The 144179-nt window shown below is 46.6% G+C and overlaps 3 protein-coding genes across 6 annotated transcripts; 2 read left to right on the top strand and 1 right to left on the bottom strand.

Moving 5' to 3' along the window:
- Positions 1-2280: 2280 nt before the first annotated feature.
- LOC141264755 (uncharacterized) lies at positions 2281-8630 on the top strand. Of its 2 annotated transcripts, none has more exons than XM_073677036.1 (3): positions 2281-2428; positions 6419-6482; positions 6626-8630. In XM_073677036.1, the coding sequence occupies exon 3, from the start codon at positions 6673-6675 to the stop codon at positions 7834-7836; it is 1164 nt and encodes a 387-aa protein (XP_073533137.1). In that variant the 5' UTR covers positions 2281-2428; positions 6419-6482; positions 6626-6672; the 3' UTR covers positions 7837-8630. The 2 variants fall into 2 exon arrangements, with proteins under 2 accessions (XP_073533137.1, XP_073533138.1); XM_073677037.1 differs by lacking the exon at positions 2281-2428 and adding an exon at positions 2548-2812.
- A 78629-nt stretch (positions 8631-87259) lies between these two features.
- LOC141264136 (uncharacterized) lies at positions 87260-112373 on the bottom strand. 2 transcript variants are annotated; one of them, XM_073676446.1, is made up of 7 exons: positions 112170-112373; positions 111778-111825; positions 109213-109333; positions 90810-90936; positions 90332-90448; positions 89700-89801; positions 87260-88755 (listed from the first exon to the last, which is right to left on the bottom strand). In XM_073676446.1, exons 4-7 carry the CDS (start codon positions 90934-90936, stop codon positions 87329-87331), a joined length of 1773 nt encoding a protein of 590 aa, XP_073532547.1. In that variant the 5' UTR covers positions 109213-109333; positions 111778-111825; positions 112170-112373; the 3' UTR covers positions 87260-87328. The 2 variants fall into 2 exon arrangements, with proteins under 2 accessions (XP_073532547.1, XP_073532546.1); XM_073676445.1 differs by lacking the exon at positions 109213-109333 and having other exon boundaries at positions 112170-112372.
- Positions 112374-112565: 192 nt separating this feature from the next.
- Positions 112566-127300, top strand: CDC25A (cell division cycle 25A). Of its 2 annotated transcripts, XM_073677035.1 has the most exons (18): positions 112566-112776; positions 112994-113186; positions 113922-114001; positions 114493-114544; positions 116838-116876; positions 117606-117642; positions 117890-117988; positions 118398-118517; positions 118866-119000; positions 119309-119380; positions 119458-119592; positions 119668-119763; positions 122077-122139; positions 122207-122305; positions 122613-122743; positions 123017-123128; positions 123516-123618; positions 127251-127300. In XM_073677035.1, exons 2-18 carry the CDS (start codon positions 113029-113031, stop codon positions 127283-127285), a joined length of 1566 nt encoding a protein of 521 aa, XP_073533136.1. In that variant the 5' UTR covers positions 112566-112776; positions 112994-113028; the 3' UTR covers positions 127286-127300. The 2 variants fall into 2 exon arrangements, with proteins under 2 accessions (XP_073533136.1, XP_073533135.1); XM_073677034.1 differs by lacking the exon at positions 127251-127300 and having other exon boundaries at positions 112567-112776; positions 123516-124453.
- The last annotated feature ends 16879 nt before the right edge of the window (positions 127301-144179 follow it).

Genomic DNA, 144179 nt, shown 5'->3' with positions numbered 1-144179 from the left:
ACCGGGTGACGTTGTATTATTATAACACTATTATGATATAACGGGTGACGCTGTACTATTGTAACACTTTTATGATATATCGGGTGACGCTGTATTATTATAACACTATTATGATATAACGGGTGACGCTGTATTATTATGACACTATTATGATGTATCGGGTGATGCTGTGTTATTATAACATTATTATGATATAACGGGTGACGCTGTATTATTATAACACTATTATGATATAACGGGTGACTCTGTACTATTATAACACTTTTATGATATATCGGGTGACGCTGTATTATTATAACACTATTATGATATATCGGGTGACGCTGTATTATTATAACACTATTATGATATATCGGGTGACGCTGTATTATTATAACACTATTATGATATAACGGGTGACGCTGTATTATTATAACACTATTATGATATATCGGGTGACGCTGTATTATTATCACACTATTATGATATATCGGGTGACGCTGTATTATTATAACACTATTATGATATAACGGGTGACGCTGTATTATTATAACACTATTATGATATATCGGGTGACGCTGTATTATTATAACACTATTATGATATAACGGGTGACGCTGTATTATTATAACACTATTATGATATATAGGGTGACCCTGTATTATTATAACACTATTATGATATAACGGGTGACGCTGTATTATTATAACACTATTATGATATATCGGATGACGCTGTATTATTATAACACTATTATGATATAACGGGTGACGCTGTATTATTATAACACTATTATGATATAACGGGTGACACTGTATTATTATAACACTATTATGATATAACGGGTGACGCTGTATTATTATAACACTATTATGATATAACGGGTGACGCTGTATTATTATAACACTATTATGATATATCGGATGACGCTGTATTATTATAACACTATTATGATATAACGGGTGACGCTGTATTATTATAACACTATTATGATATATCGGATGACGCTGTATTATTATAACACTATTATGATATAAAGGGTGACGCTGTATTATTATAACACTATTATGATATAACGGGTGACGCTGTATTATTATAACACTATTATGATATAACGGGTGACGCTGTATTATTATAACACTATTATGATATAACGGGTGACACTGTATTATTATAACACTATTATGATATATCGGGTGACGCTGTATTATTGTAACACTATTATGATATAACGGGTGACGCTGTATTATTATAACACTATTATGATATAACGGGTGACGCTGTATTATTATAACACTATTATGATATAACGGGTGACGCTGTATTATTATAACACTATTATGATATAACGGGTGATGCTGTATTATTATAACACTATTATGATATATCGGATGACGCTGTATTATTATAACACTATTATGATATAAAGGGTGACGCTGTATTATTATAACACTATTATGATATAACGGGTGACGCTGTATTATTATAACACTATTATGATATAACGGGTGACGCTGTATTATTATAACACTATTATGATATATCGGGTGACGCTGTATTATTATAACACTATTATGATATAACGGGTGACGCTGTATTATTATAACACTATTATGATATATAGGGTGACGCTGTATTATTATAACACTATTATGATATAACGGGTGACGCTGTATTATTATAACACTATTATGATATATCGGATGACGCTGTATTATTATAACACTATTATGATATAACGGGTGACGCTGTATTATTATAACACTATTATGATATATCGGGTGACGCTGTATTATTATAACACTATTATGATATAACGGGTGACGCTGTATTATTATAACACTATTATGATATATCGGATGACGCTGTATTATTATAACACTATTATGATATAACGGGTGACGCTGTATTATTATAACACTATTATGATATAACGGGTGACGCTGTATTATTATAACACTATTATGATATATAGGGTGACGCTGTATTATTGTAACACTATTATGATATAACGGGTGACACTGTATTATTATAACACTATTATGATATAACGGGTGACGCTGTATTATTATAACACTATTATGATATATAGGGTGACGCTGTATTATTGTAACACTATTATGATACATCAGGTGACTCTTTTATTATTATTATGTGGGTATATTGGGTGACTGCTGTGCTGCTGTCACACTTTGTGGCTGTGACATGTCGGCACTATCACGATTCACCCTCACGATCAGCGCCATCACGAGGTCTCGCTTCCTTCGTGTCAGTGCAGCCCGGGGCCGCCGCCTCAGTCTCCTCACACAGAGAGGCGGTGGGTGGGGCGTGGAGCGACGTCATGACGCAGAGCCGTGCAGTGTCGTCACGTCCGGTCTCTTTCTCTCCCCGCCGCTCTCTTTGGCGCTTCATCTTCATCGCTGCGCGGTCGGAGGACGTTGCTCTCCGGGTGGGTGAACAGGACGGATCGATTATCGCACACAAGTCGCTTTTCTTGGGCTCCATAGCTGCGGTGCCGGTATCGGGGCGGTATATCACCCTGTACAGGGCGCTCCGAGCTCGGGCACTGCGTCCGCCTACAGAAAGCGCGGCGGGGAAGGCCCAGGCTGGAGGCGGGGGAACGTGGTGAGGAGGCAGAGGGCCGGGGGCGGCAGAGGACCGAGAGCAGGGAGGGAAGAGAGGAAACAGGCTGCGGCTGGGGGACGGGAGGCGGGAACCGAGACCACCGCGCACACTGGAGCCGCACAATGAGGCTGCAGCGGCCGCACCACACAGCCGGCACCGATCACATCCGGGGCTCAGAGCCATGTACAGCGAGGCAGACAGCAGAATAGTGAGTGCAGCTCTGGAGTACAATACAGAATGTAACTCAGGATCAGTAATGTAATGTATGTACACAGTGACTGCACCAGCAGAATAGTGAGTGCAGCTCTGGAGTATAATACAGGATGTAACTCAGGATCAGTAATGTAATGTATGTACACAGTGACTGCACCAGCAGAATAGTGAGTGCAGCTCTGGAGTATAATACAGGATGTAACTCAGGATCAGTAATGTAATGTATGTACACAGTGACTGCACCAGCAGAATAGTGAGTGCAGCTCTGGAGTATAATACAGGATGTAACTCATAATCAGTAATGTATATACACAGTGACTGCACCAGCAGAATAGTGAGTGCAGCTCTGGAGTATAATACAGGATGTAACTCAGGATCAGTAATGTAATGTATGTACACAGTGACTGCACCAGCAGAATAGTGAGTGCAGCTCTGGAGTATAATACAGGATGTAACTCATAATCAGTAATGTATATACACAGTGACTGCACCAGCAGAATAGTGAGTGCAGCTCTGGAGTATAATACAGGATGTAACTCAGGATCAGTAATGTAATGTATGTACACAGTGACTGCACCAGCAGAATAGTGAGTGCTGCTCTGGAGTACAATACAGAATGTAACTCAGGATCAGTAATGTATGTACACAGTGACTGCACCAGCAGAATAGTGAGTGCAGCTCTGGAGTATAATACAGGATGTAACTCAGGATCAGTAATGTAATGTATGTACACAGTGACTGCATCTGCAGAATAGTGAGTGCAGCTCTGGAGTATAATACAGGAGGTAACTCAGGATCAGTAATGTAATGTATATACACAGTGACTGCACCAGCAGAATAGTGAGTGCAGCTCTGGGGTATAATACAGGATGTAACTCAGGATCAGTAATGTATGTACACAGTGACTGCACCAGCAGAATAGTGAGTGCAGCTCTGGAGTATAATACAGGAGGTAACTGAGGATCAGTAATGTAATGTATGTACACAGTGACTGCACCAGCAGAATAGTGAGTGCAGCTCTGGAGTATAATACAGGATGTAACTCAGGATCAGTAATGTAATGTCCGTACACTGTGACTGCACCAGCAGAATAGTGAGTGCAGCTCTAGAGTATAATACAGGATGTAACTCAGGATCAGTAATGTAATGTATGTACACAGTGACTGCACCAGCAGAATAGTGAGTGCAGCTCTGGAGGATAATACAGGATATAACTCAGGATCAGTAATGTAATGTATGTACACAGTGACTGCACCAGCAGAATAGTGAGTGCAGCTCTGGTGTATAATACAGGATGTAACTCAGGATCAGTAATGTATGTACACAGTGACTGCACCAGCAGAATAGTGAGTGCAGCTCTGGAGTATAATACATGAGGTAACTCAGGATCAGTAATGTAATGTATGTACACAGTGACTGCACCAGCAGAACAGTGAGTGCAGCTCTGGTGTATAATACAGGATGTAACTCGGGATCAGTAATGTAATGTCCGTACACAGTGACTGCACCAGCAGAATAGTGAGTGCAGCTCTGGTGTATAATACAGGATGTAACTCAGGATCAGTAATGTATGTACACAGTGACTGCACCAGCAGAATAGTGAGTGCAGCTCTGGAGTATAATACAGGATGTAACTCAGGATCAGTAATGTATGTACACAGTGACTGCTCCAGCAGAACAGTGAGTGCAGCTCTGGAGTATAATACAGGATGTAACTCAGGATCAGTAATGTAATGTATGTACACAGTGACTGCACCAGCAGAATAGTGAGTGCAGCTCTGGAGTATAATACAGGAGGTAACTCAGAATCTGTTATTCTCCAGAGCTGCACTCACTTTTCTGCTGGAGCAGTCACTGTGTACATACATTACTGATCCTGTAGTGCTCCTGAGTTACATCCTGTATTATACTCCAGAGCTGCACTCACTATTCTTCTGGTGCAGTCACTATGTATATAAATTACTTATGATGTAAATCAGTATCAATAATGTATGTACACAGTGACGCCTCCAGCAGAATAGTGAGTGCAGCTCTGGAGTATAATACAGGATCAGTACTGTATGTACACAGTGTTTCCACCAGCAGAATAGTGAGTGCAGCTCCAGGGAATAACTGATCCTGATTTACTTCATGTGTTATACTTCAGAGTTGCACTCACTATTCTGCTGGTGCAGTCACTGTGTACATACATTACATTACTGATCCTGAGTTACATCCTGTATTATACTCCAGAGCTGCACTCACTATTCTGCTGGTGTAGTCACTAAGTACATACATTACATTACTGATCCTGAGTTACATCCTATATTATACTCCAGAGCTGCACTCACTATTCTGCTGGTGTAGTCACTAAGTACATACATTGCTGATCCTGAGTTACATCCTGTATTATACTCTAGAGCTGCACTCACTATTCTGCTGGTGCATTCACTGTGTACATACATTACATTACTGATCCTGAGTTACATCCTTTATTATACTCCAGAGCTGCGCTCCCTATTCTGCTGGTGCAGTCACTGTGTACATATATTACTGATCCTGAGTTACATCCTGTATTATACTCCAGAGCTGCACTCACTGTATTTTCCAGTGTTAACAGCTAGGGAATGGCCCAGCCATGATATCTTCTGATTGAATCCATTTTTTTGTGATTTGGAGGTCACTTCTGGACTTTGTTGTGCTTAAAGGTGAAATTCATCTTCAGCTTTTTAGCAGAGGCCTGAAAGTATTGATTCAAAATTGACCGATATTATAAACTGCTCATAACGCCTTCCACCTTGACTAAGGCCCCAGTTCAAGCTGCTGTAAAACAGTCCCAAAACACCATGCTGGCTCCACCATGCATCACTGTGAGTATGGTGTACTTTTTGTGATGCACAGTGTTGTCCTTTTTGCACTCGGGCCAAAAAGTTCCACCTTCAGTTTCATCAGACATAACATGTTCCCCACATTCTTTTATCAGACTCTATACAGGTTTTTCTAAATCATAGCCAGATTTGGATGTTTTTCTTTGTAATAAAAGGCTGCTGCCCCCCCCCCACAAACACACACACACACACACACACCTCCTGACCTCACAGGTCAGACATATAAAGTAAACAGGAGACAGCTGTCACATGTAGGACAGCACCAGGACTGGGAAGAAGTGTCTGCAGCTCCTTTAATGTTGCTGTTTGCCTCTTGGCTTAGAACAACTTTCTTGTTTTTTTATCAGATTTTTAAGGGACGTGTAGTTCTAGGTAATGTCCCTGTTGTTCCAAATGTAAGTTCCTTTTCGACGACTTTTTCATTGTGTCCATGATAGATGGCTTTAAAAAAAAAGTTGTTGTACCTTCTGCTGACTGATAACATAACAAGAGCCTTTGCTGTGTTGTAAGCTGTTTATGGACCATGGATTTTACTGTAAAATTCAATGAAGAAAATGTCATGAAAATTCTTCAAGAACTGCAAAACTTTATATGGAGAGAAACCCTGTTAATCCGGGATTACCATATGCCTGATTATTGGAACTTTCAGACAATGAATTAATTGCTGTATTAATAGAAGTCTTCGTTTTATTTCTGTGGGCCATTGCTTAATGTCATCCTCTTTATTTCCGCAGGTTGCCTCCAGTTCGGAGCTGTGATCCCTGTTGATAATTACTGTTTTTTTCCCTACTTCACCCGGTGAGTTCCTTACTGTGTATTTCAGGTTATATGTGGAGTTGTATAATTGTCGTTTGTTATTTAGTGAAGCGGAGACAATCTGGTGGATCCTCAGAGCTGTCGCCAACTTTACCCGATTTATCATCTTCTTTTAATTTCAACAGACTTTATAGAAGCCGCCGCCTGGACGCAAGTCTGAAATCCCAGGAAAATGGACGACAGTCCCAATCATGTAGATACCATTGACGTCTACATAGAGCCTGACCCGGAAGAGGAGGAGGAGGAGAGAAGGCCGGTGAAGAGATCACGTAGGGACGAAGACTTTGTTCCTCTAGATGAGGAATTGGATGACGAGAACATTCACGATGACGACGAAGATAGCGACTACTCTCCCCCTACCCACGGGAGGAACCTGAGAAGACGTAGACAGTATTACTGCTCGGAGTGTGAGAAGTGCTTCAAGCACAGCGCCTCTCTGGAAGCTCACCGCAAGATTCACAAAGCCGAGAAGAACAACGCCTGCGATGTCTGCAACGCTCGATTCCTCTCCAAGTCTGACCTGATGGTTCATCGCCAGATCCACCAGCAGCCTATTATTACTCCCGTCAATTCCATCAATCCCATCAATTCCATCAATCCCATCAATACTATCAATCGTATTGACATTCCAGTGACCAATTCCATAATCATCCGAACCGTGACCGAAAACTGTAACTCAAGTGGCAGCAACAGCCCCCTCCTCCTGCTGCCGGATGACAAGCCCCATCAGTGCAACTACTGCGAGAAGAGGTTTCGAGACAAGTCTATTCTGGAAGCCCATCAAAGGATTCATACTGGAAAGCTGGCCTACCCATGTCCATTGTGCGATGAGAGCTTCTCCAAACCGGCTCTGCTGGCGGCTCATAGCAACATCCATCGCGAAGGAAAACCCTTCCATTGTGACCAGTGCGAAAAGAAGTTCAACGACCAGTCTCTTCTTGTCGCCCACAAGAGAACCCACACCGGGGAAAAGCCTCAGAAGTGCAACCATTGCAACAAATGGTTCCCGAACCGTAGCAGCCTGGAAGCTCATGGCGAGTGCCACCTGAAACCCAAACCCTACCAGTGCCGGCACTGCGAGAAGAGCTTCAACGACAAGTCCCTGCTCATCACCCACGAGGGAGTGCACACAGACACTAAGCCCTTCAAGTGCACTCAATGCAGCGAGAGCTTCTTCCTGAAAACCCAGCTGGTCGCCCACCAGGCCACTCACGCCCCAGATAAACCCTTCCCATGCAACCAATGCGAGAGGAGCTTCAACAAAGAGGAGACGTTGCAGGCGCACATCCGAGTGCACAACATGCAGAATGCTGAAAGGCCAAAACCCTTTAATTAATTGCTTTTACGCTCAAGTTTTTAAATTTTCAAGCCAGCCCCCATCATTCTTCCAGCGAGCCGTCCGATGCCTTGTTCATTGGCAATGTTATCTGCTTGTCCACCATGTAATCGATAAGCGGGAGGGCAAGGAACTTTCCTATAGTTAATCCATGTACTACACGCTCACTGGACCGGACGTCGTCGTTGGAACCTGTGGGACACTCCGGGGGATTTGGATGGAGAGAGTTGCATGCCGACCGGTCAAAATACTAGACTTCTCCAGTTGTAGATATAATAGTACTCAAAATATTTTTTTTTGTTGGATTGGGGGGAGGGGGGGGGGGTTAATTTTGGAACCAGTCACAATGCAAGGATATAAAATTTAGGGGGGACGGGAAAGAAAAACTGGACATTTCTGAAATGCTTCTGAGATGGAGACGCATGAGGTGAACGAGCAGCTTGATCGCTGGTTTTCTCATTTCTTAAAAGACTTTATTCTTCATCCATTTTTGCTCTGCGGCTTCATCGATCACTACGTTCCGCAGCGGAGCTCGTTGCCTTGGTTCTCCTTTACAGGAGCTTTATGCTAGTAGCAGTTAGTGAGGATCTATTCACATAGTAATTCGGGGGGCGGAAGAGCGAGGGAAAATAAGATTTAATTTCAGTCCCGTGCGGCACAACCAGAATTGTTTGTTCAGCTTGTTCTATAGTTTCCACTTGATCTGAATTCTGTGCATTTCCAGTGATCTGGAGCCAACGCTGGGTGTGTGTCATGGGCTCTTCAATAAAGTTGCTTTAGTTGTTGTTTTTCTACATCGTTTCTTGTCTTATTTTTTTTTGTATATACATGTACTCCGCACCACTTTTCTAATTTAGGGGATGGATGTAGAAATAAAATCAGACTAAAAGATGAGTAGAGACGAGCGAACCCGACCATGAAAGTGAAGTCATTCGTACCCCGCAGTGTCTGCTGCTAAACGCAGAACACTGACTTCTCACCGAAGTCCGGTGCAATCTTCCAGGGGAAGGAGCAATTCAGATTTTTCAGGTCAAAATGTCAGGTCTTCACTATTTTTAAAAGGATGAGTGAGAGTCCTGCTCACTTTAATAGCATGCTGGGGTTTGTAGTTCACTGCTGTAGCGCTATAGTACATGTGTGTACAGCTGACTTTACACTTCACATAGTTGCATGTTCTCTCGGACGCCGCGAACTCCACGCTTCATTGAGTTCAGAATAGGGAGAGTGGAGTTGTTCGTTCACAGAATGACTTTTCTCCTGGAAGAACTAAAGGATCAGTCATTAATGTTCTGCGGCCCCATGGTCTGACACCAAACCTAAGTCAGGACTTCCCTATACCCATTGGGTAAATACATGATTGCTGTGGGTTTGACCGATGGGAGCTGCACGGTTTTGAGCTGTAAAGAGAGCACCACTTTAAGGGAGGAGAGAGGCCCATATGTGAACCACCGCTCCATGCATTGTCTATTTATTATGATTTGCTTATGTGTTACTATACTGGTGTAGTACTGCTGGAAACCAGTGGCCAAAGGAGCACAAGCAGGAACAGCAAGTTCTTGGAGTTGGCAAAAGGAGTTGTAGGAAACAATCCATAACTAGGTAAGGATGTTCAGGAGCTGAAGACTGGAACTAGCCGAACAACGACACTCAATACTCAAGCAATGAGTAGGGGATCCATGCAGCTTTAAGTAGGCCCAAATAGGAAGTAAGATGGATCCCGCAGGTTCAGAATCTGCCATCTTGGTAAAGGGCAATTGCAGAACACAACAGCAGCCTCCAGTGGTAAGGAGTGGGATTGCAGCACAATTAAGGCGAACAATAGGACACACTAGTGGTCAAACTGTAGAAGGACAACAGGAATTCTGACAATATGTGCCATTAATTCCACAGCACTTTACATACATTATCTACACTGTCCCCATCGGGGCACTTGATCTGCATTCCCTATTAGTGTTTAGAAGGTGGGAGGAAACATGGGGAGAACATACAAACACCTTGCAGATTTTGTCTTTTGTGAAATTTGAACCCAAAGCTGCAATGCTAACCACTGAGCCACCGCGCTGCCCCTATTGTCTATCACTTGGTATCACCGGCTGCTCCACAAACAAATGTGCGAGTGCTGCCAACGCTTCATTCTAATAAGTTACATTAACGCTTCCAGCTCGGAATCATGGGGTCCTATCTGCAACATTTCCACATTTTATGAGTTGTCTGGGGTCTCTGCAATGGGCTTGGAGTAGTGATAATGTTTCCAAATATCTGCAGATTGTGTCTGCCGCTCACCAGCTATGTGAAAACTCAACGTCACCGGCACCATCTTAATGTGGTGGTGAGCTGCACTGGTCAGCTGATGTTAATTAATGTCCATGACCACCTGAACGGGAGTGTGTCAGCACCAAAAGACTGTTCAAACCAAGCACAGATTATCGGTGCGCACATGTCCGGCTGAGCAGCACATCTTCCACCCTGTTTCTTGTCAAACTATCTTCTCCTTCCTGACTTCTGTCTATCAAGTAGGTGGGAAAGTGCACTTACATGTTGGGCTGCGTCAATGGCGCACTGAGCAATTGTGCTTGGTTTGGACAGTTATTTTGGGCGGACATACTTGTTTAAAGCCTTCTTAATAATCACTTTCTCAGGTGTCTTCACAGTCAGAGGGATGGTGGTCATATATTTGTTGCCTGGGGCAGTCAATGGAGAGATTAGTCTTATGGTAGTAATCTGGGGGTGACGCGCTGCATTCAGCGGATGGTGCAGGACGATCGCTTATTTTTCACGTTGATGCTAGAATTGCAGTATAAGCTGCCAAGGTTTCTTTTTCTACACGGAAGCAATTCTCGTGCCCTGATCAACCATGTTGGTGAAGTCCCAGCGATCGAGACCTTTACTTATCTTCTACAGACTGAAACCTGATAAAAAAAATGTTCCTGTTGTTTTTTACAGCCCATATAAACTGGTGAGAAGGCCGTGTGCTTAATAAAAAAAAATAAAAATGGAATAAACATCTGCAAAACATTTAGTAACCAGCAGGTACAAGGAGCAAGACGTATATGGGATCAACGGAAGCAAAACCTGCTGGAATTACTGACTGAAAGCAGGAGACGGCCGGAAGGCAGAAAGTTAATTTCCTCCCGGTAGCCGGGCCGCCAGTGCTGCGGACGCAATGCTGTATAACGCCGTTAACCTGCAAAATTCACCCCATAGCTGCAATTTAATAGTTTTTTGACAGGTTCCCTTTAAGTGTCTTATTAAAAAACTTCAAAAGTTTTGAAAGTTGGAGGTTCGGGTGCCGAGACCCCCACCAAGCGATAAATTAAGAAGCAGACGTGATCCTCTCTGTTCCCAAGATCGGAGAAACTTTTCATGTTATCGTGAACATCTCGTTTCCTAGCCCCCTCTGCAGTCTTCTGAGTGGTGGCCGGTCTCCTAGTCAAGGAGCGCAGCTCTTACCAGTTCTTCAACACTTAGGAACGCCGCTGTGAAGCTGGAAATGGCCAGATTTAGTGTCCTCGCGCTTCTGTGATGACGCAGACAAATCTACCTCTGCTTGATGCGGATAAAGCAAAATATTCAGGCCAGTAGGCAGGCGGGGAGCCGAGAGGTATGGGATCGGTGTACTCCAAAAGACCGGAACAACCCTGTAAGTGGATATTTCCCCAAAATATCAAACTATTACTTATCCCCAGCAAACCCAAAATTAGGGCTCTGCAGTCCTGTCCTGAATGGAGCCACGGAGTTGTACATGCTCGGCCTTCACTTCATTCACTGTCTATAGGACGTCTGGAAGTAGTCGCGCATCCCATAGACAATTAATGAGGCGGAGGCCGAGCATTTGCAACTCAGCTCAGTTAGATTCTGTTACTCTTTGCAGCCTTCCGATCCTGATGCAACTCTCTGACTATACTATGTCCGCTCGCTCCTGTGCAAGTCCAGATCCCTGTACAAGGGGTATATGGTGATGGTCAGGGCAACCCATGGGATCTGATGGACTGGCTAACACTAAGTCTGTGCATGGAAGCCCTAATAAAAGCTGCCAGGCTACCATGAACCACCCCCCCCCCCCTTCATCTCCCGTAACCGGACCTGCTGGAGTGAGATGCACCAATCTCAGAGGCGTACACTTCTGCAACCGTTAAGAAAATTTCGATTTGATTATTCGTGCTCGATCATTCCCTCCCCCACTAATCACATACTTTTATAAAAGTTGGTAAAACTGGCATAAACTGTCCGAAAATTTTTTGACCATCTAAAGGTCGTGCAAAAATTTTGTGAGACTTTAAAAAGTTGTAAACTATTTGATGCCTTGATTCCTATGAGTCCATCTGCTGCTTTTATTATGAATGACAGTTATAATTAAAGTCTAATTAGAATAACATTTTGGGCTAATTTATTTGCTAAAATTTATTTATTAGTAAGGAAGCTCTTTTCTTTCAGATACAGAGCTACAAATTCCCTAAATAACCACAAAGTGACCTAGGACAATTCAGCCAAGCAGCAGTCACCACTAGGGGGAGCCCAGGAGCTTTCAGAATACTGAGCACCACTATAGGCAGAGCTCCCCCTAGTGGTGGCAGTGTTTTATTATGTAATGCTTTGCTGGGGACTTGCAGGTCTGTATCTGGCAGGGCGATTTCAAAACTTTCTTTAGAATATATTCTGCACATAATATTGGAGCCAATAATAGTATATACTGTAAATGGAAGAATTGATAATATTTGTTTAATTTTTGATTATTGCTCACAGTATTTTTTTCTGGTCTAGGCGCTTATAACAGCCACGCATTGCTACAATGCAGGGACTGTGGCATCTGTGTTACATCTACACCTCTCGTGGTTTTATGAAATATCTTTGGTACAAGCGCAGGACGTTACCGTCTTAAAGGAAACCTGTCAGCAGGGTTTTGCTAAGTAAACTACAGGCATTGTTAGGTTGGCGCTGTTACACTGATTAAAATACTATGCCTGCACTATTAATATTGTTGTCTTAAAAAAAATTTTTTGGGGCTCCAACAAAATGGCAGCGGCGCATGCGCAGTAGCATCTATCATTGTCTCCAAACTGCAAACACTGATTACACAAGAACCACAGGATGGATTTCTTCACCGCAGGTATCATTTTAATCAGGGCCGCAGCCCCAACATGAAACTGCATGTAGTTTACTAAGCAACATCCTGCTGACAGGTTCCCTTTAAGACAAATAATAAAAATGTAATTTTCTAATTTTGGCACATTTTGCTCATTAAATGTTTCCCATAATATGAATCAGTGGGGGGAACATTTGCATGTACAGCTCTTACCTTACCACTAAGCAGATGGAACAATCATCAGATTGAGGACAAATATTTACCATGTATGTGTCCTCGTTATAATGCTGTTTATATAAAACTGTCCCTTGTGTGAAAAGTTCATGTAGGACCACAAATTGCAATTTATTTCCATATTCTCTGCTGATCCAAAGATAATCCTGCAATATACTCCAGAGCTGCACTCACTGTTCTGCTGGTGGAGTCACTGTGTACATACATTACATTACTGATCCTGTACTGATCCTGAGTTACATCCTGTATTATACTCCAGAGCTGCAGTCACTATTCTGCTGGTGGAGTCACTGTGTATATACGTTACATTACTGATCCTGAGTTACATCCTGTATTATACTCCAGAGCTGCACTCACTATTCTGCTGGTGCGGTCACTGTGTACATACATTACATTACTGATCCTGAGTTACATCCTGTATTATACTCCAGAGCTGCACTCACTATTCTGCTGGTGGAGTCACTGTGTACATACATTACATTACTGATCTGGAGTTACATCCTCTATTATACTCCAGAGCTGCGCTCACTATTCTGCTGGTGCAGTCACTGTGTACATACATTACATTAGTGATCATGAGTTACATCCAGTATTATACTCCAGGGCTGCACTCAATATTCTGCTGGTGGAGTCACTGAGTACATACATTACATTACTGATCCTGAGTTACATCCTGTATTATACTCCAGAGCTGCACTCACTATTCTGCTGGTGCAGTCACTGTGTACATACATTACATTACTGATCCTGAGTTACATCCTGTATTATACTCCAGAGCTGCACTCACTATTCTGCTGGTTCAGTCACTGTGTACATACATTACTTTACTGATCCTGAGTTACATCCTGCATTATACTCCAGAGCTGCACTCACTATTCTGCTGGTGGAGTCACTGAGTATATACATTACATTACTGATCCTGATTTACATTCTGTATTATCCTCCAGAGCTGCACTCACTATTCTGCTGGTGCAGTCACTGTGCACATACATTACATTACTGATCCTGAGTTACATCCTGTATTATACTCCAGAGCTGCACTCACTATTCTGCTGGTGCAGTCACTGTGTACATACATTACATTACTGATCCTGAGTTACATCCTGTATTATACTCCAGAGCTGCACTCACTATTCTGCTGGTGCAGTCACTGTGTACATACATTACATTACTGATCTGGAGTTACATCCTCTATTATACTCCGGAGCTGCGCTCACTATTCTGCTGGTGCAGTCACTGTGTACATACATTACATTACTGATCCTGAGTTACATCCTGTATTATACTCCAGGGCTGCACTCACTATTCTGCTGGTGGAGTCACTGAGTACATACATTACATTACTGATACTGAGTTACATCCTGTATTATACTCCAGAGCTGCACTCACTATTTTGCTGGTGCAGTCACTGAGTACATACATTACATTACTGATCCAGAGTTACATCCTGTATTATACTCCAGAGCTGCACTCACTATTCTGCTGGTGCAGTCACTGTGTACATACATTACATTATTGATCCTGATTTACCTCCTGTATTATACTCTAGAGCTGCACTCACTATTCTGCTGGTGCAGTCACTGTGTACATACATTACATTACTGATCCTGAGTTACATCCTGTATTATACTCCAGAGCTGCACTCACTATTCTGCTGGTGTAGTCACTGTGTACATACATTGCATTACTCATCTGGAGTTACATCCAGTATTATACTCCAGAGCTTCACTCACTATTCTGCTGGTGCAGTCACTGTGTACATACATTACATTACTGATCCTGTGTTACTTCCTGTATTATACTCCAGAGCTGCACTCACTATTCTGCTGGTGGAGTCACTGTGTATATACATTACATTACTGATCCTGAGTTACATCCTGTATTATACTCCAGAGCTGCACTCACTAGTCTGCTGGTGCAGTCACTGTGTAAATACATTACATTACTGATCCTGTACTGATCCTGAGTTACATCCTGTATTATACTCCAGAGCTGCACTCACTATTCTGCTGGTGCAGTCACTGTGTAAATACATTACATTATTGATCCAGAGTTACATCCTGTGTTATACTCCAGAGCTGCACTCACTATTCTGCTGGTGCAGTCACTGTGTACATACATTACATTACTGATCCTGAGTTACATCCTGTATTATATTCCAGAGCTGCACTCACTATTCTGCTGGTGCAGTCACTGTGTACATACATTACATTACTGATCCTGTGTTACATCCTTTATTATACTCCAGAGCTGCACTCACTATTCTGCTGGTGCGGTCACTGTGTACATACATTACATTACTGATCCTGAGTTATATCCTGTATTATACTCCAGAGCTGCACTCACTATTCTGCTGGTGCAGTCACTGTGTACATACATTACATTACTGATCCTGAGTTGCATCCTGTATTATACTCCAGAGCTGCACTCACTAGTCTGCTGGTGCAGTCACTGTGTGCATATATTACATTACTGATCCTGTACTGATCCTGAGTTACATCCTGTATTATACTCCAGAGCTGCACTCACTATTCTGCTGGTGCAGTCACTGTGTAAATACATTACATTATTGATCCAGAGTTACATCCTGTATTATACTCCAGAGCTGCACTCACTATTCTGCTGGTGCAGTCACTGTGTAAATACATTACATTATTGATCCAGAGTTACATCCTGTATTATACTCCAGAGCTGCACTCACTATTCTGCTGGTGCAGTCACTGTGTACATACATTACATTACTGATCCTGAGTTACATCCTGTATTATACTCCAGAGCTGCACTCACTATTCTGCTGGTGCAGTCACTGTGTACATACATTACATTACTGATCCTGTACTGATCCTGAGTTACATCCTGTATTATACTCCAGAGCTGCACTCACTATTCTGCTGGTACAGTCACTATGTACATACATTACATTACTGATCCTGAGTTGCACCCTGTATTATACTCCAGAGCTGCACTCACTATTCTGCTGGTGCAGTCACTATGTACATACATTACATTACTGATCCTGAGTTACAACCTGTATTATACTCCAGAGCTGCACTCACTATTCTGCTGGTGCAGTCACTGTGTACATACATTACATTACTGATCCTGTACTGATCCTGAGTTACATCCTGTATTATACTCCAGAGCTGCACTCACTATTCTGCTGGTGCAGTCACTGTGTACATACATTACATTACTGATCCTGAGTTACATCCTGTATTATACTCCAGAGCTGCACTCACTATTCTGCTGATGCAGTCACTGTGTACATACATTACATTACTGATCCTGTACTGATCCTGAGTTACATCCTATATTAGACTCCAGATCTGCACTCACTATTCTGCTGGTCGAGTCACTGTGTACATACATTACATTATTGACCCTGAGTTACATCCTGTATTATACTCCAGAGCTGCACTCACTATTCTGCTGGTGCAGTCACTGTGTACATACATTACATTACTGATCCTGAGTTACATCCTGTATTATACTCCAGAGCTGCACTCACTATTCTGCTGGTGCAGTCACTGTGTACATACATTACATTACTGATCCTGAGTTACATCCTGTATTATACTCCAGATCTGCACTCACTATTCTGCTGGTGCAGTCACTGTGTACATACATTACATTACTGATCCTGAGTTACATCCTATATTATACTCCAGAGCTGCACTCACTATTCTGCTGGTGCAGTCACTGTGTAAATACATTACATTACTGATCCTGAGTTACATCCTGTATTATACTCCAGAGCTGCACTCACTATTCTGCTGGTGCAGTCACTGTGTACATACATTACATTACTGATCCTGTACTGATCCTGAGTTACATCCTGTATTATACTCCAGAGCTGCAATCACTATTCTGCTGGTGCAGACACTGTGTATATTATTGATCTGGAGTTACATCCTGTATTATACTCCAGAGCTGCACTCACTATTCTGCTGGTGCAGTCACTATGTACATACATTACATTACTGATCCTGAGTTACATTCTGTATTATACTCCAGAGCTGCACTCACTATTCTGCTGGTGCAGTCACTGTGTACATACATTACATTACTGATCCTGAGTTACATCCTGTATTATACTCCAGAGCTGCACTCACTATTCTGCTGGTGCAGTCACTGTGTACATACATTACATTACTGATCCTGAGTTACACCCTGTATTATACTCCAGAGCTGCACTCACTATTCTGCTGGTGCAGTCACTGTGTAAATACATTACATTACTGATCCTGAGTTACATCCTGTATTATACTCCAGAGCTGCACTCACTATTCTGCTGGTGCAGTCACTGTGTACATACATTACATTACTGATCCTGTACTGATCCTGAGTTACATCCTGTATTATACTCCAGAGCTGCACTCACTATTTTGCTGGTGCAGACACTGTGTACATTATTGATCTGGAGTTACATCCTGTATTATACTCCAGAGCTGCACTCACTATTCTACTGGTGCAGTCACTATGTACATACATTACATTACTGATCCTGAGTTACATTCTGTATTATACTCCAGAGCTGCACTCACTATTCTGCTGGTGCAGTCACTGTGTACATACATTACATTACTGATCCTGAGTTACATCCTGTATTATACTCCAGAGCTGCACTCACTATTCTGCTGGTGCAGTCACTGTGTACATACATTACATTACTGATCCTGAGTTACACCCTGTATTATACTCCAGAGCTGCACTCACTATTCTGCTGGTGCAGTCACTGTGTAAATACATTACATTACTGATCCTGAGTTACATCCTGTATTATACTCCAGAGCTGCACTCACTATTCTGCTGGTGCAGTCACTGTGTACATACATTACATTACTGATCCTGTACTGATCCTGAGTTACATCCTGTATTATACTCCAGAGCTGCACTCACTATTCTGCTGGTGCAGACACTGAGTACATTATTGATCTGGAGTTACATCCTGTATTATACTCCAGAGCTGCACTCACTATTCTGATGGTGGAGTCACGGAGTACATACATTACATTACTGATCCTGAGTTACATCCTGTATTATACTCCAGAGCTGCGCTCACTATTCTGCTGGTGCAGTCACTGTGTACATACATTACATTACTGATCCTGAGTTACATCCTGTATTATACTCCAGAGCTGCACTCACTATTCTGCTGGTGCAGTCACTGAGTACATACATTACATTACTGATCCTGAGTTACATCCTGTATTATACTCCAGAGCTGCACTCACTATTCTGCTGGTGCAGTCGCTGTGTACATACATTACATTACTGATCCTGTACTGATCCTGAGTTACATCCTGTATTATACTCCAGAGCTGCACTCACTATTCTGCTGGTGCAGACACTGTGTACATTATTGATCTGGAGTTACATCCTGTATTATACTCCAGAGCTGCACTCACTATTCTGCTGGTGGAGTCACGGAGTACATACATTACATTACTGATCCTGAGTTACATCCTGTATTATACTCCAGAGCTGCACTCACTATTCTGCTTGTGCAGTCACTGTGTACATACATTACATTACTGATCCTGAGTTACATCCTGTATTATACTCCAGAGCTGCACTCACTATTCTGCTGGTGAAGTCACTGAGTACATACGTTACATTACTGATCCTGAGTTACATCTGTGTTATACTCCAGAGCTGCACTCACTATTCTGCTGGTGCAGTCACTGTGTACATACATTACATTACTGATCCTGAGTTACCTCCTGTATTATACTCCAGAGCTGCACTCACTATTCTGCTAGTGTAGTCACTGAGTACATACATTACTGATCCTTTGTTACATCTGTATTATACTCCAGAGCTGCACTCACTATTCTGCTGGTGCAGTCACTGTGTACATACATTACATCACTGATCCTGAGCTACATCCTGTATTATACTCCAGAGCTGCACTCACTATTCTGCTTGTGTAGTCACTGTGTACATACATTACTGATCCTGAGTTACATCCTGTATTATACTCCAGAGCTGCACTCACTATTCTACTGGTGCAGTCACTGTGTACATACATTACATTACTGATCCTGAATTACATCCTGTATTATACTCCAGAGCTGCACTCACTATTCTGCTGGTGCAGTCACTGAGTACATACATTACATTACTGATCCTGAGTTACATCCTGTATTATACTCCAGAGCTGCACTCACTATTCTGCTGGTGCAGTCGCTGTGTACATACATTACATTACTGATCCTGTACTGATCCTGAGTTACATCCTGTATTATACTCCAGAGCTGCACTCACTATTCTGCTGGTGCAGACACTGTGTACATTATTGATCTGGAGTTACATCCTGTATTATACTCCAGAGCTGCACTCACTATTCTGCTGGTGGAGTCACAGAGTACATACATTACATTACTGATCCTGAGTTACATCCTGTATTATACTCCAGAGCTGCACTCACTATTCTGCTGGTGCAGTCACTGTGTACATACTTTACATTACTGATCCTGAGTTACATCCTGTATTATCCTCCAGAGCTGCACTCACTATTCTGCTGGTGCAGTCACGGAGTACATACATTACATTACTGATCCTGAGTTACATTCTGTATTATACTCCAGAGCTGCACTCACTATTCTGCTTGTGCAGTCACTGTGTACATACATTACATTACTGATCCTGAGTTACATCCTGTATTATACTCCAGAGCTGCACTCACTATTCTGCTGGTGCAGTCACTGAGTACATACATTACATTACTGATCCTGAGTTACATCCTGTATTATACTCCAGAGCTGCACTCACTATTCTGCTGGTGCAGTCGCTGTGTACATACATTACATTACTGATCCTGTACTGATCCTGAGTTACATCCTGTATTATACTCCAGAGCTGCACTCACTATTCTGCTGGTGCAGACACTGTGTACATTATTGATCTGGAGTTACATCCTGTATTATACTCCAGAGCTGCACTCACTATTCTGCTGGTGGAGTCACGGAGTACATACATTACATTACTGATCCTGAGTTACATCCTGTATTATACTCCAGAGCTGCACTCACTATTCTGCTTGTGCAGTCACTGTGTACATACATTACATTACTGATCCTGAGTTACATCCTGTATTATACTCCAGAGCTGCACTCACTATTCTGCTGGTGAAGTCACTGAGTACATACGTTACATTACTGATCCTGAGTTACATATGTGTTATACTCCAGAGCTGCACTCACTATTCTGCTGGTGCAGTCACTGTGTACATACATTACATTACTGATCCTGAGTTACCTCCTGTATTATACTCCAGAGCTGCACTCACTATTCTGCTAGTGTAGTCACTGAGTACATACATTACTGATCCTTTGTTACATCTGTATTATACTCCAGAGCTGCACTCACTATTCTGCTGGTGCAGTCACTGTGTACATACATTACATCACTGATCCTGAGCTACATCCTGTATTATACTCCAGAGCTGCACTCACTATTCTGGTTGTGTAGTCACTGTGTACATACATTACTGATCCTGAGTTACATCCTGTATTATACTCCAGAGCTGCACTCACTATTCTACTGGTGCAGTCACTGTGTACATACATTACATTACTGATCCTGAATTACATCCTGTATTATACTCCAGAGCTGCACTCACTATTCTGCTGGTGCAGTCACTGAGTACATACATTACATTACTGATCCTGAGTTACATCCTGTATTATACTCCAGAGCTGCACTCACTATTCTGCTGGTGCAGTCGCTGTGTACATACATTACATTACTGATCCTGTACTGATCCTGAGTTACATCCTGTATTATACTCCAGAGCTGCACTCACTATTCTGCTGGTGCAGACACTGTGTACATTATTGATCTGGAGTTACATCCTGTATTATACTCCAGAGCTGCACTCACTATTCTGCTGGTGGAGTCACAGAGTACATACATTACATTACTGATCCTGAGTTACATCCTGTATTATACTCCAGAGCTGCACTCACTATTCTGCTGGTGCAGTCACTGTGTACATACTTTACATTACTGATCCTGAGTTACATCCTGTATTATCCTCCAGAGCTGCACTCACTATTCTGCTGGTGCAGTCACTGAGTACATACATTACATTACTGATCCTGAGTTACATTCTGTATTATACTCCAGAGCTGCACTCACTATTCTGCTTGTGCAGTCACTGTGTACATACATTACATTACTGATCCTGAGTTACATCCTGTATTATACTCCAGAGCTGCACTCACTATTCTGCTGGTGAAGTCACTGAGTACATACGTTACATTACTGATCCTGAGTTACATCTGTATTATACTCCAGAGCTGCACTCACTATTCTGCTGGTGCAATCACTGTGTACATACATTACATTACTGATCCTGAGTTACCTCCTGTATTATACTCCAGAGCTGCACTCACTATTCTGCTGGTGTAGTCACTGAGTACATACATTACTGATCGTTTGTTACATCTGTATTATACTCCAGAGCTGCACTCACTATTCTGCTGGTGCAGTCACTGTGTACATACATTACATCACTGATCCTGAGTTACATCCTGTATTATACTCCAGAGCTGCACTCACTATTCTGCTTGTGTAGTCACTGTGTACATACATTACTGATCCTGAGTTACATCCTGTATTATACTCCAGAGCTGCACTCACTATTCTACTGGTGCAGTCACTGTGTACATACATTACATTACTGATCCTGAATTACACCCTATATTATACTCTAGAGCTGCACTCACTATTCTGCTGGTGCAGTCACTGTGTACATACATTACTGATCCTGTACTGATCCTGAGTTACCTCCTGTATTATCCTCCAGAGCTGCACTCACTATTCTGCTGGTGCAGTCACTGTGTACATACATTACATTACTGATCCTGAGTTACCTACTGTATTATACTCCAGAGCTGCACTCACTTTTCTGCTGGTGCAGTCACTTTGTACATACATTACATTACTGATCCTGAATTACACCCTGTATTATACTCCAGAGCTGCACTCACTATTCTGCTGGTGCAGTCACTGTGTACATACATTACTGATCCTGTACTGATCCTGAGTTACCTCCTGTATTTTCCTCCAGAGCTGCACTCACTATTCTGCTGGTGCAGTCACTGTGTACATACATTACATTACTGATCCTGAGTTACATCCTGTATTATACTCCAGAGCTGCAGTCACTTTTCTGCTGGTGCAGTCACTTTGTACATACATTACATTACTGATCCTGAGTTACATCCTGTATTATGCTCCAGAGCTGCACTCACTATTCTGCTCGTGCAGTCACTGTGTACATACATTACATTACTGATCCTGAGTTACATCCTGTATTATACTTCAGAGCTGCAGTCACTTTTCTGCTGGTGCAGTCACTTTCTACATACATTACATTACTGATCCTGAGTTACATTCTGTATTATACTCCAGAGCTGCACTCACTATTCTGCTGGTGCAGTCACTTTGTACATACATTACTGATCCTGAGTTATATACATAGTAGTTAGTTTTTTAAGGTTGAAGGAAGACTAAGTCCATCTAGTTCAACCCATAGCTTAACACAGGGCTGGCGAACCTATGGCACACGTGCCAGAGGGGGCACGCAGAGTCCTCCCGGTGGGCACGCGCGCCATCGCCGCAGCACTTGCACTACTGGATTGGGCCCGGCGGGTGAGAACTGTGAACCCGCCAAGTGCAGACGTCAGCACCGCTACTTCAGCTAGATGTGCGTTCTCGAACGCACATCTAGCTGAAGTGTATTACAGCGCATAAACTTGCCAGGCCTGTGCGCTGCAATACACACTGCTGGCCCGCTGATGTCAGCGTACAAGCGACCGGGCGCAAGGCAATGACGTCATGTGCCCCGTCGCTAGGACGCTGGAGTCAGCTGCTGGCTACAGGAGAGAACGCTGTGCGGGAGAGGAAGGAAGGTGGGTAGGAGTGTTTAATATGTTTTTGGTCTTTTTATTATGCAACGAACAGGGGCGCTAGCAGGCTGGGGGGAGCATATATGCATTGACTGGGGGGGAGCTTATATACATGGACTGTGGGGGCATATATGCATTGACTGGGGGGGAGCTTATATACATGGACTGGGGGAGGGAGCATATATGCATGGACTGGGGGGGGGCATATATGCATGGACTAAGGAGGGAGCATATATGCATGGACTAAGGGGGGAGCAGGAGGAGCATATATACATGGACTGGGGGGGAGCATATATGCATGGACTAAGGGGGGAGCATATATACATGGACTGGGGGGGAGCATATATACATGTACTGGGGGAGGGAGCATATATACAACCCGTGGCAAAAATTATGGAATCACCGGGCTTGGAGGATGTTCATTCAGTTGTTTAATGTTGAAAAACCAAAAACAAGTAAAATACCCAAATAACTGGAAGTAAATGGATAGATCGCACAGTGCAAACATAATATTAAATAATAAAGGGTATTTAGTTAACATAATTTTGATCAAAATAATGTAAAAGCTATCCCGCCACGTCAAGGCAACCCTTATGGGACAGTCCTAACCCTAATATTAAAAACCTTACCATTTGTCAAGTGACGTACATATGGATAAGGGCAGAGAGACTGAATCCCTAGTATAATCATAGACCTGAGGCAGAATGAACCTTTCAGCTCAGACAGAGGGCGGCCACACCATTTTATATGCACTGAAGCACACTGTACTACAAAGAAAAAACCTGGAAGTCTGAACTGAAATGTAAATTGATGTGTATGCAAAATGTAAATGCATGTTCACACAAGGCCACTAGACAGAGAAAAACCAAAAACAAGCAAAATACCCAAATAACTGGAAGTAAATGGATAGATCGCACAGTGCAAAAATAAGTGGCCTCGTGTGAACATGCATTTACATTTTGCATGCACATCAATTTACGTTTCAGTTCAGACTTCCAGGTTTTTTCTTTGTAGTTCAGTGTGCTTCAGTGCATATAAAAGAGTGTGGCCGCCCTCTGTCTGAGCTGAAAGGTTCATTCTGCCTCAGGTCTATGCTTATACTAGGGATTCAGTCTCTCTGCCCTTATCCATATGTACGTCACTTGACAAATGGTAAGGCTTTTAATATTAGAGTTAGGACTGTCCCATAAGGGTTGCCTTGACATGGCGGGATAGCTTTTACATTATTTTGATCAAAATTATGTTAACTAAATACCCTTTATTATTTATTATTATTTTTGCACTGTGCGATCTATCCATTTACTTCCAGATATTTGGGTATTTTCCTTGTTTTTGGTTTTTCTCTGTCTAGTGGCCTTGTGTGAACATGCATTTACATTTTGCATGCACATCAATTTACATTTCAGTTCAGACTTCCGGGTTTTTTCTTTTTAGTTGTTTAATGTTGTTGAAAAAAAGCAGATCACAGACATGTCACAAAACTAAAGTAATTTCAAATGGCAACTTTAGGGCTTTAAGAAACACTAAAAGAAATCAAGATTAAAAATGTGGCACTCAGTAAGGGTAATTTTTTTCAGACCAAGTAGAAGGAAAAAAAATATGGAATCACTCAATTCTGAGGAAAAAAATATGGAATCATGAAAAACAAACACAGAAAAGAACACTCCAATACATCACTAGTATTTTGTTGCACCACCTCTGGCTTTAATAACAGCTTACGGTGTCTGAGGCATGGACTTAATGAGTGACAAACAGTACTCTTCATCAAACTAGCTCCAACTTTCTCTGATTGCTGTTGCCAGATCAGCTTTGCAGGTTGGAGCCTTGTCATGGACCATTTTCTTCAACTTTCACCAAAGATTTTCAATTGGATTGAGATCCGGACTATTTGCAGGCCATGACATTGACCTTATGTGTCTTCTTTCAAGGAATGTTTTCACAGTTTTTGCTCTGTGGCAGGATGTATTATCATCTTGAAAAATGATGTCATCATCCCCAAACATCCTTTCAATTGATGGGATAAGAAAACTGTCCAAAATATCAATGTAAACTTGAGCATTTATTGAAGATGTAATGACAGCCATCTCCCCAGTGCCTTTACCTGACATGCAGCCCCATATCATCAATGACTGTGGGAATTTGCATGTTCTCTTCATGCCGTCATCTTTATAAATCTCATTGAAACGGCACCAAAAAAAAGTTCCAGCATCATCACCTTGCCCAATGCAGATTCGCGATTCATCACTGAATATGACTTTCATCCAGCCATCCACAGTCCATGATTGCTTTTCCTTAGTCCATTGTAACCTTGCTTTTTTCTGTTTAGGTGTTAATGATGGCTTATGTTTAGCTTTTCTGTATGTAAATCCCATTTCCTTTAGGCGGTTTCTTACAGTTCGGTCACACACATTGACTCCAGTTTCCTTGGTCTACCAGTATGTTTGCCTTTAACAACCTTCCCATGTTGTTTGTATTTGGTCCAGATTTTAGACACAGCTGACTATGAACAACCAACATCTTTTGCAACATTGCGTGATGATTTACCTTCTTTTAAGAGTTTGATAATCCTCTCCTTTGCTTAAATTGACATCTTTCGTGTTGGAGCCATGATTCATGTCAGTCCACTTGGTGCAACAGCTCTCCAAGGTGTGATCACTCCTTTTTAGATGCAGACTAACGAGCAGATCTAATTTGATGCAGGTGTTAGTTTTGGAAATGAAAATTTACAGGGTGATTCCATAATTTTTTCCTCAGAATTGAGTGATTCCATATTTTTTTCCCTCTGCTTGGTCTGAAAAAAATTACCCTTACTGAGTACCACATTTTTAATCTTGATTTCTTTTAGTGTTTCTTAAAGCCCTAAAGTTGCCATTTGAAATGACTTTAGTTTTGTGCCATGTCTGTGATTTGCTTTTTTTCAACAACATTAAACAACTGAATGAACATCCTCCGAGCCCGGTGATTCCATAATATTTGCCAGGGGTTGTACATGGACTGGGGAGGGGGGTTGCATATATGCATGGACTAAGGGGGAGCATATATACATGGACTGGGGAGGGAGCATATATGCATGGACTAAGGGGGGAGCATATATACATGGACTGGGGGGCATATGTACATGGACTGGAGGAGGGAGCATATATACATAGACTGGGGAAGGGAGCATATATACATGGACTGGGGGAGGGATTATATAGAAATGGACTGGGGAAGGGAGCATATATACATGGACTGGGGGAGGGATTATATAGAAATGGACTGGGGGAGGGAGAATATATACATGGACTGGGGGAGGGAGAATATGCAGTGCATTGTGAAAGTATTTGGCCCCCTTGAACTTTTCTACCTTTTGCCACATTTCTGGCTTCAAACATAAAGATATAAAATTCAAATTTTTGGGGGAAGAATCAACAACAAGTGGGACACAATCGTGAATTGGAATGAAATTTATTGGATATTTTAAACTTTTTTAACAAATTAAGAACTGAAAAGTGGGGCGTGCAATATTATTCGGCCCCCTTGAGTTAATACTTTGTAGCGCCACCTTTTGCTGAGATTACAGCTGCAAGTCGCTTGGGGTACGTCTCTATCAGTTTTGCACATCAAGAGGCTGAAATTCTTGCCCATTCTAACTTGCAAAACAGCTCGAGCTCATTGAGGTTGGATGGAGAGCGTTTGTGAACAGCAGTTTTCAGCTCTTTCCACAGATTCTCGATTGGATTCAGGTCTGGACTTTGACTTGACCATTCTAACACCTGGACACGTTAATTTTGAACCATTCCATTGTAGATTTTGCTTTATGTTTGGGATCATTGTCTTGTTGGAAGATAAATCTCCATCCCACTCTCAGGTCTTTTGCAGACTCCAACAGGTTTTCTTCCAGAATGGTCCTGTATTTGGCTCCGTCCATCTTCCCTGTTCCTGCTGAAGAAAAGCAGGCCCAAGCCATGATGCTGCCACCACCATGTTTGACAGTGGGGATGGTGTTTTGAGGGTGATGAGCTGTGTTGCTTTTACGCCAAACATATCGTTTTGCATTGTGGCCAAAAAGTTTGATTTTGGTTTCATCTGACCAGAGCACCTTATTCCACATGTCTGCTGTGTCTCCCAGGTGGCTTGTGGCAAACTTCAAACCAGACTTTTTATGGATATCTTTGAGAAATGGCTTTCTTCCTTCCACTCTTCCATAAAGGCTAGATTTGTGCAGTGTAGGACTGATTGTTGTCCTATGGACAGACTCTCAGCTGTAGATCTCTGCAGTTCATCCAGAGTGATCATGGGCCTTTCGGCTGCATCTCTGATCAGTCTTCTCCTTGTTCGAGATGAAAGTTTAGAGGGACGGCCGGGTCTTGGTAGATTTGCAGTGGTCTAATACTCCTTCCATTTCAATATGATCACTTGCACAGTGCTCCTTGAGATGTTTAAAACTTGGGAAATCTTTTTGTATCCAAATCCGGCTTTAAACTTCGCCACAACAGTATCTCGGAGCTGCCTGGTGTGTTCCTTGGTCTTCATGATGCTCTCTGCACTTGAAACAGAACCCTGAGACTATCACAGAGCAGAGACCCCCTGAGACTATCACAGAGCAGAGACCCCTGAGACTATCACAGAGCAGAGACCCCTGAGACTATCACAGAGCAGGTGCATTTATACGGAGACTTGATTACACACAGGTGGATCCTATGTATCATTACCAGTCATTGAGGAGAACATTGGATCCTTCAGAGATCCTCACTGAACTTCTGCACTGAAAGTAAAGGGGCCGAATAATATTGCACGCCCCACTTTTCAGTTTTTAATTTTAAAAAATGTAAAATATTCAATAAATTTCGTTCCAATTCACGATTGTGTCCCACTTGTTGATTCTTCCCCCAAAAATTAGAATTTTATATCTTTATGTTTGAAGCCAGAAATGTGGCAAAAGGTAGAAAAGTTCAAGGGGGCCAAATAGTTTCAATATGCACTGTATACATGGACTGGGGGAGGAAGAATATATAAATGGACTGGGGGAGGGAGAATATATACATGGACTGAGGGGCATATATACAAGGATGGGGGCAGCATATATACAAGGATGGGGGCAGCATATATAAAAGGATGAGGACAGGGCAGCATATATACATGGATGAGGGGAGGGCAGCGTATATACAAGGATGGGGGGAGGGCAGCATATATACAAGGATTGGGGGAGGGCAGCATATATACAAGGATGAGGGGAGGACAGCATATATACAAGGATGAGGGCAGGGCAGCATATATACAAGGATGAGGGGAGGACAGCATATATACAAGGATGAGGGCAGGGCAGCATATATACAAGGATGGGGGGAGGGCAGCATATATACAAGGATGAGGGGAGGGCAGCATATATACAAGGATTGGGGGAGGGCAGCATATATACAAGGATGAGGGGAGGACAGCATATATACAAGGATTGGGGGAAGGCAGCATATATACAAGGATGAGGGCAGGGCAGCATATATACAAGGATGGGGGGAGGGCAGCATATATACAAGGATGAGGGGAGGGCAGCATATATACAAGGATGAGGGGAGGGCAGCATATATACAAGGATGAGGGCAGGGCAGCATATATACAAGGATTGGGGGAGGGCAGCATATATACAAGGATGAGGGGAGGGCAGCATATATACAAGGATTGGGGGAAGGCAGCATATATACAAGGATGAGGGCAGGGCAGCATATATACAAGGATGGGGGGAGGGCAGCATATATACAAGGATGAGGGGAGGGCAGCATATATACAAGGATGAGGGGAGGGCAGCATATATACAAGGATGAGGGCAGGGCAGCATATATACAAGGATTGGGGGAGGGCAGCATATATACAAGGATGGGGGGAGGGCAGCATATATACAAGGATGAGAGGAGGGCAGCATATATACAAGGATGGGGGGAGGGCAGCATATATACAAGGATGAGGGGAGGGCAGCATATATACAAGGATTGGGGGAGGGCAGCATATATACAAGGATTGGGGGAGGGCAGCATATATACAAGGATTGGGGGAGGGCAGCATATATACAAGGATGGGGGGAGGGCAGCATATATACAAGGATTGGGGGAGGGCAGCATATATACAAGGATGAGGGGAGGGCAGCATATATACAAGGATGAGAGGAGGGCAGCATATATACAAGGATTGGGGGAGGGCAGCATATATACAAGGATGAGGGGAGGGCAGCATATATACAGGGATGAGAGGAGGGCAGCATATATACAATGATTGGGGGAGGGCAGCATATATACAAGGATTGGGGGAGGGCAGCATATATACAAGGATTGGGGGAGGGCAGCATATATACAAGGATGGGGGGAGGGCAGCATATATACAAGGATGAGAGGAGGGCAGCATATATACAAGGATGGGGGCAGCATATATACAAGGATGAGGACAGGGCAGCATATATACAAGGATGGGGGAGGGCAGCATATATACAAGGATGGAGGGAGGGCATCATATATACAAGGATGGGGGGGCAGCATATATACAAGGATGGGGGGAGGGCAGCATATATACAAGGATGAGGGCAGGGCAGCATATATACAAGGATGGGGGAGGGCAGCATATATACAAGGATGCAAGGAGGGCAGCATATATACAAGGATGGGGGGAAGGCAGCATATATACAAGGATGGGGGAGGGCAGCATATATACAAGGATGGGAGAGGGCAGCATATATACAAGGATGGGGGAGGGCAGCATATATACAAGGATGGGGGGGCAGCATATATACAAGGATGAGGGGAGGGCAGCATATATACAAGGATGGGGGGAGGGCAGCATATATACAGGGATGGGGGGAGGACAGCATATATACAAGGATGGGGGGAGGGCAGCATATATACAAGGATGGGGGGAGGCCAACATATATACAAGGATGAGGGCAGGGCAGCATATATACAAGGATGGGGGGAAGGCAGCATATATACAAGGATGGGGGTAGGACAGCATATATACAAGGATGGGGGAGGGCAGCATATATACAAGGATGAGGGGAGGGCATCATATATACAAGGATGGGGGGAGGGCATCATATATACAAGGATGAGGGGAGGGCATCATATATACAAGGATGAGGGGAGGGCAGCATATATACAAGGATGGGGGGGCAGCATATATACAAGGATGGGGGGAGGGCATCATATATACAAGGATGAGGGGAGGGCAGCATATATACAAGGATGAGGGGAGGGCAGCATATATACAAGGATTGGGGGAGGGCAGCATATATACAAGGATGAGGGCAGGGCAGCATATATACAAGGATGGGGAGGGCAGCATATATACAAGGATGCAAGGAGGGCAGCATATATACAAGGATGGGGGGAAGGCAGCATATATACAAGGATGGGGAGGGCAGCATATATACAAGGATGCAAGGAGGGCAGCATATATACAAGGATGGGGGGAAGGCAGCATATATACAAGGATGGGGGAGGGCAGCATATATACAAGGATGGGGGAGGGCAGCATATATACAAGGATGGGGGGGCAGCATATATGCAAGGATGAGGGGAGGGCAGCATATATACAAGGATGGGGGGAAGGCAGCATATATACAAGGATGGGGGGAAGGCAGCATATATACAAGGATGGGGGGAGGCCAGCATATATACAAGGATGAGGGGAGGGCAGCATATATACAAGGATGAGAGGAGGGCAGCATATATACAAGGATGGGGGGAGGGCAGCATATATACAAGGATGAGGACAGGGCAGCATATATACAAGGATGGGGGAGGGCAGCATATATACAAGGATGCAAGGAGGGCAGCATATATACAAGGATGGGGGGAAGGCAGCATATATACAAGGATGGGGGGAGGGCAGCATATATACAAGGATGAGGGGAGGGCAGCATATATACAAGGATGAGGGGAGGGCAGCATATATACAAGGATTGGGGGAGGGCAGCATATATACAAGGATGAGGGCAGGGCAGCATATATACAAGGATGGGGGAGGGCAGCATATATACAAGGATGCAAGGAGGGCAGCATATATACAAGGATGGGGGGAAGGCAGCATATATACAAGGATGGGGAGGGCAGCATATATACAAGGATGCAAGGAGGGCAGCATATATACAAGGATGGGGGGAAGGCAGCATATATACAAGGATGGGGGAGGGCAGCATATATACAAGGATGGGGGAGGGCAGCATATATACAAGGATGGGGGGGCAGCATATATGCAAGGATGAGGGGAGGGCAGCATATATACAAGGATGGGGGGAAGGCAGCATATATACAAGGATGGGGGGAAGGCAGCATATATACAAGGATGGGGGGAGGCCAGCATATATACAAGGATGAGGGGAGGGCAGCATATATACAAGGATGAGAGGAGGGCAGCATATATACAAGGATGGGGGGAGGGCAGAATATATACAAGGATGAGGGCAGGGCAGCATATATACAAGGATGGGGGAGGGCAGCATATATACAAGGATGCAAGGAGGGCAGCATATATACAAGGATGGGGGGAAGGCAGCATATATACAAGAATGGGGGAGGGCAGCATATATACAAGGATGGGGGAGGGCAGCATATATACAAGGATGGGGGGCAGCATATATACAAGGATGAGGGGAGGGCAGCATATATACAAGGATGGGGGGAAGGCAGCATATATACAAGGATGAGGGGAGGGCAGCATATATACAAGGATGGGGGGGTGCAGCATATATACAAGGATGAGGGGAGGGCAGCATATATACAAGGATGGGGGGAAGGCAGCATATATACAAGGATGGGGGAGGGCAGCATATATACAAGGATGAGAGGAGGGCAGCATATATACAATGATGGGGGGAGGGCAGCATATATACAAGGATGGGGGAGGGCAGCATATATACAAGGATGAGGGGAGGGCAGCATATATACAAGGATGAGGGGAGGGCAGCATATATACAAGGATGGGGGGAAGGCAGCATATATACAAGGATGAGGGGAGGGCAGCATATATGCAAGGATGGGGGGAGGGCAGCATATATACAAGGATGGGGGGAAGGCAGCATATAAACAAGGATAGGGGGAGGGCAGCATATATACAAGGATGGGGGAGGGCAGCATATATACAAGGATGAGGGGAGGGCAGCATATATACAAGGATGGGGGGAGGGCAGCATATATACAAGGATGGGGGGAGGGCAGCATATATACAAGGATGGGGGGAGGGCAGCATATATACAAGGATGGGGGGAGGGCAGCATATATACAAGGATGAGGGGAGGGCAGCATATATACAAGGATGGGAGGAAGGCAGCATATATACAAGGATGGGGGGAGGGCAGCATATATACAAGGATGGGGGGAAGGCAGCATATATACAAGGATGAGGGGAGGGCAGCATATATACAAGGATGAGGGGAGGGCAGCATATATACAAGGATGGGGGGAGGGCAGCATATATACAAGGATGAGGGGAGGGCAGCATATATACAAGGATGGGGGGAAGGCAGCATATATACAAGGATGGGGGGAGGGCAGCATATATACAAGGATGAGGGGAGGGCAGCATATATACAAGGATGGGGGGAAGGCAGCATATATACAAGGATGGGGGGAAGGCAGCATATATACAAGGATGAGGGGAGGGCAGCATATATACAAGGATGAGGGGAGGGCAGCATATATACAAGGATGAGAGGAGGGCAGCATATATACAAGGATGGGGGGAGGGCAGAATATATACAAGGATGAGGGCAGGGCAGCATATATACAAGGATGGGGGAGGGCAGCATATATACAAGGATGCAAGGAGGGCAGCATATATACAAGGATGGGGGGAAGGCAGCATATATACAAGGATGGGGGAGGGCAGCATATATACAAGGATGGGGGAGGGCAGCATATATACAAGGATGGGGGGCAGCATATATACAAGGATGAGGGGAGGGCAGCATATATACAAGGATGGGGGGAAGGCAGCATATATACAAGGATGAGGGGAGGGCAGCATATATACAAGGATGGGGGGGGTGCAGCATATATACAAGGATGAGGGGAGGGCAGCATATATACAAGGATGGGGGGAAGGCAGCATATATACAAGGATGGGGGAGGGCAGCATATATACAAGGATGAGAGGAGGGCAGCATATATACAATGATGGGGGGAGGGCAGCATATATACAAGGATGGGGGAGGGCAGCATATATACAAGGATGAGGGGAGGGCAGCATATATACAAGGATGAGGGGAGGGCAGCATATATACAAGGATGGGGGGAAGGCAGCATATATACAAGGATGAGGGGAGGGCAGCATATATGCAAGGATGGGGGGAGGGCAGCATATATACAAGGATGGGGGGAAGGCAGCATATAAACAAGGATAGGGGGAGGGCAGCATATATACAAGGATGGGGGAGGGCAGCATATATACAAGGATGAGGGGAGGGCAGCATATATACAAGGATGGGGGGAGGGCAGCATATATACAAGGATGGGGGGAGGGCAGCATATATACAAGGATGGGGGGAGGGCAGCATATATACAAGGATGGGGGGAGGGCAGCATATATACAAGGATGAGGGGAGGGCAGCATATATACAAGGATGGGAGGAAGGCAGCATATATACAAGGATGGGGGGAGGGCAGCATATATACAAGGATGGGGGGAAGGCAGCATATATACAAGGATGAGGGGAGGGCAGCATATATACAAGGATGAGGGGAGGGCAGCATATATACAAGGATGGGGGGAGGGCAGCATATATACAAGGATGAGGGGAGGGCAGCATATATACAAGGATGGGGGGAAGGCAGCATATATACAAGGATGGGGGGAGGGCAGCATATATACAAGGATGAGGGGAGGGCAGCATATATACAAGGATGGGGGGAAGGCAGCATATATACAAGGATTGGGGGAGGGCAGCATATATACAAGGATGGGGGGAAGGCAGCATATATACAAGGATGAGGGGAGGGCAGCATATATACAAGGATGAGGGGAGGGCAGCATATATACAAGGATGAGGGCAGGGCAGCATATATACAAGGATGATGGGAGGGTAGCATATATACAAGGATGAGGGCAGGGCAGCATATATACAAGGATGAGGGGAAGGCAGCATATATACAAGGATTGGGGGAGGGCAGCATATATACAAGGATGGGGGGAAGGCAGCATATATACAAGGATGAGGGGAGGGCAGCATATATACAAGGATGAGGGGAGGGCAGCATATATACAAGGATGAGGGGAGGGCAGCATATATACAAGGATGGGGGGAAGGCAGCATATATACAAGGATGAGGGGAGGGCAGCATATATACAAGGATGGGGGGAAGGCAGCATATATACAAGGATTGGGGGAGGGCAGCATATATACAAGGATGGGGGGAAGGCAGCATATATACAAGGATGAGGGGAGGGCAGCATATATACAAGGATGAGGGGAGGGCAGCATATATACAAGGATGAGGGGAGGGCAGCATATATACAAGGATGGGGGGAAGGCAGCATATATACAAGGATGAGGGGAGGGCAGCATATATACAAGGATGAGGGGAGGGCAGCATATATACAAGGATGAGGGCAGGGCAGCATATATACAAGGATGAGGGGAGGGCAGCATATATACAAGGATGAGGGGAGGGCAGCATATATACAAGGATGAGGGCAGGGCAGCATATATACAAGGATGAGGGCAGGGCAGCATATATACAAGGATGAGGGGAGGGCAGCATATATACAAGGATGGGGGGAGGGCAGCATATATACAAGGATGGGGGGGCAGCATATATACAAGGATGGGGGAGGGCAGCATATATACAAGGATGGGGGGAAGGCAGCATATATACAAGGATGAGGGGAGGGCAGCATATATACAAGGATGGGGGGCAGCATATATACAAGGATGGGGGAGGGCAGCATATATACAAGGATGAGGGGAGGGCAGCATATATACAAGGATGAGGGGAGGGCAGCATATATACAAGGATGGGGGGAGGGCAGCATATATACAAGGATGAGGGGAGGGCAGCATATATACAAGGATGAGGGGAGGGCAGCATATATACAAGGATGGGGGGAGGGCAGCATATATACAGGGATGGGGGGAGGACAGCATATATACAAGGATGGGGGGAGGGCAGCATATATACAAGGATGAGGGGAGGGCAGCATATATACAAGGATGAGGGGAGGGCAGCATACATACAAGGATGAGGGGAGGGCAGCATATATACAAGGATGAGGGGAGGGCAGCATATATACAAGGATGAGGGGAGGGCAGCATATATACAAGGATGAGGGGAGGGCAGCATATATACAAGGATGAGGGGAGGGCAGCATATATACAAGGATGGGGGAGGGCAGCATATATACAAGGATGGGGGAGGGCAGCATATATACAAGGATGAGGGGAGGGCAGCATATATACAAGGATGAGGGGAGGGCAGCATATATACAAGGATGAGGGGAGGGCAGCATATATACAAGGATGGGGGAGGGCAGCATATATACAAGGATGGGGGGAAGGCAGCATATATACAAGGATGAGGGGAGGGCAGCATATATACAAGGATGGGGGAGGGCAGCATATATACAAGGTTGGGGGGAGGGCAGCATATATACAAGGATGAGGGGAGGGCAGCATATATACAAGGATGAGGGGAGGGCAGCATATATACAAGGATGAGGGGAGGGCAGCATATATACAAGGATGGGGGAGGGCAGCATATATACAAGGATGGGGGGAAGGCAGCATATATACAAGGATGAGGGGAGGGCAGCATATATACAAGGATGAGGGGAGGGCAGCATATATACAAGGATGGGGGAGGGCAGCATATGTACAAGGATGGGAGGGCAGCATATATACAAGGATGGGGGGAGGGCAGCATATATACAAGGATGGGGGGAGGGCAGCATATATGCAAGGATGGGGGGAAGGCAGCATATATACAAGGATGGGGGGAAGGCGGCATATATACAAGGATGAGGGGAGGGCAGCATATATACAAGGATGGGGGAAGGGCAGCATATATACAAGGATGAGGGGAGGCAGCATATATACAAGGATGAAGGGAGGGCAGCATATATACAAGGATGAGGGCAGGGCAGCATATATACAAGGATGAGGGGAGGGTAGCATATATACAAGGATGAGGGCAGGGCAGCATATATACAAGGATGAGGGGAGGGCAGCATATATACAAGGATGGGGGGAAGGCAGCATATATACAAGGATGGGGGAGGGCAGCATATATACAAGGATGGGGGGGCAGCATATATACAAGGATGGGGGAGGGCAGCATATATACAAGGATGAGGGCAGGGCAGCATATATACAAGGATGAGGGCAGGGCAGCATATATACAAGGATGAGGGGAGGGCAGCATATATACAAGGATGGGGGGAAGGCAGCATATATACAAGGATGAGGTGAGGGCAGCATATATACAAGGATGAGGGGAAGGCAGCATATATACAAGGATTGGGGGAAGGCAGCATATATACAAGGATGGGGGGAGGGCAGCATATATACAAGGATGAGGGGAGGGCAGCATATATACAAGGATGAGGGCAGGGCAGCATATATACAAGGATGAGGGGAGGGCGGCATATATACAAGGATGAGGGCAGGGCAGCATATATACAAGGATGGGGGGAGGGCAGCATATATACAAGGATGAGGGGGAGGGCAGCATATATACAAGGATGAGGGCAGGGCAGCATATATACAAGGATGAGGGGAGGGCAGCATATATACAAGGATGGGGGGAAGGCAGCATATATACAAGGATGAGGGGAGGGCAGCATATATACAAGGATGTGGGGAGGGCAGCATATATACAAGGATGAGGGGAAGGCAGCATATATACAAGGATGGGGGGAAGGCAGCATATATACAAGGATGGGGGGAGGGCAGCATATATACAAGGATGAGGGGAGGGCAGCATATATACAAGGATGGGGGGAAGGCAGCATATATACAAGGATGGGGGGAGGGCAGCATATATACAAGGATGAGGGGAGGGCAGTATATATACAAGGATGGGGGGAAGGCAGCATATATACAAGGATGGGGGGAGGGCAGCATATATAGAAGGATGGGGGGAAGGCAGCATATATACAAGGATGAGGGGAGGGCAGCATATATACAAGGATGAGGGGAGGGCAGCATATATACAAGGATGAGGGCAGGGCAGCATATATACAAGGATGAGGGGAGGGTAGCATATATACAAGGATGAGGGCAGGGCAGCATATATACAAGGATGAGGGGAGGGCAGCATATATACAAGGATGAGGGGAGGGCAGCGTATATACAAGGATGGGGGGGCAGCATATATACAAGGATGGGGAGGGCAGCATATATACAAGGATGAGGGGAGGGCAGCATATATACATGGATGAGGGGAGGGCAGCGTATATACAAGGATGAGGGGAGGGCAGCATATATACAAGGATGGGGGGAGGGCAGCATATATACAAGGATGGGGGGAGGGCAGCATATATGCAAGGATGGGGGGAAGGCAGCATATATACAAGGATGGGGGGAAGGCGGCATATATACAAGGATGAGGGGAGGGCAGCATATATACAAGGATGGGGGGAGGGCAGCATATATACAAGGATGAGGGCAGGGCAGCATATATACAAGGATGAGGGGAGGGCAGCATATATACAAGGATGGGGGGAAGGCAGCATATATACAAGGATGAGGGGAGGGTAGCATATATACAAGGATGAGGGGAGGGCAGCATATATACAAGGATGGGGGAGGGCAGCATATATACAAGGATGGGGGGGCAGCATATATACAAGGATGGGGGAGGGCAGCATATATACAAGGATGAGGGGAGGGCAGCATATATACAAGGATGAGGGGAGGGCAGCATATATACAAGGATGAGGGGAGGGCAGCATATATGCAAGGATGGGGGGAAGGCAGCATATATACAAGGATGAGGGGAGGGCAGCATATATACAGGGATGGGGGGAGGGAAGCATATATACAAGGATGGGGGAGGGCAGCATATATACAAGGATGAGGGGAGGGCAGCATATATACAAGGATGGGGGGAAGGCAGCATATATACAATGATGGGGGGAGGGCAGCATATGTACAAGGATGGGGGAGGGCAGCATAGATACAAGGATGAGGGGAGGGCAGCATATATACAAGGATGGGGGGAGGGCAGCATATATACAAGGATGAGGGGAGGGCAGCATACATACAAGGATGGGGGAGGGCAGCATACATACAAGGATGAGGGCAGGGCAGCATATATACAAGGATGGGGGGAGGGCAGCATATATACAGGGATGGGGGGAGGACAGCATATATACAAGGATGGGGGGAGGGCAGCATATATACAAGGATGAGGGGAGGGCAGCATATATACAAGGATGGGGGTAGGGCAGCATATATACAAGGATGCGGGCAGGGCAGCATATATACAAGGATGGGGGGAGGACAGCATATATACAAGGATGGGGGGAGGACAGCATATATACAAGGATGGGGGGAGGGCAGCATATATTCAAGGATGAGGGCAGGGCAGCATATATACAAGGATGGGGGAGGGCAGCATATATACAAGGATGGGGGGAGGACAGCATATATACAAGGATGGGGGGAGGGCAGCATATATACAAGGATGAGGGGAGGGCAGCATATATACAAGGATTGGGGTAGGACAGCATATATACAAGGATGAGGGGAGGGCAGCATATATACAAGGATGAGGGGAGGGCAGCATATATACAAGGATGAGGGGAGGGCAGCATATATACAGTCATGGCCAAAAGTTTTGAGAATGACACCAAAATTATATTTTCCCATGATCTGCTGGCCTCTGGTTTTTATTAGTGTTTGTCTGATGTTTATATCACATACAGAAATATAATTGCAATCATATTATGAGGACCAATAGGTTATATTGACAGTTAGAATGAGTTAATGCAGCAAGTCAATATTTGCAGTGTTGCCCCTTCTTCTTCAAGACCTCTGTAATTCTCCCTGGCTGCTCTCAATCAACTTTTGGACCAAATCCTGACTGATAGCAGTCCATTCTTGCATAATCAATGCTTGCATTTTGCCAGAATTTGTTGGTTTTTGTTTGTCCACCCGTCTCTTGATGATTGACCACAAGTTCTCAATGGGATTAAGATCTGGGGAGTTTCCAGGCCATGGACCCAAAATCTCTATATTTTGTTCCATGAGCCATTTAGTTATCACCTTTGCTTTATGGCAAGGTGCTCCATCATGCTGGAAAAGGCATTGTTGGGCGCCAAACTGCTCTTGGACGGTTGGGAGAAGTTGCTCTTGGAGGACATTCTGGTACGATTCTTTATTCATGGCTGTGTTTTTAGGCAAGACTGTGAGTGAGCCGATTCCCTTGGCTGAGAAGCAACCCCACACATGAATGGTTTCAGGATGCTTTACAGTTGGCATGAGACAAGACTGGTGGTAGCGCTCACCTCTTCTTCTCCGAATAAGCTGTTTTCCAGATATCCCAAACAATCGAAAAGGGGATTCATCAGAGAAAATGACTTTGCCCAGTCCTCAGCAGTCCACTCCCTGTACCTTTTGCAGAATATCAGTCAGTCCCTGATGTTTTTTCTGGAGAGAAGTGGCTTCTTTGCTGCCCTCCTTGAAACCAGCCCTTGCTCAAAGAGTCTCCGCCTCACAGTGCGTGCAGAAGCACTCACACCAGCCTGCTGCCATTCCTGAGCAAGCTCGGCACTGCTGGTAGTTCCATCCCGCAGCTGAAACAGTTTTAAGATACGGTCCTGGCGCTTGCTGGTCTTTCTTGGGCGCCCTGGAGCCTTTTTGACAACAATGGAAGCTCTCTGCTTGAAGTTCTTGATGATGCGATAGATTGTTGACTGAGGTGCAATCTTTGTAGCTGCGATACTCTTCCCTGTTAGGCCATTTTTGTGCAGTGCAATGATGGCTGCACGTGTTTCTTTAGAGATAACCATGGTTAACTGAAGAGAAACTATGATACCAAGAACCAGCCTCCTTTTAAAGTGTCCAGTGATGTCATTCTTACTTAATCATGACTGATTGATCGCCAGCCCTGTCCTCATCAACACCCACACCTGTGTTAGGGTATGTGCACACGATGCAGAAATGCTCAGGATTTTTTCCTGAGCGTTTCTGCATCTCTCTGGCAAGAAAAAACGCATGCGGATTGTACATGCGGTTTCCTGCCAGGGACATGCGGAAATGAAGCGGTCTTCACTTTCATTTCCGCATGCGGGTTGACAAGCGCTTTCCAAACTATTTTAGCATCACTTGGAAAGTGCTTGTCAACTTTACACTATATAAATCCATGCAACCGGCATGGATTTATATAGTGTGTGAATGTCAAAAAATAAAAAATAAATATATACTTTACCCTCTGATGGCCCCCGGTGTCCTGCTTCGCTCGGTCCCGGCTGCCGGCAGTGAAGACTTTAGGACCTTCCGACGTCAGCGTCACGTGACCCGTCACATGACTCTGACGTCAGCGAAGGTCCTTTTTCATTCAACCCCGAAGTGCAGGGCAGCATATATACAAGGATGAGGGGAGGGCAGTGTGGCGCCCCTGAGGGTTCAGTCGCCACAGGGGTACTGCACCTCAGAATGAGGTGTGGTATCTCCTCTCTCAGGTAAGGATGGAGTACTACACTGGACCCCAACCACACACTCAACACTACACCACTCCAGTTCTGAAGGGGGCCTAAAGCACCATAGTGCTGCCCCGGGCCTGAATGGAGAAGTTGGGGGGAACCAAAGTTAGGGGGAACAACGTAGTGAGTGAGGGTGGAGGAAGCATTTACCTAGGCACTTTACTAGAATTCTATATAACTGGGAGCCATTTTAATAAAAAGGTCTTTGGTCGTGGGTCTTTGGGACGGCAAGTCGGCACAAGGCTGCAGCCGGCTGAGGGTTCACGGTCCCCTGTCTCAGGCCTCGAGACGGGGGGTCGGGGCAGAGTTATAACCGGCTCTGTCCCCGGTCAGGGTCCAAGCAAGAAGGCCCAAGGAGGGGAGCAGAGGAGATAGGCTCCACAGGCGAAAGGATCTCAGGGGGTGTGGACGGAGCGGAGTCGCCACCTGCATACCTTATTCTGGCCCAGCCAGAGAGACCATGCCGCAAGAGGGGGTACTGGTCCCCGATTATCTGACTTTGCACTTTACGTCTCTGTCGGAAAATTTCGGAGGATTATGTGGATCCCAGGGGGATACAAACGGAGCGGAGGCGCCACCTGTATGCCCTAATCTGAGTTTATCCAGAGGGACCCGGCCTTACGCCACGTTCTCACCACAAGTCACCAAAAAGGGCACCCAGTCGGTCCGGGAACTACACGTTACCCACAAGGGACATCGCAGTACCCGTACGGGACTCAGTGGGGGACACAAGGCGGGAGAAGTTGAACAAGAGAGGAACACACTAGAGCGGGGTCCTGATAAGTGCTCCTGAACTAGCTGGAGAGTGCTGAACCCCACCCTGGCGGCCGCAGCTCGCCGTGTGACAGCAGAGAGGAGCTCTGAGCTGACTAAACACCAAAGTGAGTAAAGGCTTGGATGACTTCAACTACCGCCTCTGTCTGTTCTTTTCTCCGCAGCTCTGCCCCCGCCAACTCTCTACTCTACACCCTCTCTACACTGCCCTGAGGCCCTGCTCCACCTGTGGGGAGTCGTACCAACTAAGCTGCCTAAAACACCGGCCTCAGAGGACTGTTGCAGTGCTGGTGATCCTCACCAGACACCACGGGTGGCGTCACGAACATTCCCCTATCCCATATAACTTCCCCCTTCTTTTAAGAGTGACCCAAGGGTACGGGCCCGGGAGCTGACCATCACGACATCCCCCAATATCAGGCAACCACAAGGCCTGGGCGCTGAGTCGTCCCCATTCCCTGGGCGTGTCATCTCTTCCTGGCGTCACGAACAGGATTCGAACCTGCGGCAACGGCAGACATCTATACCCATTGCCACTGGGTACTGTGTTCCTTTCCTAAAGACTGTATTTCCACATTCAATGTGGCGCCCGCCCAAGAAGAACGGGCGCCATTATGTGCAGGGAAAACAACAACAACTTAAGACCTCCCATCGTGGGCCAGGTTCTACAATGGCGCCAAAAGCACAGACCGCCCCTTGCAACAGAGACTGTCCGCATAGTTGTGCCCGTCAAGACGGATGGGACGTCCCAAGGAGTGACCGTCTACTAGCAGCCACTGAACAGCCCCAGAAAGAGGAGGAGAAAGAGAGGGAGACAAGGTGTGGTCTGGGCAAGTCTAGACAGACCACACCTGGCAGCCGCAATGGAAGGAGAACAGGATGTGCCCTCCGTCGCTAGCCCACCAGCAGCCACCTCCCTCACCCTGGAGGGATACAGCATCCATATAACAGTGGAGGAGACCGAGTTCCTCCGCAGCGAGATGCAGGACCTGACCCGCCGAGTTGAGGAGGCCCATCGGAAAGCGGTCGCGGAATGGAGAGAGGACCTGCTGGGGAAGCTTGCGGCCCGACGCCAAGATACGTTGCGCCCCACCAGTGATGACCCAGCCCAGGCGGAAAAGGAGAAAAACCAGGAGGCCGCATGCAGCCCAGGAGCGGATAAGAGATAAACCCCTGTCCCGGGAGCGGAGTGCACCGACCTGCTCCTGGACCTCCTACCGTCGCCTCCATCCCCGGGCGCCACCGTTTGGGAGCAGCTACTGGCCCCGGAACCTGAGGCCCAAGCCGCCGCAGCCTCCGGAGGCCTGCTACCCCTCTCACTCCCGGAACCGTCAGCACCTGCCCTCGCCTGGGTGTACATGCACCCGAACCCGGATTGGTCCGCGAAGGTGGAGGACCAACAGCGGCCACCGTTAACACCGTTGCCAGCACTCCCTGGTTGCCTGCCCAGGAGGGGAGGAATTTAGATTGGACAACCAGGGGGGGGGGGAAATCTAATGGGGTTTCCCTTGGAGACCCAAGCTGAAGCTCGACAGCGGGAGGAGTTTTGTAAACGTGAGCTCCTCCAGCTAGAGAGAGAATGATGTGCCCGGAGAGTCCACTGTGAGCAACTGGAGGTGCGGTCAAAAGCCGCCAAGGCCCAAGCCAGACAGGCGGAGGCCTCCCGTCCCAGCCCCCGGGAGGAAGGACTTATCGTTCGGTTTCACCAGGAAGCGGGATGGGGCTTCATCCGCAGCCCCCCAGTTCAATCGTGATGTTTTCATCAATCGGCGGGACGTTGAGCCCCAGTTGGAGCAAGGCCACCCCGACCGCAATCTTTACCCTGGAGACTTGGTCTCATACACCCGCCACCACGGAGTACGTGGGTGGTACGCCCTGGAGGTGCACCGGGTGTTTAAAGAAGATGCCCCCCTGCGCACTGCCACGGGTGACCAGTCTGGATCTGTGGGCAAACACAAGCGGTATCCCCGGTGGGGATCCCATCACTAGTGCGGCACCGGAGGCTGGACTTCCTTACCTCCCAGTTATTTGTATGTTTTACTAAGACATTGTTCCTGCGGACAGTGAGCAGCCAACAAGCTCAATTGTATATAGTTTGCACCTATTAAGGTGCCCCCTATTGGTTTTATATGCTCAACAGCAGACCTCAGAACAAAAACCTGTCTGGCGTGGCAGAATTTGGGGTCCAACTCTGGATCACCGTGCCCTGCAGCCACCCCAGGGCCTACGTTGAGGGTTTGCTTTGGACAGGTCCCTCATGCTGCTGAACTTGCACTTTTACAATATTTTCAACTGATTTCTATATATACAATGTTTTCTAATGTTTTTATATTTATCACGTATAACCTGCAACGTTTAAGAAAAGTGCCTCCCATAAAGGGAAGATTGTTATTGTTTAAAAAGCATTTAAATTTTTGAATGTCTGAAATATACCATGTCTTTGCTCTATTGCAGCCCGCATACGTCCTGTGTTTCACCAGGGGGGAATGTGGCGCCCCTGAGGGTTCAGTCGCCGCAGGGGTACTGCACCTCAGAATGAGGTGTGGTATCTCCTCTCCCAGGTAAGGATGGAGTACTACACTGGACCCCAACCACACACTCAACACTACACCACTCCAGTTCTGAAGGGGGCCTAAAGCACCATAGTGCTGCCCCGGGCCTGAATGGAGGAGTTGGGGGGAACCAAAATTAGGGGGAATCACGTAGTGAGTGAGGGTGGAGGAAGCATTTACCTAGGCACTTTACTAGAATTCTATATAACTGGGGCCATTTTAATAACAAGGTCTTTGTTCGTGGGTCTTTGGGACGTTAAGTCGGCACAAGGCTGCAGCCGGCTGAGGGTCCACGGTCCCCGGTCTCAGGCCTCGAGACGGGGGGTCGGGGCAGAGTTATAACCGGCTCTGTCCCTGGTCAGGGTCGAAGCAAGAAAGCCCAGGAGGGGAGCAGAGGAGATAGGCTCCACAGGCGAAAGGATCTCAGGGGGTGGGACGGAGCGGAGTCGCCACCTGCATACCTTATTCTGGCCCAGCCAGAGAGACCCTGCCGCAAGAGGGGGTACCGGTCCCCGATTATCTGACTTTGCACTTTACGTCTCTGTCGGAAAATTCCGGAGGCTTATGTGGATCCCAGGTGGATACGGACGGAGCGGAGGCGCCACCTGTATGCCCTAATCTGAGTTTATCCAGAGGGACCAGGCCTTACGCCACGTTCTCAGAAGTCACCAAAAAGGGCACCCAGTCGGTCCAGGAACTACACGTTACCCACAAGGGACATCGCAGTACCTGTACGGGACTCAGTGGGGGACACAAGGCGGGAGAAGTTGAACAAGAGAGGAACACACTAGAGCGGGGTCCTGATAAGTTCTCCTGAACTAGCTGGAGAGTGCTGAACCTCAACCTGGCGGCCGCAGCTCGCCGTGTGACAGCAGAGAGGAGCTCTGAGCTGACTAAACACCAAAGTGAGTAAAGACTTGGATGACTTTGTGGCGCCCTGCTGCACATTGGTGCCACAGATCCTAGAGGGGTGCATGGACGGATTCCTCCACAAGAGGCCCTCATAGCATACACACACCTCCACCTTCCACCTCAGACCAGCAGAGGGAGCCCGGATAGGGATATAAAAAGGGAAGGTGGAGCTAGGCAGTTCAGTCTAGTCTGGAGTCCACAGAGAGTGAAGTCTGTGAGGAAGTCAGTCCAGCTCAGACTCAGGGAGCTCAGGTTAGTGAGCCTAAGGCGTGCCGACGCCATAAGAGCGGTGAAGAGTAGCGAGGCCTACTGCCAGTATGAAGCCTAGTGAGGGCCCGAGCACGGCCAAAGGCAAGTGGAGTAAGCGAGCTACATAGGGGGCAGAGGAGCTTAACCAGCTCACCCCACAAGCATTTACCGGACACCGGGTCCGTGTCTGCAAGGATCTCTAGGACCAGTAGAAACAACCAGAACCCCTGGCGAACTACATGTCCCAGAAACACAAAAAACTGACTGATATACCAGGGTCAGGATTCACTGAGCCCCAAGAGACCAGGGAGTGTGAACTCCATCAGAAGGCCCTACCATCAGGTCAGCCGGTGCAAGACAGAGACTAAGCTAGGCTTAGCTCCAGGCAGGTCATAAACTTATCAGGAAAAGGCAAGAAACAGGAGGACCCACACCCGCTCACTGCGGAGAGTTCCGATATGCATCCTTCACCCTACAGTGCCCTGGATCGTGCCTGAAACACCACCAGTAAAGGTACTGAAGTGAACTGTTGTGAGTGTGCCTATTCTTCTTCTGACCCGGCTGGGTCCCCTCTGTCCTGCATCCCTTCTCCTACGCTGCCCTGAGGCCCCGCTCCACCTGTGGGGAGCCGCACCAACTAAGCTGCCTGACCACCGGCCTCAGAGGACTGCAGCAGCGCTGGTGATCCTCACCAGACACCACGGGTGGCGTCACGAACTTTCCCTTTCCCATACACCTTTTCCCCCCAATTCATTGCTTTTTAAGAGTGACCCCAGGGTACAGGCCCGGGAGCCGACCACCGCGGCATCCCCCAAAACCAAGCAGCAAGGCCCGGGCACCGAGTCCCCATCCCTTGGGCGCGTCATCTCTTCCTGGTGTCACGAACAGGATTCCGTGCCCGCTGCAACGACGGAGTGTTGTGCCCATTGCCACCGGGTACTGTGCGCCTTTAATCAAAAACTGTGTATTTAACTGTGGCGAAGATCGCCGCCATTGTTGTGCCGCCGAGCGGGAAGAAGGGCGTAACCGCGGGAAACTGAGAGGCATACCTGCTGAAGCGCGCAAAGCCCCGGACACGCCCCACGCCTCGACTTCAAACCAGGAAGCGCCAGGTCGTGGAAGGAGCGCCGGTAAACGCTCTGACGTAGGACGCAAGCGACGCAAGGTCTCGAAGAAGACCGTCACCTGCGGAGCTGCGGCCTACCGGAAGAAAAGGAGGTAGGCCACGGTTCGCTATGGGGGCGCCGGAATGTCCGAAGAACAGCACAACGCCGGAGTACCGGTTAACCGCTCTGATGATCAACCCGCGCTCGGCGCCGAGCAGGCCGGAGCAGCCGCTCCAGCAGCAGGGCTTGTAACCCCTATCATACCCATGGCCCTACCGTACATCCCTGGAGCGAAGTGGCTCCCCCAGTACAGCGGCAAACCAAATACCCTGTCTGGATTTAAAAGGAAAATATGCGGTATACTGGACATGTACTCTATGACAGGCAAGCAAAGAGCCGCTGTTGTATTGGGACAATTGACTGGTGCTGCGGAGCGAGAAGTAGAAACCTGGTCAGCCGCAGACCAGGAGTCAGTGTCCGCAATCTTTAAAAAGTTACAGACAGTCTTTGAGGATCGTACTGAGACAGACCTCCGGATGAGGTTCTACAACTGCTCTCAGCAACCGGAGGACAGTGTTCGGGACTATGTCTGGCATTTACAAGGGGCCCTGCGAGCTCTGAAACATGTTAGTCCAACCAGCATCGATAATGAAAATAAAATGTTGAAGGAACAGTTTATCCAGGGACTGAGGTCCCAAGAGGAGAGCAGGACTGTGCGTTGGTGGTTGCTGGATCATCCAGATGCCACCTTTCACACCCTTAAGGACATGGCTATAAAAGGACTGCAGCCCCTGGAAACAACTGCTATCCAATGTTAACAGGGTGGGGCCACCCCAGTGCCTGCAGCGTCCATCTTTTCCCTGGTGGCTGCTGAAGCCAGGGTTCCAGCAACGTCCTCTAGTGAGCTGGACAGCCTGCGCTCTGAAGTGCGTCAGTTGAGCAAAACCCTGACCACTGTACTGAGTGCCCTGCAGCTGCGGACGGAGTCCGAGGAGGAAGGAAGGATACTGCTAGCCGACTGCCCTGAGGATGTCCCCTGGATGAGAAGGAGGAAGAGGGCAACGCCACCCCCTGGGAGGACCAGCGACCAACGCCGCCCACCGAGGGACCCTCTCTGCCACCGCTGCCACAAGACAGGTCAAGCCATCCAGAACTGTCCTTTAAACAAGCAAACCCTGGGGCCAAGGGCCGACACCCAGGAGTAGACCCCTCAGGCCCATCAAACTGGTACCGCAGGTTCGTGGGATGAAGACCTTTCCTGTCCTTTGTGCTGGACGGCATCGCAACACCCGCTCTGCTGGCACAGGATCTCAGGTAACCATCATGCCTGATGTCCTCTACAAAAGGTTCTGGTCCATAGACGAACTTCACCCGCCAGATCCCAATCTTTCCGTGTATAACTCAAACGGCCTCCCCCTTAACCTAGTCGGGGTTAAGGATGTGGCAGTAAAGGTGGGAAGAGTGGAACTGAAGGACCAGGGACTAATATTGTCGTTAACTGGTAGAAGTGTTGTTCTTGCTCCAACAGATAGCTGACACTGCCAGACCAGGGCAGAGAAGGGCGCTGCAGAAAGAGATCCGAGCCCTTATGTACCAGCAACAGGTAAAGCTAACAGGCGGTGAAATTGGTAATGTACGGGTGACCGACCCGGTACCCATTGTGATTCCCCCGATGAGTGAAATGCTGATTTGGTGTAGAGCAGCAATAGGTCTCAAAGGACGAAGCTACCAGGCAGTAGTAGAGCCCCTTAGCTCGGAACATAGGCCTACACTCTTGACTGCTAGAGGGGTAGTGGATGTACGCAATGGGAGGGTGCCCGTACGCCTCCTAAACTATGGGGAGGACGAGGTTAGATTACCAAGCTACGCCACTGTTGCCAAACTGTACACAGTAAATAACAACTCCATACACACGGCGGAGTCCTTAACCTCACCAGACGAAGTGGAGGATAATGACCCGGCAACCCAGGTGGAGGATTGGTGTCAACAGCTCCATGTTGGGACAGACACCACTCCTGCCCATCAGAAGCAGGGTGTACACCGGGTGGTTCAGGAATACGTGCAGGTATTCAGTAAGCACCCACTTGACTTTGGGAGGATTAAGGGGGTTCAACACCATATCCCCACAGGTGACCATCCACCCATCAAAGTGACGCCCCCCTGGGCCGTGTGTGTGGGGGAATACCCGGAGCCGGGTCTCTGCGTAATGCTGGGGGTTGTAGTCTCCGTGGCAGCGACCCGGTCCCGTGGCTCAGGGTGGTCAAATCAGTGGCAGTCTATTTATGTTGTTTTTATGATTAAATGTCCGACTACGCCACCCGTGGATTGCGGTCACTGTTATGTTCTGCTACCAAAGCTAAGGAAAGAGAGGAGATCTGTCCCTACTATAAGACTCAGCTGAATCCCTACGATGTAACAGGGAACCTGATCCTGCGATCAGACCTGCTAAAGTCCTAATCTAGTCTGTACGGAGACCTATAGATTTGGGGAGGGAATCCCTACAAGTACTAAGGACTGGGAGGAATATGGGACACCTCCTAACAGAAATAGTAGCAGAAAGACGAACAAACAAAATAGATAGAACATAGAGGTCCGTAGACCAAGCAAACTAACAGAGTTAGATACAGAGCACAGGCTAGCTAGAAAGTAGATATACAATGAAGTCCAGCAAAGCCAGAAGGGCGGAGCAGGATTAAATAGGCCAACAAGGTCATGTGACCAGCAAAGGAAAAAAAACCTAACAGCAAGGTTCTAACAGTACCCCCCCTTCTAAGAGGATCCTCCGGATCCCCTAGGACCAGGCTTATCAGGAAATCTCCTGTGAAACGCTCTGATAAGTCTGGACGCGGAAACATCATCTGACCTCACCCAAGAGTTATCCTCGGGTCCGAAACCTTTCCAGGCCACAAGATACTGCAAACTACCTCTATACCGTCTAGAGTCAAGGATGCGAGAAATTTCATATTCCCCGTCCTCCACCACCGGAGGAACAGAGGCAGAGGCGTCACCATCCGACACAACAGCTTTTTTTAACAGGGAGACATGAAAGACCGGATTAATTCTCCAGGAGGTAGGAACCTCCAACCTAACAGCAGATTGGTTGACAACCTGAAGCACCTTAAAGGGCCCTACAAACTTGGGACCCAATTTCTTAGAAGGAATCCTCAACCGCAGATTCCTAGAGGACAACCAAACCATGTCACCAACAGCGAACAAAACCTCCTGTCGTTTCCTATCAAAGTAGTCTTTAGATTTTCTGTTGGCCTCCTGAAGATTACCACGCACATCCGTCCAAACTCTTTCCAAATCACCGGAAAAATTCTCCTCCTCAGGCACGGCAGATCCCAACTTGGAGAACGACCCAAACGACGGATGTCTCCCAGAACAACAAAAAAAAGGCGAACAACCAGCAGAAGAAGATGTATGATTGTTCAGAGCAAATTCGGCAAGTGGCAGAAACTCAGACCACCCCTCTTGATTGTCTGCCACAAAACAACGCAAGAACTGCTCAACATCCTGGTTTTTCCTTTCTGTCTGGCCATTAGATTCAGGATGATATCCGGACGAAAACGACAAATGAATTCCCAACCTGTCACAAAAGGCACGCCAAAAACGAGCCACGAACTGAGGACCCCTATCAGAAACAATGTCAGTAGGAACGCCATGAAGTCTGACAATTTCCTTGACAAAGGCCTTAGCGAGAGTTTTAGCGCAGGGCAGTTTGACGAAGGGAACCAAGTGACACATCTTGCTAAAACGGTCCACGACCACCCAGATGACAGTAAAACCCTCAGAGGGGGGAAGGTCAGTTATAAAGTCCATAGCCAAATGTGTCCAAGGAGCACTGGGAACCTCCAAAGGACAAAGCAACCCCGCAGCAGGAGTATGTGAGGACTTAGATCTAGCACATATAGTACATTGGCGCACCCACTTAATGACTTCCTTCTGCCATCCAGGCCACCAAAAACTGCGACCCACCAGTCTCTTGGTCTCAGAGATTCCGGGATGACCTGCCAACCGAGATTCGTGACACTCAACAAACAAATCTCTCCTAAAGGTCCCAGGCACAAACAACCTCCCATGAGGAGTGTTAGATGGGGCATTCTCCTGAGCTTTAAGAATCTCATCTTCCAAAACGGAGTCTAAAGCAGCTATCACAACACCTTCTTGTAAAATGTTTTCCTCTTTCTCAGCACCGACTATGGGAGAAAAACTGCGAGACAAGGCATCCGCCTTAAGATTCTTAGTACCAGGGATGTAAGTAACGGAGAAATTAAACCGCGAGAAAAACAGTGCCCACCTAGCCTGACGGGCATTCAGGCGCTTGGCAGCGTCAAGATATATCAGATTTTTATGATCCGTAAGAACCTGAACGGGAAATTCCGCACCTTCCAAGAAGTGGCGCCAGTGTTCAAATGCGAGTTTAATAGCCAATAATTCCCGATTACCAATATCGTAATTCAATTCAGTCTCCGAAAATTTTTTTGAAAAAAATGCACAGGGATGTAATCCATCCCCGTTATCCTGAGACAATACTGCGCCAACCCCCACAGAGGAAGCATCAACCTCAACCAAAAACGGCCTAGTAACATCAGGCTGCATAAGGATGGGAGCAGAGGTGAACCTCTCCTTGAGATACACAAAAGCTTCAATGGCCTCAGAAGACCACTGAACCGCATCAGCACCTTTCCTGGTGAGATCAGTCAGAGGTTTGACAATACTAGAAAAATTTTTTATGAATTTTCTATAGTAATTGGCGAAACCCAAAAACCTCTGTATCGATTTCAAACCAATAGGCCTAGGCCATTCCTGCACAGCCTGAACCTTAACCGGATCCATCTCAAAACCTTTGCTGGAGATAATGTAGCCCAAAAAACTAATTCTCTGTACAGCGAACTCACATTTCTCCAGCTTAGCAAAAAGCGAATTGTCCATTAATAACTGTAATACCTCACGCACGCTCCGCCAATGAGACTCCAGATCTGGCGAATAAATCAAAATGTCATCCAAATACACAACCACATTTTTACCGATCAAAGGTCTAAGGATGTCATTAATCAGATTCTGAAAAAATGCAGGAGCATTAGTAAGACCAAAAGGCATAACCAGATTCTCAAAATGACCCACAGGAGTGTTAAAAGCAGTCTTCCATTCATCACCCTCCTTCATGCGCAACAGATTGTATGCCCCCTTAAGGTCAATTTTAGAGAACCACTTGGCCCCCAATAACTGGTTAAACAGATCAGGAATCAATGGCAGTGGGTAAGGATTGCGTACCGTAATTTTGTTAATCTCACGAAAATCTAGACAAGGACGTAAACCGCCGTCCTTTTTTTTTACAAAAAAAAATCCAACCGCCACAGGAGACTTAGAGGGCCTAATGTGACCGGCGGCCAAACTTGTCTGTATGTATTCCTCCAAAGCCTTCCTCTCAGGAATAGTAAGGTTAAATAAACGACTTTTAGGAAGAGTCGCTCCAGGGACAAATTCAATAGAACAATCATAGTCTCTATGGGGAGGCAAAACCTGCGATTCTTTCTCAGAAAAAACTCTCCAAAAATCCTGAATAGGAGCAGGCAATTCTCCCCTATCCAAAGCTGCAATACGCCCGTTACAACACTTGTCATAACATTTATGGCTCCAGGATTTAATTTCACTGGTAGACCAATCCAGTACAGGATTGTGAAATTTTAACCAGGGCAATCCCAATATTACTGGAGAAGGCAAGTTATTCAACACTACCAAATCCAATTTCTCATGGTGAACACCATTAATAGTGAGAGGAAATTCACTGACCTTGAGAGTAATATTCTTCAAAGGGGAGCCATCCACAGAAACCACAGCAATGGGGGATGATAAAGGTTCAGGTTTTAAATTGAGTTTTTCCACGAATCCCCCATCAATAACATTCAGTGTAGACCCGCAATCAACAAACACCCGAAATTCCATTATTTTTTCCTGAGCAATCGTGGAAGCAGCTAAAAATATACCCTTGGAATTTAAACAGGCAATACGGGCGTGACTGACCATTTTTTTTTCTTTCTTCATACGAAGCTCACAGCCTTTAATCAAATGACCAGATTTTCCGCAGTAGAAACACAAGCCTTCTGAAAAACGACGGTGTTTTTCTTGAGAGCGAGGTGCCACCGATCCAATCTCCATCGGTTCACCACTGTTAGTACACACATTATCATAACCAGAAACTGACATAGCAGAGGATTTGCTCTCATTAACCCTAGCACGCAGTCTTCTATCCACCCGTATAGCTAATTGCATAGCCTGTTGCAAATCCTCAGGTGTAGGATAAGCAATTAGCAGGTCTTTAACCTTTTCACTGAGCCCAGCAAGAAATAGACTTTTCAGAGCAGAATCGTTCCACCCTGTTTGAGTGGACCAACGACGAAAATGTGTACAATATTTTTCCATATTACCTGATCCTTGTTTTAAACGTCTCAACTCAGTCTCAGCTGATGCCACACGGTCAGGATCATCATATAATAGTCCTAAAGCAGAAAAAAAACTATCCACTGATCTGAAGCATGCATCACTAGGTTGCAAAGAAAAGGCCCACTCCTGAGGCTCTTTGCGCAAAAGTGACATTATGAACCCTACGCGCTGGGATTCATCCCCAGAGGACTTGGGTCTCAAACGAAAATACAATAAGCAAGCATTTTTAAATGAAAAAAATTCTCGATGTTCACCAAAAAATAAATCCGGCAAACATACCTTAGGCTCCAAGAAATATGCTCCAGGACAGTTACTCACGTGCTGACGGAGCTCGGCCACTTCCAGAGAGAGTCCCTGCAGGTGTTTAGCCAAATCCTGAACCGACACCATGATGGAACAAAAAAAATCTTTCCTTAGAGAATTTACAGGCTGGACTTACTGTTATGTTCTGCTACCAAAGCTAAGGAAAGAGAGGAGATCTGTCCCTACTATAAGACTCAGCTGAATCCCTACGATGTAACAGGGAACCTGATCCTGCGATCAGACCTGCTAAAGTCCTAATCTAGTCTGTACGGAGACCTATAGATTTGGGGAGGGAATCCCTACAAGTACTAAGGACTGGGAGGAATATGGGACACCTCCTAACAGAAATAGTAGCAGAAAGACGAACAAACAAAATAGATAGAACATAGAGGTCCGTAGACCAAGCAAACTAACAGAGTTAGATACAGAGCACAGGCTAGCTAGAAAGTAGATATACAATGAAGTCCAGCAAAGCCAGAAGGGCGGAGCAGGATTAAATAGGCCAACAAGGTCATGTGACCAGCAAAGGAAAAAAAACCTAACAGCAAGGTTCTAACAGTCACTGAGAACCGCCGCTGCGGGGCAGACCGCTGAGACTGATGTTGTGTGCGCAGCAGAGGGTAGTATAACTCCCCACGGGAGGAGTATAGCCTCAGGGCAGCGTCTATAAATGGTGAGGGTTGTGGTGCGTAGGCGTAGCAGAAATGACTCAGAGTCCGTGCAGTGCAGTTCAGGGTCTTTACTGTTGGTAATGAAGAAGGCCCTGCCGGGAGTACTGGCTAACATTAGAGGCCTGGTCAGTCTATGAGCGAACAAGAGTTCCCCTGGCCAGGTGGAGATATAGGCATTCCCGTCTGACTGCACTCTTCCTGGCTACCCTGCTGTAGTCGTGTAGTAGCCCACGTCCCTGAGTGTACCGTGTGGTTCTCACCCGTATGGCTGGTGACTTGGGGCCTTTAGTTCCTTCCGCTCTTCGATGGCGGTGCTGGTCCCTTGCGTGTGACTGAGCCTCTGGGCTTTCTATGGCCAGAGGACCTGAAATCCCCTGCCAGGTGGTTTCTGCTGCTGGGCTTGAAGGGTCCCACAGCCTCGGACTCCAGTGTCCGGTTCTCTGCGTCTTTCTGCCAGGTCGAGCTCTGCTGCTCCAGCCCCTGGTCTTCAGCTCCTGCCTCCTACAGAGCTCCTTGCTGCTGCTCAGTCCCTTTCTCTGGAACTAGACTAGACTCTGACTAACTAACCCCGCCCCAGATCCAGTTTATAAAGGACAGGTTCCTCCCCTCCCTGGACTGGGGCAGGAGGTGTGGCATGCAATAATGCTCCTGACCAGGAAAATCCATGCTCGCTCTCAGACATGGTATTTCTACCACTGTGGCAACCAGACCCCTGGGGTGCCACAAAAGAATGTTACAGGCCTATACCACCAGCACACTACCAGAAGGCGAAGGAGATGTTGCACGACATGAAGAAGTCAGGGGTAGTAAGGGATAGTTGTAGTCCCTGGGCAGCTCCCCTAGTTCTAGTCACGTAAAAGGACGGAAGCATGAGAATGTGTGTAGATTACAGACAAGTAAATCGCATTACACATAAAGATGCATACCCTTTACCACGTATAGAGGAATCCCTGGCTACCTTAAAGTCTGCAAATTACTTCTCCACCCTTGACCTCACTAGTGGGTACTGACAAGTAGCTGTTGCTGAGGAGGATCGGGAGAAGACGGCCTTCACCACCCCGACGGGACTCTGCGAGTTCAATAGTATGCCGTTTGGACTCTGCAACGCCCCCGGAATGTTCCAGAGATTGATGGAGTGCTGCCTGGGACACCGCAACTTCGAGACTGTACTACTATACCTGGACGACGTGATAGTGTACTCCAAACCGTATGAGGACCACTTGAAGCACCTGGTGGAGATATTTGAGTCGCTGTTCCCGTATGAGAGGAAGCTGAAGCCCTCAAAGTGCCACCTGCTCAAGCGAAAGGTACAGTACCTGGGGCACATCGTTAGTCCAGAGGGAGTAGCACCAGACCCGGAGAAGATCACTGCCATCCAGAAATGGCCGTAGCCGAAGAGCCTCAAGGAGGTACGTCAGTTCCTGGGACTAGTCGGGTATTACCGGAGGTTTGTGAAGGACTATACCAAGAAAGCGGCGCCTCTACAAGACCTCCTGGTAGGACAGACCCCCAGAGGCAGAAATCCCCCGTTCCAGTGGGGTAAGGAGCAAGCTTTAAGGTGATGAAGGAGATCCTGACCGGCGAAGAGATCCTAGCGTACCCTGACTACAGCCAACCATTCCTGCTGTACACTGATGCCAGTGTGACACCCCAGGGGTCTGGTTGCCACAGTAATAGAGATATTATGTCTGAGAGCAAGTGGGAGGTTTCTCTGGTCAGGATCCCTAAACATGCAACACGGTCCGCCCAGACCTGGGAGGGGAGGAATCTGCCCTTTTAAACTGGGTCTGGGGCGGGATTAGTGAGTTCAGTTCCAGACACAGGGAAAGCAAGAACAGGAGCTCTGTAGGAGCAGTAGCAGAAGTCCAGGGGCTGGAGCTGAGCAGAGTTCGCCCTGGACGAAGATACTAAAGCCGGACACAGGAGTCCGAGGCTGTGGGGACTGATATACACCCAGCAGCAGAAACCAGCCGGCAGGGGATTCCAGGTCCTCTGGCCATAGAAGCCCGGAGGCTCAGTCACAGAGAAGGGACCAGCGCCGCCATCCAGGAGCGGAGGCTAACAGAAGGCCCCAAGTCACCAGCCATACGGGTGAGCACCACACGGTATACTCAGGGACGTGGGCTACTTGTAACCGCTGACAGCAAGGTAGCCAGGAAGAGTGCAGATAAACGGGGAGGCCTACCACTCCACCTGGCCAGGGGAACTCCTGCTTGCTCGCAGACTGACCAGGCCCCTTATACTAGCCAGTACTCCCAGGAGGGTCTGCCTTGTACCATCAGTAAAGACCCCGAACTCCACCTCACGTCTCTGTGATTCCTTGCCGCACCAGCACCATTAGCACTGGGACCCTCACACCATCACTCCCATCATCTCTCACATTAGCTGCCCTGAGGCAATACTTCTCCCGTGGGGAGTTATCCCATACTCGGCTGCGCAAACAACATCAGCCTCAGCGGTCGGCAGCGCAGCGGCGGTCCCCACTGACCACAATCCACGGGTGGCGTAGTCGGACACTTATTACAATACAAATAGACTGCCACTGGTTTGACCACCCTGGGCACGGACCGGGTCACCTCCACGGAGAACTACAACCCCCAGCGATCCGGCTCCGGGTATTCCCCCTGCACAGCAGCAGCAGCACAGGCCCAGGGGGCGCGTCACCAGCAACGAAGGATTAGGAGCTGTACTGAGTTAGAAGCAGAATGGCAAAGAGAAGGTGATCGCCTATGCAAGTGACGCACCCCCTGGGCCATGTTCAGGGGATACCCGGAGCCGGATCTGGATAGGGGTAGTAGTCCTTGTGGCGGTGACCCGGTCCGTGCCCAGGGTGTCAAACTAAGTGGCAGTCTATGGCAGTAGATGTTAACTTGGATGTCGACTACGCCACCCGTTGAGTACGGCTTTGCAGCCGCCGCTGCAGAACAGTCCGCTGAGGCCGGTGGTATGGGTGCAGCGATGATGGTATAACCCCCAACGGGAGGGGTATGGCCTCAGGGCAGCAGGTGAAGATGATGGGGGTTGTGACGGTCAGTAAGAAGAGTCAGAGTCAGGAGATGCAGTTTCAGGGGTTTTACTCACAAGTGTTCTCTCAGTCACTCTGGCCTTGAGTGACCACCCGAGCCGTGCTGCGTCCACCAGGTCCTGGACTCGGCTAACCCCCAGGCAGTTCTGGAGCGTGGTCCTGAGCTCCCTTCTCCCTCTCTGTCTCTGGCCATTCCCACCAGGGATCCACCTTTGGCCGGCTCCCTCGGGTCTCTTAGTGGTCAAACCTCCTCTGGGTTCCCTGACCCTATGCTTGGTGTGCCTTTCTGGTGGATTTGGTGAGGGTCGTGGCAAATCTTGACCACGACCTCCGGTTCCTGGCTGAGGATAAGTGGCCTCCACCAGTTCGGGTTCCGGTACCCGTGTCCGCCAACCCTTCACCCTTTTTGGTCTGATTCTGGGTTCTTAGGGTTCCCTCTGGTCTTCCACTCTGGGCCTTTCTTTCTCCTCTCTCCTCTGCAGGCTTGGCTCTGGAGCTGGGCCCAGCCGGAGCCACAGCTCCCTGTCAGCCCTCCTGGCTGAGCTCCTCTGCTAAAAAGACCCTGTCCTAAGATGGTGCCCACCATATATATTCCCTCTATGTGTGAGCCCAGGTGACTAGCACCCAATGAGCTCCTAGCTTTACCTAGACTACTCCCCCTATCTGCCCCTACACTACTGGGATGTTCCACCCCCCTCCCACTCCAGCCAGGGACAGACGCTGTCGTACCTGCACATATACTGGTGGGAGTACCGTAGTTCTGTCCCCCGGAAATGGGATGTATGTAGTGCATGCAGCCTACTGAGCTCAGTCCCACACTCCATCCTTACCCGGGAGTGGAATACCACACCTCTGGGTCGAGGTGCAATACCCCTGTAGCAGCCGAATCCTCAGGGTGCTACATTCCCCCCTGGTAAATCACAGCATGTCCTCTGGCTGTAAAAGAGCAAAAACATACAAGCTTTTTAAAGTGCACTACATATAAAATATATAAACAGTAACCTTCAATCATCCCTTTATGGGAGGTACTTCTTTTTTAAAATGTTACGGACACATCATAAAATAATATTAACTCTTTCATCATAATAAAACTTTTCATATAAAACATTTTTGACCTCTGGCCACTTGTGCAAATTGTGACCAGGTAAGTGCCACAGTCTCTGGTATAAAAAAAAACAGTTTCCTATAAAACCGGTAGGGGGCACTTTAGGAAGCGCAACTATATACAAGGGATATGGCCGCTCTCAGTCCTCGGCCAGTGGGGAAAAGGGATGGCTGCTCACAGTCCTCAGCCTGTGGGGAGATGGGACACACTGGAACAGTTCACTGGTCCCAACGGGGACTATAATGGTAACAGTTATTGTACCTTCACGGGTAACTATTTACAGTGCTCCTACTGTACATCAGTGGCGACGTCCTCCAGCTCCTTCCTCCGTGTACCCTTCAGACCCGTCCGGGTCCTCTTGCTCCTACTGACACCTCAGCTCTTTCTCTGTCAGTCGGTGTACATGAAGGGCATAGGGTCCTTTGGCACATTGGTGCCGGGTGAAGGTGACCTCATCACCCAGGTAAAGGTCACGACCTCTGTGTCCCTCCGGTAGGTGGGACTCGACATCTCTTCTGGCCACGAAGACGTCGCCGGGGGTGTGATGATCTCTGATGAAGCCCCAACCGTGCTGCAGTTGGAATTTGATTACAGTCCCGTGGCACGGGGACCGTGGGCTGCACGGGGGTTCCTTCGGGTCCGGCTCTTTTGTTCTGCACTCTTTACTTGCAGCCGCTCCTCGCAGACCCGTCTCTCTCTCCGTTCTCGCTCAAAGACTTCCAACTGCTGGCGGCAGCACTCCGCACGCTCAGTTGCGGCCGCCCGGGTCTCCTGAGTGAACCCGATGAGGTCTCCTCCTGCGGGGTCCCACTCAAACTGCGCCTCCTCTAACGAGAGCGGGGTCATCTTGACGGGCGCCGGAGCTGGGATTAGGGGCTCATCCAGGGGTCTTTCTTTCCGGAGTCGGGGATGGTGGTACTCCGGTGGCCACGCAAAGGGCTGCCCATCCGGGAAAGTGTGCTGGGCAAACAAGTCTTCACCCAGGTACGGCACTGTGGAGGTTGAGGGCGCGGTGGTGGCAGCGGCGCCCGGGATCACTAGGCCTTGCGACCAGGCTTGGGGTACCCTGAAGGTAAAGGGCACCGTGAAGACGGCGGCGCCCGGGGGTACTTGACTTTGCGACCAGGCCGGTGGCTTCTCCTGCTTGGCCGCGCTCAGGGTTGAGGCGCGTGACGTCACAGGGGGCGTGGTCGCGGCTCCTGCTTGGGGCCTAGTCTGGAGCGGTAGCGGTGCGGCAACGGGCACGATCAGTGGGACCTCGGGCTCTGCGACGGGGAGCGGGGGTAGGCTTACGGTGGCTGGGCTCGGGGTAGTAACGTCCCCTTTACTTGCCTCCGTCTCTTCAGCTCCCTCTGCGGCGTCGTCTCCGGCCTCCGTCCCTTCTGCATCCTCTTCAGGGGCAGGCGTGCTCCTCGTTGCGGGTGGTGTGCTTCGCTGGCGGGTTCCAGCCTGCTGGGCCATCTCCCTGCTCCACTCCATCAGCGTTTCTCGCTGCACTTGTGCCATCCTCCGTGCGAGGCCCTCCAGCGCGGTCTGTGCACGCTCCCGGTCTCGGGGAAGCTGTGCCAGGATCTCCACCAGGTCTTGTGGGGTGGTTGCTTGCATCAGGCTCCTGACCACAGGGTCGGTGCTGCCTGCCTCTCCCTCCATCTCCGGGTACGGCTCCTCCAGACTTCTCCAAGCTGCTCCCATCTTCTCTCTTTTGTTCTGTCTCCGCCCCCATTGAGGGCGGTCCTCGGGCAACTTGGTGATTGTCAGTTCCAGGGGCAGACCCCCCACGCTGATGGACATCTCAATCATTGCAGTCTCTGCTGGTGGGGGCGGTCTTCGTTTTTGGCGCCATTCTTGGTCCTGGCCCACGATGGGAGGTCGTCTCTTACCACCCTCTGGCACGCCCATAATGGCGTCCGCTCTGCCAGGGCGGGAAATCTTCTCAGATGGCGGGAATCGTCTCCCAGTGGCGGGAAACTCCGTGGATGGCGGGAAAAAGCTGCAGATGGCGGGCAACCGGCGGGAAACAACCCGTGATGGCGTCCGATGGCGGGGACCCTCCAGAATTGGCGGGAGACTTCTTTTTACGGTACAGATAAGCTTTTCTTCAGGCACGCAGTACCCGGTGGTTGCGGGCACGTTATCCTGCCGACTACGCCAAAGTTGACGCACCCCCTAGGCCATGTTCAGGGGATACCCGGAGCCGGATCTGGATAGGGGTAGTAGTCCTTGTGGCGGTGACCCGGTCCGTGCCCAGGGTGTCAAACTAAGTGGCAGTCTATGGCAGTAGATGTTAACTTGGATGTCGACTACGCCACCCGTTGAGTACGGCTTTGCAGCCGCCGCTGCAAACAGTCCGCTGAGGCCGGTGGTATGGGTGCAGCGATGATGGTATAACCCCCAACGGGAGGGGTATGGCCTCAGGGCAGCAGGTGAAGATGATGGGGGTTGTGACGGTCAGTAAGAAGAGTCAGAGTCAGGAGATGCAGTTTCAGGGGTTTTACTCACAAGTGTTCTCTCAGTCACTCTGGCCTTGAGTGACCACCCGAGCCGTGCTGCGTCCACCAGGTCCTGGACTCGGCTAACCCCCAGGCAGTTCTGGAGCGTGGTCCTGAGCTCCCTTCTCCCTCTCTGTCTCTGGCCATTCCCACCAGGGATCCACCTTTGGCCGGCTCCCTCGGGTCTCTTAGTGGTCAAACCTCCTCTGGTTTCCCTGACCCTATGCTTGGTGTGCCTTTCTGGTGGATTTGGTGAGGGTCGTGGCAAATCTTGACCACGACCTCCGGTTCCTGGCTGAGGATAAGTGGCCTCCACCAGTTCGGGTTCCGGTACCCGTGTCCGCCAACCCTTCATCCTTTTTGGTCTGATTCTGGGTTCTTAGGGTTCCCTCTGGTCTTCCACTCTGGGCCTTTCTTTCTCCTCTCTCCTCTGCAGGCTTGGCTCTGGAGCTGGGCCCAGCCGGAGCCACAGCTCCCTGTCAGCCCTCCTGGCTGAGCTCCTCTGCTAAAAAGACCCTGTCCTAAGATGGTGCCCACCATATATACTCCCTCTTTGTGTGAGCCCAGGTGACTAGCACCCAATGAGCTCCTAGCTTTACCCAGACTACTCCCCCTATCTGCCCCTACACTACTGGGATGTTCCACCCCCCTCCCACTCCAGCCAGGGACAGACGCTGTCGTACCTGCACATATACTGGTGGGAGTACCGTAGTTCTGTCCCCCGGAAATGGGATGTATGTAGTGCATGCAGCCTACTGAGCTCAGTCCCACACTCCATCCTTACCCGGGAGTGGAATACCACACCTCTGGGTCGAGGTGCAATACCCCTGTAGCAGCCGAATCCTCAGGGTGCTACACAAGCAGGAAGCTCCACCCGACCGAGAGGAACCCAGAGAACTATAGCAGCTTCAAGTTGGAGTTCCTGGCCCTGGTCTGGGCAATCACCGAGCGGTTCAAGCACTATCTAGACTCCAGTAAGTTCACTGCCTTCACTGATAACAACCCCTTGACTCATCTAGAAACAGCCAAGCTAGGAGCCATGGAGCAATGATGGATGGCTCGGCTGTCAAACTACCAATTCACTATTAAGTACCGGGCGGGCCGCAAGAACGCCAACGCCGATGCCCTGTCCAGGATGCCTCACCAGTCAGACCCTGAAGAAGAAGTGGATGACCTGGGGGAGATTGAACTACCTGCCTTTCATCGGAATGGGATGGTCCACGAGCAACGAGCCTCCAGGAGGCCTCGCGGTAAAACGTTAAACCCCCTGCCTCACCACAGCTGGAAGGAGACCCAGGACAGCGACCCGGTTGTCAGCTGTATCAAAGAGCTGATAACCCAGGAAGGTTCCTCCCTGGAGAAGGAAGCGTCTCTACAAGCCAAGCAGCTGTGGAATGAGAAGAGCCGGCTGTTCATCTATAGAGAGAAGCTGTGCCGGAGGTACGTCAACCCCAAAACCCATGAGATGGTATGGCAGATAGTGGTGCCCAAGACAGACATCCAGATGGTGTTGGAGGCCTACCACGATCAGGCGGGGCACTTTGCCTGGAAGAAGCTAGAAACCCTGCTGAAGTGTCAGTTTTACTGGGTAGGAATGCGCAGTTCCATTGAGAGGTGGTGCCGGAACTGTGGACCCTGTAGCCTCAGAAGAAAAGACTACAGCAGCCAGAAGGCACCCCTGCAACCCATCAAGACAACTCGACCTTTGGAGATCGTGGCCCTGGATCATGTCAAGCTGTCACCCAGCAGGTCAGGATATTCCTATGCCCTGACCATGGTGGATCACTACTCCTGGTTCCTGGTGGTCGCCCCCGTCAAGGACCTGAGGGCAGAAGCTGCGGCAAAGACGTTCCAGGCGTATTTCTGCAGGCCCCATGGATACCCGGAGCAGGTGCTGACGGATCAAGGCTCAGCCTTTGAAGCCGAATTGTTCAAGGAGTTCTGCCATTTGTACGGGTGTAAAATGATCAGGACTACACTGTACCACCCCCAAACCAACGGTCTCTGTGAAAAGATGAATAACATCGTCATCGACCTGCTGAAGACCTGAACACTAGAGGAGAGAAATCAGTGGCCAAACCTACTACCTCACCTGGTAGATCTGTACAACCACATACCTGTGAGTTCCACCAATTGTACTCCAGCATATCTCATGCGAGCAAGACCCGGGAAGTTGCCGATGGACCTGGAGCTTGGTGTAGTAGAACCAGAAGCAGATATGTCCACTGAGGACTGGGACACGACCAGAGAGGAGCAGTACAGAAGAGTACAGGCCTGTGTCGAAGACAGTCTCACTAGGGTGAGGGACAAGCAGGAAGCCCACTACAATAAAAGTGCGCCCGCAGAACCCTTCACACCAGGAGAAGTGGTGTTAAAAAGGAAAAGGAGAAACCACAAAGTTGATGACCAGTGGGAGAGAGAACCCTACACTGTGTTAAGATCAAGATTTGATAACAAGAAGACCTGTTTAATTAGCAAAGACGGAGGAATAACGACTGCAACGGTATCTAGAGACCATCTGAAGTTGTGTACAGACCTGCTAAAGCCCCAAGAAGAAGTGCCTCTCACCGTACTGGAGGAGCCTAAAGAAGCAGTACTCCATACTGACTTAGGAGATTTCCCGGCAGATTGGCCTCATTTAGGAGGAGCAGTAATAATCCCTGTGATCCACTTTGTTCAAGAGCCAGAAGACCCTCCACAGCAAGTAGAGCCTGTAAGTGCTTCAGAAGAGCCTGCTCACGAAGAATCCCCGGAAGAAGGACCCCCGGTTGGAGCAGAGCAAGAAGGCCCAGCCAATGGTACACTTGCCAGTCCCATAGAGCGGTTAAGGCAGTTTTACAATCTACCCACACGTAGAACTGACAGTAGCAGACGGTGCAGACACAGATACTATCCACACTCCCGTACTACGCAGATCGACAAGTAGCACACGAGGTCAGACCCCTGTCAGATACAGAGAGTAAAGAAGGAAACTTTTCAAATATGTATGTATTAACTTGTTTTTTTGCCTTATAATGGACAATCTAAGTGAAATGGACACTTAACATTGTATTTAGTTACCCGTAAGGGTACATAAAGGACTTTGTGGCTGAGGACTGTGTGCAGCCCAAAAACTGCTTCTTGTAAATAATTGCACTCCCTGGAGTGCCCCTTTAGGTGACCTCAGAAGAAAAACCTGTCTGGTGTGGCACTAACAGAGGTCCAACTCAGGATCGCCATGCCCTGCAGCCACCCCAGGGCCTACGTGGAGGGTTTGCTTTGGACAGGTCCCTCAAGCTACCAAGTACTCTACCCTGTGAGATGGAAATCCTGTCAGGGAACTTCACCGGAAGAGACTTGAATTCTGAGGTTGCTTATCGAATTGTACATATCTATTTATTATTTATAATGTTTCATATGTAACGTTCAAGCAAAGTGCCTCCCATAAAGGGAAGAGTTATTGTATTGTTGTTATAAAAAGTACTTCAGTCCGGGAGTACTGAGCTTTGCTAGGGGGGAATGTGGAGCCCTGCTGCGCATTGGTGCCACAGATCCTAGAGGGGTGCATGGATGGATTCCTCCACACAAGGCCCTCATAGCATTCACACACCTCCACCTTCCACCTCAGACCAGCAGAAGGAGCCCGGATAGGGATATAAAAAGGGAAGGTGGAGCTAGGCAGTTCAGTCTAGTCTGGAGTCCACAGAGAGTGAAGTCTGTGAGGAAGTCAGTCCAGCTCAGACTCAGGGAGCTCAGGTTAGTGAGCCTAAGGCGTGCCGACGCCATAAGAGCGGTGAAGAGTAGCGAGGCCTACTGCCAGTGTGAGGCCTAGTGAGGGCCCCGAGCGTGGCCGAAGGCAAGTGGTGTAAGCGAGCTACTGAAGTGAACTGTTGTGAGTGTGCCTATTCTTCTTCTGACCCGGCTGGGTCCCCTCTGTCCTGCATCCCTTCTCCTACGCTGCCCTGAGGCCCCGCTCCACCTGTGGGGAGCCGCACCAACTAAGCTGCCTGACCACCGGCCTCAGAGGACTGCAGCAGCGCTGGTGAACCTCACCAGACATCACGGGTGGCGTCACAAACTTTCCCAAACACCTTTTCCCCCCAATTCCTTGCTTTTTAAGAGTGACCCCAGGGTATGGGCCCGGGAGCCGACCACCGCGGCATCCCCCAAAACCAAACAGCAAGGCCCGGGCGCCGAGTCTCCATCCTTTAGGCTCGTCAACTTCAACTACCGCCTCTGTCTGTTCTTTCCTCCGCGGCTCTGCACCCGCCAACGCTCTACTCTACACCCTCTCTACACTGCCCTGAGGCCCCGCTCCACCTGTGGGGAGTCGTACCAACTAAGCTGCCTAAAACACCGGCCTCAGAGGACTGTTGCAGCACTGGTGATCCTCACCAGACACCACGGGTGGCGTCACGAACATTCCCCTATCCCATATAACTTCCCCCTTCTTTTAAGAGTGACCCCAGGGTACGGGCTCGGGAGCTGACCACCGCGACATCCCCCAAGATCAGGCAACCACAAGGCCCGGGCGCTGAGTCGTCCCCATTCCCTGGGCGCGTCAGCAGCATATATACAAGGATGGGGGGAGGGCAGCATATATACAAGGATGAGGGTAGGGCAGCATATATACAAGGATGGGGGGCAGCATATATACAAGGATGGGGGCAGCATATATACAAGGATGGGAGGGAGGGCAGCATATATACAAGGATGGGGGGAGACCAGCATATATACAAGGATGGGGGGAGGCCAGCATATATACAAGGATGGGGGGAGGCCAGCATATATACAAGGATGAGGGGAGGGCAGCATGTATACAAGGATGGGGGGAGGCCAGCATATATACAAGGATGAGGGTAGGGCAGCATATATACAAGGATGAGGGGAGGGCAGCATATATACAAGGATGAGGGGAGGGCAGCATATATACAAGGATGAGGGGAGGGCAGCATATATACAAGGATGAGGGGAGGGCAGCATATATACAAGGATGAGGGGAGGGCAGCATATATACAAGGATGGGGGAGGGCAGCATATATACAAGTGACGCACCCCCTGGGCCTGTGCTGCTTCTGCTGCGCAGGGGGATACCCGGAGTCGGATCTGCTGGGGATAGTAGTCCTCGTGGCGGTGACCCGGTCCGTGCCCAGGGTGTCAAACTAAGCGGTGGAGTTTAGTATAAGATGTTATAGTGTTCGACTACGCCACCCGTTGAATGCGGTTATGAAACCGCCGCTGCAGGGCAGACCGCTGAGGCCGGTGGTACGGTTGTGCAGCGTGGATAGTATAACCCCCAACGGGAGGGGTATGGCCTCAGGGCAGCGGACGTGGATGATGGGGATAGTGGAATTGCTCGCAGGCACCAGGAACCACTCAGAGACGGTGCGGTGTAGTTCAGGGTCTTTACTGGTGGCAAAGGTAGCCCTCCCGGGAGTACTGGCTAGCGATCGGGGCCTGGTCAGTCCGTGAGCAGATAGGATCTCCCCTGGCCAGGCGGAGTTGTAGGCCTCCCCACTAATTGTACTCTTCCTGGCTACCTTGCTAGAAGCGGGTAAAAGTAGCCCACGTCCCTGAGTGTACCGTGTGGTGCTCACCCGTATGGCCGGTGACTCGGGGCCTTCTGGTAGCCTCCGCTCCACGACAGCGGTGCTGGTCCCTTGCGTGTGACCGTGCCTTCGGGTTTCTTGGCCAGAGGACCTGAAATCCCCTGCCGGTCGGTTTCTGCTGCTGGGTATGGCTCAGTCCCCACAGCCTCGGACTCCGTGTCCGGTGACATCTCTTCAGTCAGGACGAGCTCTACAGCTTCCAGTCTCTGACCCCTTTTATCACTGCTCCCACAGAGCTCCTGATCTTGCTCTCCCTGTATCAGCTCCACTCCAGACCAGACTGTGTCTCTGTCTGGGACTCCTCTTCTTCTCCCTAACCCCGCCTCAGCCCCAGTTTATATAGGGGAAGTTCTTCCCCTCCCAGGACTGGGCAGGAGATGTTGCATGCTTAGGATTCCTGACCAGGAGACCTCCCACCTGCTCACAGACGTAATATTGCTATTACTGTGGTAACCAGACCCCTGGGGTTCCACATTCCCCCCTAGTAAAATTTAGTACTCCGGGACTAAACATATTTTTGAAAACATAACAGGGTATAAACAGGAGCAATACAATAAGGAAAAACACATTAGGGTGGTCACGGCGTGTCCGCAACCGGGTGCAATTTTTGAAGCAAAAAGGGTGTCCATTTCACCAAAGAACAGGGAGCCGTAACCAGGTAGGGATCTGTTCTGCCCCGAGTCTTTAACAGTCTTTAGTCCGTTCCTGGGTTACGCTCCAAACATATATACAACAGAGTTCCGGTTAATCCACAAAAGATACCTATAAAATAACTAGAAAAAAACATAATTATTTACAAGCAACAGTAAACAGGTAAATACCAATAAAACAGTCTGAACACTTTAGATCCTCCAACGTACGGGCAACTGGCCTCTAGTGGCCCTAGTAGACCTACGGAGCTTACTGACCGGTCCTGAGCTACAGGGTGTAGGAGCTGTCAAAGGTAAGCTGGGCAGCTGTCTACGGACTCTTTGGCTCACTAGGGGCACGGCAGGCTCACTATAAGCAGAGGGTCGATTCTCCTGGTCTGCTTGTGTGGGGTCTTCTGCCTCCTGGACCGGTTGCTCTTCCAGCTCTACCTGTTTTTCCGTAGGCACTTGGGATGCTGGCTGGAGGAAGGTGAGGACGGGTACCACAACAGCGCCATTTACTTGTGTCCAAGACCGAGGGAAGTCTCCGAGTACAGTAATGACCATCTCTTCCCTTTCCTCTGCGGGTCGAGGGTTTTCTTGATCTTCTTCAGGGTTTCGTAGTTGCTCGGGACACTTCTTCAGGTGATCTCGGGAGACAATGGCTGTGGTTTCTCCTCCATCCTTACTGATTGTGCAGAATTTTGGGTTTTCATGGCTTGATGGCAGTACGGTGTACGGGTCCTTCTCCCACTGGTCGTCCAACTTGTGGAGCCATCTTTTCCTCTTCAAGACCTGCTCTCCAGGTACCAGGGGAACAGCGGGAGCATGCTGGTTGTAAGTCTTCTCCTGTCTTTCTCTTGCTTGACAGAGACTTCGCTCAACGCTCTCCTGTACTTTCCGGTACTGCTGCTGCCTCTCTGTGTCCCAGTCTGCTTCTGGTGAAGTGTCCTCGGGTGTCAGGACTCCCATATCCAGATCAACAGGCAGCTTACCAGGTCTTGCTCTCATTAGGTAAGCCGGGGTACAGTTGGTAGAACCTACAGGGATGTGGTTGTATAGGTCCACCAGATCAGGCAGTTTCTCAGGCCACAGACTGCGTTCTTCCAGGGGCAATGTTTTCAGAAGGTCTATCACCACCTGGTTCATCTTCTCGCAGAGTCCATTGGTTTGCGGATGATAGGGTGTTGTTCTTATCTTCCGGCAGCCATACAGAGTGCAGAACTCCTGGAAGACTTCCGCTTCAAAGGCAGGTCCTTGGTCCGTCAGCACCTGCTCTGGGTATCCGTGTGGACGGCAGAAGTGCTGCTGGAAGGCTCTAGCTGCTGTTTGAGCCATTAAGTCCTTGACGGGGACTACAACCAAGAATTGGGAGTAGTGATCCACGATGGTTAACGCATAGACGTAGCCACTTCTGCTGGGGGTCAGTTTTACATGGTCCAAGGCTACCAGTTCCAACGGCTGCCTGGTGACGATGGACTGCAGGGGAGTCTTCTGGCTGGCACGGTCCTTTCTTCTTAGGTTGCATGGGCCACAGTCTCTGCACCACCTCTCGATGGTTCCTCTCATGCCTACCCAGTGGAACCGCCCGCGCAGCAGGAACTCCAGCTTCTTCCATCCGAAGTGCCCAGCTCCGTCGTGGTATGCCTCCAGTACCATTGCCGCGTCTCTTCTTGGCACCACTACTTGCCAGACCAGTTCATGCATCCGGGAGTTAACCATTCTGCGGCACAACTTCCCCTTGTAAAGGAACAGTCGACTCTTCTCAGCCCACAGTTGCTTGGTCTCCTCCGGAGCGTCTGGGTCAAGGCGGGCATCTGGCTGAGTCAGCATCTCCTTCACCAGTCGGACGGCGGGGTCACTGTCTTGCGTTTCTGCCCAGTTGTAATGAGGTAAGGGGTTGAACGTAGCGGATTGCTTACCCCTTACACGGTAGGAATACTGGGTAGTCCCATGACGGTGAAACGCGGGGAGTTCAACTTCTTCCAGTTCCCATGGATCTTCCCCTACGTCCGGTAGGTTTGGCATTCTGGACAAGGCATCCGCGTTGGTATTGGAGCGTCCTGCCCGGTATTTGATCGTGAACTCATAGTTGGACAGGCGGGCCATCCATCTCTGCTCCAGGGCACCGAGTCTTGCAGTGTCCAGGTGTGTCAACGGGTTGTTATCCGTGTACACGGTGAACCGGGAAGAGGCGAGGTAGTGCTTAAAGCGTTCGGTGACTGCCCACACCACTGCCAGGAACTCTAGCTTGAATGAGCTGTAATTCTCAGGGTTTCTTTCGGTGGGTCGCAGTTTTCGGCTGGCGTAAGCAATTACCCGTTCTCTCCCCTGCTGGATCTGGGACAGTACGGCTCCCAGCCCGATGTCACTTGCGTCGGTGTAGAGGATAAAGGGCTGGCTGTAATCAGGGTACGCCAGGATTTCATCCCCCGTGAGGGCCATCTTCAGCTGGCGGAAGGACTCTTCTTCCAGCTTCTCCCATCTGAAGGGCGGCTTCTGGTTCTTGGCCTTCCTGGACTGGCCTATCAGGAGGTCCTGCATAGGAGCTGCCTTTTTGGTGAAACCGGGAATGAATCTTCGGTAGTAGCCTACCAACCCGAGGAACTGCCGCACTTCCTTTACGCTGGAGGGTCTTGGCCATTCCTTAATCGCGGTGATCTTATCAGGGTCGGGGGCCACTCCGTCAGCACTCACCACGTGTCCCAGGTACTGCACTTTTGGTTTTAGCAGGTGACACTTCGACGGTTTCACCTTCAGACCGTAGTTTGCCAGGGCTTCAAACACCTCCGCCAGGTGTTTCAGGTGGTCCTCGTAGGTTTTGGAATAAACTATAACATCGTCCAGGTACAGCAGGACCATCTCAAAGTTCCGGTGTCCCAGACAGCATTCCATCAATCGTTGGAAGGTTCCTGGTGCGTTGCAGAGTCCGAACGGCATGCAGGTAAACTCGCTAAGTCCCATCGGGGTGGTGAATGCGGTCTTCTCCCGGTCCGCCTCTGCTACAGGAACCTGCCAGTACCCGCTAGTGAGATCCAAAGTGGAGAAGAAGTTAACAGATTTTAAAGCAGCCAAAGACTCCTCTATCCTTGGTAAGGGGTACGCATCTTTGTGTGTGATACGGTTGATTTTCCGGTAATCTACACACATTCTCATAGTGTTGTCTTTCTTTTTAACCAAGACTAGTGGAGCTGCCCAGGGGCTACAGCTATCCCTGATTACCCCAGCCTCCTTCATGTCTCTAAGCATCCCCTTGGCGTGTTGGTAGTGTGCAGGGGGTACGGGTCGGTATCTCTCCTTTATGGGAGGATGGTCTCCCGTGGGGATGTGGTGTTCTACCCCCTTTACTCGCCCGAAGTCTAGCGGGTGTTTACTAAACACTCTCTCGTACTCTCGAACCACCCGATAGACTCCCTGTTTCTGGTGTGAGGGAGTGGAGTCAGTACCCAAATGCAGTTGCTGACACCAGTCCTCCATTTGTTGCTTAGAGCCGTTACCTTCCTCTGGATGAGATGGAGGCAAGGGTTCCACGGACTGTACAGAATTTTGGTTGATGGTATACAATTTGGCTAGCGTAGCATACCGGGGCAGGTACACTTCCCTCTTCCCGATATTTATTATGCGAACGGGCACCCTCCCATGGCGTACATCAACCACCCCCGTGCTGTCAAAATGGTGGGCCTACTGTCTGAGTAGACGGGTTCTACCATTGCTTGGTAGTCTCTACCTCTGAGACCAATAGCTGCCCGGCACCAAATCATCATCTCACTTTTTGGGGGCATGGCAATAGGGAACGGGTCACACATTCTCACGCTACCTATCTCACCACCGGAGAGTTCCACTTGTTGCCGTCGCATCAGTGCCCGGATCTCTTTCTGGAGCACTCGCTGCTGGCCGGAGCTGGCGTTCTTGGCAACCTGCTGTAAAATGAGAATCACCTCTGCAAGACAATTTTCAATCACATTAGTTCCTAGAGTTATCTTTGGGTGACTCTCGCGCTTGTCAATGTCTACAATGATCAGTCCCTGTGCTGCCAGTTCGACTTTACCGATTTTAATGGTCATCTCTTTAAATCCGATCTGTGGCACGGGCTGACCATTGCTGGCGATGATACTCAAGTCGTCGTCTGGGTAACGGGTTATATCCGAGTCATTCCAGTACTGCTTGAAGAGCACGTACGGGATGGTGGTGACCTGTGACCCGGTGTCCAGTAGGGCACTCATAGGAATGCCATCCAGTACCACAGGCAAGACTGGACGTCCTCCCACGTATTTGTCACGCCAGTTCGATGGGCCTGGTGATCTTATTCCTGGGGTTTGGCCCTCTACCCCAGGTTGTGCCAGTTTAAAGGACAGTACCTTGCCATATGTCCGGGTTGATTGCAGCGGCGGCAGATGGGTTGTCCGTCCTCGTTGTATCGGTCGCTGGGTCTTCCTCTGGCCGGTCGGGTCCTCCTTGGTCGGCGCCACGGGATATCCTCCGGTCCGGATGCCAGCTGGTTCTTCCCTGGAGTAGAAACCTGTAAAGACTGCACAGTTCGGGTTAGCGCGGCAACGCTTTTAGTTAGCTCTTGGACCTGATGGTGCAGGTCTGTAGCCGGGTCACTGTTTAAAGCCTGCGCATCAGCTCCCACAGGCCCTGCCGACAAGGGCGCCGTCTCCTGGTGGTAAGTGGTAGCAGGGCGTTTGTGGGTCACAGCGCCACCTGGTGCCGGTTCTCGGAGCACCCGGATGGCTCTGTCCTTGAACTGTGCAAAGTCCAGATGAGGGTCCTGTAAGGCCATGGCCCGCAACTGGGTTCGGTGGGCATTACAATGTAGACCCTCTATAAATTGTTCAGTCAACAGTTTGTCTTCGTTTCCCACGCCGTCAGGGTCGGCCTGCTTAATGGCTCTCAGGGCCTCTTGTAGGTTTAGCGCATAGTCCCTTATATTCTCATGTGCTCGCTGCTTGCACCCGTAGAATCTAAGCTTGATCTCGGCTGAGGTGCGGGTATCAAAGGTGTCCTTCAGCCGGGCTAGTATCTCTGCGACAGTCCTCCTCCTCCCAAGTGGCCAGGACTTTACCTCCCTTTGGGCTGCCCCTGTTAATTGAGCCACCGGGATGCTCACTTTTTGCTCTTCTGTGAGGGGGTACACCTGGAAGAGGCTATCCAGCCTTTCTCTGAAGTCATTTAGGGTATGTGACTCCCCTGAGTACTGGGGTAGCCAGGCTGCCCCCGGGATGTAGGGCATGGTGAAAGGCATGACCGCGGCAGCGGTGGTGCTGGCGGTGACTGTGGCAGTGAAGCTCTCCTCCGTATCCGACATCCTCCTCCCCCCTAGTGGACCGTGGCCTACCTTGCGATGATCCTCTTCCGTAGGCCGCGGCTCCGCAGTGGATCGTCAGGGTTGAGGACCTTCCGTCGCGCTCCTGTGACGTCGGCGTCTGCTGGGTTCCTTCCAGGACCTTACGCAACGTCCGGACGTGAGGCGGGGCTTCAGTTCTCGTGCGCTTTCGGAGTCCACGCCCCTCTTCTTCCCGCGCGGCGTCCTCGAGATGGCGTCCAACGGCGGGAAAACTCCACGGATGGCGGGAAGAAGGCAAAAGATGGCGTCGGATGGCGGGAAAACTCCACGGATGGCGGGAAGAAGGCAAAAGATGGCGTCGGATGGCGGGAATCTTCACCACAGTTAAGTTTAACAGTCTTTTTCAGGCACGCAGTACCCGGTGGTTGCGGGCACGAAATCCTGCCGACTACGCCAAAGTTGACGCGCCCCCTGGGCCTGTGCTGCTTCTGCTGCGCAGGGGGATACCCGGAGCCGGATCTGCTGGGGATAGTAGTCCTCGTGGCGGTGACCCGGTCCGTGCCCAGGGTGTCAAACTAAGCGGCGGAGTTTAGTATAAGATGTTATAGTGTTCGACTACGCCACCAGTTGAATGCGGTTATGAAACCGCCACTGCAGGGCAGACCGCTGAGGCCGGGGGTACGGTTGTGCAGCGTGGATAGTATAACCCCCAACGGGAGGGGTATGGCCTCAGGGCAGCGGACGTGGATGATGGGGATAGTGGAATTGCTCGCAGGCACCAGGAACCACTCAGAGACGGTGCGGTGTAGTTCAGGGTCTTTACTGGTGGCAAAGGTAGACCCTCCCGGGAGTACTGGCTAGCGATCGGGGCCTGGTCAGTCCGTGAGCAGATAGGATCTCCCCTGGCCAGGCGGAGTTGTAGGCCTCCCCACTAATTGTACTCTTCCTGGCTACCTTGCTAGAAGCGGGTAAAAGTAGCCCACGTCCCTGAGTGTACCGTGTGGTGCTCACCCGTATGGCCGGTGACTCGGGGCCTTCTGGTAGCCTCCGCTCCACGACAGCGGTGCTGGTCCCTTGCGTGTGACCGTGCCTTCGGGTTTCTTGGCCAGAGGACCTGAAATCCCCTGCCGGTCGGTTTCTGCTGCTGGGTATGGCTCAGTCCCCACAGCCTCGGACTCCGTGTCCGGTGAGATCTCTTCAGTCAGGACGAGCTCTACAGCTTCCAGTCTCTGACCCCTTTTATCACTGCTCCCACAGAGCTCCTGATATTGCTCTCCCTGTATCAGCTCCACTCCAGACCAGACTGTGTCTCTGTCTGGGACTCCTCTTCTTCTCCCTAACCCCGCCTCAGCCCCAGTTTATATAGGGGAAGTTCTTCCCCTCCCAGGACTGGGCAGGAGATGTTGCATGCTTAGGATTCCTGACCAGGAGACCTCCCACCTGCTCACAGACGTAATATTGCTATTACTGTGGTAACCAGACCCCTGGGGTTCCACACAAGGATAAGGGGAGGGCAGCATATATACAAGGATGAGGGGAGGGCAGCATATATACAAGGATGGGGGAGGGCAGCATATATACAAGGATGGGGGGAGGCCAGCATATATACAAGGATGAGGGTAGGGCAGCATATATACAAGGATGAGGGTAGGGCAGCATATATACAAGGATGGGGGGGCAGCATATATACAAGGATGAGGGGAGGGCAGCATATATACAAGGATGGGGGGGCAGCATATATACAAGGATGAGGGGAGGGCAGCATATATACAAGGATGGGGGGGCAGCATATATACAAGGATGAGGGGAGGGCAGCATATATACAAGGATGAGGGGAGGGCAGCATATATACAAGGATGAGGGGAGGGCAGCATATATACAAGGATTGGGGGAGGGCAGCATATATACAAGGATGGGGGAAGGGCAGCATATATACAAGGATGGGGGGGCAGCATATATACAAGGATGGGGGAGGGCAGCATATATACAAGGATGAGGGTAAGGCAGCATATATACAAGGAAGGGGGAGGGCAGCATATATACAAGGATGGGGGGAGGCCAGCATATATACAAGGATGGGGGAGGGCAGCATATGTACAAGGATGGGGGGAGGGTAGCATATATAGAAGGATGGGGGGAGGGCAGCATATATACAAGGATGGGGGAGGGCAGCATATATACAAGGATGAGGGTAGGGCAGCATATATACAAGGATGAGGGGAGGGCAGCATATATACAAGGATGAGGGGAGGGCAGCATATATACAAGGATGGGAGAGGGCAGCATATATACAAGGATGGGGGGAGGCCAGCATATATACAAGGATGAGGGTAGGGCAGCATATATACAAGGATGAGGGTAGGGCAGCATATATACAAGGATGGGGGGGGCAGCATATATACAAGGATGGGGGGAGGGCAGCATATATACAAGGATGAGGGTAGGGCAGCATATATACAAGGATGGGGGGAGGACAGCATATATAAAAGGATGGGGGGAGGGCAGCATATATACAAGGATGGGGGGAGGGCAGCATATATACAAGGATGAGGGGAGGGTAGCATATATACAAGGATGGGGGGAGGGCAGCATATATACAAGGATGAGGGGAGGGCAGCATATATACAAGGATGAGGGGAGGGCAGCATATATACAAGGATGGGGGGGTGCAGCATATATACAAGGATGGGGGGGTGCAGCATATATACAAGGATGGGGGGGCAGCATATATACAAGGATGAGGGGAGGGCAGAATATATACAAGGATGAGGGGAGGGCAGCATATATACAAGGATGGGGGGAGGGCAGCATATATACAAGGATGGGGGGCAGCATATATACAAGGATGAGAGGAGGGCAGCATATATACAAGGATGGGGGAAGGGCAGCATATATACAAGGATGAGGGGAAGGCAGCATATATACAAGGATGGGGGGCGGGCAGCATATATACAAGGATGGGGGAGGCCAGCATATATACAAGGATGAGGGCAGGGCAGCATATATACAAGGATGGGGGGAGGGCAGCATGTATACAAGGATGGGGAGGGCAGCATATATACAAGGATGGGGGAGGGCAGCATATATACAAGGATGGGGGAGGGCAGCATATATAGAAGGATGGGGGGAGGGCAGCATATATAGAAGGATGGGGGGAGGGCAGCATATATACAAGGATGGGGGAGGGCAGCATATATACAAGGATGAGGGTAGGGCAGCATATATACAAGGATGAGAGGAGGGCAGCATATATACAAGGATGAGGGTAGGGCAGCATATATACAAGGATGGGGGGAAGGCAGCATATATACAAGGATGGGGGAGGGCAGCATATATACAAGGATGAGAGGAGGGCAGCATATATACAAGGATGGGGGGAAGGCAGCATATATACAAGGATGAGGGGAGGGCAGCATATATACAAGGATGAGAGGAGGGCAGCATATATACAAGGATGGGGGGAAGGCAGCATATATACAACGATGAGGGGAGGGCAGCATATATACAAGGATGGGGGAGGGCAGCATATATACAAGGATGGGGGCATATACCAAGATGGGGTGACATGGGCGTACCCAGGATCAAAACTGGGGGGGGGGGGCAAGCCATGGTCACAGATACCGAAGAGAAATATATATATAGTACAATGCAAAGATTTCACTTCTTACATTACATGACCGATATCTATTGTAAATTCCAGAATAGCTCAGAAACTGGCGAATCGCTCCACATAGTATACTGGCCCTCATAAAATGCCCCTTACAGGACACTGGTCCCCATATAACACTCCATATAGGATACTGGCCCCTATATAACGCTGCCTACAGAATACTGGCCCCCATATAAAGCTCCATGCAGGATACTGGCCCCCATATAACGCTCCATACAGAATACTGGCTCCCATATAACGCTCCATACAGGATACTGACCCCCATATAATGCTCCATACAGAATACTGGCCCCCATATAACGCTCCGTGCAAGCTGTTCCCCACACATAATGCCTCATGCAGGCTGTCCCCCCCCACATAATGCCCCACACAGGCTGTTCCCCCACATAATGCCCCATGCAGGCTGTCCCCCCCATATAATGCCCCATGCAGGCTGTTCCCCCCCATATAATGCCCCATGCAGGCTGTCCCCCCCCATATAATGCCCCATGCAGGATGATACACCCCCCCCTCCCTTATAATGCCCCATGCAGGATGTCACACACCCCCTCCCTTATAATGCCCCATGCAGGATGTCACCCCCCCTCCCTTATAATGCCCCATGCAGGATGTCACACCCCCCCTCCCTTATAATGCCCCATGCAGGATGTCAACCCCCCTTATAATGCCCCATGCAGGATGTCACCCCCCCCCTTATAATGCCCCATGCAGGATGTCACCCCCCCATAATGCCCCATGCAGGATGTCACCCCCCCTCCCTTATAGTGCCCCATGCAGGATGTCACACCCCCCCTCTCTTATAATGCCTCATGCAGGATGTCACACCCCCCCTCCCTTATAGTGCCCCATGCAGGATGTCACACCCCCCCTCTCTTATAATGTCCCATGCAGGATGTCACCCCCCTCCCTTATAATGCCCCATGCAGGATGTCACACCCCCCCTCTCTTATAATGCCCCATGCAGGATGTCACCCCCCCTCTCTTATAATGCCCGATGCAGGATGTCACACCCCCCCTCCCTAATAATGCCCCATGCAGGATGTCACCCCCCCTTATAATGCCCCATGCAGGATGTCACCCCCCCATATAATGCCCCATGCAGGATGTCACCCCCCCTCCCTTATAGTGCCCCATGCAGGATGTCACACCCCCCCTCTCTTATGTCCCATGCAGGATGTCACACCCCCCCTCCCTTATAGTGCCCCATGCAGGATGTCACACCCCCCCTCTCTTATGTCCCATGCAGGATGTCACCCCCCTCCCTTATAATGCCCCATGCAGGATGTCACACCCCCCCTCTCTTATAATGCCCCATGCAGGATGTCACACCCCCCCCTCTCTTATAATGCCCGATGCAGGATGTCACACCCCCCCTCCCTTATAATGCCCCATGCAGGATGTCACCCCCCCTTATAATGCCCCATGCAGGATGTCACCCCCCCATATAATGCCCCATGCAGGATGTCACCCCCCCTCCCTTATAATGCCCCATGCAGGATGTCACCCCCCCATATAATGCCCCATGCAGGATGTCACCCCCTCCCTTATAATGCCCCCTGCAGGATGTCACACCCCCCCTCCCTTATAATGCCCCCTGCTGGATGTCACCCCCCCTTATAATGCCCCATGCAGGATGTCACCCCCCCCTCCCTTATAATGCCCCCTGCTGGATGTCACCCTCCCTTATAATGCCCCATGCAGGATGTCACCCCCCCATATAATGCCCCATGCAGGATGTCACACCCCCCCTCCCTTATAATGCCCCCTGCTGGATGTCACCCCCCCTTATAATGCCCCATGCAGGATGTCACACCCACTCTCCTCCCACCATATAATGCCCCATGCCTCCATACAATAAAAAAAAAAATAAATCAAATACTCACCTCACTTCTCACCTGCTGCCGCTGCTCCGGACTCCTTAGCGTCGCCGGCGTCTTCCTGCTCTGCGCTGTGACAGCTTAGGAGAGAGCGCGGTGTAAAGACGTCACTGTGCTCTCTGACCTGAGACGTCACAGTGCAGCAGCCGCGGATGATGCAGGAGCTGCGGCGGAGGCACGGGGAGGGGTAAGTATTCTGCCGGGTGTCGGGGCCCTGAGCAAGCGGGGGGGAGCGGTCGCTGACGGTGCGCAGGGTGCCGACGCCGTACCTGGTGTGCGCCGTGCGTCCCTGCTTCTAGGGGGGGGGGGCAGCTGCCCCCCCGCCCCACGGTGGGTACGCCCATGTGGGGTGAGCACACTCTTTATTTCTGCAGTCTCAGACCACCCTCTTCCTGTGGCTGCTCTATACTGCGCTCGCCTGCTCTTTGTATCAGTTGTGTTTTCTAAACTAAAACCTCAATATTTAGGTTAAATTGCCGTGTTGGCACTTGGCGATAAATAAGTGGATTTTGGATTGCAGTTTGGGCGCTCGGTCTCTAAAAGGTTCCTCATCACTGGCGTAACATGTTGATCCAGAGGAAGGCAAAAAAAAACCATGTGGCAAACACTAAGCTCCACATTGGGGAAAAAAATTCCTTCCCGACTCCATACGACAATCAGACTAGTTCCCTGGATCAACGCCCTATCAAGGAATCTAGTATATATAACCTGTAATATTATACATCCAGGCCCTTCTTAAATGTTAGTAGTGAATCCCTCATTACAACATCATGCGGCAGAGCGCTCCATAGTCTCACTGCTCTTACAGTAAAGAATCCGCGTCTGTGATTATGATTAAACCTTCTTTCCTCCAGACGTAGAAGATGCCCCCTTGTCCCCGTCTCAGGCCTCAGAGTAAAAAGATCAGTAGAAAGGTCTCTGTACTGTCCCCTCATATACTTGTACATAGTAATGAAATCCCCCCTAAGCCTTCGTTTTTCCACAGTAAATAACCCCAAGTGTAATAATCTGTCTTGGTATTGCAGACCCCCCAGTCCTCTAATAACCTGTCTTGGTATTGCAGACCCCCCAGTCCTCTAATAATCTGTCTTGGTATTGCAGACCCCCCAGTCCTCTAATAACCTGTCTTGGTATTGCAGACCCCCCAGTCCTCTAATAACCTGTCTTGGTATTGCAGACCCCCCAGTCCTCTAATAACCTGTCTTGGTATTGCAGACCCCCCAGTCCTCTAATAACCTGTCTTGGTATTGCAGACCCCCCAGTCCTCTAATAACCTTGGTCGCTCTTCTCTGCACCCGCTCTAGTTCAGCTATGTCTTTCTTATACACCGGAGACCAGAACTGTACACAGTATTCTAAGTGTGGTCGCACTAGTGACTTGTATAGAGGTAAAATTATCTTCTCCTCATGAGCATCTATGCCTCTTTTAATGCATCCCATTATTTTATTTGCCTTTGCAGCAGCTGCCTGACACTGGCCACTAAACGTGAGCTTGTCGTCCACCAATACACCCAGGTCTTTTTCAGTGACAGATTTATCCAGTGTTTAACAATTAAGCATATAATTATACATTTTATTTCCTCTGCCCAAGTGCATTACCTTACATTTATCCCCATTAAAGCTCATTTGCCATTTATCAGCCCAAGCTTCTAGTTTACATAGATCCTCCTGTAATATAAAATTGTCCTCCTCTGTACTGATTACTCTGCAGAGTTTAGTGTCATCTGCAAATATTGAAATATTACTCTGTATGCCCCCTACAAGGTCATTAATAAATATGTTAAAAAGAAGGGGGCCCAATACTGACCCCTGTGGTACCCCACTGTTAACTGAGACCCAGTCTGAGTGTTTTCCATTAATAACCACCCTTTGTTTCCTATCACTGAGCCAATTCTTAACCCACATACATATATTTTCCCCTATCCCCATTGTTCTCATTTTATGCATCAACCTTTTGTGTGGAACCGTATCAAAAGCTTTTGAAAAGTCCATATACACAACATCCACTGCATTTCCTTGGTCCAGTCCAGAACTTGCCTCCTCATAAAAGCTGATCAGATGAGTCTGACAGGACCGGTCCCTCGTAAACCCATGTTGATATTGGGTCATGAGGTTATTCTTCTTCAGTTACTCTATTATAGCATCTCTTAGGAAACCCTCCAGGATTTTACCCACAGTAGAGGTTAAGCTTACTGGCCTATAGTTTCCAAGTTCAGTTTTGTCCCCTTTTTGAATATTGGCCCCACATTTGCTATACGCCAGTCCTGTGGTACAGACCCTGTTATTATGGAATCTTTAAAGATTAAAAATAATGGTCTATCTATGACGTTACTTAATTCCTGCAGTACTCGCGGGTGTATCCCATCCGGGCCCGGGGATTTGTCCACTTTAGTGATTTTTAGACGCCGCCGTACTTCCTGCTGGGTTAACCCCTTAATGACCCTGGGATATTCCGTTTTTGCGTTTTTTGCTCCCCTTGTTTCCAGAGCCATAGCGTTTTTATTTTTTGGTCAATATGGCCGTGTGAGGGATTATTTTTTGCGGGACGAGTTGTACCTTTGAACGATATCATTGGTTTTACCATATCGTGTACGGGAAAACGGGAAAAAAATTCCAAGTGCGGTGAAATTGCAAAAAAAAAGTGCAATACCACAGATGTTTTTTTTTTTCTTTCCACGTTCACTGGATGCTAAAACTGACCTGCCAGTATGATTCTCCAGGTCATTACGAGTTCGTAGACACCAAACATGTACAGGTTCTTTTTTAATTAATGAAAAAAAAATCCAAAATTTGCTACAAAAAAAAAAAAAAAAAATGACGCCATTTTCCGAGACAGATAGCGTCTCCCTTTTTCGGGATTTGGGGACTCACTTTTTGCGCGCCGAGCTGACTTTTTTATTGATACCATTTTGGGGTAGATCCGATGTTTTGATCGCACGTTATTGCATTTTATTGCAATGTTGCGGCGACCAAAAAACGTAATTCTGGCGTTTAGAATTTTTTTCTCGTTACGCCATTTGCCGATCGGATTAATTCTTTTTTTATATTGATAGATCGGGCGATTCTGAACGCGGCAAAACCAAATATGTGTATGTAAATTAACTGCCCAGTCATGGCTCTCGTCCAGCCATGTCTCAGATATCCCTACCATGTCATAATTATTTTCCAACAAAATTAATTCTAATTCCTCCATTTTGTTTGGGAGGTTTCTGGCATTAGTGTACATGCATTTTATGTATCTCTCTGTACCTCTATTCCTTCTTACTATATTGACTGTTCTAACCCCACCCCCAATTTCTTTATTTGTGCCCAGGTCACTATCTGCACTATCTTCCCCACCTATAAAATGAATACCCTCCCCCCCAATCCCTAGTTTAAACACTCCTCCAACCTTCTAGCCATTTTCTCCCCCAGCACAGCTGCACCCTCCCCATTGAGGTGCAGCCCATCCCTGGCGTAGAACCTGTAGCCAACTGAGAAGTCGGCCCAGTTCTCCAGGAACCCAAATCCCTCCTTCCTGCACCAATTCCTGAGCCACTTATTTATCTCCCTAATCTCCCGTTGCCTCTCTGGCGTGGCACGTGGTACAGGCAGCATTTCAGAGAATACCACCTTGGAGGTCCTTGCTTTAAGCTTGCAGCCTAATTCCCTGAAATCATCTTTAAGGACCTTTCACCTACCTCTAACTTTGTCATTTGTGCCAATGTGCACCATGACCGCTGGGTCCTCACCAGCCCCTCCCAGTAATGTCAACCCGATCAGCGATGTGCCGGACTCGAGCGCCAGGTAGGCAGCACACTGTTCGAAGATCCCTGTCTTTGTGACAAATTGCCCTATCTGTTCCCCTAATAATTGAGTTCCCCACTACCAGCACCTGCCTGGCCTGCCCTGCTCTCCTATTTCCCCCCTTACTGAAGCTGACACTCCTCCGGCTTTCAGGGGACATGCCTTGCTGCAGTGGTGCTACCCCAGTACCAACACCCCCTTCATCTGCCAACTTTGCAAACTTATTGGGGTGTGCCAGATCAGGACTAGCCTCCCTAGCACTCTTCCCCCACTTCTAATGTTCACCCAGCTAGCTGCCTCACTGTCCTGCAGCTCCCTACTGCCACCCTCCCCCACATCTACCCCAGTGAGCAGCTCCTCAGTGAGCAGCAGACTCCTTTTTCTATATTGTCAATGGATCTCAGTGTTGCCAGCTGCTCATTTAGATCCAGTACCTGGGCTTCCAAACGCACAACGTGCACACATCTCGCACAGCAGTATGCACCCATGACCGGCTGTTCAAGGATTGCATACATGTGACAAGATGTACACTGGATAGCATTGTCAATAATGGAGCTCATTTCCTAATGGGGATTGCACTACACAGAAATGTTAAGTAAAAAGAAATGTAAAGAATTAATAAAATACAGACAGCAATTCAGTCCAAATTCCTCCCTTCCAAACTCCCTGAATCCAAAGTCACTGAATCACAAGTCACACACTTCCGTTTGTACTTACGCTCTGGTTACACTCAGCTCGTTCACACTCGCTAAGGAAGAAGATTTAAAGAGGTTTTTTAATTCCTGCAGTACTCGCGGGTGTATCCCATCCGGGCCCGGGGATTTGTCCACTTTAGTGATTTTTAGACACCGCCGTACTTCCTGCTGGGTTAACCCCTTAATGACCCTGGGATATTCCGTTTTTGCGTTTTTTGCTCCCCTTGTTTCCAGAGCCATAGCGTTTTTATTTTTTGGTCAATATGGCCGTGTGAGGGATTATTTTTTGCGGGACGAGTTGTACCTTTGAACGATATCATTGATTTTACCATATCGTGTACGGCAAAACTGGAAAAAAATTCCAAGTGCAGTGAAATTGCAAAAAAAAGTGCAATACCACAGATGTTTTTTTTTTTCTTTCCACGTTCACTGGATGCTAAAACTGACCTGCCAGTATGATTCTCCAGGTCATTACGAGTTCGTAGACACCAAACATGTACAGGTTCTTTTTTAATTAATGAAAAAAAAATCCAAAATTTGCTAAAAAAAAAAAAAAAAAAAATGACGCCATTTTCCGAGACCCATAGCGTCTCCCTTTTTCGGGATCTGGGGACTCACTTTTTGCGCGCCGAGCTGACTTTTTTATTGATACCATTTTGGGGTAGATCCGATGTTTTGATCGCACGTTATTGCATTTTATTGCAATGTTGCGGCGACCAAAAAACGTAATTCTGGCGTTTAGAATTTTTTTCTCGTTACGCCATTTGCCGATCGGATTAATTCTTTTTTTATATTGATAGATCGGGCGATTCTGAACGCGGCAAAACCAAATATGTGTATGTGGGGTTTTTTGTTATTATTTTATTTTGAATGTGGCGAAAGGGGTGTGATTTAAACTTTTATATATTTTTAAAAACTTTTTTTTTTTTAACACTTTTTGCATGCCTCTATAGTCTCCATAGGAGACCAGAAGCAGCAACCGTCCGATCGCCTCTGCTACATAGAGGTGATGAGCAGATCACCTCTATGTAACAGAAATACTCCTGTGCTATGAGCGCCGACCACTAGGTGGCGCTCACAGCGATCAGTACATGACAACCACTGGGGTCTGCTACAGACCCAGGGTTGCCATGACCACCCATCAGTGACCTGCGATCACGTGACGGGGTCACTGATGGGCAGGGTAAGTGACACGCGGTGCTGTTAAATGCCGCTGTCAGATTGACAGCGGCATTTAACTGGTTAACAGCCGCGGGTGGATCGCGCTTCCACATGTGGCTGTTGTGGACACATTCCACCCACGGCTTAATAAATCAGCTGACATGTGCTCGGTTCAGTGTGGGCTCACCGCTGGAGACCTCACTGAACCGGGGCTGATGGCCTGGGGCGTACTAATGCGAGGCTTTAAAGGGGTTAAGCAAGTGACATTTAATGGAGAATTTTTGTTATCACTGATCATGTTTTCTGTCATGCGATTTTCTTGTGTAAATACTGTTGAAAAAAAATCATTTAGCATATTGGCTTTTTCCTCATCCTCATCCACCATTTCACCCAGACTATTTTTAAGGGGGCCAACACTATCATTTTTTAGTTTTTTACTAATTTATGTAGTTAAAGAATATTTTGGGATTTTTTTTTTTACTTTCTCTGGCAATGAGTCTCTCTGTCCCAATCTTTGCTGCCTTGAATTGGTTTTTACAGAATTTATGTAATTTTCTGTATTTATTTAATGCCTCATCACTACCTACTTGCTTTAGTTCTCTAAATGCTTTCTTTTTGTCACTTATTGCGCCCCTTACAGCTCTATTTAGCCATAGTGGTTTCCTCCTATTTCTAGCATGTTTATTCCCATAGGGTATATATTGTGCACAGGTCCTATTCAGGATGCTAATAAATGTCTCCCATTTGCTTTGTGTAGCTTTATGTCTCAGGATATCGTCCCAGTTTATTGCACTAAGATCATCTCTCAACCGCTGGAAATTTGCCTTCCTGAAGTTTAGTGTCCTTGTAACCCCTCTACTACACATCTTATTAAAGGATACATGAAAACTTATTATTTTGTGATCACTATTACCCAAGTGACCGCCAACTCGTATATTTGATTTGCGGTCTGGCCTATGGGTTAATATTAGGTCTAGTAGTGCTTCCATTCTTGTTGGGTCCTGAACCAGTTGTGAAAGGTAATTGTCTCTCATAGTTGTCAAAAACCTATTACCTTTGCTGGAACTACAGGTTTCTGATCCCCAATGTATTTCAGGGTAGTTGAAGTCCCCCATAATAATGACTTCTCCTTGAGTCGCTGCTTCATCTATTTGCTTTACGAGGATATCCTCCGCTACTTCCATTATTTTTGTTTTATAACAAACCCCTATCAGTAATTTATTATTTTTTCCCCCTCCCCTTATCTCCACCCACAGGGACTCTACATTTTCATTAGATTCACATATATTCTCACGCAAGATGGGTTTTAAGGATGATTTTACATATAAACACCCCCCCCCCTCGCTTGTTTGTACGGTCATTTCTGAACAGACTATAGCCCTGTAAATTAACTGCCCAGTCATGGCTCTCGTCCAGCCATGTCTCAGATATCCCTACCATGTCATAATTATTTTCCAACAAAATTAATTCTAATTCCTCCATTTTGTTTGGGAGGTTTCTGGCATTAGTGTACATGCATTTTATGTATCTCTCTGTACCTCTATTCCTTCTTACTTTATTGACTGTTCTAACCCCACCCCCAATTTCTTTATTTGTGCCCAGGTCACTATCTGCACTATCTTCCCCACCTATAAAATGAATACCCTCCCCCCCAATCCCTAGTTTAAACACTCCTCCAACCTTCTAGCCATTTTCTCCCCCAGCACAGCTGCACCCTCCCCATTGAGGTGCAGCCCATCCCTGGCGTAGAACCTGTAGCCAACTGAGAAGTCGGCCCAGTTCTCCAGGAACCCAAATCCCTCCTTCCTGCACCAATTCCTGAGCCACTTATTTATCTCCCTAATCTCCCGTTGCCTCTCTGGCGTGGCACGTGGTACAGGCAGCATTTCAGAGAATACCACCTTGGAGGTCCTTGCTTTAAGCTTGCAGCCTAATTCCCTGAAATCATCTTTAAGGACCTTTCACCTACCTCTAACTTTGTCATTTGTGCCAATGTGCACCATGACCGCTGGGTCCTCACCAGCCCCTCCCAGTAATGTCAACCCGATCAGCGATGTGCCGGACTCGAGCGCCAGGTAGGCAGCACACTGTTCGAAGATCCCTGTCTTTGTGACAAATTGCCCTATCTGTTCCCCTAATAATTGAGTTCCCTACTACCAGCACCTGCCTGGCCTGCCCTGCTCTCCTATTTCCCCCCTTACTGAAGCTGACACTCCTCCGGCTTTCAGGGGACATGCCTTGCTGCAGCGTTGCTACCCCAGTACCGACAACCCCTTCATCTGCCAACTTTGCAAACTTATTGGGGTGTGCCAGATCAGGACTAGCCTCCCTAGCACTCTTCCCCCGCTTCTAATGTTCACCCAGCTAGCTGCCTCACTGTCCTGCAGCTCCCTACTACCACCCTCCCCCACATCTACCCCAGTGAGCAGCTCCTCAGTGAGCAGCAGACTCCTTTTTCTATATTGTCAATGGATCTCAGTGTTGCCAGCTGCTCATTTAGATCCAGTACCTGGGCTTCCAAACGCACAACGTGCACACATCTCGCACAGCAGTATGCACCCATGACCGGCTGTTCAAGGATTGCATACATGTGACAAGATGTACACTGGATAGCATTGTCAATAATGGAGCTCATTTCCTAATGGGGATTGCACTACACAGAAATGTTAAGTAAAAAGAAATGTAAAGAATTAATAAAATACAGACAGCAATTCAGTCCAAATTCCTCCCTTCCAAACTCCCTGAATCCAAAGTCACTGAATCACAAGTCACACACTTCCGTTTGCACTTACGCTCTGGTTACACTCAGCTCGTTCACACTCGCTAAGGAAGAAGATTTAAAGAGGTTTTTTTTTCTCCCCTATAGGAGCAATTCAACCTACAGCTCAATGCACTTTCAAAGGACCCTGTATATCCTGTATTATACTCCAGAGTTGCACTCACTATTCTGCTGGTGCAGTCACTGTGTACATACATTACATTACATTACTGATCCTAAGTTACATCCTGTATTATACTCCAGAGCTACACTCACTATTCTGCTGGTGCAGTCACTGTGTACATACATTACATTACTGATCCTGAGTTACATCCTGCATTATACTCCAGAGCTGCACTCACTATTCTGCTGGTGGAGTCACTGTGTACATACATTACATTACTGATCCTGAGTTACCTCCTGTATTATACTCCAGAGCTGCACTCACTATTCTGCTGGTGCAGTCACTGTGTGCATACATTACATTACTGATCCTGAGTTACATCCTGTATTATACTCCAGAGCTGCACTCACTATTCTGCTGGTGCAGTCACTGTGTAAATACATTACTGATCCTGAGTTACATCCTGTATTATACTCCAGAGCGGCACTCACTATTCTGCTGGTGCAGTCACTGTGTACATACATTACATTACTGATCCTGAGTTACCTCCTGTATTATACTCCAGAGCTGCACTCACTATTCTGCTGGTGCAGTCACTGTGTACATACATTACTGATCCTGAGTTACCTCCTGTATTATACTCCAGAGCTGCACTCACTATTCTGCTGGTGCAGTCACTGTGTACATACATTACCGATCCTGAGTTACATCCTGTATTATACCCCAGAGCTGCACTCACTATTCTGCTGGTGCAGTCACTGTGTACATACATTACATTACTGATCCTGAGTTATATCCTGTATTATACTCGAGCTGCAGTCACTATTCTGCTGGTGCAGTCACTGTGTACATACATTACATTACTGATCCTGAGTTACCTCCTGTATTATACTCCAGAGCTGCACTCACTATTCTGCTGGTGCAGTCACTGTGTACATACATTACATTACTGATCCTGAGTTACATCCTGTGTTACACTCCAGAGCTGCACTCACTATTCTGCTGATGCAGTCACTTTGTACATACATTACATTACTGATCCTGAGTTACATCCTGTATTATACCCCAGAGCTGCACTCACTATTCTGCTGGTGCAGTCACTGTGTACATACATTACATTACTGATCCTGAGTTACCTCCTATGTTATACTCCAGAGCTGCACTCACTATTCTGCTGGTGTTCTCTCTGAGAACATTTGTCTATAAATCAATGACTGTACTGTGTAGTGAATGGACGGGGTTGTGGTTGAGGATGTTGCCGGTGTCTCCATAATACTTTTTGGACTTTAATGACAGACACGACACAGACACGATCTTGTGATGGACGGACATTGTGCTTTATGCATTTATTACATTTTCTCTTCTTTCAATAAATAGACTGGCTCAGACTTCACATGGGGGATCTGGACTCACAGGGCCGGTAACAGACGCGTTTCACATAGTCTTTGCAGGACACCATTTCCTGATGCGGTATCTTTTGTCCGATGTTACTCTGAGAAGCCGGAGATATGTTAATGTTACTGACATCCCGTGATCCCGCAGCAGATGGGCTCTTGGCTTCCTGGATCCAATGGGATTTCTGATTCAGAGGACAACCTGTTAGTGATGTAATCTGCCTCGCGTTTGGAGAGACCTTGGAAGGACCAGGTTTGGTAAAATTATGTGTGTGCTGATGCAGATGCAGCAGGGACTGGAAGCTGAAGGATCTCCTGCAGAACTTGCACTTGTACGGTCTCCTCTTCTCATGTTTACAACGGTGAAGGAAAACTTTTAGCAGTTTTCCAAACTTTTGCCCACAGTCATGACACACAAATTCCAGTCTGTGGGACAGGAGATGTCTCATTAACGTGCCCCGATGCCGGAAACATTTCTTGCAGGTCTTGCACTTGAGCCGCTCTACATGAAGACCATTAAGAAGTTCTTCCGAATAATTACCCTTCTTCTTCAACTTTTTGCCATGATCTTTTGCAGAGTCCACAGCCATGATGGGATCTGACGGAATGATGCAGGGGGGCGCTTCTTCAGTTGACCAACTGGTGATCTCATCATCTTGGGTAGGCAGTGGTGTTACATCATGGATGTAGGCTGGGGAACGGCTTTCATCTGCTTCTGGTTCCATTGGTGGACTCTTGGGTTGCAAGTCACAGTCACCACCTTGGTCTTGGAAATGAACCTTGGCATGCTTGAGAAGGTAAATCAGCCTGGTGTAGACCTTCTGGCACTTATGACACTTGTAGACCTCACTTCCAGTGTGCTCTCGTTGGTGGTTCACCAGTGCAGTCTTGAAACGGAAGCGCTGGTGACACAGGTGACAATCAAAAAGCGGCGAGTGGGCTTCCTTCATGTGTAGCTTCAGCTTCTGGAAACTCATGAAACTCTCGCCACACTTCTCACACGGCTTCAGTTCGCGGTGCGTCACCCTGTGCTCCCTCGCCCTATGCTCCTTCAGGTCACTGCCGTTCTGGAACTCTAGATGGCACTTGTGACACTTGTACTCGATGACTAGGTGGGTCCTCTTGTGCCTCTTGAGCTGGAAGGGCTTCTTGAAGCTCTTCTCACACAAGGAGCACTGATGCGGTTGCTTGTGGTAGTGGGTCTTCTGGTGGGCGAGGAGGAAACTCTCTTGGTTGTAACCTTTGCCGCAGTCGAGGCAGACGAACTGTTTATTGCCTTTGGCGGAGCTGCAGTAGCATCTGTAGACGCCTTTACACGTCAGACATTGCGGCTCCTGATCTTTTAATCTCATCTTCTGAGCTGGAAATTCACAGTCACCGACTGCTGCCTTCTGGGTCTGGATGTTATTGGTGGAGTCACTTTCTAAAAAGCAAATGTGGAGGACACCATTAAATCAGGATGCGATCGTCCCCATGAGATTCCGATAATTCGGCATATTAAGCTCCGATACATTACGAGTTCACCGACTAATGACATTGCCTATATGAAGGGAGCAGACAAAGGAGGTCCGTGTACACGGGGGGGATAATCGGAGAGCGAGCATTTATAAGACGGATCAATCCCGATCACCGGCCATGAAACATGGAGCCGATCAGCTGACGACCCGCAAAAAGGTTTTCCGTCAGCTGATGTGACCATCTTACATGGGTGGTATAATGCCGACAATATGTATTAAGTATGGGGACAAAATGGTCGTAATAACCCGTTCCCGAAGTGCGCAATTTTTATTATTGCACTGAAACACGAAACAAATTAAAATAGTGAAAAACATATACGGTATATAAAATTATATCACTGTTTTTTTAGAATGTTTAGTATGCGGTAGCAATGACCTAGTCATAAGATTCTCCAGGTCAGAAGAATTACAGCAATGTCAAACTTTATTTTAGTGGGGAAAAAAATTAGAACTTTGTAGAAAAAAAAACCCCGAAATTAAATAATTTTTTACCTTTTTTTTTATGGCAGTGAAGCACCAAAAAATGCAATTCTGGCGTTTTTATTCTTCTCTTTTACCGTATGGGTTATTTAGTTTTACATATTGATAGATCGGAGTTTTATGGAAGTGACAAAACTAAATTATTGGGTTTTTTTTTTAATTATTTCTTCATTATTTTTAAAAGGTGGAAGAAGGAGGCAGTTAAATTATTTATACATATTTTTAAAAAAATTTTTTGCCTTTATTTTTTTAGTCCCTTTAGGGAACTTGATCCTGCGATAGGTCGGCCGCCTGTACAATATTTCCTCCCATCGTCCCAATGATCCCAGACTATCAGATAACACCGATCCGCTGTTCATGGGTCACTTACGGATGAACCTGTAATCAGGGGCGGGCTGTATGACCCGGAAATCCATGGTACTCTGCTGTCGTATGAAAGTCTGTGATGATTTTGGCTTTGACTTCTTGATTTCTAAAAAATAAAAACAAATATGGATTCAATAAGATATAAATATAAAGTGTTGCAGTAAAAAGTAGAAACGATCAAATAATCACAGGATCACATCACAAAGGGGGGGCTGAAGAAATAAAGCGAAAAATAATTTAACAAAAAAGAAAAGTTTTTAAAGATATATAAATATAAAAAAAAACATAAAAGTATGAATCTTCCCGGATGACCCGGGAAAATAGCGTGACCATATTTTTACCGCATAATGATTGTGGTAAAATTAAAAACTACAACAAACCCCGAAAAAAAAATGAGCAACATACAGTTGTAAAAAGTTGTAGCTCTTAGAAGAAGGGGACGAAAAAAAGCTGCAGCGTCATTAAGGGGTTAACTAAGATGGTTGGCCGTTCAGGAGCCCAGGAAAGTAACAAAGGAGGATAATGCAGAAGGACTGGACGCCACTAGGGACGGTTCATGCGTGCGGTGTTCATCCTCTTTGGTCCTGATCATCGGCGCACCGTACGGCCACTTTCTGGGGCAGATCACGTCCGTACCTGCGTGTGACGAGGATCGGGATCCTTCATGTTTCTTGATGTCAGAGCCGCCCGTGTTCTCCCACTTCTCCCACATCTCAATCTGATAGAAGACGTCAGGGATGTCAATGTCAGCTCCTGAAATACATAGAAACAATGCAGATTCACATTCACCACGTAAAGGAGGTTCACGAAGTACCGCACTAGTGACGAGTGACCGATCCACAGATCCTGGTCCACGGGGACCCTGCGAGTCGCCTCCTACCTGCTGGCGGGTGCGTCCGATCCTCAGTGTCAGGTGCAGATCAGAAGAATGCAATAGTGCCCACAAGAGGAGGGCAGAGCTTACTGCGCCTGCTCCACCGTGGCGGATGACGACATCTGAAGATTCACCTTCACCTTTCAGGGGTGTACTTATATACAGAACCACTCATATCCTCTGTTCTGGTGATCGCCCTCCAATATACACAATCCTGACTTATGTTAGCGAAATCATTACCCAAAAGCAGCAGATTCGTGTAATTCTCCTTCATGACGTCTTTGTACAGCTCCCGTTGGCCTCGGCTCAGGTTCTTCCATTCCTCTTCTGAGAAATACACGGCCACGTCATCAAACGTCAGATGCATCTTCAGAGACAGAAGAGAAAGCGTGAGACAGAAAGCGACCGACGGCATCCAAATCATAAGTACAAGGAGGAGGCGAGAGCGCTGATAGTATATACATTAATAAGCTCATCGGTATGCACAAGAATATAACTACTATAATACCGCTCCTATGTACAAGAATATAACTACTATAATACTGCCCTCTATGTACAAGAATATAACTACTATAATACTGCCCCCTATGTACAAGAATATAACTACTATAATACTGCCCTCTATGTACAAGAATATAACTACTATAATACTGCCCCCTATGTACAAGAATATAACTACTATAATACTGCTCCTATGTACAAGAATATAACTACTATAATACTGCCCCCTATGTACAAGAATATAACTACTATAATACTGCCCCTGTGTATAAGAATATAACTACTATAATACTGCCCCCTATGTACAAGAATATAACTACTATAATACTGCCCCCTATGTACAAGAATATAACTACTATAATACTGCTCCTATGTACAAGAATATAACTACTATAATACTGCCCTCTATGTACAAGAATATAACTACTATAATACTGCTCCCTATGTACAAGAATATAACTACTATAATACTGCCCCTATGTACAAGAATATAACTACTATAATACTGCTTCTACGTACAAGAATATAACTACTATAATACTGCTCCCTATGTACAAGAATATAACTACTATAATACTGCCCCCTATGTACAAGAATATAACTACTATAATACTGCTTCTATGTACAAGAATATAACTACTATAATACTGCTTCTATGTACAAGAATATAACTACTATAATACTGCCCTTATGTACAAGAATATAACTACTATAATACTGCCCCTATGTACAAGAATATAACTACTATAATACTGCTTCTACGTACAAGAATATAACTACTATAATACTGCTCCCTATGTACAAGAATATAACTACTATAATACTGCCTCCTATGTACAAGAATATAACTACTATAATACTGCTGCTATGTACAAGAATAGAACTACTATAATACTGCCCTTATGTACAAGAATATAACTACTATAATACTGCCCCTATGTACAAGAATATAACTACTATAATACTGCCCTTATGTACAAGAATATAACTACTATAATACTGCTTCTACGTACAAGAATATAACTACTATAATACTGCTCCCTATGTACAAGAATATAACTACTATAATACTGCCTCCTATGTACAAGAATATAACTACTATAATACTGCTGCTATGTACAAGAATATAACTACTATAATACTGCCCCCCTATGTACAAGAATATAACTACTATAATACTGCCCCCTATGTACAAGAATATAACTACTATAATACTGCCCCTATGTACAAGAATATAACTACTATAATACTGCTCCTATATACAAGAATATAACTACTATAATACTGCCCCCCTATGTACAAGAATATAACTACTATAATACTGCCCCCTATGTACAAGAATATTACTACTATAATACTGCCCCCTATGTACAAGAATATAACTACTATAATACTGCCCCCTATGTACAAGAATATAACTACTATAATACTGCCACTATGTACAAGAATATAACTACTATAATACTACCCCTATGTACAACAATATAACTACTATAATACTGCTCCTATGTACAACAATATAACGACTATAATACTGCCCCCTATGTAGAAGAATATAACTACTATAATACTGCTACTATGTACAAGAATATAACTACTATAATACTGCTCCTTGATTGGCTCGCGGTCGGCCATCATGGTGTTACGTCGATCGTTGATGTAATTTCCGAGGGAGAGCATTCATTTGATTGGCCCGCGGTCTGCAGGCATCATGTTACCTAGACGATGGACGGTACTTCCGGGGGTGTGCACTGTGCTAATTTGCCCACGTTTTGCCACCGGGCTATTGGACATAGTTCTTTTAAATACACACATTTGACACTCACACATTGTCCCTTTACAAAGGCCCGCTCCGAAACGCGGGTCGGGGTTGAGCACAGGTTCTGGTCTCTCCTGGGATATTCTTTCTTAAAGGTAATAGGTTTGTACTTTATAAGCTATGGTCAGCCTACAGAGATTTATCTAGTGGACCAGTGGTTGAGATTCTTATACATATGCATACATGATAAGGAAATAGATACGGATACATTATATTGATATGGATATTATATGATAATCATATGCATGTCTCCATGTACTTACCTGTTAAGCTCTTTCTCATATGGCAATTGCTATTTGATGTTTTATTCCACATCAACCTGTCTATATTTTAATCAATAAAGTTTATTTAATTGCATATTTGAGACATTATGATCATCTTTCTGGCGACTTGTCGCCCCCTCTTCCAATACTGCTCCTATGTACAAGAATATAACTACTATAATACTGCTCCTATGTACAAGAATATAACTACTATAATACAGCCCCCTATGTACAAGAATATAACTACTATAATACAGCCCCCTATGTACAAGAATATAACTACTATAATACTGCTCCTATGTACAAGAATATAACTACTATAATACTGCCCCTATGTACAAGAATATAACTACTATACTACTGCCCTCTATGTACAAGAATATAACTACTATAATACTGCTCCTATATACAGGAATATATCTACTATAATACTGCCCCCTATGTACAAGAATATAACTACTATAATACTGCTCCTATGTACAAGAATATAACTACTATAATACTGCTCCTATGTACAAGAATATAACTACTATAATACTGCCCTCTATGTACAAGAATATAACTACTATAATACTGCTCCTACATACAAGAATATAACTACTATAATACTGCCCCTATGTACAAGAATATAACTACTATAATACTGCCCCCTATGTACAAGAATATAACTACTATAATACTGCACCCTATGTACAAGAATATAACTACTATAATACTGCTCCTATGTACAAGAATATAACTACTATAATACTGCCCCTATGTACAAGAATATAACTACTATAATACTGCTCCCTATAAACAAGAATATAACTACTATAATACTGCTCCTATGTACAAGAATATAACTACTATAATACTGCTCCTATATACAAGAATATAACTACTATAATACTGCCCCTATGTACAAGAATATAACTACTATAATACTGCCCCCTATGTACAAGAATATAACTACTATAATACTGCACCCTATGTACAAGAATATAACTACTATAATACTGCTCCTATGTACAAGAATATAACTACTATAATACTGCCCCTATGTACAAGAATATAACTACTATAATACTGCTCCCTATAAACAAGAATATAACTACTATAATACTGCTCCTATGTACAAGAATATAACTACTATAATACTGCTCCCTATGTACAAGAATATAACTCCTATAATACTGCTCCCTATGTACAAGAATATAACTCCTATAATACTGCCCCTATGTACAAGAATATAACTACTATAATACTGCTACTATGTACAAGAATATAACTACTATAATACTGCCCCCTATGTACAAGAATATAACTACTATAATACTGCTGCTATGTACAAAAATATAACTACTATAATACTGCTCCCTATAAACAAGAATATAACTACTATAATACTGCTCCTATGTACAAGAATATAACTACTATAATACTGCTCCCTAAGTACAAGAATATAACTCCTATAATACTGCTCCCTATGTACAAGAATATAACTCCTATAATACTGCTCCCTATGTACAAGAATATAACTACTATAATACTGCTCCTATGTACAAGAATATAACTACTATAATACTGCCCCTATGTACAAGAATATAACTACTATAATACTGCCCCTATGTACAAGAATATAACTACTATAATACTGCCCCTATGTACAAGAATATAACTACTATAATACTGCCCCCTATGTACAAGAATATAACTACTATAATACTGCTCCTATGTACAAGAATATAACTACTATAATACTGCTCCCTATAAACAAGAATATAACTACTATAATACTGCTCCTATGTACAAGAATATAACTACTAAATTATTGCTCCTATGTACAAGAATATAACTACTATAATACTGCCCCCTATGTACAAGAATATAACTACTATAATACTGCCCCCTATGTACAGGAATATAACTACTATAATACTGCCCCCTATGTACAAGAATATAACTACTATAATACTGCCCCCTATGTACAAGAATATAACTACTACAATACTACTCCTATGCAGGGGCGTACATAGGAATCATGGGGCCCCATAGCAGAGGTTCTAATTGGGCCCCCCCCCCAAAAAAAAAATGTAAATAATTGTCAGGGTCACAGAAGATCAGATCTCACAACTTTCCAGCCTTTACATAGTAATTTTCCTCCTGCTGAAGTCTTAGATTCCTTTTTCATTGCCCCATAAAGTGTGATGCCAACAAAAGTGTCCCCAAACACAGTATGATACCCCCATGGTGAATTCCCCCACATTCACAGTATAATGACCCTATTGTACCCCACCTCAACACTCAAGGCAAAGTATGGTGACCCCAACACAGTATGATCCCCCCAACTGTGACCCCCACACAGCCCTCCATGCAGTATAATGGGCCTACCTACAATATAATGGCCCCACACCTCTCCACACTCCACAGAGTATAATGAACTTGCCATGGTCCACCATACAGTATAAGGCACTCGCCATGGTCCTCCACACTGTATAATGCACTCGCCATGATCCTCCATACAGTATAATGTACTCGTCATGATCCTCCATACAGTATAATGCACTCGCCATGGTCCTCCACACAGTATAATGCACTCACCATGGTCCTCCACTCAGTATAATGCACTCACCATGGTCCTCCACTCAGTATAATGCACTCACCATGGTCCTCCACTCAGTATAATGCACTCACCATGGTCCTCCACTCAGTATAATGCACTCACCATGGTCCTCCACTCAGTATAATGCACTCACCATGGTCCTCCACTCAGTATAATGCACTCACCATGGTCCTCCACTCAGTATAATGCACTCGCCATGGTCCTCCACTCAGTATAATGCACTCGCCATGGTCCTCCACTCAGTATAATGCACTCGCCATGGTCCTCCACTCAGTATAATGCACTCGCCATGGTCCTCCACTCAGTATAATGCACTCGCCATGGTCCTCCACTCAGTATAATGCACTCGCCATGGTTCTCCACACAGTATAAGACACTCACCATGGTCCTCCATACAGTATACGGCATTCCCTATAGTCCTCCATTCCAGGGCTGTGGAGTTGGTAAGCCAAACCTCCGACTCCTCAATTTCCATGACTCTGACTCCAACTACGACTCCACGACTCCGACTCCCTCATACACGGCTCATGTTTAAGTGATAAATTTACTGCAGCACAGATTCATCTCAGCTAAAAGTTCAGACCCTGAGATCAGGAATAGGACAGACATTTATAGGACATTTCATAACTTTCCCAAATTCTTATGAAAATTTTTTCCCACAAACTGCATTGAACTACTGTACCAAATTTATTATATATTTTGGGAGTCTGAGTTGGTCCATTTTATACCGACTTTGACTCCACCAAAATGGGCTCCGAAGCCCTGCTCCATACACTATAATGCACTCCCCATAGTCCTCCATACAGTATACTGCACTCCCTATAGTCCTCCATATAGTATACTGCACTCCCCAGAGTCCTCCATACAGTATAATGCACTCCCCATAGTCCTCCATACAGTATAATGCACTCCCCATAGTCCTCCATACAGTATAATGCACTCCCCATAGTCCTCCATACAGTATAATGCACCCCCATGGTGCTCCATGCAGTATAATGCAGCCTCATGGTCCTCAATGTAGTATAATGCACTCCCCATAGTCCTCCATACAGTATAATGCACTCCCCAGAGTCCTCCATACAGTATAATGCACTCCCCATAGTCATCCATACAGTATAATGCACCCCCATGGTGCTCCATGCAGTATAATGCAGCCTCATGGTCCTCAATGTAGTATAATGCACCCCCCTGGTCCTCAATGCAGTATAATGCACCCCCCTGGTCCTCCATGCAGTATAATGCAGCCCTCATACTTTATTATGGCCATCGGTCAAATAAATACAATATTCACCTCTCCAGTCCCCTCAGCGTGCAGTGTGAAGTGCCGGACATCTCAGAGCAGTGAGCGCCCTTTAATGACATCATATGTCGAGTAAGAATGAGGGTAATGGAAACGTCTTCTGACGCTCCCTCCTCCATCATCATTGCTCTCACTAGGCCCCCTCCGGCTGTCAGCGCGAGCAATGATGATGGACGAGGGAGCATCAGAAGACGTTTCCATTACCATTATTCTATGCGGGAGAGCGGATGGGCAGTGCGGGTGCTGACAGGCGGAAGCAGGGCCCAGTGAGGTGCGGCTCACGGGTCCCATAGCAGTTGTGTGGCCTGCCGCCATTGGCGGTACACCACTACATATATGCACATACACACATATAAATATATTTATACACACATATGCACACACATATATGGACACATATATATATATTTATACACACATATATGGACACACACATATGCATACACATACACTGTGTGCAGAATTATTAGGCAAGTTGTATTTTAGAGGATTATTTTTATTATTGATCAACAACAATGTTCTCAATCAACCCAAAAGACTCATAAATATTCAAGCTTAATATTTTTGGAAGTTGGAGTGTTTTTTTTTTTTAGATTTGGCTATCTTAGGAGGATATCTGTTTGTGCAGGTAACTATTACTGTGCAGAATTATTAGGCAACTTAATAAAAACCAAATATAATCCCATCTCACTTGCTTATTTTCACCAGGTAAACCAATATCAGTGCACAATATTTAGAAATAAACATTTCTGACATGCAAAAACAAAAACCAAAAAAATTTGTGATGAATATAGCCACCTTTCTTTATGATGACACTCAGCAGCCTCCATCCATACATTCTGTCAGTTGCTTGATCTGTTTTCAACATTGCGTGCAGCAGCCACCACAGTCTCCCAGACACTGCTCCCAGAGGTGTACTGTTTTCCCTCCCTGTAGATTTCACATTTTATGATGGACCACAGGTTCTCTATGGGGCTCAGATCAGGTGAAGAAGGGGCCATGTCATTATTTTTTCTTCTTTTAGACCTTTACTGGCCAGCCACGCCGTGGAGTAGTTGGATGCATGTGATGGAGCATTGTCCTGCATGAAAATCATGTTTTTCTTGAACGATACCGACTTCTTCCTGTATCACTGCTTGAAGAAGTTGTCTTCCAGAAACTGGCAGTAGGTCTGGGAGTTGAGCTTCACTCCATCCTCAACCCGAAAAGGTCCCACAAGTTCATCTTTGATGATCCCAGCCCATACCAGTACCCCACCTCCACCTTGCTGGCGTCTGAGTCGGAGTGGAGCTCTCTGCCCTTTACTGATCCAGCCTCTGGCCCATCCATCTGGCCCATCAAGAGTCACTCTCATTTCATCAGTCCATAAAACCTTTGAAAAATCAGTCTTAAGATATTTCTTGTCCCATTCTTGACGTTTTATCTCATGTTTCTTGTTCACAGGTGGTGGTTTTTCAGCCTTCCTTACCTTGGCCATGTCCCTGAGTATCGCACACCTTGTGCTTTTTGATACTCCGGTAACGTTGCAGCTCTGAAATATGGCAAAACTGGTGGCGAATGGCATCTTGGCAGCTTCATGCTTGAATTTCCTCAATTCATGGGCAGTTATTTTGCGCCTTTTTTGGCCAACACGCTTCTTGCGACCCTGCTGGCCATTTGCCATGAAACACTTGATTGTTCGGTGATCACGCTTCAAAAGTTTGGAAATTTCAAGACTGCTGCCTCCCTCTGCAAGACATCTCACAATTTTGAACTTTTCAGAGCCCGTCAAATCTCTCTTCTGACCCATTTTGCCAAAGGAAAGGAAGTTGCCTAATAATTAAGCCCACCTTATATAGGGTGTTGATGTCATTAGTCAACACCCCTCCTCATTACAGAGATGCACATCACCAGATTTACTTCATTGGTAGTTGGCTCTCAAGCCTATGCAGCTTGGAGGAGGACAACATGTATAAAAAGTATCATGTGAGCAAAATACTCATTAGCCTAATAATTCTGCACACAGTGTATATGCGCACACACATATTAGACATGGACTTACCCTCTCTGCAGATGATTCCACATGATGCATTTCTCTGGTGCAGCCTCCCATCTCCCAGGTCCTGACAGCAGAGTGTTCTTGCAAATTGCAGGGCTGAAGTCAGGAGGGGGAGAGCGGAGCAGTAAGACACCTACAAAGCAGGGGAGACAGGGAGAGAAGGGGCCATGCTGGAGCAGCCCCCCTCTGCTGGAACTACAGGCCGGAGCTGGTGGGCGCAGCCTCATCTCCTGCACTTACAGAGACAATGAGGCATCGTCTGCGCGGCCGGACAGGGCACAGTGCAGCCAGGGGGGAAGAGGTGGGTCCTGATTCCGGCCCAGAGAACCTCTGGAGGTTCTGAACGAGCCTGTTTGTTTTCAACAGTCTCTGCATCCTTAGGATAGCATCCAACCTACCCGCAGACGGGTTAACAACCTGAAGCACTTTAAATGGACCCACAAACTTAGGACCCAGTTTTTTAGAGGGAATCCTCAACCGCAGGTTCTTCGAGGACAACCAAACCATGTCACCGACAGTAAACAAAACCTCTTTACGTTTCCTGTCAAAATACTTCTTGGACTTCTTGTTAGCCTCTTGCAGGTTGCAACGTACATTAGTCCAAACTCTCGCCAAATCACTGGAAAAATTCTCCTCCTCCGGCACCGCCGACCCCAATTTGGAGAACGAACCAAAAGACGAATGTCTCCCAGTACAACAAAAAAAGGAGAACACCCAGCAGAGGAGGATGTACGATTGTCAAGAGCAAATTCTGCGAGAAGCAGAAACTCCGACCACACCTCTTGATTGTCAGCCACAAAACAATGCAAAAACTGTTCAACATCCTGGTTCTTTCTTTCAGTCTGTCCATTAGACTCAGGATGATAACCAGACGAAAATGCCAAATGGACTCCCAACCTGTCACAAAAAGCACGCCAAAAGCGAGCCACAAACTGAGGTCCTCTATCAGAAACAATATCCGTGGGAACGCCATGGAGTTTGACAATCTCCTTAACAAATGCCTTAGCGAGAGTCTTGGCGCAGGGCAACTTAATGAATGGAACTAAATGACACATCTTACTAAAACGGTCCACGACCACCCAGATGACAGTAAAACCCTCGGATACAGGAAGATCAGTAATAAAATCCATTGTGAGATGCGTCCAAGGCGCACTAGGAACCTCCAGAGGGCAAAGCAACCTGCAGCAGGAGTATGTGAAGCCTTTGACCTAGCACACACAGTACACTGACACACCCACTTGATGACTTCCTTCTGCCAGCCAGGCCACCAAAAACTGCGACTGATCAGTCTCTTAGTCTCCGAAATTCCTGGATGACCTGCCAACCGAGACTCATGACACTCCACAAACAAATCTCTCCTAAAGGTCCTAGGCACAAACAACCTCCCATGGGGAGTGTTAGATGGAGCATCCTCTTGAGCTTTCAGAATTCCATTCTCCAAAAAGGAGTCCAATGCCGCCACCACAACTCCTTTCTGTAAAATGTTCTCCTCCTCCTCGGCACCGAAAGTAGGAGAGAAGCTGCGAGATAAAGCATCGGCTTTTACATTCTTAGCACCAGGGATATAGGTAACAGAATAATGAAACCGAGAAAAAAAAAGTGCCCACCTAGCTTGACGGGCATTCAAGCGCTTGGCAGCATCAAGATAGATCAGATTCTTATGATCTGTGAAAACCTGAATAGGAAATCTAGCGCCTTCCAAAAAATGACGCCAATGTTCAAACGCGAGTTTAATTGCCAGCAACTCCTGATGTCCAACATCATAATTCAGTTCAGTTTCAGAAAATTTTTTCGAAAAGAAGGCACAAGGATGTACTCCACCCTTGTTCTCCTGAGACAAAACTGCTCCGACCCCCACCGATGAAGCATTGACCTCGACCAAAAAAGGCTTAGTCTCATCAGGCTGCATAAGGATGGGGGCAGAACTGAACCTCTCCTTGAGATACTCAAACGCTTCAATGGCCTCAGTAGTCCACTGAACCGCATCAGCACCTTTCCTGGTGAGATCGGTTAGAGGTTTAACAATTACAGAAAAATTCTTAATGAATTTTCTGTAATAATTGGCAAAACCCAAAAACCTCTGTATAGATTTCAAACCAATAGGCCTAGGCCATTCCTGCACAGCCTGAACCTTCACCGGGTCCATCTCAAAGCCCTCGCTGGAGATAATGTAGCCCAAAAAACTAATTCTCTGCACAGTGAACTCACATTTCTCCAGCTTAGCAAAGAGTGAATTATCACTCAATAACTGTAATACCTCACGCACGCTCCGCCAATGAGACTCCAGATCCGGCGAATAAATCAAAATGTCATCCAAATACACAACCACATTCTTACCAATCAAAAGGTCTCAGGATGTCATTAATAAGGTTCTGAAAAAATGCAGGTGCACTGGTAAGACCAAAAGGCATCACCAGATTCTCAAAATGACCCACAGGAGTGTTAAAAGCAGTTTTCCATTCATCACCCTCCTTCACTCGTAACAAATTGTATGCCCCCCGGAGATCCATCTTAGAGAACCACTTGGCTCCCAATAACTAGTTAAACAATTCAGGAATTAACGGCAATGGGTAAGAATTGCGTATGGTAATCTTATTAATTTCACGAAAATCCAGACATGGACGTAAACCCCCGTCCTTTTTTTTAACAAAGAAGAATCCAACTGCCATAGGCGACTTAGAAGGTCTAATGTGACCAGCAGCCAGGCTAGCCTCTATGTACTCCTCCAAAGCCTTTCTTTCAGGGATAGTCAGATTAAATAACCGACTCTTGGGAAGAGTAGCACCCGGAACAAACTCAATGGCGCAATCATAACCCTATGAGGAGGTAAAACTTGTGACTCCTCCTCCGAAAAAAACCTCCAAAACTCTTGAACGGGTACAGGCAATTCCCCTTTTTCCACAGCCGCAATGCGACCATTACAACATTTATCATAGCACTTCAGACTCCAAGACTTAATCACATTAGTAGACCAGTCCAGTAAAGGATTGTGCAGTCTTAACCAAGGCAATCCTAGAACAACTGGAGAGGGCAAATTATCCAAAACAACCAAGTCCAAAATTTCTTGGTGAACTCCATTGACAGTGAAGGGAAATGCAGCAGTCTTGTGAGTAATACATTTCAAAGGAGTGTTATCAATCGCAATCACAGAAATAGGTGATGACAAAGGTTTGGATTTCAATTGAAGGTTTTCCAAAAACCCTTTATCAATCACATTAAGTGTTGAACCACAATCCACAAATACCTGAAATTCAATCAAATTTTCCAGCAAAGTAGTACTCCCAGAAAGAAATACTCCTGCAGAGCGTAAACAAGCTATACGGGCGTAACTGACCTTTTTTTTTTCTTTACTTAAACGACGCTCACAATACTTAATCAAATGGTCAGCTTTACCACAATAAAGACACAATCCCTCGGCGACCCTCCGGTCTCTTTCCTGAGAGCGGAGTGACATCGCCCCAACCTCCATCGGTTCTCCGCCGTCAGAGCAGATTTTCTGGGGACTAGGACCTGGCATTACTGGAGTCTTTACCTCATTCTGTCTAAATCTCAGTCTCCTATCCACACGAACAGCTAATTCCATGGCATCCTGCAGAGTCTCAGGTGCGGGGAATGCAATTAGCAAATCCTTAACCCTTTCACTCAGACCAGCAAAAAATAGACATTTCAGAGCTGGATCATTCCATTTAACTTCTGAGGCCCATCTCCTGAAGTGTGTGCAATAATTTTCAACATCACCTGACCCCTGATTCAAACACCTGAGTTCTGCCTCAGCAGATGAGATTCGATCAGGATCGTCATATAATAGCCCCATAGCAGAAAAAAATTATTCTACAGACCTTAAACATGGATCATTAGGTTGGAGAGAAAAGGCCCAACCCTGTGGTTCATTGCGCAAAAGTAACATAATAAAACCAATGCGCTGTGATTCATTCCCAGAGGACCTTGGCCTCAAATGAAAATATAACTAACAAGCATTTTTAAAAGTAAAAAAAATCTTGCAGTTTACCATAAAAACATCAGGCAGTCCTGCCTTGGGTTCATCAAAATGCGCTTCAGAACAGCTACTCACGTGTTGCTGTAGCTCGGCCACCTCCAGAGTCAACCCCTGCAAGCGTTGAGCCAAATCCTGGACGGAAACCATACTGATCCCCGAATTTCTTTCCTTTTAGCCTTTTAGTTTTTTTGGGCTGGACTTACTGTTATGATCTGCAACATGAACTAAGGAACGATAGGGGAAAGCTGTCCCTACAGTAAGACTAAGCTGAATCCCTACGATGTAGCGGGCTGCCCGTTCCTAGCGAACAGACCCGCCTTAGTCCTTGGCTAGTCTGAACGAAGACCTATAGCATAAGGGGAGGGGTCCCTAAAAGAACTAAGGACTGGGACAAAAATGGGACACCTCCTAAACAGAGATGGTTGTTGCAGAACACAAAAAGACAAACAGACAAAAAAGTACTAGAGGTCCCAGAAGGACCAAACCAACTGACAGAGAAAGGCACAGAAGCACCTGGCTAGAGAAACAGTCAAACACTGAAGTCCAGCACAGCCAAAGGGGCGGAGCTGGAATATAAAGGCAGATGGTCACGTGACCGCAATACACAAGATGGAAAAAACAAACAGGAGGGTTCTAACAATAATACTGCTCCTATGTACAAGAATATAACTACTATAATACTGCCCCTATGTACAAGAATATAACTACTATAATACTACTCCTATGTACAAGAATATAACTACTGTAATACTGCCCCCTATGTACAAGAATATAACTACTATAATACTGCCCCCTATGTACAAGAATATAACTACTATAATACTACCCCTATGTACAAGAATATAACTACTATAATACTGCTCCTATGTACAAGAATATAACTACTATAATACTGCCCCCTATGTACAAGAATATAACTACTATAATACTGCTCCTATGTACAAGAATATAACTACTATAATACTGCTCCTATGTACAAGAATATAACTACTATAATACTGCTCCCTATGTACAAGAATATAACTACTATAATACTGCCCCCTATGTACAAGAATATAACTACTATAATACTGCTCCTATATACAAGAATATAACTACTATAATACTGCTCCTATGTACAAGAATATAACTACTATAATACTGCTCCTATGTACAAGAATATAACTACTATAATACTGCTCCTATGTACAAGAATATAACTACTATAATACTGCTCCTATGTACAAGAATATAACTACTATAATACTGCTCCTATGTACAAGAATATAACTACTATAATACTGCTCCTATATACAAGAATATAACTACTATAATACTGCTCCTATGTACAAGAATATAACTACTATAATACTGCCCCCTATGTACAAGAATATAACTACTATAATACTGCCCCTATGTACAAGAATATAACTACTATAATACTGCTCCCTCTGTACAAGAATATAACTACTATAATACTGCTCCCTCTGTACAAGAATATAACTACTATAATACTGCTCCTATATACAAGAATATAACTACTATAATACTGCTCCTATGTATAAGAATATAACTACTATAATACTGCTCCTATGTACAAGAATATAACTACTATAATACTGCTCCTATGAACAAGAATATAACTACTATAATACTGCTCCTATATACAAGAATATAACTACTATAATACTGCTCCTATGTACAAGAATATAACTACTATAATACTGCCCCCTATGTACAAGAATATAACGACTATAATACTGCTCCTATGTACAAGAATATAACTACTATAATACTGCTCCTATGTACAAGAATATAACTACTATAATACTGCCCCTTATGTACAAGAATATAACTACTATAATACTGCCCCTATGTACAAGAATATAACTACTATAATACTGCTCCCTATGTACAAGAATATAACTACTATAATACTGCTCCTATATACAAGAATATAACTACTATAATATTGCTCCTATGTACAAGAATATAACTACTATAATACTACCCCTATGTACAAGAATATAACTACTATAATACTGCCCCTATGTACAAGAATATAACTACTATAATACTGCTCCCTATGTACAAGAATATAACTACTATAATACTGCCCCCTATGTACAAGAATATAACTACTATAATAATGCTCCTATGTACAAAAATATAACTACTATAATACTGCCCCCTATGTACAAGAATATAACTACTATAATACTGCCCCTATATACAAGAACTACTATAATACTGCTCCTATGTATTAATCCATCTTTTTTTGTATATTTCAGTTCAGTAAGCTTTACTCACATTTATCAAATAATTTAATATTTTTTTATATTAAATGTGCCACAAAAAAGGCTTTGTATTGGTTAATTCCACCATACACCTTGGAAGGCTTTTGGCCACACAAAGTTTTGGCTGGTAACTCTCTCTGATGTCTCTCCCATACACAGCGATGTTCCTTCGGCGGGGGGCTCCTGTGTCCTCTATGGGAAAGTCGTCACCAGACTTCTCTGGTTTATCTCCGGGAGTACAAAGCGGTCGCTGTCCGCTGCACCCGTTGATATTGGGGCCATTATAGTATGTGACCAGCTTGTCACCTTTATCGTCTTCAGGAGGAGCAGACTCAAGTTTATTAAGGTGAAAGTCTTGATGTGGAGGATATTTTGGCACGGCCCCCCCCCTGCCCATAGCGTGTGCTATTGGGAAATTTGCACTGGCGATAATTGGGGACGACTGCTCCTAGGTTTGTTTCCCGATTGCCGCTGCTCGGCGGTCTTGAATACGCACCATGGCGGAAGGACGAGATGGAAGCAGCTTAGGGGTAGAAACAACAACAAAGCGCCTGGATGTTCCCCTTCCACCGTGGGGGTGTTAACTGTGCACAGCTGGATTATTTCCTGCAGGGGGCGCCGATTGGACACCAGCGTGACATCATCCCCCCGTCTTCAATATCAGCAGCGCCAACATTTCGCCATTTTTCTGCAATATCCCATAGTTTTATATTTGCAGATTGCAGATTGCCGCTTCATTACCGAGTAAAGCTTTTATCCAGGAGACACGGAAAAGTAGCATTTCTCAGAAATATCCCAAAAATAAAGGAAAAAAAAAAAACGAGATGTGACAATAACATCTGAAAACAGAATAATAAGGCTCCGTACACATTCACTATAAACTGCAGCAAAAGAAGAAAGCGCTGCGGGCACCGATCAACTCCAGCAGGTGGCGATGAAGAGCGATGACGCAAGTGCAAACAGATGAGTCCTCCTGGCAAGAGCGGCGCCATGTGTCAGGCTGGCTGATATTAATGATACTTATCCACCCCAGTAAATAAGCAATAGCCCCTGGATACTTCAGATGAGACCCCCCCCCTTTTTTTTTTACCAATAATTAGTGGCGACGTAAGGACATGAGACGTTTCCGCGTTACCTGCAGGGGCAGCGTTCTCGCCATGGCGCACAGGATCCGCAGACTGCACCGGGTTACAGAGCGAGGAGAGGTCGTCTCCTATATAATCAGCCTCAACTACCGGCAGCTGCTCCAACTGCCACTGAGCGGGAGGGTGGCGCCCTCGTCAGTTACAGCAGCCGATGTGCGGGAGGATATATATATATACAGAGAGGAGCTCGGCCTGCAGCAGTGGGGCGTGAATACATAGCCTGTGGGTTAATATAAAGCAGCTCCATTTTTGCAGCAGGTGCAATTTTGTAGTTTTTACCGGAGGTGGACGAGTTTTGCTTGGATTTCCGTACAGTCATGGGTGTACCTGCCACCATGCGCAATGCATAGCCACTTTACCCAAGACCGACCCTACTCCTCTGACTTCCCCTCCTAGTGTCTCTTCGGGGGTCTTCCTCTCTTCTTTTATGATCTGTCGTGCTCAGTTGCGATGGTTCACCTCCGCTCCGTCGTCTGCACCTTGTACTCCATTCATTCATTCGTCTGTTATCAGGCTCATATACCACAAGCCTGGTGCATAGACCTGGAGACCATCAGCAAGTAGACTAGTTGCTGCAGAAAGATCATATTGAGCTTCTATTTCAGGGCGCAGTCAGAAATTGGACCGCAATGCATGCGATACCCACCGGCCACTCCGTGCATTGTGGTCCGATATCAGTTCGATTTATATGCCCGTCTGTCTGTTGATCATGAGCCTCTCATATTATCCACGACCCGTTCACACCAGGAGCCTCAGGTCCGTGGACAGCAGTCTGCTGATGGTTTTTTCTTCTGCTCCATGTCGGTCCAGGGGCAGCGCCTGCCGTCACTAGATGTCAGACACAGCCGTGTTCAGACGTGGAGACGCCGACAATCTGCTGAGTCCGGATCTGATTGTCTTAGTGTAAGGTCTCGTGCAGATGACGAAACATTAGGACCTATTTTCCTCCATCTTTGGTCGGTGACGACGTTCTAAATCCTCAGTGTGCTCTCATTTTATTGATTTCAATGGGAGAATGTGATTTGTGAATTAAATTAAAAAAAAAAAACACATCTCCATTTTTTCATCCTGCAAAAAAGCCTCCCAGACGTGAGCCGAGAGCTGAATAATGCAGAGTAGACGACCCCTTTATGAAACTGTTCTAGCTGATGATCGGCCCACTCACCTGTAATGGCACAGTACAGGCCCCTCACTCCAGGGGGTTATTCCCGTCCTATAAAGTGTTAGCGCCCAGCTCGGGAACTTTCTGCCGCCATATGGTGAGCAGCATCTTCTTATCTGTCACAGGTGAAGATGATGAGATGGGAGCACGTTCTTTATTTCTCGCATGTTTTGTATAGTGGAAAGCGGAGGTGCAGTATGGGCCCCAGTTGGGCACTGGACGCCGGCAGTACATACAGGTGACACCTCCACATCGGGGTAATGCACAGATCCCAGTCTTCAGATAACTACGTCTCTGGATGTAACGCCAAATGAATATTATAAGTAGGCAACAATATGCAAAAAGGAAAAGTGTCTTCTGCCGCTCCGGAGTTGTCCGACCTTCCAATGTGCGATCGATGGATGAAACACGGAAACAATGGAGTCACCGGCGTCGGGAGCGCAGCAGACGAGACGCTACAGTAACGCTCCTCCACCCTTCGCCCATTTTTTGTTTTTGCTTTATTTTTTTCCCCCTTTGTCTTCCAAGAGTCATACGGTTCTTATTCCTCCGTCTCGAGGTTTTTTTTTCTGCAGGACGAGTTGTAGTCCTGAACGTCACCATTCACTTTGCCGTATAATGTGCTGAGAAATGGGGAAAATACACAAATCTGCCCTTATATTTGGGTTTTGTTTAACGGAGTTCAATGTGCAGTAAAAATGGCCTGGTAATGGGAATCTCCAGGTCGGAGCAGTCAGACGGCCGTATAAGTCGCGCCGAGATCGGACCGCAATGCACGGACTGGCCGCAGCCATAGAAACATATGAAGCCGTCACGCTCGGGAGAGGCGCTAGCCGGTCCGTGCATTGCGGTGCGATTTATACGGCCGTCTGTCTGCGTCCTCGGTGCGAATGCGAAGATGTCGACCTTCGTACGTTTTTATATTATTATTTAATTGCTTAATAAAAAATCTGATTTTTTTTAAATAAAAAAATAAAGTAGTGTCGTCGTTTTCTGAGTCCAGTAACTGCTTTTTATGTTTCCATTGATGCAGCCGCCACCTGCCAAGTATGGAGCGGAGATCCTGGACCCGCGCCGCACACCCTGACCGGTGCCGCGAGATCCGTCATAGAGGGTTAAGGGGTTAAACAAATATGCACGTCAGGATGAGAGCAGAGATATGGACTAGGAAGCATTGTGCTGGTGAATGGGCCGAGGGAACACCCGATGTGCTGAGCTGGACGCAGATAATACAGCGGGATTGTAAAAAGCTAAAAAAGCCTAAGGTGGGGAGTAAAACCCCCGCGCTGCAGTATATAGTGTCGCCTGCACCGCCTGTTACACCATCATATATGATGTGTGTTCATCTGCATATTTGTATGGATTTAATAGGATTTCACCATTTCCCTGATTTCCTGACGATCCTCCCGTTTTTGTAGGTAACACACGGCAGCAGCCGGTCACTGTCACCGGAGCGGAGCGATGGGCCGAATCTTATTGCGCCTCATAAAGGAAAAGTTGGTAAACACCTACAGAAAGGAAAAGTGTCAGATCGTACCTGCTCACCAGCCGGATCCCTGCAGGATGCTGCACCGCTCCAGAGAGTTCTCAGGACCCCTGCGGAGGACACGGAGCGTTCTCAAGACCCCCGCGGAGGATACGGAGTTTTCTCAGGACCCCTGCGGAGGACACGGAGCGTTCTCAAGACCCCTGCGCAGGAATCGGAGTATTCTCAAGACCACCGCGGAGGACACGGAGCATTCTCAGGACCCCTGCGGAGCATTCTCAGGACCCCCGCGCAGGAAGCGGAGCGTTCTCAGGACCCCCACGCAGGAAGCGGAGCGTTCTCAGGACCCCCACACATTAAGTGGAGCGTTCTCAGGACCTCCACGGAGGACACGGGGCATTCTCAGGACCCCCGCGGAGGACACGGAGCGTTGTCAGGACCCCCGCGGAGGACACGGAGCGTTGTCAGGACCCCCGCGGAGGACACGGAGCGTTGTCAGGACCCCCGCGGAGGACACGGAGCGTTGTCAGGACCCCCGCGGAGGACACGGAGCGTTGTCAGGACCCCCGCGGAGGACACGGAGCGTTCTCAGGACCCCCGCGGAGGACACGGAGTGTTCTCAGGACCCCCACGGAGGACAAGGAGCGTTCTCTGGACCCCGCGAAGGACTCGGAGCACGCACAGAACTTTTAACTTTAATAAATCAGATTTTATTTGGATGCAGATTTATCCTGAAAACATTTATAGTTCACTGGCAGACGTTAGGGGGAACTGATCCGGCTTTTTGCACCATGTTGTCGAATAGAAGGGATGATAAATTCTTCCTATTTCCAAGACCTCTGCTTGCTGTCGGTGAATTAAAACATTCTTGTTTACACCCATAGGATGAATGAGCAAAAACCGCCCTGATCTTCCGTCCTGTTCGTTCGTACATGGTGGCCGGACCAGGGCAGTGCCAACTTCTGCGCTGGCAAATCTCTGCAGCTTATTGGCCCCTGCCATGTTTTGATGTCACGGAGGCCTAGTAAGAGGCAGAAATAAGTCCACACTGCGCCGGTCGATCCAGACGCTGGTCCAAGGTAGTTCAAAACATTTTTCCTCATCTTTGCTAAATACCCTGATGTCTCTCGCAGCTGAAGGTTTGCTACAGTTGCGTCCCCTAATCTAGAATTTTTTTTCATGGGTCATGTAGACTGATACACTGTAACAAACCCTCAGCGTGGGAGATATCTGTGCTACTGATGTATGTCTGGCCAGGATACAACTGTAACAAACCCTCAGCGCTCAGAAGTATCCGGTCCGTGTAGGTTTACAGCTCCTAGGTGGGATACCAGAATGCTCCTATTCACTGACAGCAAGCAGCGATACTGATCAAACTTCATAAAGCGAGAGCAAATATGGCTGATGTTACAGCTCCAAACACCCAGCTGTGATTAGACCCCACCATTAACCATGACAATAGAGGAAGAGGAGTTATGGCAGCCATGTTGGTTGTCAGTCAGTAAATAGTTAACAAGCCGACCCCGGGGGGGGGAATGTTTGTGTTTTTTAGTGCATTCCTGCATCTAATGGCCTCAGCACAACAGGGAGCGATTTAACATAATGGGATCTGCACATAAATCCTTGTCCTATTGCCAGTGGCAGCCCCCTCCCCGCCCAGGCCTTGTCCCCCCCAACCTACAACAGGCCCAGGTATTTCCACCTGAATGCCCGACGCCTCCTATGTAAAATAATCACATTCACATTGTGATCCGAGGACACAAAGAGAATTAAAAATAAATAAATGTTGCTAAACTGGATACTCTGGGGGCCCCAACACAAACCTGCACCAGGGCCCCCTCCACACGACTCGAAAAAGTCACCCCCGGCCTCATTTCCTGACGCCTTGGGGTCCTGAACGGCAAAAAATGACTCCCCAAAAGGTAGAAAATCAATATGGCCGCCATTGCGGCAGCTCCAGGGGCCCCTCTCTTCTCTTCTTTTTTTCGGTTATTGCGGGACGATCTGCAGTTCTTATTTTTACCATTTAGAGTCTGCAGGACTTTCTGATTTCTTTTTATTCCATTTTTATGTCGGTGTTTTTACTATTTCGATTTTTTTTTTTGCTTCCGCGAAGACCATAAGGGAATAATATTGTGATATATTATCACTTGGGTCAGTGACGCCGGCGGCGATGCCGAATACGTTCATTTTATGCTCCAAAAAAAGGAACGCTTGGATTAAAAAATAAATATATATTTTTTATATATTTTTTTCGAACCTGCGATCAGAAGTACAAAGCCCCGCCGTACTGTAATATCATAATGTATTGTAAAAACATGGCGGACAGCGTGGCTGCCATGAAAACGCCATCGGCACCCGCCATATGTTGTGGGGGGGGGTCATAAGGGACGAATTCACCCGCGTTTCTAACCTATTAAATGCCGCAGTCACGATTAACCACAGCATTTAAGGGGTTAAACTGCTGCGCCGGATGTCGCCTGTGCTGAGCGGCCCCCCGATGTCGTGGACTTGCCCATGTGGGCCCCGTGCCGCCTTTGGCCCTGATTACAGCCCCACAGGTGATGTTATTAAGCCTTCCTAGGGTCCTGGAGCGCCAATCGCACCATTACGTACCTCTACTCCTCCTGTCTCCGCCGCTGGAGCAGAATTTGTTGCGTTATTCTGCAAAACATGAAAAAAAAAAAAGACTCATTAGTAAAACTGTAAACAGAAGAGTGATAATTACATCCCGTCGTATCATCCGTATTTCTCCGCACAATTTACCGCTGCGTTTCGGCTCCGTTATTTTCAGCGCTATTTTCTATATGTTAAAACGTGGCACTAATCACTCAGACCACAAGAGGGCGGCGATGAGCAAGTGAGTGACCACTGGGACAAAGGAAAACAGTGTTCCTCTTCTTAACCAATCAGGTGGCAGCTTTCACCTTCATGTCAGAGCGGGAAAAATGAGAGCAGAAATCTGATTGGTTGGTCAGCTTCAGGCTTCATGGATTGACAATCATTACCTCGGGGCCGACAGCTGGTCAGCTCTGGCCTCCACTCGTCTTGCCTTTCCCTCCTCTCTGACTTCCCGCCTTCCTGTCAATCATCGCAACCCCTGCGACGTTATTGGCCCAGCGGCCATAGCGGACCGTCTGCATTCCCTACGAGTACGAGTTCAGTCAACAAGCGACGTGAGCGGTGATTGGACAGCGACGCTTTTAGTCTCTCGTTGTTACGATATTGACTATTGGATAAATGTTCTGTCACTCACAGATCACGTGATAGGCTATCGAAGATTTTATTGGCTACACTAACTGCTACTCAAGCGTTCTCTCCGTCATTGGCCAATCAATGGCTTCAATGAGTGGCGCCATCGATTAGACTGTGACTGTAGGAATGTCTTTTAATTCAGCATTTGATTGGCTGCAGGCTTTTGTCGTTCTGAGTTCTGATTGGTTAGGCGTTAATGGCGCCAAATCCAAGGCGGGCTGGGCGGTGGAAATGGTGGTCGGTGAGGGTTAAGAAGGGAGCTGCGGGCCGAGCCCGGTAGAGTCTTCGTACGTCCGGTTGTGAGGTTGTTCAGCTGAGTCCTGCGTACACCTGAGACCACGCAGGTTGCAGTGAGCGCTGGTAAGGTGTAAGATGTACTTGTGTCACGGGCGTCTCCGCGCTTTATTTATCTCTGTGACCGACCTCGTTATCAAATAAGCATATTTATAGTTGTGAAACAATTTATTTAATTGCCTTTTCTGACCGACCGCGTTTATGCGACACATAAGATTTATCGCTGTTCTGTGTTTATGGGCAGCCCGAGGAGTCTCTGATCTGTGGATACTTTGTTTTACAGTTATTGTGCCCGGCCGCAGAGCTTTCTGTGTAAGGATGGAGACGTACCGCTCGGCCCCAGCTCATGTCAGGGAAGGCAGCCGCCTATCAGGCCTGCCCGTGGTGAAGGCCCTGTTCTCCCGTGAGGCCGACACCGCCTCGTCTCCAGTCTCCAACTTGGCTCTCAACATGGACCGACTGGCAGGCCTCGGGAGGTAACGTGCAACACATGTTCTGCGCAGATGTCCCTGTATGGTGGGGGGGAGTGCAGACCCCGAGATACCCGCTGTGTATATACATTACTGATCCTGAGGTACATCCTGTATTATTCTCCAGAGCTGCACTCACTATTCTGCTGGTGCAGTCACTGTGTACATACATTACATTACTGATCCTGAGTTACATCCTGTATTATTCTCCAGAGCTGCACTCACTATTCTGCTGGTGCAGTCACTGTGTACATACATTACAGTACTGATCCTGAGTTACATCCTGTATTATCCTCCAGAGCTGCACTCACTATTCTGCTGGTGCAGTCACTGTGTACATACATTACATTACTGATCCTGAGTTATATCCTGTATTATACTCCAGAGCTGCACTCACTATTCTGCTGGTGCAGTCACTGTGTACATACATTACATTACTGATCCTGAGTTACATCCTGTATTATCCTCCAGAGCTGCACTCACTATTCTGCTGGTGCAGTCACTATGTACATACATTACATTACTGATCCTGAGTTACATCCTGTATTATACTCCAGAGCTGCACTCACTATTCTCCTGGTGCAGTCACTGTGTACATACATTACATTACTGATCCTGAGTTACCTCCTGTATTATACTCCAGAGCTGCACTTGCTATTCTGCTTTCTTGCTGAGGTTTGATGACTATAACCTGTTCATGTCTTTATCTCTAGTTACTGATACAATGTCTTTTTCTTGCAGTCAGTGTGAGACCCCTAAGAGGAAGCTTTCCGACCGCTTTTCTCTTCAGAGAACGGACTCCTCGGACTCTGTGGACGCCGGTGAGCATTAATGATCTTCTTACCTGGTCTCTTCTTTCTCCCCGGTGCTCGGTATAAACGCTGCAGACGTTTAGATGGACGGAGCTTGTAGAGCAGGATTTTATTCCCTATAATCGGTCACTTTTGTGTTTTCTGCCCCTGTGACCACAGCTGCTGCTTTCCTCCAGTTGTGGGATTCCTGGGTCTGTTATCTGCAGATCCTTGTGTTACTTGTCTCTTTACATCAGCGGCTGTGACCTTAAAGCTTTAGTGATGGGTCAGTGGCAATGCTGTAAAGTGGAGACTTATTTTGCAGCAATTCTTATCATAGCTGTATTCTATGTGAGTCATAAAAAATGTTGATCCCGGGCAATAAAAGTATTTTGCATCCTGAGGGGCGGTGTGATCTCATGGCCGCTTTCATGGGTCCTGTAAAGATCCCTGCGGAGCTGCCGTCACATGGACGGTCTGATTACCTGGCAGCCATGTCATCTGCTGTTTTTTCCTTTTAGGTCTTGGCCTCGAATCCCCCAGTGCAATGAACTTAAAGGACCTAGAAGAGACGTAAGTGCCGCAGCAGAGGGTTTGCTACTGTGCACCCCCCTACTGTCACATTCGCCTTACGCTTATTGCGGACCCCTCAAAATGAAGGACCCTATCATCTGATTCATGCCGTCCTGACCCCAGGCAGCATCCATCTGGGTCCGGCTGCATCATTGTAATTGTTTGTCTTTGGGAGGCTGCAGCTTTCAGGGAAGATAGACAGGGTGTTTTCGGATGAGCCGTCCAAGGTCCGTCCCCTGCAGCTTCTCACCGCCAGTTGCCCCTTGACTTGTAGGTCTCTCCCAGTGCTTGTACAGTCACATGTCAGTCACAAGGAGAGGGATGGAGTAGGACTAGTCTCCCAAAGCTGTCCCTGCAGCGTTTTAGTAAGATATATGGCACGGTCAGTGCCTGGTTCATGTTGCTCATGGTTTGGGCACATGAATCGCATTAAATGTTCGCTTTTACCCCCTCCACTACTTTTGCCTATGTATGCCAGAAGTCACGCCCCTGTGTTTGATACCGAGCCCGCATCTTTCCCAGCACAACTGTTGATTTAATCAGCCGTTACTTGCCTTAGCAGCCGCGTGTGCAGCAGCGCTCTGCCTGCGACTGTTAACGCGTTCAACACTCACCGATAGGGTGTAGTTACCATAATGTCATCATGGGGCGCCAATGGGTTGTTAGGACAGATGGGGGGGGGGGGGGGGGGGTCTGATGAAGACCCCTGTACCTGTCATCACAATCCTTCTGTGAAAGCCATCCCATGACCAGCGTTCATAGACCATTTTCTCTATACGCAGTAGTGCTGAAGCCCTGCTGTGTATAGCACAAATGATCGGATGATCTCAGCTGCTAGTCCCCTAAGAGGACTAGTAAATACAGTAACGAGACATTTTGAAAGTTATTAAAGCCACATTCAAATCACCCCCCCCCTTAAAAATAAAATACACCTTTTGGTATCGCAGCGTTTAGAAATGTCTGATCTATCAAAATATAAAATTAATATAATCTGTGAATGGCGTACGAAACAAAACTCAATGCCAGAGCCCCCCCCCCCCCCAAGATTGCAGTAAGAGGCGATCAAAACATTATATACCTCACAATGGTATCGGTAAAAAACCACCAGCTCGGGGTGCAATAAAGAAGCCCTCACCCAACCCCAGATCCCAAAAAATAACAATGCTACGGATCTTGAAAAATGGTGACTAAAATGTTTTTTTTCTTGCAAATTTCCAAACTTTTTTCACCACTTGTATAGTTTCACATATGTTTAGTATCTGCATATTCCAACTGACCTGCAGTTGTATTGCAAAGTCAGTTTTATCATAGTGAACATATAAATAATGATGATCGTAAGTGCTGGGTGGTTGGGTATGCAGAGCATCAGTGATACTCGGTGTGAACTCTAACGAGCTCTTGCGCTCATCACTACATAAAAACAAAATGTAGAACGCAAAAATCAATTGTAGAGTTGTTGTTTTTTTTTTTTTTTTTTTGCAATTTCAGCACACTTGGCGTCTTTTTTTTTTTCAGTTTACCAGTGCATCACATAACATGAATGGCTTCGTTCAAAAGTACAACTTGTCCTATAAAAAAAAAAACTTAAGTTATGGCTTTTTGGGGAGGGGGGTGATTTCCCAGAGCTGAAGGGGTTATAGGTTCTCCCTTTGTTTTGTTTTTTTTCTCTCCATGCCATTTAATTCTAAAGGGGCTTGTACTACATCATTCTTCAGGCGCGCGTCACTTCTCAGCTTCCAGGTAGTCCGTGGTGCTGCACCCCACTTTCAGTCAGTCGCACTTGTGTTCCTGTGCTCCTCTGACGCGGTACAACAACTGCTTGGCCCCGCTGCCTCCTCCTCAACCTTCAATGCAATTTATAAATCTGCAACTGCTTAGTTTTTCTTGCTTTTTATGTGCAGATTTCCCCTATAGATATGAGATGATCTGCAGATTCCAAAAAAAAAAACATTATCCGTTATGTTTTATCAAAGTTTAGTAATGGGAAGTTTCCAAAACACAGCTGAGTTGTGTAAAACACAAGCTACCAAAAGTTGATTAAATTCCAAAACTCCTCTTCGGTGAAACTATTAAAGTTGATTGAAAATCCTGGTTTTCGTTGTCCTGTGTGACCAGTATGAGCTCCATGATGGCCGGTGTGCTGAGCCATTTACTGGTCTTTCTGTGCCCTCAGTGCGGACGGCCTGTATAAATGATAGGTTTGCACGTCGCCGATCAGTGGTCATTTATCGATCGTGACGTGTAAACCAGATCTTCACCTCTCGTTACTAACGCTAGTTCTCTCTGGTTTCAGGTTTGAGAAGGCTCTGCTGGATTCTGGACGAGTTATAAAGTAGGTGACAACATTCTAACATTGTTTTAACATTGCTCATATGCAACAAACCTAAAGGACCAGTGTTTAATCTCATCTTATTCCTGCTTCTCCCCTGAGTATTGGGCTTTTTTTTTTTTTTTTCTCCACCATATGCTACTAGAGATGGATCCATCTCCTAATTTCTGTTCCTTACAAAGGGCAGTGGCTCACCAGATCCTCTGAGGTGTCCTTAGACTGCTCTACACATTATCCGGTCAGCGGTGTGCCCTCCTTGGTAAAGACCATGAAAATTAGCATAAGAAACAATCACTAGACTCTCGTACTGCTGTCAGGGTCGTCTTTAAAAACAAGTCTCTACTTAAATTCCCTTTTTCTGCTTCTCGTATGAGTCCTTTGTGCCTGCAAGGTAGCAAAGGAAGTCTACATAGCAGCTGTGCGTCTGATGGGGGTCATACTCCATGTCCACTGCTTGAAAACAAAGATGTCAAAGGGATGAAAGCAAAGAGCAAACTCTGTGTAACACTGAAGCGCCCCTAGCTATACCCCAGTCCTCCCCGGGTCTATGCACAAGGGGTCTTGGCCGCCCACATAGGTTTTATGATCTGAAGACAGCCAGGGAAATGCTGGATGTCTTACTCAGAACAGCGAAACGCGGGTGTATCCGGCCTGAGACGTCTCCTCTCACTCTGAAGATGTTGTGCTGTTACATATATGGATTATACATTTTTTATTTTTTCCTCTTTCTAGTGCAAAATTGCCTCTGGGAAGGAGACGGTCCCTGCCGGTAAGTAACTGGCTTTTCATCCCTGTTAATCTTTCCACCGCTCTGCAGAAAGTCTCACGTCTTTTATTTGTATAATCAAACGTTGGAATTAATGAAGCCGATATCTCCTCCACTACAATAAATTATTCATGAGTTATTTTGAATATCTTGACTGTCAAGATCGGTGTCTTAAAGACTCCACGTTCCTGATGTAAATCATTGCTGAATTTCTGATTGTGATTTTTGTTCCTTTTTTTTTCTCCTGCAGCAAAAGTTCCTTGGTTCCAGCCCGGCCTTCAAGAGAAATCTGTCTGACTCGCTGGATTGTGAAGTATTTCACTTTGGTGATGACGAGAACAAAGAAAATGTGAGTAAAGTGCTTCAACTTTTTCCCATTGGCAGGATCTCTGCTTGTGGTTGGTGAATGTCCTCGTTCCTGGTCACATTCAGACTCCGGTGTCATCCTGTTATATAACTGATCTTGTTCCAATGCAATGAGTTTATCCTGAGCTCCAGGCTTTGTTTCTTACTAATGTTGTGGCTCAAACCTTCAACTTTTGTGGTCAGAATGACTGACTGCTCATTCACTGACGGCAAGGATAAATACTGATAAAATATATTTATATTTCTCTATCTGATCTGCTACTTGCACAGAATCCATTTATTCATCTATGGTTCTGCAGGTTGTAAAAGATGACCTGACGTTACTGGTTCACACTGTGCACCTTGTCTTCTGCAGTTTATTTTATCTTCTATTTTATTTATCTCATTTGTAGGAACCCTTTCAATTCAAAATCCCAGCCAGACCAAATTTCCAAAGCTTCTCACGACCACGGTGCCAGGTAGAGGGCAAGGAAGTGCTCGTGCAAAGGCAGAAATCGGCTCCAGGATGTATGGTATGCTGCCGGCAATATGATTGACCCGCTGGTAGTGGGACGAAGTTAATAAGAGCATATTTACACCTTGTGCTTGTTCATAGATGGCGTAGACTCATTGTTGGCCTACTTCTTTCCTCACAGACCTTGGGTCCATGTGGAAAAAAAATTGCTGCATGCAATAGTCAGTCTGGTACGACTTACAGGCCACAATGGTGCATGTAAAGGGCAGGCAGCTCCTGCACTTATCCGCCATGCAGATAAAGGCATTCCTGCACATGACAGTCAGATCTGCAATCTGTGGATGTGCCATAATTTAATGCACACCTCAATGTTTCCTAAATCTCACAACATTGATTTTATCTGCAGTTTTCTTCTCCTGGGAAGGACTCTACATCCAAACGGCACGATCTGTCCTTCGGAAGAAAGTCTTCTTGCACGTCTACCACAACTGAGAGCAGTGATGATGGCTTCCTGGACATGTTGGATGGAGATGATCAGGAGGTAAGGTCCTGAGAGGAGCTTCATGTAGCACAAGACTCTCCAGAAATGACTTGTGCATGGGGTGTTATTTGTTGTATCTGTAAATGAACTCCTGTTCATCCATAGAGAAGCCTGGCTGCTGCAAATCAAAAGTTTTGCAATGGCTTTCTTAAAAAAAAAAAAAAAAAAAAAGCCCCATACCTTCATTGAAGCAAACAGCATCTTTTTGGGAGGATGGGGGTGACTTTAAGAAAACTATTCAGGAATGATATGAATTGAGATTAAGACTGGATTTGCAGCTGGTTTCTTACGGAGTTGTCTTCTCCTAGAATGATGCGGAGATCCCTTGCGGTGTTGCCAGTCTTTGGACCGCTCCCCTGGTTCTGAGTCGCCCCAAGCTGGTAAGATCTTGCTCCCTTTCTTATTATATAAAGCTGATATTGAGCAGTCCTAAGCCATGCGCTCTCGCCTCCTCCAGTGTTACGAGGTTGGAGCCTGTCCGTCTGGTAGACTTGCTGCAAAGAGGCCAGAGATTGCTCTCGGAGATATGCCGGAGAAAATCAAGAGGCGCCGCAGCATGTTCGAGGTGACAGAAGACAATGAGCTTGAGAAGGTGAGGGTCTGAGATGTCAGTACATGGGCTGCTGTCTGCTGGTAAACATGGTGACCGGCCTCCTCTGTCTTGCAGGGTTCGTGTCTGATGCGGTCCAAATCCTTCTCTAAAGAAACCATTGAAAGTATATTAGACGGTGACCAGAGAGATCTTATTGGAGACTTCTCAAAGGTAAAAGCGCCCGATGTTTAGTCTTTTTAGTATTGTCCACAGCTTTAATGCAAGTCTGGCCCCACAGTAACAAACCCAGAGTATTCTGCTCCTATGGGCATTTCTCCTTTCTAGAAGACTTCATAGTTTGTTTGTAGCATTGGAGCAGTCGTTGCATCACAAAGGCATAAAATCAAAAATATAAAAATAAGTTACCATCAGCTTCTGCACTGGATCCTGCATTAATGCTGTCATTAGCCCCAAGTACAGACTTGCAGCTGTCTGGATAGACACGGGGTCTGCAGTTTTGTTAATTGTGGGGTCAGATCCTGTTAAGTTTTAACCCCTTTACAGCCTGTGACGTATTAGTACGCATAGGCTGTAATCCCCCGGTTCAGTGAGGGCTCCGGCGCTGAGCCTACACTGAACTGGGCACATGTCAGCTGATTATTACGCGATCCACCCACGGCTGTTAACATGTTAAATGCTGCTGTCAATCTCTGACAGCGGCATTTAACAGCGCCGCGCCGGAAGCGCGTCACTTTGCCCCGCCCATCGGCGAGCCCCGTCGCGTGATCGTGGGTCACCGATGGGTGTTCATGACAACCCAGGGTCTGCAGCAGACACCTGTGGTTGTCATGAGCTGGTCGCTATGAGCGCCACCTAGTGGGCGGCACTCATAGCACAGGACCATTTCTGCTACATACAGGTGATCTGCTAATCTGTATGTAGTAGAGGCGATCAGACAAGTGCTGCTTCTAGTCTCCTGTGGAGACTATAGAAGCAAGCAAAAAGTGAAAAAAATATGGTTTAAAAATTAAATATAAGTTTAAATCACCCCCCCTTTTGCCCCATATAAAATAATAAAAAAAAAAACTACATACACATTTGGTATCGACGCATTCAGAATCGCCCGATCTACCTATAAAAAAAAAAAATTAATCCGATCGGTAAACGGCGTAATGAGAAAATTCTAAACGCCAGAATTACTTTTTTTGGTTGCCTCAACATTGCAATAAAATGCAATAACGGGCGATCAAAACATCGGATCTACCCCAAAATGGAATCAATAAAAACTTCATCTCGGTGCACAAAAAATAAGCCCTCATCCAGCCCCAGATCCCAAAAAATGGAGACGCTACAGGTCTTAAATGTTGTGGGGTTTTTTTTTTTTTTTTTTTTTTTTTTTACCAAACTTGAATTTTTTTTTCACCACTTAAATAAAGAACCTATACATGTTTGGTGTCTACGAACTCGTAATGACCTGGAGAATAAGAATGGCCGGTCAGTTTTAGCATTTTGTGAACGTGGTAAAAACCTGCATCTGTGGTATTGCAATTTTTTTGTAATTTCACCGCACTTGGAATTTTTTTCCCTGTACACGATATGGTGAAACTAGTAATGGCCTTGAAAAGTACAACTCGTCCCGCAAAAAACAAGCCCTCACCCGGCCATATTTACCAAAAAAATAAAAAAACGCTATGGGCTCGGGGAATGAGGGGAGCAAAAAACAAAAATGCAAAAAAACTGAAAATCCCAGGGTTGTGAAAGGGTTAAAGATCAACTATTAACATGTTATTGTAAATACCTGGCAAACACCTTTTATATGGTCACCGCATAGTAAGTTGCTTGAATAATAAAAGCCTCAGTGTCGGCAGTTTTCCGAAAATAACCCACATAAACCCAATAATCCTTATGTTCGTGCACTGAGCCGCACCATCCAGTTCTGTGATATCAGGCATTTCATTATAACATTACATTGTTATCCTTAAATTATCACTTATAGCTGGACCCACCATTCACAATAGGTGATGTCACCGCTCTCCTCCTGTACAATGACGGATAACGCAGGATCCACCATTCACAATAAGTAATGTCACAGCTCACCTCCTCCCCTCCTGTACAATGACCAATAACACCACTATATACAGTAGATAACACAGGATCCACCATTCACAATAGGTGGTGTTACAGCTCACCACCTTCCTTTCCATTGCACACGCTCATTAGATGCTTCAGTACTACAGATGGCCTCAATCTGTTCATTGCTGCTAATGTACATCTGAATCTGATTAAATAGCAATTGTGTGAAAATTGCAAAACTTTAATAAAAAATTAAGATTGTGATATGCGTGAAATGACAACTTTTTTTTACTATATGTAATGTAACACACCTGATTTATACTGCTGCCACGTTCCCTGTAATCCTTGTTTTATCAGTATTGGTGGTGAAACAGCCACGAGCCATTGATCCCCCGACAGTGACTCTTATCAGAATTTGTGCTGTTTATATCCTCTCTTGCTTTTTTTTTCACTGTTTTCTCCACTTTTTAGGCCTTTTTATTCCCGACTGTGAGCGGCCGACATCAGGAGCTGAAGTACATCACTCCGGAGATGGTGAGTGCGGCGGCGCGTGCCTGTGAGTCGGGTTGTCGCTCCTGTACTAACCTCTCCTCTCCTGCAGATGGCGCTGATCCTGAGCGGGCGGTACGATTCTCTTATCGATCGCTGTGTGATCATCGACTGCAGATACCCGTACGAGTACGATGGGGGACACATAAGGGTGAGTCTCGTCTATTCTTTTGCTGTGGGTCATTAACCCCCTTTATGATCAGACCCCTTCCTCACCCATTGCTGCGTTGACTAACTGCAGTGCTGAGCTGGTCGTCTTCTCCAGTCACCTTGGTAAACGCTTATTGCTAAGATGTCAGTTTGCTTTTCTCTATTTTTGGCTGCCAGGTGTCCGTGAACTCCTGTGATGTTGGTACATGGAGACCTTGCTTTGGCCACAAAGTTATTAAGAAGTAGACTGTTCGGTCATCCCTGGGCCAATTTGGGAATAAAAAAAACCCCATAATTTTCTTTTACAGGGAGCCATCAATCTGTATATGGAGCAAGAGGTAGAAGATCTTCTCCTGAAGACTCCCATCCTGCCGCAGGGATCTAAGCGAGTGATTATAATCTTCCACTGCGAGTTCTCCTCCGAGCGAGGACCCAGAATGTGAGTTGTGACATTAAGAAGCTGTAGCTTTTATATTTCAACTCCTTGGCATTTTCAGGATCTGTTTGCTGTCAGTGAATGAACACAATAACTTGTACTCGGAGGCCACCAGCAGATCTGGTCCTGTATCTGGAGCATCATGTAGGCTGCATGCATCAGCGCTTGCTGCACAAGTCTGGTTGTTGGTTGCAATGGATGTCATCTCTGCCGTTCTTTCCCCCGGCACGAGAAATAAGGATTTTAATTTAATGTGAATATTCCATCTCTTCACAGGTGCAAGTTTGTGCGTGAGAAGGATCGAGACCTGAACGAGTACCCCCACCTGCACTACCCTGAGCTGTACATCCTGCTAGGAGGCTACAAGGATTTCTTCCAGAAGTGCAGGGTAACTTTAACTTTCAGTATTTTTTTTTTTTGATTATTACAGAGCTAGTGAACTTTATCATAAATATTCAGAATATTTTAAAATTGCAGTTTCCGATTGTTGGCAGATGGTAAGCTTGGTCTACAGGCACATCTCTAAAATCTTCAGATTGCCTTTAAATGCAAGTTGTGAGCAGATTGTGCCCAGAGGGGATGGTCTGCTCTGGAGCTTGCAGAATGTAGATGTGCAGTCTTATACCTCTCCCCCCATCAGTACTTTGCAGCTGCGGTCATCCACATTACCATCCCCCCCCCCCCCCCCATGATCAGGGTGCATCATGTCATCCCCCTCCTGGACTCTTTACTTGGCTGTGCGCTGTCCTAACACTGCCATTTCTTTTTTTTTCAGTCTTTTTGTGATCCAGATAATTACCGTCCCATGCACCACGAAGACTTTAAAGAAGATCTGCGGAAGTTTCGCATGAAGAGCCGGACATGGGCCGGAGAAAAGAGTAAGCGGGAGCTGTACAGCCGTCTGAAGAAGCTCTGAACGCCCTGTATGTACTCTGTCCACACGCCGGGATCCTCCACAAATGTTTCAGACTCGAACGGACCCCGGAGGTGAAGCAGATGGTGTTCCTGCGATGCACTGAGCTGGGAATGTGGGTTTACTTGGGACTGCCTGGTGCAGCCACATGTAAATCCTTTAACTCTGGGCTGTTCTGCCTGCACCTTGCACTCATGAGCCCACCGTCAACTCCATGTCTTGGTGACGTTTGGTCCCTTGAATCCTGCCAATCACACGGCGCACAGCAGGATCCCTGGGGATCCACCCTGTTTTTATCCAGCAGTGATTGGTGCTGAGACCCCCAAGGGAGCACATGTGAAGGTCTTGCTAGTCTCATCCTGTACACAATTTTATATATAATTTTTTTTTTTTTTTTACCCTTTCTCAGTTTGGGAGTTTTTATTGAATCAAGGATTCGTGTTTATAGGCAAGTTTTAACCTAAGCCCCTTTTATATTAGGGTGGGGGGGATAAAGCTGAAGTCCTGCTTATGTAGCATTGACATGTTCAATCAGTGTGTGACCCAGGACCAGAGACAATAGTCTCCAAATCCTGTGATTATGGGGTTTTTTTAATTGGCAGAATTGCTTTTTTACTTTTGTGCACTTAAATTCTCGGGTCTCGTCCACTTTAACGATATATAATCTACATTAAACCGAACTGCTGTGCTTTAGTATTCATCCTGTATTATACCCCCAGAGCTGCACTCGCTAATCTGCTGGTGCAGTCATTGTCTAATCCAATTCACTCATCCTGATTTTTTTTTTTTTTTTTTTTTTTTTGTCTGACTGATCCAAAAAGCGTAACCTAGTACCAAAAAAGCTTCACCTTTTTTGATTTATCTTACTTGTGAATAGAGATATATCTATATCGCAGAATGGTGAGTGCAGCTCTGGAGTATAATACAGGAGGTAACACAGGATCAGTACATGATACAAGTAGTGATCATTCATGTAGACTCATTCAACTATCAAGCTGTTAAATGAGGTTTACCTATATTGGGTTTTTTTTTATTTTTTTTGACTAGTTACAGAAACTGCTGCATTCTCCATTAAGCATCCAGGAAACAATACATGGCTGTTCTCATCCTGTCACTTTGCAGTATTGCATCTTAGGACTGTCTGTACAGAACGACTGTTCACACCAGATGCAGGCGCTCGGTGCCTGTTCCCACTTTCTTGGTTTTTCCTCTCGATCACTGCCCTATTCCTCCCCTTCTTTGACTTGAAACAAACTAAGATGGATGGACGACAAGCAGGTGGAAGGTGCACACATGTTTGGCCATCAAGGGTGCCCCGAGCGCCTGTGCTTGGTCTGACCAGTCATTCTGTGCTGACTCTTGCTGTAACCACGATCACTTTAGGTAGTGCCCAGTGCACAGGCGTACCTTACTTATAGTTTTTGGAATAGGCGTCGTGTTTTAACTGTGCCTGCAGCATCAGAGCCGCGGTTATCCATCGTTACTTGCACTTGTCCGACACAAGGACAGGTAATCACCATTAAATGGGTGTCAGCAGCGATATTACTGCCCCTTTATACCCAATCAAGTGACTTTTTGGATGTTTAATGCAAAAAAATATATAATTTTTTTTTTTTTTAACCAGGAATATATCTGGGTTTTGCTATTCTGCGTATGTCTGCTCTGTATGTGACGTGACGGAGATCATGTCTGTGCGGTGACTGGTCAAGGTCTGCAGTCTCCTGTAGGGAATATGCAATCGTGTATCTCTGCATATTTTTTTTTTTTTCTTACAGGAAAATAAATGACATAAACCCTCCTCCATGTGTCTGTCTCTGTAACTGGGGATGGTATAACCTTGGCCGCCCATGGACTGTCCTCTCTTGGCTACTAGGACCCTACATATTACACAGTATATTCCAGGAATCAAGAGGACTAAATAGGGGGAGGAGGGGGATGCAGCTGCTGCACATGGGACGGGACATGGGATCACCCCAGATACTGTCTCTCTAAATTTCACATGGATTAAAGTCTATGGAGGATTGTATTCTTGTGCCCCTGGGGACACGGGAGTGGGTATAGAGGTGGACATTATGGCAAAAGGGAACACCTGGAGACCACCTTCTACACCCCAGTTACATTTGTGATGTTACTTTAATCCCCCCACCTCTGGATTGGGCTAAGAATGATCCTGTCATTGGTGGCCGTGCGTTCTGGACTGTTTAGCTCAGCGTTTCCCAATCTCCAGTCCTCATGGACCCCCCAACAGATCATGTTCTTAGGATTTCCATAGTATTGCACAGGTGATGGAAGTATTATCAAAGTATCAGAAATGACTCCTGGCTCTCACAGCTGCAAAACTGAGGAGATCCTGAAAACATCTGTTGGGCCCCTGAGGACTGGAGTTTGGGGGAAACCACTGGTCTAGCTGAACAAACTCCAGTCCTCAGGGACCCAACAGATGTTTTCAGGATCTCCTCAGTTTTGCAGCTGTGAGAGCCAGGAGTCATTTCTGATACTTTGATAATACTTCCATCACCTGTGCAATACTATGGAAATCCTAAGAACATGATCTGTTGGGGTCCATGAGGACTGGAGATTGTGCAACTAGACCAGTGGTTTCCCCGATCTGGAGATTTCAATATTGAACACTCCTTACTACCTTTCCTCTACTACTTTCTACACTTGCAAGAAGTCTTATAAAGGAGATCTCTGATCTTAAGACTTGGAGGCTGACAAAAACCTTTACATTGCCTCCATGGTGGACAGGGTTATTGCTGCTTCCTTGGATGATCCAGGTTGAGACCCTTTTTTTTTTTTTTTTTAACCTTCACAGCTGGAGTTGAAGTTCTTGTCTCTCAGAAGATGTTCTCAAACTACTCCAATCCTACAGATTTTTGTCACTCGGTCCTGCTGTCGACTCCGCCTCCATCCGTCCTGCTGTCGACTCCGCCTCCATCCGTCCTGCTGTCGACTCCGCCTCCATCCGTCCTGCTGTCGACTCCGCCTCCATCCGTCCTGCTGTCGACTCCGCCTCCATCCGTCCTGCTGTCGACTCCGCCTCCATCCGTCCTGCTGTCGACTCCGCCTCCATCCGTCCTGCTGTCGACTCCGCCTCCATCCTTTGTCCTGTCCAGGTTGTCTAAGCCCATTCTACACCTGGACAACCTCCTGGAGAAGGACCTTATCTCTGAAACACATGGCAACTTTTTTTTTTTTTTTTTTTTGCTCCCCTAATCAACAAAAGAACTGATATGGTGGTAATAATGGAAACTACCTTTTATAACTGTGACAAGTATTTTATTTCTTTAAATTAAAGACCGGAGTTATTTTTCTTATTGTCTTGCAGATCTGGTTTTTTCTTTTTACCCAAAAAGCATGTAGATATGGGGCGATCGGTCCTTTTGTTTTTGGCTACATGATCGGTTTGCGGGACAAACGCCCTGTGCATCTTCTCCGTAGATCTGTCGATGTGGCCTTTCCATACCTCTTGGGTACTTAAGTTCTGGCTTGTGGAAAGATCCACAAACTTTCAGCTTTTGTTAATTTTAAAACTAGGCAGAAAAATGTTTGGAAGGAGACTGTTCAGACTAAAGTCTGACACTTTTTTTTTTGCAGATAGTAACTTGTGCCTCAAGTTGGTGGAAGATTGAGCAGATTCTTTTTATTTTCCCACACTTGGTCTGGTCCCGACACCACCCACCGCATCCTCCTTCATTTTGACAAAATGAGTTATCTCCGAATCCTTCAGCGAGCTCATGCTGACTGAGACTTTTATTTGCCTCCTGAGCTGATCTATGCCCACAACAAAGTTCAGCTCAACTTTCATATGGTCATAAATTACGATCTGCCAGCCTTCAACTGAAATGGCGGGTTCTAAGCCTTGTTTGCAGAGCGGACACGCCATTCGACAGGGCGACAAAGCAATCACTGCAACTAGGACACTGACCTTTAGTTGGGCGGAAAGTTAAACTCATCAGCTGTATAGTGAGGCCAGAACCAGAGTGATTGGGGGGGTGTATCTCTACTTACAGTCTCCCTGTCTCTCCTGGTTAGCTAAGACAACATTCACTTGTTCAAACAATTAAAGAAACTGTTATGTCCGGATTTGAGCTTGGTCTTGTCAGTTTCAGCGAACTAGATTCGGACATGACGGCGAACTGTCTCTATCCCTGCACGGAGACAGAAGAGGGTGCAAGGCAAGATAAACAGTCTCTCCCTCGTGTGTGTGTGTGTGGTCCTTCCTGGGAGTAGAGCTTCTGGCGCAGCTGTAGTCGTCTGGACGTCTCGTCTTAGTCCCACGTTGGGCGCCAAAATATTTTAGGGGCACAATCTAAGGGTATGCAATCCTCTTAATTGTCTGCTGCCGAATCTGATATCGAATAAAGATGCACGCACTGAGTATAACCATGCTTGACGCTCAGGGCGTCAAAAGCAGAACTCTCTTTATTAAGGAAGTAACACATGATTGGTTATACAATCTCTTGGGAGTTCCCAAGGGTGCATGTCTTTTATTCAATAGGTTCAAGCTGCAGTTATTGCCTTTTATGATTGTTATCCGTAGCTGCACAATAACCTTTTATCAGAGAAAGTCCATAAAAGTCTTATGATCTCTAAATATAACATAGGTGCAATTCCAGGATGCTCAGACCATTTTTGGATATCTCCATTGATTACTGATATCCTTAATAAGAGGCGCTCAGGAAAAAAAATGAGTTAGAAACCCATCAGAATACGCTCACTGATGGAGTCTCAAATCATTCTCCAGTATGCATGGAAGCAAAGAGCTTTTTAATAGATAAACGATAGAAAAATTCAATGAAACCCAATCCAAAAAAACAACATTTAGCACAAAATACAGGCAGTGAAATATTTTAAAAATGTCATTAATAGTAAAAAATACTGGAACTGCTTTAACAGTCATTTCTCCTAAGCTGGTCCCTCGACAAACCGTACTGCAAGCACTTGGTCTCCGACCTTTAGGCTTATGCAGATGAGGTGAATTTTCAATCTGGACTTTAAAAAAGAAAATTTATAAAATATATATATATATATATATATATATATATATATATATATACATACATACATATATACAGCAGAATAGACAACATTAGAAGGCAGGAAAACTGTGACACCCATCAGCCGCATGGACGATTGAGAGTGATCATCTGCTGACCTTGTCTCTGCAAATTATCAGCGTGTGATCAGTCGATTCTTGATGTTTGTTTTATTGGAAGCAGGACATATGAGCATGCGTAAGGATCTGCATACGGATGACTAGACGACTGGGTCTGAGCATACGTCTCCAGAAGAGCAGGTGTTGTGGGGGGTCCTGGTATATTGTGGGGTAGGGGGGGGTGTAGTCTTAAGTCAATATGCAGTGGTTAGTATCTACCATGGAAGGAAAAAGTGAAGCGGGGACAGTGTTATGGGTGCCCCCGGGGATCACTGATTTGTGTCTATAGTGAAGTAGTCTGGTCCAATTGTACAGAAGATCAGATCAGAGCGCCCATGTTGACCGGGCTCAGGACCTAGATCCGCCAGCTGTTCTGATTTCTGCAGTTTAACCCTTTAGATGCTGCAATCTTCACAGCGGCATTTAAGGTGGAAAATCGGGGGGGAGGTGTCCCTCGTAATGCCACCCCCCCACTATATGATTCTGGGGTGCTGACGGCAGCAATGGATCTTTAATTTTTGCTCCCCTATTCCTGTGGCTGAATATCATAGGAATTTTACAGTTTTTTGAAAAATGTTAAAAAAAAAAAATTAATTATGATAGTAAGTTCATATAACTCCTCTTTTCCCAAATTTTAAATAACTTTTTTTTTTTTTTTTAATTAACATATTTTAATGCCGCCTGCGTGACTGTAAAAACTAATAATATCTATCCCATACGGTGAACGCCTGAATCAATATCACTGTTGTTTTTTCTTTTGGGTTACTTCAGCCTTCAAAAAAAAAAAAAAAAAAAAAAAAAAATGGACTAAAAAGAGATTAGACAGTAATGATATAAACTGCAGTTTGTGATGCAAAAAGTCATCTTACAACTGTATTACCTGAAAAATAAGACAGTCGTAGCCCTTTGGGATGCAAGGTGGAAAAATTGAAAGTGAAGAGGGGCCATAGGGACGTTGTCGCCAATGGACCCTCATCAACCTGCAGCCGGCCCTGATATTTGCTAAGGACAGGTCAATATCACAGGTATGGAAAATACTTTTTGCTTTGTAGTTCTGTACACTGACCCTTCCACTAGATGGCGCTGCTGCCTCTATAATCACAATCTGACATGAAGACAAGTGGCCACTTCTCAGTTGTCAGCAGCCACTTGTGGTTAGAGGATTGTCAGCAGCGAGGTCACACATGATCGAAAGTCAGTGCAGACTGCGTATGAGCCCACCGGCGGAGATATATACCATGCAATATAATATAAATAATCATATAGCCTATGGTATGCTTTTTTCTTTGGGCAACTGTATAGAAAAGTGCAGTCTACACGGTCCGGGGGTCATTTCATGGTTATTACATCTATCACAGATATAGTTCCTGTAATCAAGAATGGAAATGTTGGAGAACACAGAAAAAAAGAAGCGTGCAGCAGCAGCTTTTATTGCAGGTTTGGGTGATGTATCAGGTGGAGTGTTACTCAGTGCTGCAGAGCTTCTGGTAGTTCATAGAGAGTTCAGGTCACTCGATCGATAGACCCTGATGGGCAGCAGTAGGGGCGCAGGAGCCAGACGATAAATCAATAACCCATTATATGTCTTCTGGAGTGTGATACACTATAACGAGCTCGTTGTCATACACAGTAGGATGATTGCAGCCACTAAGGCTGAGATCACATAGACTTGGGTACAGCAACCCCCTCAAATCAAGGATCCCGACCTTGCTCCTTCTGGCCGTCCTGGACCCTTAGTAGATCCCAGTGCACACACAGCATTTTGTCCCTGTCTCTGGGCCTTGCAGAGCGTGCACAGACTGGCTGGGCTCTGACACACATTAGCGCCTGCAGACAGACGCTGGATCGTATGGGTCGTGATTCACCAGACACACTTCTGGAGGGAGGATCTATCTGCATAGTCATTGCCTGATGAAGTCTGAGGCCCAAAATACAATCTGACAGCAGCACCGTGTGAACGAGGAATGTGCTGCTACAACGTGAGAGGCAGGAAGGTGCGGAGGGTGGAGGACCGGTGCTTAGAGGAAAGCCAACAGCTACCACATGGTCTTATCATAGCCCAAATAACACAAGCATGTGGCACTATAACACTGTCCGAATAACAGCGCAACATGGTCCTCCAATAATACAGCCCAAATAATACTACCACATGGTCCTCCAATAATGCTGCCCTACACGGCCCAAATAATACTACCACATGGTCCTCCAATAATAATGCCCTACACGGCCCAAATAATACTACCACATGGTCCTCCAATGATACTGCCCTACATGGCCAAAATAATACTACCACATGGTCCTCCAATAATACTGCCCTACACGTCCCAAATAATACTACCACATGGTCCTCCAATAATACTGCCCTACACGTCCCAAATAATACTACCACATGGTCCTCCAATAATACTGCCCTACACAGGCAAAATAATACTACCACATGGTCCTCAAATTATACTGTCCTATACAGACGAAATAATACCACTGCATTGTCCTCCAATAATTCTGCCCTACACAGCCCAAATAATACTACCACATGGTCTTCCAATAATACAGCCCAAATACCACCACCACATGATCCTCAAATAATACTGCCCTTCATAATCCAAATAATACTACCACATAGTCATCTAATAATACTGGCCTATATAGTACTAATAATACTACCACATGGTCTTTAATAATAGTGCCCTACATAGTCCAAATAACACCACCACAAGCATGGTCCTCCAATAATACTACCCTACACAGCCCAAATAATACTACCACATAGTCCTCCAATAATACAGCCCTACACAGCCCAAATAATACTACAACATTGTCCTCCAATGATACTACCGTACACAGACCAAATAATACTACTATATGGTTCTCCAATAATACTGCCCTACACAGACCAAATAATACCACCACATGGTAATTCTAATAATACTGCCCTACATAGTCCAAGTAATACCACCACATGGTAATTCTAATAATACTGCTCTACATAGTCCAAGTAATGCCACCACATGGTCCTCCAATAATACTGCCCTACATTGCTCAAATATTACAACATTTTCCTCCAATAATACTGCCCTACACAGACCAATTAACACTATACTGTGGTTCTTTAATAACACTCTCCTATACTGCCTAAGTAACAGTGAAAATAGTTTCTCAATACTACTGCCATACACAGCCCAAATACTACTAACATATTCTCATCGTACTGTCTTATGCTGCATGATTAATACTACCATGTGGTCCTTGAACAACACTGTCCAAATAACAGTGCCACATGGTTTCTGAATAATACTGTCCTACATAATCCAAATACTATGACCACACATAACCCGAATAAAACTACCAAATTGTCTATTAATAATACTGCCATATACAGTCCAAATAGCACTGCCATATGGTCATCGTCCTTACAATGTCTGAATACCACTACCACAAAGTCTTGACATAAAACTGCCCTACACAGCCCGAATACCATTACTAGGTGGTCTTACAATAATACTGCCCAACAGCAATGCCACATGGTATTTCATTAACCCTGCCTTATACAGCTGAACTAGCAGTACCACATGTTCTTCTAATGACCCATCCACATGACCAGCCTACAATATCTCTGTACACTCATTGTGCCGCACGGTCTTAGAGTAACACTGACCTAGCTTAATTAGAAGCCTAAAACTGTCCCACATCATCAGTACCCATATAAGGTGTACATACACATTAGACTAATCTAGGCTCAACCCACCAACCCACCAATATCGACGGGTTCGGCTAACGATCTAATGTGCATGGGGGCGCCGGTCGACTGATCATCGGGAGAGATGTTGATTGGGCATGTCCGATTTTGGACTTCCTATAGCATTGTTATTATCCTTTCATATCTATCATGGTGGGTAATTACCCAACGATGGTCACCCAGCTGTGATCACACGTCTTCAGATTCTGGGAATCGATGAACAGGTAACTTTTATTGATGCGATCACTCATGATTGAAAAGATGGCACTTAGTTATGTTTAGTGTACGGCAAGAGGCATTTAATTCAGTGAACTTTGGGTACATAACTTCTGACAAGTCCACACAAACAAGCAAGAGACTATATCCCAAAGAAGGTAAGCTTTAGCTACACAGTGCTTTGGGATTCAGTAAAAATAATTTCTATGGAACCTCTATGGACTTTTCAGCAATCCAAAAGAAGGGAAGCTTTAGCTGCATAGTGCATTGGGATGCAGCGAATAGCATTTGTAGAGAATGGCAACAAACTCTGCAGAAGTCCAGAGCAAGGAAGATGCATATTGCATTGGGGTTGCTGCAGAGTCCATAACGGTTCCCTAGGAATGCTATTCACTGAATCCTATTGCACAGTGCAGCTAAAGCTTTCCTGCTCTGGAGTACCTACCATGCTCATAAGAGTCCATAGAACCCCTCCAGTGCATCTTAATGCACTACACAGCTAAAGATTTCCTGCTCTGGGGTTAATGTAGAGTTCAAGGGGATTTGGTAGAAATGCTATTCCCTTCATAATCAAGTCACTAAGTAGTCCATAGCAGTTTCCTATAAATGCTATTTACTGCATCCTAATGCACTATGCAGCTGATGCTTTCCTGCTCTGGAGTCACAGTAATGTTCATAAGGTTTCCTAGGAACCTTATGAACTATATCTTAATGCACTATGCAGTTGAAGCTTTCCTGTTCTGGGGGCTACGTCAAAGCCATGATGGTTTCGTTAGAATACTATTCATTGTATACCAATACGCTATGCAGCGGAAGATTTACTGCCCTGGTAGTTGCTGCCATGAAACACAATCCATATACACTCTACAGCTGAGGCTTTCCTGCTCTGGGGTTCCTGCCATGTCCATGGCGGTCCCCTAAAAAGTAATGCTATCCTTTGCAGCACGATTCACTCTACAGCTGAAGCATTCCTGTTCTTGGGTTGCTGCCATGTTCACGTTAGTTCCCTATTAACATTTCACATCTTGTAATTATTATTTGACCAAAGATGAAGTACAAATTGATAACCAGACTCATCTGAAGTAGACCATTCCAGAAGTTGATGCTAGTGAAGTGATGTCCTAGCCGATATCTGGCTGTGGAAATTCCCCTGCAGCATCATGGCAGAAGCCGGGTCCTGGGATGGATTATGTGGTGGAATCCCGGATATGTCTCATACCCTGTGCTACATTCCTGCTTATAAGTGACCTTTGGGGACAGTGATATTTGGAGACAGCTGCTCCGTTCTCACACTAATGTCTCAGTCTAGCCTCAGTATTGTACCCACACGTGATTGCTAGCGAGTAATGCTGTGATCAATACTGTTCTGTTTCCTGGGTCCTGATAACCTCCATAAAAAAAAGACATTTTGCAAAATAAGTTTCCACCATGACATCCCAAAATTCAGGACATTGAGTCGGCTTTTTGAACAGCTGTTAAGTTCTTTTTAGCTGTTCCTTACTTATATCTACTTCTGGGAACGCTGAGTCACACTCAATATTTCTACAGTTATAGCCCTTACAAAGGTCGTCACCCAACTTTCCTAGACTCCAAATATAACTAGTTATTACAGTTGGTGCAAATGGAGTTGGCCACATCAGAAATCTGTGGCTTCTGGACGCGAGCCCTGAGAACTGTCTCTGAAGTGAAGGCATCCACAAGTTTTCTTTTGATTAGCCAACCAGACACAATGTCACATGTGCGTCCTCCCTCAACAATGACGTTGCGCCAGGCTGAATTATCAAAAGGAAAGTCATAAATGCCGTTACGGAAGAGGTGGTTCTCATGGCTCCTGTCCCATTAGCCACAAATTGCTGAAGTAGCCAATGGAATGAGTACTGTAAAGTGATTTGCACCTACTATACTAGATATATAGTGATACTTGCATGCTCTTGTAATAATATAGTTTCCCTCATTAAAGCCCAATCGAAACGCGCGTCAGGAGCGGCGGTGTGTGCTTGTGGGGTCATTACATTCTGATCAGTTATCAAATCTCCTCTATGCAACTTGCACTTTATCATTTATTTAGAGTTTTTTTGTTTTGCTACCTTGCAATAACTTACGGTACTTATTTTTTTGTGCAAAATCCTTGTACAGTATATGCATTTAATCACACAGTATATGTAGTTTTATGCACTGTCACTTTACTAGCTACATTATTTATAATAATATTTAATACCTTATGTGTATGCATTATAACTTAACTACTATGCACAAATGATTCTATTTAATAGCATTCAGGGAACAACATTAATTAACTGACCACATTTATTTATGGTGTATCTATAACTATTCCATCATTTTTCTATGTATACATAGATTGTAATGTATTATGTCACAGTTTGTATTTTTACCCATAAATTGGTGTAATATATCTAAACATTAGTCTCATGTTATTATAGTCATAGATTTATTACCACCCACACCCTCCGCATTTTTATTCCACTTTTGGAGTTTCTCTTTTAATGTTTTGTATTGGTTTAAATAAAATCTTCATTGTTTTAGTACATCTCTGTATTGTATTTATAGGTTTATAAATTCTAGTGGATACACAACACATATAAAGTTTGAATATGTATTAATTATGATCTGTACAATCTACACACGTGGTCAAAATTGTTGGTACCCCTCGTTTAATGAAAGAAAAACCCACAATGGTCACAGAAATAACTTGAATCTGACAAAAGTAATAATAAATTAAAAATCTATGAAAATGAACAAATGAAGGTCAGACATTGCTTTTCTGCTTCCACAGAATTTTTTAATAAAATTAACCTCATGAAATCGGCCTGGACAGAAATGATGGTTCTCCTTAACTTAATATTTTGCTGAACAACCTTTGGAGGCAATCACTGCAATCAAACGATTCCTGTAACTGTCAATGAGACTTCTGCGCCTCTCCACAGGTATTTTGGCCGCTCCTCATGAGTAAACTGCTCCAGTTGTCTCGTGTTTGCAGGTTGCCTTTTCCAGACGGCATGTTTCAGCTCTTTCCAAAGATGCTCAATAGGATTTAGGTCAGGGCTCATAGAAGCCACTTCAGAATAGTCTAATGTTTTCCTCTTAGCCATTCTTGGGTGTTTTTAGCTGTGTGTTTTGGGTTATTATCCGTTGCAAGAGCCATGACCTGCGACTGAGACCAAGCTTTCTGACACTGGGCAGCACATTTCTCTCTAGAATCCCTTGATAGTCTTGAGATTTCATTGTACCCTGCACAGATTCAAGACACCCTGTGCCAGACGCAGCAAAGCAGCCCCAGAACATAACAGAGCCTCCACCATGTTTCACAGTAGGGACAGTGTTCTTTTCTTGATATGCTTCATTTTTCCGTCTGTGAACATAGAGCTGATGTGCCTTGCCAAAAACTTCCATTTTTGTCTCATCTGTCCATAGGACATTCTCCCAGAAGCTTTGTGGCTTGTCAACATGTAGTTTGGCAAATTCCAGTCTGGATTTTTTATGATTTTTTTTCAACAATGGTGTTCTCCTTGGTTATCTCCTATGAAGTCCACTTTGGATCAACAACGACGGATGGTGCTATCTGACACTGATGTTCCTTGAGCTTGAAGTTCACCTTTAATTTCTTTAGAAGTTTTCCTGGGCTCTTTTGTTACCATTTGTATTATCCGTCTCTTTGATTTGTCATCAATTTTCCTCCTGCGGCCACGTCCAGGGAGGTTGGCTACAGTCCCATGGATTTTAAATTTCTGAATAATATGTGCAACTGTAGTCACAGGAACATCAAGCTGCTTGGAGATGGTCTTATAACCTTTACCTTTAACATGCTTGTCTAGAAAGAAAATTATAATCTCCTGAGACAACTCTTTCCTTTGCTTCCTCTGGTCCATGTTGAGTGTGGTACACACCATGTCACCAAACAGCACAGTGAGTATATGTAGCCCTATATACAGGCACAGTGAGTATCTGTAGCCCTATATACAGGCCCACTGACTGATTGCAAGATTGTAGACACCTGTGATGCTAATTAGTGGACACAACTTGATTTAACATGTCCCCTTTGTCACATTATTTTCAGGGGTACCATCATTTCTGTCCAGGCCTATTTCATGAGTTTAATTTTTTAACAAATTCTGTGCAAGCAGGGTTGAAAAGCAATGTCTGACTTTCATTTGTTCATTTTCATAGATTTTTAATTTATTATTACTTTTGTCAGATTCAAGTTATTTCTGTGACCATTGTGGGTTTTTCGTTTATACCAACAATTTTGACCACATGTGTAACCTTCCCAGCTCAGGAGTTACTGCACAGTCTGTAGTGATTTTCTAGAAATGCTAACTACTCACTTCTATGTCTATTCCCCTAAAAAGTAATGCTGTTCATTGTAGTCCACTGTACTATACTGCTGAGGTTTTCCTGCTCTGGGGTTGCTGCTGTATCCATGGCGGTTCCCCAGCAACATGTTTCCTATGTAGTGAAAATGAGCTATCATTGACCTAATTCCTTAAGAGAAAATCACATGCAAATTGATATCTGATATATTGTATCACTAGGTAGAAATGCATTGTGGCAGTTTACATACTAAAGATACAATTGGTATACCAGAGGCAAACATTTCACAGAAATGTTGGAAAAGGTAAAAAGTAGCAAAATTTTGCCTTTGTTTAAATTTGTGTTTTTTTTTTTTAAATTCATTAAACCAGTGTAATTGTGTATGTAATGTAGTGTAAGTGCTTTAATATATTTGCTGATCGACGTCTTCTACAGTTTCCAACTCTGCTCTGGTCCTCCTCTCAATCAAAAGACTGCAATTCCAACTCACTGGATTTCATAATGGTTTATACATGACCTAGATGTTGCTTATTCAATGTAACTCTTATGCTATATTACATACACATTTGCGCAGGTTTAGGGGATAAAAAGTTTAATGAGAGTCCTTCTTTAAGCTAAAGATTAAACAGCGCCAAAATATGGTCCTCAGAGCATCCAGGATCCTCCTGTTTCTGCATCGCTGCAGTGCATGCTTTGGCAGCATTTATTAAATGGCGCAAAACTGTATTCCGAAAGGAAGAAAGTGGAGCAGAGAGAGATCTGAAGAAAAAGAGAAAGCAAAATCAGTGAGTTTGGAAGTTTACCAGACCCTGTTCCAGGAACTGGACAGCTTAGTGCAGCCCCAAACAATATGCTTCAGAGTATCTGTATCCTCCCCACTTCTCCAGCACAATGGGGAAAAGGAGTGCATGAGTGTGTGCAGTGTCGAGGGGACTCTGTACCATCTGGAGAGGATCTTAAATCCCATCTGAAATGCTCTTGACAATGAGCACTTGTGCAGAAAGCAAAAAAAAAAAATCTGAGTTTCTGTTCAGAGGTGAAAGTTTTAAGGTCTCTTTCCCAAGGTGAAATATAATTAGGGGAGGGTCAGTTTGCAGGAGACATAAGAGACATGTACATAAATGAGAAAGAGAGTGATACATTGTAGAGCACATCACTTCAAAGAGTGCATAGTTCCTGCCATTTGAAAATGACAGGAAACGTGAAAGTTCCTGACGTCTCCAGACTCCTAGTGCACAAGGGTCTAAAGAGTGGGATGTTTGCATGATAGTGATAGAGTTTGGTCAAGAATCCATAGAAAACTGATTGCGCAACAGTGTCAGCACCAATCTATAATCCTAGATGGGCGGCTATATAATATGATAATGAATCAAGAAGATCAACTCCTCCTAGGACGTTGGGACGTGTAAGGATTGAATGGATGATACAAAAAAAGAGGAATCAGACAGACATGTGATGTAATTTGAGGTATCACTGGTACAAAATACTGAACAACAACCACCCACACCATGACAGTATGAAGTGCGAGGCACACAGTTACGTGCAGGGTTGGACTGGCCTACCAGAGATCCGGAGAATTCATAGTGCAAACCTTGCAGCTGCTATGGGGCTCTTGAGTGGGGGGAGAAAGGTGGACCCTCAGAATCAAATCCTCTGGTGGGCCCAATGTTCTTCAGTCTGACACTGGTTACGTGTAGTGCACTTTGCTGGCTAACAGCCTATTGATCATACCCATATGATTAGATCAGGCCGACTGTGATGCACTATGTAAGTGCACCTCACATTAACAAACAATCTATTCCTTGGAGCAAATAATAAAGGCAGAAGTGAAAGCCTCTTCGGAGTTCCTTGGAGCCACAGGTGACTTATGATTGGCACAATATAGGCTTTCCTGCTCTATAGTTAATTGCTTTCCATAATTGCTATCTATGTTATATCCAATCACTAAGCAGCTAAAATTTTTCTCTCCACTTAGTCATGTACAGCAGGTCCCTTAAAAAATAAAGCTGCACTATATAGCTGAAGCTTTCATGTAGTGGGGTTGCTGCCGTGTCCATGGTGGTCCCTCCAGGAAATTGTTTAATACTTTGTTATAACCAATTTTCACGGACCCAATTTCTGTGTTAACAGAATAGTGTGCAAAAAATATGCCTGCATTTAGAAAGATTCTGATTTCCTATAACAAGGAAGAAGTGCATTGTGGGAGGGTACATAATAAAGCTAAGTTGACAAGTGTATTTGTAACATGTAAGTAAACCATAAAGACAGGAGTGTCAAAGGTTCTGGATGTGACTGGAAGTGAGATGAGACTGTGAGTTATGTGAGATAGACTGTGTGCTCTTGGGAGCAAGGATTAAGAGAGTGATACATTGTGTATATGATTAGATTGTGAGCCTCTGGGGCAAAGATTATGGTAGTGATATATTGTGTGAGATTAGATTGTGAGTTGCTGGGGTCATCATGGATGATGGGAGGACTGTGGCATTGTGTGAGATAGCAACATTAGATTGTGAGCTCTGGGGGAATTGGGACGATAAAATAGATACACTGCATGAAATAGTAAGATTAGGATGGAGATTAATCCTTCCAGCTGGGCATTACACTAATATCTTACTGAAAGCAGTTCTATCTGACTCCCTTCATATTTGGTGTCTTAAGTAGACTTTATGCAGCAATTCAGTTCATCTCTGTGTCTGGCAAATGAGGATCAGTATTTTCTCAGTATCTTCCTACTACAGCCTGGGTACATCTCCCCAAAATATCACATACCCCACTGACCAAAATACATTTATATGGAGTCATCACCAGTATATTACAATTTCTATAATCCCATAATCCGCCATCAACAGGGCCTCATATCCTGCATTTTCTGATTCTGTAACCAAGCCATTGTAAATATAGGAATCCTCTGGCTGCAGCACTGGATATAGAGCATTCTCTAACTATGGCAATGGAGGGGAAGGGCTGAGTATACAGTATAGGGCCACTCTTTGCATTAATCACTATTCATCAACCCACTAATTGTGGCACAGTTTGTAGAGGATATTTTGTATCGAGCTGGAAGGCATTATAAACTATGGCACTGTATATGGGGATTTGTACTATATATATGGGCATGATCTCTATCTGGAGCAGCGTATGGTATATGGGCATGCTATCTTTCCGGGACACTGTACATGGGCATGCTCTTCAGCTGGGCCACTGTACTGTACATTGGCATGCTGTTTAGGTATGGCACTGCATATGGGCATGCCCTAGAAGGGACACTGTAAGGGCAAGCACTCACTGTAAATTTGTAAGCTCACTAGCTGGGGCACTTTATATACGCATGCTCTCTAGCTGGGGCACTGTATATACGCATGCTCTCTAGCTGGGGCACTGTATATACGCATGCTCTCTAGCTGGGGCACTGTATATACGCATGCTCTCTAGCTGGGGCACTGTATATACGCATGCTCTCTAGCTGGGGCACTTTATATACGCATGCTCTCTAGCTGGGGCACTGTATATACGCATGCTCTCTAGCTGGGGCACTGTATATACGCATGCTCTCTAGCTGGGGCACTGTATATACGCATGCTCTCTAGCTGGGGCACTGTATATACGCATGCTCTCTAGCTGGGGCACTGTATATACGCATGCTCTCTAGCTGGGGCACTGTATATACGCATGCTCTCTAGCTGGGGCACTGTATATACGCATGCTCTCTAGCTGGGGCACTGTATATACGCATGCTCTCTAGCTGGGGCACTTTATATATGTTATGCACACGCCCGGGCTAAGCGGCGTGTGCGTGTGATTGGTAGTGATTCCACTGGACCGTGCCGGAGAGTGAATGCCTGGAGGGGCGTGACTAGGTATTCACCCGATCCGACCAGGGTCGCACGACGGCATACGACGCCAGTGCACCAAGGAGGAACCGAGCAGAGGGACCAGGTGCTACTCCAGGACAGACCCCGGACACGGCTGTTGACCCACACAGGGGAATACAGGAACAGGCTGGTAGGCTGGCACACAGACTGGTGGGTATAGGCAGGCACGACTGGTATGCAGGCAGGCGGGTATGCAGGCAGGGGGGTAAAGGCAAGCACAGCTAGAGTGCAGACAGGGAGGCACTAGCAGGTAGGAACACAGGCGGGATAGGACCCAGTACACACCGGGACACAGGAACAATACAGGCAAAGGGGTACAGGCAAGCACGGCTAGAGTGCAGACAAGGCTGAGCAGGGAGGACAGGGCTCTGTTCACACGGAACAGACAGGAAGGGAAAGACAGAGCCAGACACCCACAGGGTACTTGCAGTGAAGTAGCGAGTGGACCACAAACTCACAAACGGGAGTACAGAGACAACTGGCAGGAGTTAGGTACGAGTTCAGACTCTGCAGAAAAAGGAAGGGAACGGACATAGAGGCAAAAACAGGTAAAGGATAGGAGAGAGTTCAGACTGGAACTGAGTGTACGGAGGAGACCGACACTGCAGCGGGATACAGGAGCGGGTCTGGGAATACTGCCCCCAGAGAGGCGGGACGAACAGGCAAGGAGCGTGTTCAGACAGGACAGACAAGATACAGGAGCGGGTCTAGGTAATCGGCCCCTAGAAGGCAGGAGGAACAGGCTAGGAGCGTGTTCAGACAGGACAGACAAGAGAACACAGAAAGGACTCAGTTCAGACACGGGAACTAATACCGAAAAGCAGGAGACATACAGGACTCAGTTCAGACACGGGAGCTGAAACCGCAAAGCAGGAGAAATACAGGACTCAGTTCAGACACGGGAGCTGATACCGCAAAGCAGAAGACATACAGGACACAGTTCAGACACGGGAGCTGATACCGCAAAGCAGGAGACATACAGGACTCAGTTCAGACACGGGAACTGATACAAAAAGCAGGAGACAAGAGACAGGACCTGGCACCTTCAGAGTGCAAGCACACACTGAAGGAAACACTATGCTCAGGCAGGGATAGAAGGGAGCTGCTGAGCTATATACCAAGTGACAGACAGCAATAGGCTGAGGACGCACAAGGGGTGTGACCCACAGCAGGTACAAAAGGCAGGAAGTGATCGGGCGCCGCCCTTAAGCAGCAGAAACAGACACAAACAGACAGCATGGAGGGAAGCCAGAGAGACATTCTGGACAGGAGATCAAGTGCGCCCTCTTGCACAGTGGGAGATGGACCACCATGCAAGGACGCCGCCAGGTATGTTACAGTACCTCCCCCCTTACGCCCCCTCTTCTTCAGGCCTGCCAGAATCTTCTGCAGGGAATTCGAGGACCAGTCGTTCACTGGGTTGGAGGGGGACAGAGACTTAAGGGTAATCTCTGCTTCGAGGTACATCTTGTCAAGCTCACAGGAAGAAATAGACGGGTTATCAGGTACATAATGAGGAAAAGTCACTGTCTCTTTGTTATCTGGTGGTATCCCGGAGGATTCAGGAAACAACTGGAGGTCCTCCGCCGGGTCAGAAGAGTGCAGAGGCTCAGAGAAAACAACTGCTTCTGAGTACACTAGGTCGGACTCACTGGAGGAAGCAGGCGAGGTATCGGGTACCGAGTATAGGAAAGTCTCTGTCCATTCACCACCAGGTGGCACCCCGAAGGGTTCTGGAGACAGCTGGCGGTTCTCCGCCTGGTCAGAGGGGTGTAGAGACTCACGGGTAACCTCTGCTTCAGAGTACACTAGGTCGGACTCACTGGACGAAGCAAGCGAGGTATCAGATCCAGGATATAGGAAAGTCTCTGTCCATTCACCACCAGGTGGCACCCCGAAGGATTCTGAACACAACTGGAGGTCCTCCGCCTGGTCGGAGGGGTGTAGAGACTCAGGAGTAACCTCTGCTTCGGAGTACACTAGGTTGGACTCACTGGACGAAGCGAGCGAGGTATCAGGTACAGAGTATAGGAAAGTCTCTGTCCATTCACCACCAGGTGGCACCCCGAAGGATTCTGAACACAACTGGAGGTCCTCCGCCTGGTCGGAGGGGTGTAGAGACTCAGGAGTAACCTCTGCTTCGGAGTACACTAGGTTGGACTCATTGGACGAAGCGAGCGAGGTATCAGGTACAGAGTATAGGAGAGTCTCTGTCCTTTCGCTACCAGGTAGCACCCTGAAGGGTTCAGGAGACAACTGGAGATCCTCCGCCTGGTCGGAGGGGTGTAGAGACTCGGAGGTAACTACCACTTTGGGGTACCCATTGTCAGGCTCACAGGACGAAGCGGACAAGGTATTGAGTACCGGGTGTAGAGAAGTCTCTCTCCATTTGTCATCGAGTGGTATCCCGGAGGGTTCAGGAGGCAACAGGGAATCCTCCGCCAGGTAGTAGAGGTGCACAGACTCTGAGGTAACCACAGCTTTGGAGCATCCTTGGACATGCACACCGGTTAAAGAGAAAGAAGCATCTGATGCCGGGTGCAGGAAGTTCTCCTGTGTGGAGTCTGGATGGGCAGAAGTCTCTTCGGCCAGGAGAACTGGTGCACTACCCACGCACATTACCCATTGGGGTTTCTCTGGGATATTGGGAAGTGAAGCTTCAGTAGGGACTTCAAGGTTGGGGTCAGGAGGTCTCAGGGAGGACAGACCCTGGCGTGACGGCTTGCCTCTAAGTCTAGCACGTCTGGACTGCCTCTTGAGGTTGAGAGAAGTATTCCGGAAAGCGTAGTCACCCTGTGAGGATTCTGGGTGGGCAGTAGTCTCATTGGGCTGGAGGACTATTGCGCTACCCACACACATTACCCGTCGGGGCTGCTCCGGGATATTGGGAAGTGAAGCTTCAGCAGGGGCTTCAGAGTTAGGGTCCTCGAAGACCATACGAAAGGCCACCAGGAAGGCCTGCAGGTCAAGGATGACAGGATCCCATGCTTCCCATAGGGGGGTGACCCATTTCAAGGCATCACCCGCTAGGTAGTCAATCATAAAGGCCACTTTAGCCCAATCGGAAGGAAAATAGAGAGGGTAGGCCTTAAAGTGTAGCATGCATTGCTCCACAAATGCACGACACTGTCTTGGATCCCCATAGTAACGTGGCGGATCCGCAGGAACGAGGGCTGATAGATCCATCTGGACGGGTGCGTAATTCGCCTGGAACT

Source organism: Phyllobates terribilis, unplaced genomic scaffold (assembly GCF_046119375.1).
Source record: "Phyllobates terribilis strain yellow unplaced genomic scaffold, ASM4611937v1 Scaffold_4__5_contigs__length_816908805, whole genome shotgun sequence".
NCBI lineage: Eukaryota > Metazoa > Chordata > Amphibia > Anura > Dendrobatidae > Phyllobates > Phyllobates terribilis.
Note: the sequence above shows the minus strand (reverse complement) of the source record. Positions and strands in the feature narration are given on the sequence as shown.

Coding starts and splice junctions, on each gene's coding strand:
- LOC141264755 (XM_073677036.1), top strand. CDS start 6,673: ATGGACGACAGTCCCAATCATGTAGATACCATTGACGTCTACATAGAG.
- LOC141264136 (XM_073676446.1), bottom strand. CDS start 90,936: ATGCATCTGACGTTTGATGACGTGGCCGTGTATTTCTCAGAAGAGGAA. Junction 90,449..90,809: donor CACGAATCTGCTGCTTTTGG/GTAATGATTTCG, acceptor TATGTATTTCAG/GAGCTGACATTGACATCCCT. Junction 88,756..89,699: donor CCCTGATTACAGGTTCATCC/GTAAGTGACCCA, acceptor TTTGCTTTTTAG/AAAGTGACTCCACCAATAAC.
- CDC25A (XM_073677034.1), top strand. CDS start 113,029: ATGGAGACGTACCGCTCGGCCCCAGCTCATGTCAGGGAAGGCAGCCGC. Junction 116,877..117,605: donor GATTCTGGACGAGTTATAAA/GTAGGTGACAAC, acceptor TCCTCTTTCTAG/TGCAAAATTGCCTCTGGGAA. Junction 122,140..122,206: donor AGTACATCACTCCGGAGATG/GTGAGTGCGGCG, acceptor CCTCTCCTGCAG/ATGGCGCTGATCCTGAGCGG.